This window comes from Squalius cephalus (assembly GCF_949319135.1).
Source record: "Squalius cephalus genome assembly, chromosome: 2".
Lineage (NCBI taxonomy): Eukaryota > Metazoa > Chordata > Actinopteri > Cypriniformes > Leuciscidae > Squalius > Squalius cephalus.
This window is the reverse complement of record NC_137123.1, coordinates 3396140-3535266: the sequence shown is the minus strand read 5'-3', so window position 1 is coordinate 3535266 and position 139127 is coordinate 3396140. Positions and strand designations below refer to the sequence as shown.

The 139127-nt window shown below is 39.4% G+C and overlaps 5 protein-coding genes, 1 long non-coding RNA gene and 1 pseudogene across 13 annotated transcripts in view; 6 read left to right on the top strand and 1 right to left on the bottom strand.

Annotated features, from left to right (window-relative positions):
* The window catches only part of LOC307154499 (uncharacterized protein), a 13166-nt gene extending 11381 nt beyond the window's left edge, over positions 1 to 1785 (top strand). The window contains exon 5 of the mRNA XM_079864503.1: positions 34 to 1785. Coding sequence (XP_079720629.1) covers positions 34 to 1109 — 1076 coding nt within the window. The 3' untranslated portion in view covers positions 1110 to 1785. The remainder of the gene's footprint in view (positions 1 to 33) is intronic.
* Positions 1786 to 5609: 3824 nt separating this feature from the next.
* sid4 (secreted immunoglobulin domain 4) lies at positions 5610 to 14053 on the bottom strand. 2 transcript variants are annotated; one of them, XM_079864535.1, is made up of 9 exons: positions 13819 to 14053; positions 11981 to 12127; positions 11117 to 11251; positions 10104 to 10282; positions 9512 to 9698; positions 9171 to 9281; positions 7195 to 7263; positions 5995 to 6261; positions 5610 to 5845 (listed from the first exon to the last, which is right to left on the bottom strand). In XM_079864535.1, exons 1-9 carry the CDS (start codon positions 13865 to 13867, stop codon positions 5841 to 5843), a joined length of 1149 nt encoding a protein of 382 aa, XP_079720661.1. In that variant the 5' UTR covers positions 13868 to 14053; the 3' UTR covers positions 5610 to 5840. The 2 variants fall into 2 exon arrangements, with proteins under 2 accessions (XP_079720661.1, XP_079720660.1); XM_079864534.1 differs by having other exon boundaries at positions 5610 to 6261; positions 13819 to 14052.
* A 3403-nt stretch (positions 14054 to 17456) lies between these two features.
* LOC307154450 (NACHT, LRR and PYD domains-containing protein 3-like) lies at positions 17457 to 30754 on the top strand. Of its 2 annotated transcripts, none has more exons than XM_079864399.1 (9): positions 17457 to 17535; positions 18487 to 18676; positions 18754 to 18867; positions 18945 to 19058; positions 19600 to 21666; positions 21778 to 21951; positions 22035 to 22208; positions 29093 to 29139; positions 29287 to 30754. In XM_079864399.1, exons 2-9 carry the CDS (start codon positions 18489 to 18491, stop codon positions 29814 to 29816), a joined length of 3408 nt encoding a protein of 1135 aa, XP_079720525.1. In that variant the 5' UTR covers positions 17457 to 17535; positions 18487 to 18488; the 3' UTR covers positions 29817 to 30754. The 2 variants fall into 2 exon arrangements, with proteins under 2 accessions (XP_079720525.1, XP_079720524.1); XM_079864398.1 differs by having other exon boundaries at positions 19597 to 21666.
* Positions 30755 to 38389: 7635 nt separating this feature from the next.
* On the top strand, positions 38390 to 57631 carry LOC307154464 (NACHT, LRR and PYD domains-containing protein 3-like). 3 transcript variants are annotated; one of them, XM_079864434.1, is made up of 7 exons: positions 38390 to 38473; positions 38577 to 38762; positions 52766 to 54673; positions 54855 to 55028; positions 55156 to 55329; positions 56062 to 56108; positions 56208 to 57631. In XM_079864434.1, the coding sequence occupies exons 2-7, from the start codon at positions 38623 to 38625 to the stop codon at positions 56753 to 56755; spliced, it is 2991 nt and encodes a 996-aa protein (XP_079720560.1). In that variant the 5' UTR covers positions 38390 to 38473; positions 38577 to 38622; the 3' UTR covers positions 56756 to 57631. The 3 variants fall into 3 exon arrangements, with proteins under 3 accessions (XP_079720560.1, XP_079720561.1, XP_079720562.1); XM_079864435.1 differs by having other exon boundaries at positions 38402 to 38473; positions 52769 to 54673; XM_079864436.1 differs by having other exon boundaries at positions 38419 to 38473; positions 38598 to 38762; positions 52769 to 54673.
* A 25028-nt stretch (positions 57632 to 82659) lies between these two features.
* LOC307154551 lies at positions 82660 to 83822 on the top strand. Its single transcript, XR_013820370.1, has 3 exons — positions 82660 to 82862; positions 82936 to 82997; positions 83077 to 83822. It is a non-coding gene; the product is annotated as an uncharacterized lncRNA (long non-coding RNA).
* Positions 83823 to 94772: 10950 nt separating this feature from the next.
* On the top strand, positions 94773 to 109641 carry LOC307154462 (protein NLRC3-like). Of its 3 annotated transcripts, none has more exons than XM_079864430.1 (7): positions 94773 to 94887; positions 94987 to 95172; positions 100441 to 102366; positions 102548 to 102721; positions 102862 to 103035; positions 104074 to 104120; positions 104209 to 109641. In XM_079864430.1, the coding sequence occupies exons 2-7, from the start codon at positions 95033 to 95035 to the stop codon at positions 104754 to 104756; spliced, it is 3009 nt and encodes a 1002-aa protein (XP_079720556.1). In that variant the 5' UTR covers positions 94773 to 94887; positions 94987 to 95032; the 3' UTR covers positions 104757 to 109641. The 3 variants fall into 3 exon arrangements, with proteins under 3 accessions (XP_079720556.1, XP_079720557.1, XP_079720558.1); XM_079864431.1 differs by having other exon boundaries at positions 94820 to 94887; positions 95008 to 95172; XM_079864432.1 differs by having other exon boundaries at positions 94856 to 94887; positions 94976 to 95172.
* Positions 109642 to 126388: 16747 nt separating this feature from the next.
* The window catches only part of LOC307154785 (NACHT, LRR and PYD domains-containing protein 3-like), a 12753-nt pseudogene continuing 14 nt past the window's right edge, over positions 126389 to 139127 (top strand). Inside the window, exons 1-7 of the transcript in view lie at positions 126389 to 126528; positions 129727 to 130014; positions 131629 to 133453; positions 134644 to 134817; positions 135634 to 135807; positions 137824 to 137870; positions 137955 to 139127. The exon at positions 137955 to 139127 is cut by the window's right edge and continues 14 nt beyond it. The product of the transcript in view is annotated as an NACHT, LRR and PYD domains-containing protein 3-like (transcript). The remainder of the gene's footprint in view (positions 126529 to 129726; positions 130015 to 131628; positions 133454 to 134643; positions 134818 to 135633; positions 135808 to 137823; positions 137871 to 137954) is intronic.

Here is a 139127-nt window from a genome sequence, read left to right as displayed (position 1 = left end):
TTCTATATTTAATGCCCATTTTGCTCCTTTCAGAAGACATTGCTGGTTCATCCTCTGATGGAGAAACTGCCTCTACATCCAAAGAGCGACAGACAGTGAAGAGTTTCTCCTGTGGAAAAACATTCAGCAAACAGGGTCATTTAGCAAAAAGTGAGAGAAAACACACAGAACTGAAAGACTTCACCTGCAAGGTATGTGACATCAGCTTTTCTACCTCAAAAGAGAGGAGACTTCATTCAAAAGAGCACAGCGTGAAGAAGGAGTTTCGCTGCGAACAGTGCGGGAAGGATTTTTTCACCACTCCTTATAATATGAGAGCTCATATAAAGACACACAGCGAAAAGACTTTACACTGCAGCGAGTGCGACAAGTATTTCCGCACCAAACAACATCTTACAATGCATAAGAGAATCCACACTGGTGAAAAGCCGTACAAATGTCCTCACTGCGAGAAGAGCTTCAACCAGAGATCCGCTTTGAAGAGCCATCAACTCACACATAGCAATGAGAGGCCATATCAGTGCCCCCTCTGTGAGAAGAGCTTCAACCAGGGATCCCATCTGAAGAAACATCTACTCACACACACCAGTGAAAGGCCGTATCAGTGCAGTGAATGTGAGAAAACCTTTACAAACTCTGGTTCTCTGAAGTTACACCAAAAAATACATTCTGATGACAGACCATATCAGTGTTCACACTGTGAGAAACGTTTCTATCATTCGACTCACTGGAAATCCCATGAGAGGACTCACACCGGAGAGAAACCGTACCTGTGTTCCTATTGCGGGAAGAGCTTTGCTAGTCCATTTTCTTTCAAAGTTCACATCAGAGTTCACACTGGAGAGAAACCATATCACTGTGGTGATTGTGGGAAGAATTTTACTAATTCAAGTAGCTTACAAATACACAAGAAGACTCATACAGGAGAAAAACCTTTTAAATGCTCACTTTGTGACAAGAATTTTGTGACAAAAACTGACCTGAAGATCCATGAGCGATGGCATACAGGAGAGAAACCTTACCGCTGCTCCATCTGCGGCGAGAGATTCTCTTTTAAATGGGTTTTTAAGACTCACCAGAAGAAACACGCCGCTCCAGAGTCATCATAGCTTCATCATGTCATTAATTTTTAGGTTGTGTCAAAAAAAACCACCTTGCAGTGTTACAGGGACGTTATGGTTGTAAAATACCAAAAACTAGAATGTCCAAAGGAGACCAAACTTAAATCTCTGTCTTAGCACCTTATATTAGGCCATATGTGAAAAATCTGGGTGTTTTACTGGACAGCGCATTAAAGTGCTCCTATTATGCTATTTTAAAGTTTCCTAATGTTGTTGTGGTGTCTTCTACAACAGATTTACCTGCATCAAAGATCAAAAAATGGTTTCACTGTCTCATAATATACATTTGCACATCACCACATTTTCAATGACTCTCAAACGACTCGTCAGATGAATCAATCTCTCTAAATCCCTCCTTTCCGCAAGCTACTCTGCTCTGATTGGCCTGACAGCTCAGTCTGTTGTGATTGGTCTACCGTGTACAGCGCGGACGTCGAATGCAAAAATGCCCATTGCCATAACAACGTACAATACAATTTAATTTACAATAAAGCAGTGTAATGCAATTAAAAATGCAAGTTTGTTGCATTTTTTGTCTCAGTCTCTGTTTGTCTCAGGGAGTGTGTGTTTGTGACTGGCCTGCTTCATTTCTTCTTTCATGTGTTCTGCTGGAGGGGGTGCAGTAATAAACAGCAAAAACAATAAAACTGTGAAATATTATTCCATAAAAAATCACTGTTTTCTATTTGAATATTCAAATGTATTTTCAGTCAAATCTCCATTTTATTGGCTTTTACTCCAGTCTTCAGTGTCACAGGAACATTCAGAAATAGATGCTGATTTGCTGTTCAAGAATTTGCTGCTTATCACAGTTGAAAATACTTGTGCTGCTTAATGAAGTGTGGAATCTGACATGCATTGTTTTTTCAGGATTCACAGATCAACAGAAAGTGAAGAACAGCATTTATTTCAAACCGAGAGCGTCTTGAACATGTAATCTAATTTACAGCGCGCCTCTGATCTGCGCGCGCTTTCTCCTGTCTTCCACAGAAAGCCGCGAACTCGCGTAATTCAAATATTAACGTCATTTTGATTTACCGCTGACTGAATAACATTCGTTTATCAATGTTTTTATTCAATTGTCACGTAAAAATATGATAGTATTCGTATCTTCTATCCAGTCGGATCTCCTCCTTATCTTCCAACTCCATCTCTCTCGTCCGTAAAACCACAGAAGAAAGAAAGACTGGAGCATTCAGACGGCGAGTTTAATCTGTTTTACATTATTTATGCGTTTTAGCTGATTGCTTGTTATTTGTCTGTCTCTAGTTTTTAATGAACTTAAATTAAGCTTCTTCTTGCCCACTTGAAAAATAACCATGGTTTTGCTACAGTAACCATAACAAATGTCCTCATGTTTTACTATGTTTTAAACATATTTGTATTAAAGGGACACTTCACCCATTTGCATTAAGCCTTGTATCGTTAGAAACCCAGTCATATTTTTGAATGGTCATGCATTGTTCCCTATTTTTCCCCTGAGATGGAAGAAATACGGATTTCGGTGTTGCAGTTCCTGCTTATAATGATGTAAAAATAGTAATTAGTGCGTAAAATAAGCTTCTAAGTGGAAAAATAAGCGAATGTTAGCGGATAATTGTGTAGGATAGAACTTTTTCTCCTAGTCATCTGGATACAAGGCGAAACCAATCAATCACAGAGAGCGTTCGATGCTGGTGCTTCGCTGAGCTCACAGGCAAAGTGCGTTTGGGAAATGAAGCCTTGCTTAGATGACAGAGAAACAATCGGACAAAATATGAAACTGTTTTCAACACTGATAATAAGAATTGTTATTTGTTAATTGCTGTTTCCTGAGCAGCAAATCAGCGTATTAAAATGAATTATAGCCTATGTTAAATTGTAATATTACAGTTTTTACTGTATTTTTGATCAAATAAATGCAGAAGAGAATTAAAAATCTTACAGACCACAAACTTTTGAACAGTAGGCTAGTACTATAATTAGGGTAGTTTTGTAAAAGTCACTGACTAATTACAGGCGAGTTGAGAGCACAAATCACAAAATATTTAGGCCTAGTAGTCATGAAAACGTATTCAGATTTAGTATATTAATGATGCATTCACCTCATAAATCATGACACAGTGCTCTAGCACAGGAAAGTGCATACAAGTTCAAGTGCATGCTTTTAAAATGAAAAAGTATCGGAATCGATATCGGCGGTACTGGCCCTGTATTTACTTGGTATCGGATCGATACAGAAACTTGCAGTATCGCCCATCACTACCACTCACGCTACAGACCTATTACAGATCAGTGGGTGGGACTTCACTTGCAGAAACCGCCATCCGCAATATCCGCCATCTTGTTTGAAAGCTAAGCTAACAGGCGCTGTGGAGCCAGATGTGAAATTACGACAATGGCGGAAGGTACTCAATATGATATGGAAGAAGAGGATTTTGAAATTTCGTGGCTACCTTTACGAGCCGCAATATAGCGGAGGCTGATGGAGGAACAGGAGGCAGAAGACCTGAACATCCCGGTACCGTTCAATAATTCCTCATTTCGAAAGGAAATACAAACAAGAGGTAATTCACTAATGAGTTCGCCAACTAACTAGAAATTTTGTGTGAAATGAATTTATTGAATGAATTTCATTGAATTTAGCTAGCCTTGTAGACGGAAGAGTGATTTCTCTGATAGGCAGAGACCTCATAGTTGGTGTTCTGGATTAGTGGGAGTGGCTTGTGGAGCTGTGCAATGTGGTGCATTGTGGGAGTTGTTGTCTTCCATACAAATGCGCCCTAAAGTTACTTTCTGTCTGTCCTCGGTCAAGAAGGCATCAAATTCGAAATTTATGTTACATTTCGACTACATATATGACCCACTTTTAATAAAGATTAATGTTCCCATGGGTGAAATGCTCCTTTAAACAGTTGTTATACCAACACAATGGTTAATTTTCCAATGCTTTTAAAGTTTTCACGGTTTTGGGTGAAATGAGTAGAAATCTGACGATATCATGTTTAATATCTTAATATATGATTATGAGTTATGCATAATGTCAAATAATATTTGATTATATTTTGTTAATTATATTTTTGATTAATATTATATATTAATACTCAAACTCACTAACAAATGCTTTCATCATAACTACCAGTACCAGTAGTGTAAATAAGAGATTCGTCGATTATATTGGGAGTTTTGGCAAGAGTCTCAGTCACTGATTTGATTGACAGCTCCATGTGGGTAACCTGGCCTGCTTCATTTTTCAAAGGAAGAATAGCCTTTGTTGTGCTTTCTTTACCAGATGAGAAATATTGATTGACCAATTTGATGTAATTTACCCTCTCCACGTCCTCTTCATTGACACACAAGGGTGAATGGGTGGTCTATGATGATATCTCTTTGTTTATTTTGGTGTTCAGGACCAAATTATGGTCCGCACGCCACCGGATTATATGTTGCACCTCCTCTCTTTACACTGTAAAATCTAATGAGTTAGACTTAAAAAAGCATGCAAACCGATTGCCTATTAAAAACCAAGTAAAGTGAAATGGGAATAGTATGTTGTCCTGGCAAATGCTTAGTTAGTATAGTTTACTTACACAAGAGTTCTAGTAACTAAAAAAGAATTGTAGAGAGTACTTGATTACTTAAGTACTTGATGTACTTAAAATTATTAATATTAATATTAAAATTTAATTGTTACCAAAGTTGTGTTTTGCAGGCTGAATGTTGAAGTCTGTGTGTGACTCAAGCATGATCAAATGGAAGATACTCACAAATATAAAGGTATTATATCAACCCAATTAAAAGTTTAACAAGGTGTTTGTGAAATAAGTGTTTGCAACAAAATTTTAAAAGATTATTTGATATGAAATATAGTTATGTTATATATCATTCACACACACACATAAATATATATATACAGTGAATCCGGAAAGTATTCATAGCGCTTCACTTTTCCCACATTTTGTTATGTTACAGCCTTATTCCAAAATTGATTAAATTCATTATTTTCCTTAAAATTCTACAAACAATACCCCATAATGACAACATGAAAGAAGTTTGTTTGTTCACTAGTAAAATATTTAAACTCAGATCAATATTTCGTGTCTAATTATTTACTTGTGTGGCAAGTAGCCGTGTAATAAGCGGGATAATGTACATTCCCTCCGCTTTGCGTCGGGGTCCTCACCAGCCTGTCGGGGGTTTATTCTGAGAGAACAACCGGCTGGATGTACATTACCCTTTACTTATTAGGCACTTCATTTTAATAAAAATACTGTATAAAGGTACTTTAAATAAGCTTTACAATCAAAGATAAAACTATAAAAATGACTACATGTGAGCTTAAATGTTGCGTAGTATGCGTACGGTCGTCTGCAGAAGCTTTTTTTAGATTATAAAGTTATAAATATGGGTATTTTTCTTACAAAAACCTTTATTAACCCCTTTATTTCTTCAGCAGACATGTTCATGTTCACTAAGTAAAAACAGTGTAAACACACAGTCCTCTGATGGTGACCTTCATTATGTGTTTATTTATTTGACTTGAGTGCCAAAGTAAAAGCATCTTTTTTACCGTGCCATTGCAGAATAGCAGAATATACAGACAGAACTGGTGTTCTGAACACCATAGCAAAACATCACATGTTCATTTTGTCTCTGAGCTTCATCGTCTTGTAGGTCTGAAGTCTCTAATATCCTCATAATTAATGGGTAGATTTTTACAGTCATCAGGACAGTCTGTAATTAAGCTGTTGGGAGGTAAAAGCAGAGGAGAGAGAGATTAAATGAAATGAGCATTTAATGACATAAACATTATTATTTTAACTACTCAATGGAGTCCTAGTGATTTCCAGAGCATTTAACTTTTGAAGAGCATCATCTCAAGAGCTTCACGCACCTCTCACAGTGACTTTGGTCACTGCTTCGCTGGACCCCACGTGATTGGTCGCCACACATTTGTACGTCCCACTGTCTGATGCTTTGAGCCGAACGATCTTCAGCAGACCGTCCTTGGTTGACTCCGCCCCCCGCGACATGGAGGCTCCGCCCACACGCGTCCAGCGGAAGCGGATTGGATGAGTTCCGTGAGCGAGACACTGCAGACGCAAGGCATCCCCGGGACGGGCGACAATCTCATCCGTCAGTGTGGTGGCGTAGGGAGGCGCTGAGGAGGAGACAAGACAGTTTACCCTCATCCTAAACCCTAAAATTATACGTAATTTTTTTTTTGTCCAGAAAGCTTATTATATTTCATTTTGATAATATTTTTTTCTATGTTTTAATGCAATTTATTTTTGGAGATTTTTTGTTATTTTATTTACCTTTAAATTACTAGATTTAATCAATAAATAATAAATAAATAAATCGTAATTTAGTAATGTAAGCACATTGCTCACATTCGTTCAGCTTAAATTCATTATAATTCATAATTTCATGCAATAAAGTTTTAGCATTTTTTCTTTGAATTTTGAGCATTTGTAGGTTTGTACTTTCTTGCATTCCATTAATTCCTAAGGGGGTCAATTTGACCAGTGAGGGAAGGATTTGTTACTTTTTTTAAATTTCAACGACGAAACTCCTCAAATCCATACAAATATTTTTGTGTATATTCGTGGTTCAAGTGCGACAAAAGTCATGGGGACCCCTCTGATGAACACTCAATTTTTACAAAAATTTAAAAAAATAAAACCGGGTCAAAATGACCCGAGGGAAGGGTTAATGTCGTATGAAGCATAGCTCACTGTAAAATGAGTGATGTTTCCCCACACTCCCTTATTGTTTACACACAGGCTCTTTCACCTTGATCCCTCAGTCCAAAGATCAGTCTGTGCTGCTCTGATTTAAAACCTCAGTTGTCCTCTTCTTCATTTGTGTGAAACTAAACTGTGGCTCCTTCCCATGTGTTTAAGTTCAGCTGCTCAGAATCCGCTCAAAGTCCAGTGACGGCAGCTGATGTGGGATCAGCTCAGATGTCTTACAGTATCAGCCTAAAGTCACGTTTAGTGTCTACACTGACCTGTGACCACGCATGATTTCTGACTACAGTGTAAACGTCTGCACAAGGTCAGAGTGATAAGAGTGTGTTTGTGTCACTCACAGTCCACCTCCAGCTGCACGTAGTCCTCGCTGAAACCCGCCGCGTTCGTGGCGTTACAGATGTACTGACCTGAGAGACAGAAAGAAAGACACTGAAACTAACTGTGCACGCATGTTCTTACATAATAATGAATCAGTACATCATCAATCAAGTGCTTGTATTTTAGACCTGTCGGGATGGTTTTGGCGGGTAATTGCGTGCATTGGTCACTCGGCTGTGTGTGTTTTAACATGTCTGTAGTGTAAATAGAGTAAAGTTGCTCCGGCTGCTTTGTCAGGTGTGGGAGTGGCAGAGGTGTGTCGAGTGTGTGTGTCTGGTGTGTGAGGTCAGAGGTTATTTAGTGTGTGTGTCTGGCGTGTGAGGTCAGAGGTTATTGAGTGTGTGTGTGTGTGTATGTGTGTGTCTAGTGTGAGAGGTCAAACGTTAGTTGAGTGTGTGTGTGTGTGTGTGTCTGGTGTTTGAGGTCAGAGGTTAGTTGAGTTTGTGTGTGTGTGTGTGTGAGGTCAGAGGTTAGTTGAGTGTGTGTGTTTTTGTGTGTCTGGTGTGTGAGGTCAGAGGTTAGTTGAGTGTGTGTGTGTGTGTGTGTGTGTGTGTGTGTGTGTGTGTGAGTGTGTGTGTGTGTGTGTGTGTTTGAGGTCAGAGGTTAGTTGAGTGTGTGTGTGAGTGAGTGTGTGTGTGGAGTGTGAGGTCAGAGGTTAGTTGAGTGTGTGTGTGTGTGTCTGGAGTGTAAGGTCAGAGGTTAGTTGAGTATGTGTGTGTGTGTGTGTGTGGAGTGTGAGGTCAGAGGTTAGTTGAGTGTGTGTGTGTGTGTGTGTGTGTGTGTGTGTGTGTGTGTGTGTGTGTGTGTGTGTGTGTGTGTGTGTCTGGAGTGTAAGGTCAGAGGTTAGTTGAGTGTGTGTGTGTGTGTGTGTGTGTGTGTGTGTGTCTGGAGTGTAAGGTCAGAAGTTAGTTGAGTGTGTGGGTTCGGGTTAGCTTTGTGTGTGTGTGTGTGTGTGTGTGTGTGTGTGTGTGTGTGTGTGTGTGTGTGTGTGTGTCTGTTGTGTGAGGTCAGAGGTTAGTTGAGTCTGCTGGAGTGTGTGTCTGGTGTGTGAGGTCAGAGGTTAGTTGAGTGTGTGTGTGTCTGGTGTGTGAGGTCAGAGGTTAGTTGAGTGTGTGTGTGTGTGTGTGTGTGTGTCTGGTGTGTGAGGTCAGAGGTTAGTTGAGTGTGTGTGGTGTGTGAGGTCAGAGGTTAGTTGAGTGTGTGTGTGTGTCTGGTGTGTGAGGTCAGAGGTTAGTTGAGTGTGTGTGTGTGTGTTAGGTCAGAGGTTAGTTGAGTGTGTGTGTGTGTGTGTGTGTGTGTGTGTGAACAGAGGAGAGTCTGCTGGAGAAAGAGAACGAGACAGAGCTCGTAATAAAACAAGGATCAACATCAGCATGACTTCAGGAGATGGAGAGAACTGAGGGGTTTGAAATGTTGTAAAAGCGACGCAGAGATGATGGTGTTTATCACTCTACAGGAGAGTGAGGTGTTTTATTGAACATATAAACTGTCATCTGTATCTCTCTAACAGAGTTCACTGTAAAGCATTATCTATTGTGAGGTCATTTCATTATGGTTGTGCTGGAATTTATTCTCGAGGAAGTAGCGTGTCTATTAATGGGTAAAACTACAGTAACATCTTCAGCTAGTCAGCTTGAGATCCTCTCATGTAAACTGGTCATATCTCCAGTAGTGAATGATTTATGAGCAGCAGATAATCATATTCATCCACACAGTTAAAGCACAACCAAAACAATGTTCTTCCACAAAATGCATCCAGTTTTGTTTTTGACCAAAGTTACGGTGTACCTGTACCTTCGAAGATGCTTTGCTTTAAATAAATGTGACTTGACTATACACTGTGAATTTAACAATTAAGTAGTCCAATAATTTACAGTAATATTATTTCAGTATTCATCCCATATGTAAAGCACGCGTTCGCTCACTCACGCTGTACCTGAGTCCTGCCGTCCCACGTTACTGAGGGTCAGACTCCCGCCGCTCACGCTGTGCTGCCATGGCAACGGCGCCCGCAGCTTCGACCAGGAAATGACCGGAGTGGGAGAACCTGAGAAATTATAGTGAGATCATGAGTTCACTGGACAGACTTATGGAAAGCTGTAAGCATTTGACCTCGTAATTTTGAATCAACTCAATTTGCATTTTTGAGTGCAACACCCACATCTTGACTGACAACCAAATCCCGCCCTACACAATACACAAGATTACTGCCGCTACTTACGTTTCATCATGACTTTAAGTGTTAATGGTGTTAATTTTCCCTGAGAGAGGCGTTACCGGTGGCGTTGCAGTGCATGGTGATGCTCTGACCCTCCACGGCGGTGAGATCTGTGTTAGCGACCGAGGCCTGAGGAGCCGAGGCTCCGCCCTCCAGTTCCAGCTCCACCCGCCCCTCAGCAAGCCCCTCCCCACTCTGAGCACGGCACACAAATATCCCAGCATCCTCTGCTGCCATCACTGTCACCTTTGGGGGGGGGGGGGGAGAGAGAGAGAGAGAGACGTGAATGAATCTGCAAGCAATCACATCATTACCACATGGCACAAGCTGATTGGCTCAGCTGATCCTGCAGCCAATGAGATTGCTTGCTCAACATTTAAATAGTCTGGATCAGTGTTTGCTGTAAGCTATCAGAGTTCTTCTGAACCCCTCCACCTCCCCAGCTCCACCTGCCAAGATCTGCTATGGGATTTATGTGTGTCTATTTATGCAACACCATATCTTATAAAGTCACAGAAGTGTGTCTGTGTCTCTGTTAGCAGTAGCGAGTCTATACTCCAGATCCAGTCCACCAGGACCAAATACATTGCATCATTAAATTACATGCCATAAATATTCCAAGAGTTGCCATAATTGAAATATATTTCACACCGTTAGTAATGCAGTGGTGTCTGTTGTCATGGAAAGCATCTCCGTCTCACTTCCTCCTTCCTGTTTGAACCAGCTGACGGAGGGGCGTGGCTTCCCCGAGACGTTGCACTCGAGAGTCACGCTTTCGCCCGCTCGAACCGTCAGCGGCCCGGACGGCGTCACGCGCACCTTCGGAGGCTCTGAACAAACGAACACACACTCATCATACAGGTGACTGACAGTGGTTTTAATCATTCATATACAGCATTTACTCCATTTATATCTTTTGTTTTCATTTTTATTTTATTTGAGTTTTACTTTCAGTTTTTCCCGATACAGCTCAAAATGCAGCATGTGAACTTTGGTTGGATGTTGTTTTACATGTCAAAAAATGCCCTTCTGGTCGAGTCGGGTAGTTATTTTGACAGAATACACTAGTAAAGTGAAGCACAAGAGATTAATTAAATCAAAATTGAAAATTAAGAAACAAAAGTAATTTCCTCTCTGGTATAAATCATATTTTTGCACACATTATTATTCTAGCTTTTGTTCTTTGCAAATTCCAGATTTTTTCTTTTATTTCATGATAATATATTTTTTACTGCTAGATTTGTGTTTGGATTAGTTTTTGCCTGTGATAATTACAGTATCAGACTAGCATCAGTCAATAACAGAAACAGTGTCTATTTAAAGTCACCATGAAATCAAAATGTACAAGGAATATTGCAGTGTTTATTCTAACTAAGTGCATATCATTATTGTGTTAATAATCTTGAATCAGAATAAGTTCCTCTTGCAGCATCTCCTCTCTTCTCTGATGATGTGGGCGGGGCTATAACCTGTCACTCACATGAGATCAGCCAATAGCAAACCACAACCATCCAATCAGTTCCACACAGACACAATCAAGCCCCGCCCACATTTGTTCTTGCTCCTGAAGCGTTTCACTCGGACATACGACACAGCAGGGTAGTAAAGACGAGCAACTTCCCTTCCATGGCCACTTTAATATGCGAGAAACACACTGGACTCACGTTTGATGCTCAGGGTGGCAGTGATGGTGGACTTTCCCTGAGCGTTGGTGGCAATGCAGCGATACCCGCCCTGGTTTTTGAGACGGATGTTGACAATGGTCAGGACGGCACCATCAGGTCCAAGCTTTACGTTATCTGTGACAAAATACAGCATAACACGAAAACCCATTAAAGCCATGATCTGATGTGTCACCTGTCTTTTTACTAACTAAAACGGCATTATGCTTTCTAAAAAATGTTGTTCAATGGTTCCATAAAGAGATCCTTTAACATCCATAAAACCTTTTCATTCGACAAAGGTTTCTTTATGTTTTTTTAAATGTTCTTCACACTAAACTAAAAATGGTTCTTTTAAGCACTGATCACTGAAAGGTTCTTTGGGGAAGCAAGAATGGTTCTTCTACTTTCTTCCACTACTAGGTTTCTCCTACTATAGACCAACTCATTGGCTCTCATTCATCATTTGTCCTTTGGAAGAATTCTATGATAAATATGTGAGTTTTGATGACAGACTTTGGTATCTTCAACAATCCTGAGATACTGTTGAGATGTGAAAATCTAGAAGAGACGCACTCAACATTTGATCTGCATTTAATCCCATTTCTCCAGGAGAAACTAATGAGTTATTGAAGAACAATTTAGTTTCAATGGAAAAATCTGAGAAAAATAAATTATGTGTGTTTTAATAGTCTTACTCTTTATGCAAAGTTTTTTTTACCGTACTAAAAAAAGGTTTTACGAACCGCTTCCGGGTCAAAATTGAAAATGAAAAAGGAGGGTGTAAAAAAGGGTGTTTCCCCCTTTCGCTGGGAGATTCAGCAGAATGTGTGTTTTCTGAGATGGTTGTAGATGTGAACAGCGCACCTCCCAGCGGCTGGTTGTTGATCCTCCTCCACTCCAGCTGGACGGGCTGAGCTCCGCTCGTCACACGGCACTGGAAGCTGACGGTGTCGCCGAGGTTCACCGCAGCCGCTTTCGGTCGGACCGACGCCACGGGGCTCTGACCACACACTGATATGAACACACAACACACATGCTTGAGTCAAACACACATTCACATGTTTCAGCCTATGACTGCGTGCTTCTTACTGTCAGTTAGATCAGGGGGTTTCAATCTTTCACCACCAAATATGATCATCCTCACGAAGAACCCCATATTTAAAAGGCAGCTAGCCTATATGTTTTCATGTATAATTTAAACACCCGATGTATAAGTGTCCTTTATTTTTAGTGATTTATACTAGAGAAATGATTTCAAAGCACCTTCACAGTAGTAAACAGGAAAATAACAGAATTAACGGCGCAAACTTCAAATATGAGACAAAATATACCGATTCAAATTATTATTTGAAAAAATATTTCTACTTATTGTATTGTTAAAGATATTTATTTGTTGTTGTTTACTTATTTATTTTAATCAAATGTTTTATATTTGGTTATTTTAATCACATTTTATTTTTATTCTTATTTTTCTCACTAATTAATTAATTAATTTATGGGAATATATTTATTTGATTAATTTTTTTATAATTTGTTGTTACATTTTTTACACTGTTTTTCTCTAGACTTTTCCACAGACAACTTTTTTATTATTTGTTTATTTATTTTTACTCTTTTTACAGTGTTTTTCTCCACTGACTGCCGTCACTCTCCTGTGGCCCCCGAGTTAGAAAACCTCTTGAGTTAGACGACATGATTGAGAAAATCTTTTTTGTTTAATTTCAGATATGGCTGATTTCATTTTCGAGTCTTCCTCAGATGAACCCTGCGCTCTCGCTGACCTTCAGTCCTGCTCTGCTAAACAAACGCAAGCAAAAATCAAACTCCACACAATCTGTTTTTGGCACAACAGAATCACTTGATGAGAAAACTAAACCAGTGAGTGTGATTTGATCACATTTAATGTGCTTATTTAAAAGTGACAGCATATCAGAATATTATAAAGCAAAGCTGGGAACGCATTATCTTAATTTAATGGGACGTGTGATGTGTCCCTCAAAGTCTGTCAAAAAAAATAAATGAAACAGAATGCAACAACAGTGACGAAGATTTGCAACTAAACACACAAGAATATTACAACGGAAACCATTGCAAAGATTGAAACTAGCATTTGAAAATATATTTTCTTTAAATAAAAAATAAAAAAAACAGGAGTTTGCAAACGAATGAATATACGTTACGTCTGTAAATAATTAAATACACCATTTCTGGAAATTCTGTTAAATTCGACAAAATGTGGGAACCAGTTTTTTGGCTCTTTGTCTGTTTTTGATGTTTAAAAAATAATATAAAAATGAAAATAAATCTTGCAGTTTTGCTGTCAGTGTTGAACGGTGTGATTTAATCAGTCTTTACAGCCTGACCTCAGACTATCACTGTATTTTGTTGGGGGGAAAAACAGACAAAGATAAAGAAAAGCCAGTTAAATGAAGTGGACGGTGTGACACACAAAACAACTGACCGCTGTTCGCTGTTTCCTGATAAATGTCATTAAATGTGCACATTAAACTAACACTGCTACTGAAAACAAATACAACTGAAACAAGATGGAAACAATAATCTATTTCATAACAATTACAGCTAACTTACCTTAACAGTGAAAATACAGCACAAAATGTTTCAAAACTAAAATCTTGGGATACACACCAAAAAAAAAAAAAAAAAAAAAAAACCTGAAATAAAAAGGAGAGAAAGTGCTTCACCTGCGTGCAGGACGGCCGAGAGAATCAGCGCTGCGGTTCCAACCTTCATGATGGACTGGAGATCTTTCTCTGTCTGATCCCTGTGTTACACTGACACACTGTCTGTCACACAATCTACAGAGATATTCCTCCCATCAACACACACACACACACACACACACACACACACACACACACACACACTCACCCTACCCCTAAACCTACACACACACACACACACACACACACACACACAGAGAGAGAGAGAGAGCTTATCTGTTTTATTGAACTCAGTGTGGCATCAATAACTGCTGTCTTGTGTTTCTGTGGGTCATGTTTTGCTTTGTGGGAACCAACCAGATAACAAAAATGTGTTTTAAGAATGTTACAAAAACATTATTTCTGAATGTACTCTGAATGTTCAAACGTCAAAAAGTTTTTTCTTAGTAATGCAAATGTTAAGGGAACATTCTATTTTATCTCTCTTTAAACATTATCAGAGTAATATTACTTGTGAATGTTCTCTGAACAAGTAATAACATTTAAAAAAAAATCACAACTAAATGTTTCAGGTAAAATAGTTCCATGAACAATGAATAAATAATAATGCTCTCAAAACGTTAAAGTCCAGATAACTCTGAACAAACATTATATTAATGTTACTGGAAGAACGTTAGTTCAGAACTTAGAGAGAACCTCGAGAGAACGTTCCCTGTTAGCTGGGTAATCATGTGCACGGCCTACAAATCCTGTTGGAGTCAGATTCATAACGGGACTAAATAACGTCCTACTTCACATCTAAACATGTCAAACACACAGGATAATTATATAAATTTAACAACCACAGAAGTTTATTCAGAAGTGCAAAATGTCTTCTTGTAGGCGTAACGTTTAGTTTAGACGACAGTAATTATAATTCTCTTTATACAAAAACAATAGCCGTCTTCACTGGCTGATTAGACATTTAGTGTGTGTGTTTTAGAGACTGACTGAAACTAAACAGAAATCGCAATAAGATGCAGATATGCACAGAAGGACCATGAGAACATGTGCTGTTACTGTATGGAAGCGTTTGTTCTTCAGCAAAAAGATGCAGTAAATTTGAAAACGCCATAGAGAACATAAACCAGCAATACTTGTCAATTGGAGATCTTAAAGATTATTTTAGACAAACACGTTTAGCACACAACATTACAATAAATCCATCAGTAACAATTACAATAAAATAGATCCTCTATTCATTTAAATTTCTCACCCAGCTAATATTTCATGGTGAGGCGAATGTAGGCATGATAAAGGCTGTATATATGTAGGGTTAGGTATCGTTCGGGTTTTTATTGTGCCAAATAGATACTTTTAAAACCTAAAAGTAAACGGTGCCTGATCCGATACTTTAACAAAAAAAGAGCCACAAAACGATGGTGGATGACATTAAAGAATGTAAACAATCTTTAAATTGAACAATATATTAAAAGTTTAAAGTATACACAACTATATAAAATATACGTAAATACAAAATACAACAAATTTACATAAAACTTTCACAATAAAACCTAAGCCACCTAACCCAACTACAATAATTTAGCAGACACTATATAACACTAAATAACAGTTGCAGTACTAATACTTGTTAGCTATGATATATGACAAGTGCCTAGCACATCAGCCAACGCGCGAAAGCACATTTGAATTTAGCAGTTAGTCACGTGATGCACTGAACTTTCTAATCACACCGATATGATTGAGTCAAAGGGTTAAGTGGCAGCGAAATGAGGCACCAAAATTTGCATTCTGATTCAGTCCGGTACATACCGTTCATATAGGTGCCATATTGGCACTGGGTTTCGGTACCCAACCCTATATACAGTATATGGGCCCTACATGGGTTTGTCCATGGGTTTAGATAGGACCAACATAAAACCCATATCTCAAGCCCATATCCTGCATACATAAACAGAATCTCAGGGGAAAACTACAAACATTGAAACCCCAATAAACAGCAGCCAGAAAATGACTGCACACTTGATTACTCACCTAAACCTTAATATAGCCTAATTATGAATCCTACTGTGTGTGTGCATATTTATGTTTCTGTCAGGACCACTATCATCGAATACGATTGACAATTAGCATACAGTTTGGATTGGCGGTATGGTTCTGTTCTGGGCGAGAACTCGCGGCGCATCCATGCAGCCTAGCATGAGCAGCAATAGGGTAAACAGAACCAACATGAATGTATTGCAGATATCATTAATTCAAGATTTTAAAGTACAACATAATTCGAGAATTTATTCTGATTCAAGGGGAATCAGAAGGCCAAATCCTGACTGACGAGAGGAGGAGCTGGGGATGGAGGAGGGTAATTAGCTCCTGAGAAACGCGACAGCTGCTGATAATACTGAAGGAGCTTATATATGTATATAGTGATAGGCGTCGTGTTCCTATAGGTAGATGTGGATCAGCTGAGAGTCACTGATGCGAGCTTGACTAACGTGACCCGCCAGAACTAATGCTACGATGTTTGATGTTTACAAATGTTTTGGGGAATAGCAAACCTTATTTATCATGGCAGTATAATGTATTGAAATACAAGTTAAAAAGATGAGTGTTGAACTGTGTGTCTGATCTGGTGTTTAAAGTGTTTCGTCATCTGCAAACAGAAGTCCAGAGTCTGACTGTGGGGTTGTGTGAGTTTGTGTGTATGATCACATGGGCAGGACTTTAAATCAAGGGTAAGAGCACGTATAAACAGGAATGAACAAAGAAGAAAACCATTCAGAATATCTAAGAGAAAAGTTCATTTAAAATTGATCCTCAAACACATCGAGATAAAAGCTATTCTCATGTTCGTCTATTTTACCCTGTGAGAGTGTCAAAGAATCAGATCTCTGGAATACTTCATTCTCAATCGCGCTCCGATAAGTCAGAGCCTGCTGCCCTCATCCGGGTAACTGACACCGGTATGAAGCTTATCAGCAGACGTCCGGGTTAGCAGTAGCATGAGCCGTCAAGCAAGTGTTATTTAAATAAACTCCTGATGTACTTATAAACTTTCCAATGCCTTGTTTTATGAGTACAGAACCTATTTGTACTACTGTAGAAGTTTGGTACCATTCTGAGCATTATTAGTGGGGTAATTTACGAGATACATCATTGGATCCATTAGCGCCTGCACTAAGCCATTCGGCTGATATCTCGAAATAAGCTCTAACTAATAATGTTCGACCAAGGGAAAAAAGGCTTCTGGGGGGTGTTTGGCTCGAGGTCATGGTGCAAAGGACCCTAGGTTGATTTTACTCCGGACCATCCCCATACACTGTTTACTTTAGCAATCTTTGTTTCATTGAAATGCCAATTGTGACCGTGCAAAAATGAGAAAAAAAACACTTCTTGTTTTTTTGCCCCAAGTTGCCAGTAACTAAGGAGTCTTGTATCATCCATAAGTAATGTAATCAAACACATACAATGCTATTTGGTTGCTATTAATCAAACTAATTCTGAATAGCTTGTGATTTGCTCCAAACCACATTGCTGTTTCTGTGCAGGGTTATGGCATGCATTTTTCTTTTTCGGAAAAACAAACAAACAAACTACTTCATGAAACTCCTCCTTGAATTCTGAATAAAACAGGTGTAACAAGTAGAACAGCTAAAGCTGAAAACAAAACCATACTGCAGCTTTTCATCGGCAAGGAAACAGGATGAAATATCAACATTGACTAGCAGGATAGTTTTCATGGTAAGTATGTTTAAACTACATGACATGTTACCACTTAGACAGTTTAAAACTAAAAATATGTAACCACCTGAAGTCATTTGTGTAGACTTCACTTGTCCGCACAGCCGATGATGAGATTTGAGGTGAAGTGGGTGCTGCATTTGATGAAAGACTGTTTTGAAAGATTTTGTCATACAGAGACCGTGACTTTATTTAACCAGAGCAATCTATTTGATGTAAGAAGCATTTGTGTACTAATAAATTTGATTACTTTCACAGAGTATTGCCCTGTCTTGAACAGATGTTAAATTAATTCATGTTTAAAATTCTTTTTTTGTATGTAAAGTTGTTGTTGTTGTTTTTATGCTGCACTGTAAACCAGTTTTTCTGGTTGTTATGGTTTTTAGAGTGAAGTCACATGATCTGATCTGAGAGTTTTACATTCAGTTCAGTTTTACATAAATTTTTTTTTTTTTTTTTTTTTGTAATTGTTCAAAAATTAAAAGTAAAAAAAGAATGTAAAATAACAAATTGATGGTGTGATGTATGGCCTGTATTTATGTGGCCTTTAATTAATTTGGGTGCAATTTATCACAAATTAAAACAAAAACGTGTTATTAATTATTCACAACCCAAGTCTAAACTTATAAATGAAAATTAGGGGTGTAACAATACCCTCTTGTCACGATTTGATACATATCACGATACTGAACTCAATGCAATATAATTGCAAGACTATACTAATATTACTATGATACATATTGTTGCATTTTTGTGTTGGGATATATTGTGACACGATATATTGTTGCAACCCTAATGAAGAATCATTTAAAGCAGCTTTTATTGGCCAAAAGAAACTAAAAAAGAGTTTTAGTGACCTTAGATGAATGATTCCCCCAATTATTTCATGTTTGTTGTGTTCTTTATGGAAAATGTGAATTCCATAAATTGTGTTGCCTATTTTATTAAAAGGAATGAAGAGCAGCAAAACACTGTGGAGGATGGAGGATGAGGACACTGCCTCTAAAATGAGTCTGAATGAGGAGATTGAGGCGAGGGCCACTGCAGCCTCTCCAGAACCCAGCTGTGTGTCTATGAAGAGTAACTCATCTATAGTTATGCCTCCAAATATCCCAGATGAAGCAGTGACCTCTGACCCCAGGTAAGACAAACTCTGACATTGAATCGACCTTGTGAAATACATAAATAGAGATTGACTAAGTCCTTTGATCTCATGAGGCTAAAGAATCACAAGTCAGCCTCTCCAGAACCCAGCTATGTGTCTATGAAGAGTAACTCATCTATAGTTATGCCTCCAAATGTCACAGATGAAGCAGTGACCTCTGACCCCAGGTAAGACAAACTCTGGCATTGAATAGACCTCGTGAAATACATAAATGGAGATTGACTAAGTCCTTTGATCTCATGAGGCTAAAGAATCACAAATCAGCCTCTCCAGAACCCAGCTGTGTGTCTATGAAGAGAAACTCATCTATAGTTATGCCTCCTAATATCACAGATGAAGCAGTGACCTCTGACCCCAGGTAAGATAAACTCTGATATTGAATAGACCTCATGAAATACTTAAATGGAGATTGATACATAATTGGAGATTGAGTACTTTGATTGAATGATGCTGAAGATCTACAAAGCAGCATCTCCAGAATGCTTTATTCTTACTTTATTCTTAAATTATTTGTGGTGAGTTTGCAATAAACCAGGTAGACCAAACCATGTTTTCCTTAAGTTTTATTATTGCAAGAAGGCCATTCACATACAGACATCAGGGTTTTTTACAGCAAAGGACAACCTTGCCTAGTGCGGGATGTTTTTATATACGCCTATACATTACAATATTAGGAATGGAATAGTACTTAAAATGTTCAAAGTTTCACATCTGTTCCAATAGTAGAAATATTTTCATTTACATTCAACATTTTTTTATTGAATAGTCATAGTAGTCGTAATTAATAATGCAAAGCTCGACCGGTCCTAACAAAATTGTCTGGTGCAAATTATTCTTCTATTCTCCTCTTTGTGTTTATTTATTGTGATTCAAAACTAATATTTTCTTTCACTCAGCAGTGACGATCTGATGCAGGTTCAGTCCAGGTGTGGAGTTTGTGAGCAGGCTCTCAAAGATCTAGTCTCTATCACCTGTGGACACACTTTCTGCAGACAGTGCATCAGTTTCTACTGGGATCAGTCCAGACCATCAGAAGATTTTGACTGTCCTCGGTGCAGAAATAAATGCAGAACACGTCCTGTTCTACAGACACACAGAGTCATGAGAGGATCCAGTTCTGCTGGTTCTGCTCACTGTTACACACAAGCAGTCCTGCAGCAGCAGACTGGAGACCTGCAGAAACCAGTGGATAATGAACTACAGACAGTCAAAGACCAACACAAAACCAGCATGAAGGTCAAGTATGAGAGATTATTTGAGGGAACCAAATTCCATGGGAATGAAACCCTCCTAAACAAGGTTTTCACACAGCTCTACATCATAGACGGAGAGAGAGAAGGAGTGAATGAAGAACATGAGGTTTTACAGATGGAGAAAACAGTCAGAACACAACACTCACAAGACACTCCAATCTACTGCAATGACATATTTAAAGCCTCACCTGAACAAGGATGTGAGGAGAAAGATCAAATCAAGACTGTTCTTACTAAAGGCATCGCTGGAATCGGAAAAACCGTCTCTGTGCAGAAGTTCATTCTGGACTGGGCCGAGGGAAAAGCCAATCAGGATGTAGATTTAATGTTTGTGCTTCCATTTCGAGAGCTGAACTTGATCCGAGATCATCAGTACAGTCTTCACAGACTTCTGCGGGACTTTCATCCTGAACTTCAAGATCTGGACTCAAAGATTTATGAGGAGTGTAAAGTTGTGTTCATCTTTGATGGTCTGGATGAAAGCAGAATGACAATGATGTTTTCAGATGATCAGAAAGTTTCTGATGTGACTGAGACTTCATCAGTGGGTGTGTTGATGTCAAACCTCATTAAAGGAGAGCTTCTTCCCTCGGCTCTCATCTGGATCACCTCCAGACCAGCAGCAGCCAATCAGATCCCCTCCAAATGCATCAATCGTCTGACAGAGATTCAGGGATTCAATGAGCCTCAGAAGGAGGAATATTTCAGGAAGAGAATCAGTGACGAGCATCAAGCCAGCAGAATCATCTCACACATCAGAAGAGCAAGAAGCCTCCACATCATGTGCCACATACCTGTCTTCTGCTGGATCTCATCCACTGTGCTTCAGAAGCTCCTGAAAGAAGATCTGAGTGCAGAAATCCCTCAAACTCTGACTGAAATGTACATCCACTTCCTGCTGATTCAGATCAACATGAGGAATCAGAAGTATGAAGAGAGAGATCCAGAGAAACTCCTGCAGTCCAACAGAGAAGTGATTGTGAAACTTGCTGAAGTGGCTTTCAAACAGCTGATGAAGGGCAATGTGATGTTCTATGAGGAGGACCTGATTGAGAGCGGCATGGACATCACTGACGCCTCAGTGTATTCTGGGATTTGCACTGAGATCTTTAAGGAGGAATCGGTGATTCATCAGAGGAAAGTCTACAGCTTCATTCATCTGAGCGTCCAGGAGTTTCTCGCTGCTTTCTATGTGTTTTACCATTATGTAATGAAAAATGTCGACACATTGCAGTTTATTGATGTAGTGCATAATCTTCTTAAAGGTGCAGTAGATAAAGCTCTTGAGACTGAGAACGGACAGCTGGATCTGTTCCTGCGGTTCCTGCTGGGCGTCTCACTGGAGTCCAATCAGAGACTCTTACAGGATCTACTGACACACACACAGAACAGCTCAGAGAGCATCAGGAGAACCACACAGTACATTAAAGAGAAAATCAAAGATGGACATGGTCTCTCCACTGAAAGATCCATCAATCTGTTCCTCTGTCTGCTGGAAGTGAAAGATCAGACTCTGTCCAGAGAGATTCTGGAGTTTGTGAAATCAGACAAACACTCAGAGAAGAAACTCTCTCCTGCTCACTGCTCAACCATCGCCTACATGCTTCAGATGTCAGAGGAGGTGCTGGATGAGCTGGACCTCAAGAAATACAACACATCAGATAAGGGTAGAAGAAGACTAATACCAGCTGTGATCAACTGCACCAAAGCCATGTGAGTGTGTAATGTTGTTAATGTGAAGTTTTAAACCAAATGGAATTAAAACAATTTTGCTTAAACATCTTGAGTATATTTAGCCAATTCTCTTGTTCTGCTCTCTTTCAGTCTTGCTGGCTGTAATTTCACTGATCAGTCGTGTGAAATTGTGTCATCAGCTCTTCAATCCTCAAACTCCGTCCTCAGAGAGCTGGACCTGAGTAACAATGACCTGCATGATTCAGGAGTGAAGCTGCTCTCTGATGGACTGAAGAGTCCAAACTGTCGGCTGGAGATACTGAGGTGCTTAAGAATAAGAGATAATGTCAGTCAATTGGTCAAACTGTTGATGTGTGTCTGTAGATGATCTGACTGTGTGTCTGTAGGTTGTCTGGCTGTATGGTGACAGAGGAAGGCTGTGGTTATGTGTCTTCAGCTCTGAGTTCAAACCCCTCACACCTGAGAGAGCTGGACCTGAGCTACAATCACCCAGGAGAATCAGGAGTCCAGCTGCTCTCCAACAAACTCAACCATCCAAACTATAAACTGCAGATACTCAAGTATGTGGGTGTTTACACAAGATCACTAATAGTATTAATCTCAGTTGAGTCAGTTAAGTCAGTGCTTCTCAAACCTGTTCTGTGGACCCCCACCACTGCACATTTTGGATGTCTCCCTCATCGGACAGACCCAATTCAAGTCTTTCAGTCTTTAATAATTAGATGGTGAGTTGAATCAGGTGTTAATTGAGGGAGACATCCAAAATAAGCAGTGGTGGGGCGTTTCCAGGACAGTTTTGAGAAGCTCTGAGCTTAGTTACGTAAGTTAATATATATACACATAGAGTAAGGGCTGTGCGATTAATTGTAATTGATTTTAGATTTCGATTTTGGCTTCCAACGATTATAAAAAAAGATAATCTAGGTAAAATGATTACTGTACTGCTGCTGCATTTCATCCAATGCATTTTCCTTTTCTTCACCTCGGATAAGCATTTTTTAAACACCTCGCAGTACAGATTAATCTAATACAAATTAAATATCTCTATAATAGTGTTGCACGATATACCGGTACTCAAAAGGTAGCGATACTGGTACGATATGAAATGTTATTAGTACCGCTACTTTAAGAGTGACAGCACTCTAAATAATAAGAGCAGTATTTCTTTATTTGCGTCAATATGTGACAGTCGGAGTCAGGATTTGTGTGCAGAACTCTGCTTCCACTGTTCCACAGCAGAAAAGTAAAATATATTCGCGCAATGCTTGACAAAGAAACATGCATGCATGAGAAATATAAATGCGAGACTTGCTCGTGCTGCCAGGCTCTGCCCTGAAGAGCGCACACATGCCTGTTAGACAGCATGCGATCATGACTTCAGTTCCCTTTCGCGGATTATTAGGTTTGAATAGATTTTTTCTATGTAAAAATGCGAGTCCTGGTAAGTATTCGCATGAACACAGTCCGGTATGTCTTTAGTGAACGCAAACCATTTGTAAAAAGAAATCGTATGCATTCCAATGTATTGGGTACGTGCAGGTCTTAAAGGGCCGGATCAGCAGCCTAATATTCTGTGTGATAAATGTTAATCCAACAACAAAAGAAATTAGAGAATCACATCTATTTATTAAGAATCAGTCTTTTATAGAGTGAAGACTTTTTCTCTGTAGATTTTTTCAGCTACTGTAGGTCTATTAAACAGTAGCATTCAAAAAAGAAATGAAGCACTGTTTATTTTATTTGTCTATTTTAGTTTGTCATATTGTTTGTATTTTTCTTTTTTGCTTATTTTTAATAAAAAAGATAAAAATTTAATTAATTAACTATATATTGTTGTCATTATAAAATAAATAAAAAAAAGAAATTAAAAAAATTAAATCTTGAAATAAGATTTTGGTCATCCCAACCTATTCAGAATTCTGAGTAGAATTCTGAATTGATAGAAATGTCAATGTCAATTGGCATGTAATTATTATTATTTTATTTAATAACCCTTTATTAAATAAAATAATAATAATTACATGCCAATGTGAACATTCTTACAGAGATGTTTGCAACATTGACATTACTATCAATTCAGAATTCTATTGGCCAAGGGAATGGCCAAAAAGCAGGGGAGGAACATACTGGTCAAGTGAGTTTTAAGTTTTCTTTTAAATTAATTTATAAAAATCATTCTGTAAAAATAATTTATAAAATGTTACTGTTTTAGTTTTTTTCCTGTGGTATCGATTCAGTATCGGTATCGAGGTATTTCATTCTGGTATCGTATCGAAGCCATAATTTTGGTATCTTGACAACTCTACTCTATAGTTGACTAGAGTTAAATAATAGGTAAACTGATGTTGGAATGTGTTGTTTTTCATGCTGAAATTCACCTAAACATGTTCCTGCTCTTGATATAAATCACTGATTCACATCTTTGGTTGGAGAAGAAAAAAAAAAAAAACTATTCAAGGGCAGATTAGAACCTAAAACCTCTGGCACGCTTAACAAATGTTCTATCACCAGAGCATCACAAACATTAGTTGTGGATTTATGTATTTAGTCACTAACAGGAAAAATCTAAGGACTAATAACATATTGTATTCAGTGCTGTCAACGCACCCATACCCCCAATTGGATCTTTAAAAATGCATTTTTGCGGATGATGGCGGACGGAAGTGGATGCAGTGAGGCAGGTGCTGCTCTACTAGAGTCTAATGTCATTTTGCAATTACGCCGACTTCAGCAAAGAAAATCTCGCAATGAGTGGAAGTATAAATCTGCGCTCTATTTTTGGCATGTTATAATAATTACCAGCTATATAGCGGTGTTAATGATCATGTCAGTGCGACCATGCTGGAACGGCGTTACAATGCCGGTGTTGGGAAAAGCCAACATCCCCACAAAGCACGTGTGCTTGACGTTTCATTGGAGCGGACAGTATGGAGCATAACACGATTTTTAAAATAATGGTAAAGCGCACTATGCACCTCAGCGCAATTCTTCATATAAAAATCGAAACATTAAAGGATACTATGTATTCCGGAAACTACTCGGCTACCTGTTGACAACAACTATTCTACTCTCTGGAGATGTCCAACTCAATCCCAGGCCAAATAAACAAACTGAATTCATTACGGTGGAGGCAGCCGGTGATGTGCGGGTGGCCGACGAGTTGGGTGAGTGCCAGGGTCCGGCGCTGTGCGCGGCTCCCTGTTTTTCTATGGGAATTGATATGGGTCGAGGAAATTTGTCCTTGTTGATTTCGCGGTCTTCTGATGTTGAACTGGACCCAGTAAATATCATTACTACGAAACTACAACAGCCAACTAAAAGGAAACTCTTAAATCCTGCAATTATTAAGCGCAAGAAGTGGAAATTCGTACAAACTGTAAATCAGGCTCGAATGCTGTGGGATCCACGAGCAAAACCTAAGGGATTACTTGAAGGACACATAAACATTCGTAGTGTCACAGGGAAAAGTGAACAAATTCAACATCTTATTGTAAACTCTAATTTGGATTACCTGTGTCTATCGGAGACCTAGCTACATAAAAACTCCCCAAGTGCAGCATTAAGTGTCCCAGGCTATAATATCTTTAGGAGGGACAGGCCTGAAGGAAGAGGAGGGGGGTTAATGTTTTATGTCAGAGATACCATCAAATGCCATCAAATCCAGTGGAAACATGAAAATGGGCTTGAATGTACTGGACTCAATATTACATTGTCTCCACAAATGTCCTTCAGCCTTATTGGCTTGTATAGACCACCTTCTTCCACACTAGTTTTGTTTTTAGATCAACTAAAGAGTATACTAAAAGAATGTAATTCTGGAAAAGAGGTCATTTTAATGGGGGATTTTAACATAAACTGGGAGGATAAACGTAATAGAAGTGCCCTTAAAATAATTACAGATATTTTTGACATGACACAGCTAATTAAGGGACCAACAAGAATAACACAGAGGTCAAAAACACTGATAGACCTGATATTCAGTAGTAAACCAGAGAGAATTGTTAAAACGTTCAATTTGATCACTGGGTTATCCGACCATAATTTAATATTTGGAGTTAGGAAATTGACAAAAATGCGTTTTAACTGTTGTGTAAAAAAGCATAGTCAGCTCAGAATACCTAAAGGACAACAAAATGACTTTGAAAATGCAATTAAAAAAATTAAATGGAATAATATATTGTCTTATTCTGATGTTGACTCTGACTGTCAGATTTTTTTCTCCAAAATTCAACGTACGATGAATAATTTTCTAAGGAGAACTAAACCTGACCGCAGGAAAAAGTGAGTTTCCATGGCTAAGTAGTGATATACACAAACTGATGAGAGAATGAGATTCGGCATTGAAAGCAGCCCTAAAATCAAAACTAGTAACTGATAGATTAAAGTTTGTAGGCCTACGAAATAAGGTAACAAAAGAGATTAGGAAAGCAAAAGCGAATTTTTTTCTTAATGTTATTGACAAAGCAAAGGGAAATACCAAATTGATTTGGGAGAACATAAAGAGGTTGACAGGAAAACATCATAATGGTAATGAACAGCGCTTGGAAATCTGTTTTAATAATAGTATTACACAGGACGAAGCTCAAATAGTAGAAATTTTTAATTCATACTTTGTAGAATCAGTATCGACCCTGACACATAACCTATCCACTAATTCACTAAATATGATGCCTGCAAACTACAATAAACCTATATTGGAGATCCAGGAAATTTCTGAAGCTAAAGTGAGAATGATAATAAGTTCCCTAAAGAATTCCAAAGCCAAAGATGTGTATGGACTGGACACAATGTTTTTGAAAGTGTTTAATGAGTGTTTGTCTAGTCCATTAACTCATATTATTAATAGATCCATCAATGAAGGAATTTATCCTAAAGCATGGAAGACAGCTATAATAACACCGATTCCCAAAACAGGTGATACATCTAAGGTCTGTAACTACAGACCAATTAGCATAGTACCCATAGTGTCAAAGGTAATAGAAAGACATGTAGTAGAACAACTTACTAGCCACCTCAACAACAGCCCTTTCAGATTGCATCCTATGCAGTTTGGTTTTAGATCCAACCATTCAACGGAAACTGCAAACTGCTTTTTCCTGGAGAATGTGAGATCTAAATTAGATAAAGGAGGAGTTGTTGGGGCCATATTCTTAGATCTAAAGAAAGCTTTCGACACTGTGGATCATGGTGTCCTACTCAAAAAGCTTTCATGGTTCAATGTCGCCCCCAAGGTTATTGAGTGGATGCAATCCTATCTGGAAGATCGAGAACAAAGAGTCCGGATAAATGATGAGGTGTCATCGGCCATCAGTTGTAATATTGGTGTACCTCAGGGATCAATTTTAGGGCCCCTGTTGTTTAGCATATACATAAATGATCTTCCCACTGTATGCAATGAGTCTGACATTCAAATGTATGCAGATGATACTGTCATTTATGTACATGCACCGACCAAACAGCAAGCAGCTCTTAAGCTTACAGCAGTGATGGCCAATGTCATGCAATGGCTTAATAATTCCTGTCTTCATTTAAATATAAAGAAAACCTCATGTATGTTTTTTACGAAGAGGTCAACAGATAATTTCACACCCAATATTTGTATTGTAGGGGAACAGCTGTCAACGGTATCTGATTTTAAATATCTAGGTATATTAATTGATTCTAATTTAACGTTTAAAAAACAAATAAAAAAAGTTATTAATACAGTAAAATTCAATTTGTCAAATTTGTCAACGCTCCAGAATCGAGTTCTCTTTCGCACTTGAATGAACAGTAACACACACATTTACCCCAAAATGTCAGTTTTGTCGAGTATATTTTTTTAATCCTAACAAATGTAAAAAATAATTGATAGCTTTCAATACACTGTAATGTTGAATGGCTTTAATTAATGTTTTAAATTTGGGGAGACATCATCGAGACATCAGTAGCAGTGTTAGTATCAGTGATACCGGACATTAAACAATATTTAAAATATAGTGTCTTTTTGTTGCTTCTACATTCATTTGGAGATTAACTGTGAAATTATTAAATTATAAATAATATTAAAAACTTGTGTTTTCAATTGTGATTAATCGTTATTAATCACAGAAAATTTGTGATTAATTTAGTTAATTTTTTTTAATTGATTGACAGCACTAATTGTATTATATAGTAGATTTAAAGAAGAAACTTTCACATTAAACATGAGTTCTTTGTCAATAAATTAAACTAAAGGTACTATTGAAATTGATTACTTGACATCATTTTATTTTTTAACACACACACACACACACACACACACACACACACATGTCTCGTTCACTATCTTTGTGGGGACTCTCCATAGACGTAATGGTTTTTATACCGTACAAACTGTACATTCTATCCCCTTACACTGCCCCTGCCCCTAAACCTACCCATCACAGGAAACATTCTGCATTTTTACTTTCTCAAAACAACTCATCCTGTGTGATTTATAAGCCTTTTGAAAAGTGGGGACCGCTGGCTGGTCCCCACAATGTAGGTGATCTCAGGTTTTACTATTCTTATGGGGACATTTGGTCCCCACAATGTAATATAAACAAGGGCACACACACACACACACACACACACACACACACACACACACACACACACACACACACACACACACACTCACACACACACACACTCCTGTCCCACTCACGTTTGAAAACAAAGTTATGCCAATGTGGATAAGCAAATGGCCTTCAGATCCGCCCATACACACAAAAATGTCAAAATGCCCTTTTGGAAATTATTCACGTAAATACAGTGGGTTATGTCTTAAGTAAACATACACAGAAAATGTGTGTGTAACAGTATGCTGGATCCATGCATTAGCTCTTAAAGTGACAGAAGCCTAATGTATTCCTGCTGCTGTCTGTCATTAATGATAATCAAACAAATGACAAAGGAAAATCACTCAGTGATCTTGACTGACTTAACTTAATCAGCTTTAATAAGAATTAATATATATATATTTAATGTGTACAGTAAGACTATGCAATTTTATTTGCAGTGTTATTTTAAATTTGATTGTTCAATGTTTTGTTGTAGGCTATTACTTATCTGAATATCCAACGCATTTGTATTTCAGTTCAGTTTAATTATAGGTCTGTTTTGTTTGTAGTTAGTTTATTTGTTCTTATTGTATTGCTGACTGTTTACTTGTCTTATGTGGTTATTTTGAGGACTTTTTTCTTACATTAGTTAACCTAGTATTAGTTTTTGCTGAAGTATCAATAATTATGAAATATGTCTGATACTTAAGACTTTCATCTTATCATATAGATCATTCTGTCTCTGTGGCTGGCTATTAGACTTTCTTACAAGACTTCTGAATTTGGCTCTTGTTTTCACTTTTTAAGTGCCTCATTTTGTTTTATACACTTTTAATGAGCAAACATTTGTATTATTTTGCTTTATATTTGTCTCTTTCTAGTTTGGATTATGGAGAACATTTTAGAATCACACCAGGACTAAGAAAATGTAGGTCTTTTCCACACACACACACACACACACACACACACACACACACACACACACACACACACACACACACACACACACACACACACACAGAGACAGCTCTGAAACTATGCTTAATGTACTTCTCATCTCTCTTCTTGTGTTCAGATGCCTATAATCTCACACTGGATCCAAACACAGTGAACAATCAACTGATGCTGTCTGAGGAGAACAGGAAGGTGACACACATGAAAGAGCAGCAGTCGTATCCTGATCATCCAGAGAGGTTTGATACGTATCCTCAGGTTCTGTGTGGAGAGAGTCTGACTGGACGCTGTTACTGGGAGGTTGAATGGAGCGGAAGAGTTACTGGTTTAGCAGTGACGTATAAAGGAATCAGCAGAAAAGGAGTTAGTGACTGTGTGTTTGGATGGAACGACAAGTCCTGGAGTCTCTTCTGCTCTGATAACAGTTACATCGTTTGTCACAATAATGACAGAACTGACTTAATTGCTCCTTCACCCCCCTCTAATACAGTAGGTGTCTATCTGGATAAGTCGGCTGGCATCCTGTCCTTCTACAGCGTCTCTGACACACACACACTCACACACTTACACACATTCAACACCACATTCACAGAACCCCTCTATGCTGGATTCAGGGTTTATGATGCCTCAGTGTCTTTGAGAAATATCTGACTGTCTTTTTAGACTAGCGCCATAGTTTATTCACTCTGCTGTAACCCAGGCTTGACATTAACACTCACCAGCCTGCCAATGCGGATGTATTTCAGCACTGGTGTGTAATGCAGACATTCCTACTTTATATATAATATATACATTTTTCAATTGTAGTCTTTTAAAATGGCATAATAATAATAATAATAATAATAAACTAAGTGCAAAATTATACATGCAATGTAATATGGTCGAAAACTGATTTTTCAATACATATCGATATTGAAATATCTGAAATGCTTCCAATACTCATTTTCCGCAGAACAGATACACGATATCAGCTGCGCTTTCTCTGTCTCTCTCATATCTCACACTCAAAGTGCGCACACATAAAACCTCCTCTCAGTACTAAATTAGTTCTTTTTCCACTGCTTTCTGCACTTAAACAGTCAAATACACACAAAATAATGTCAAAATGCCACTCTTGATGAGCATTTATGTAAACACAGTCAGTTGTGTTTTAAATGTAAATAGTTGAGAAAGAAAACGCATGTGTGATAGTATAATGGTTCCGTGTGTCAGGTCTTAAAGTGACAGTAGCCAAATTATTGCAAATTATTGCCAATTACTGCTGCCAAATTATGCGATAAAGTTAAAAATATCTATAAGGCAGATTTTCCCCATGGTATCGATGTCAAATTTGTGGCCAGTGAAAATGCTGAGTTGCTAGTAACTCGGAAAACCACTAGCCACAGTGGCTGGTGAGCAAAAAAGTTAATGTCAAGCCCTGGCTGTAACTTTACCTATTGATCTTAATGCCTGTAATCAGTCAAGCAGAACAGATTATTACACAAGCTAGCCATTGATTTGAAAATGTGAACAGCTGTAGTTCCCTTTTTTGTGTGAAAATGTGAAACTTTATTATATTTTTGAAATAAAATAAACAAGTTTGGATTTTGAGGGGCTTACATTTCTCACAGTCACGCCCACAAGAAGAGAAACTCACGAATATACTGGACCATCCAGTAGTAAAAACTATCCCAGGAACTGTAAGGCCTGTGGTTTATTGAGTTTCATTAGTCAGAGGTGCAGTTTACATTTGGTTGTTCACAGGTTTAAACTAAAGTGCGCAAGATGCAACAGTTGCAATGCAAATATTATGATTACAGATTAAATACCACCAAAAGACACATTTAATATAACCAAATTATGTTTATTTTCAAATTAAACATCACAACAGACACTTATCACTCAGTTTAGGGCTTTCAAATATCACAGTTTACCTAACATTAAAACAATTTACATTACATTTTACATTTTACATTTACTTTACATTTACTTTACATTGAAAAAATATTTATATTTAAGCATCATTTCACATCAAATAGCATACTGAATGAACTGATAAATAAAATGATGTACAGAAGTCTATTATGTCATCATATCTCAAACTCTAATATGAATGCAATAAGTGAAGTGAACTTTAACAGATAGATGTCGACGAGTGATATTTTATTTTAGGAAATTACTTCTAATTAAATAAAGACGAACTTTGTACCTTCTATCTGCTTGTCGTGTCTTTGGCGTGCTCTGTTAGCTCCTCGAGGTGGTGCGGCTTACAGGGGTGGTGCGTAAGGTTCCAGTTGTCCGCCCCGGCCTGTGACAGATTCCTTGCTCAGAACTCTAAGTGGCATTCAATTCAATTTATTTGATCACTTCTAGTGCGTCTTTCCAGAGAATATGACTCTATGTGTACACAACACACTGTAATATGAATAAACAAAGGAAGACGATATGAATGTTAACATTAGACATACAGTAGAGGTCACACAAGTGTTCTAGCACACGAAAGCATTAGTTTGAACTGTATCAGACTGGAGGGTTCATGCTGGATTGTAATTTGAATATCCAGTTCCTCTTCGACCTCTAATGATCATGTAGTGCCTCCTTCTGGACAGAGATGGTCAGATAAACAAATAGATTTGTGTAAGTAAGAGATAACAAGAGCTGATCTATTCATAATGAAAATTAAAGTGCAAAGTTAGACTCCAAAAACTGTTTGAACTTTGTTTCTTTTAATATGCACTATGGATCATCGATGAGGTCTATAACACCTGGTGTTCATTATTGTCACCATTGCCATTCATCTCAGTAGTTGCTTGGCTGGAACGTGTCCTGCTCGCTGCCATCTTTGCTCATGAGTCTCTGAGGTGCTTCAGAAAAATGTATTTTCTGTTGAAGTTGCAAAAAAGAATTATGTTATGTAGTCAAATTATTTTTGCTGATTTGATACCTCACAGTGTAACAGCAAAAACGGTCACCTTTGCTGGACAAAATAAGTTGAACATGAGTTATTAATTCTACTAAAGATCATACGGTCTACTTCAGATTCATGTTGCTGCATCAGACACATCAGCTTTCTTTGTTTGACACAATTATGAACTCATCAACAAATCATTAGAGCATATACTGAGTTAGACACTGTAGTTGGACCACGGGCCATAAAGATAGGAATAAAAACAAAAACTGATGATCAGCACATGTTGACAGTTGGTGCCACAATTTTTTGTAGGCACAATATGGATTTGAGGTATATATTGGCTATATATATAAATATATAAATATAGCTTATATATATAAGCTATATTTATATATTGGCTATATACAATACATATTTGGGTATATATAAGCCCATATTGTGCCTATATTTGCCGCACCAAAAACAAACAAACCTAGAAACACTGAAACAACAGCAGCCAGAACACAACTGCACACTTTGCACATTGTTAATAGAGTTTGATTACTCATCTAGACCTCAATATAACCTAACAATAACTCCTACTGTGCACATATAGCATATAGCTCAGCTTTGTACTTTGTCTTGTGCCCCTGACACTGATTTAAAGTCTCTGTACAAATGTTTGTAGGATGTAAGACAATTTCAACGTGTCCACTCATAATTTATATAATGTAATTTATATTTATATTTAATTTAATTTAGTAATGAACACAAATGTGGTCATCTGGAGTGTGACTTTTGAGAACTATTGAGAACTAACTAACTTTTGAGACTTTTTTAGGTTGCCTTTATAATAACTGGCCAAGGACAACAGATGAAAATTAGCCTGTTGAGCTAACTCTGGCTCATTTACAGTTATTTTACTGTTAATCAATGAGCACTGTCCCTTTAAAATAAACAAATAAATGAAATGAAATACCGGTAAATGAAAAATTACAATCTAATTTTTCTCCTCAATCCTAACATCTCTTCTTTCCAGGTTTGTTTTCACAGGTAAATACAATTTATTAACTGTCAAAATTACGGAAATCACTTTGAAATAGTATCATGCAATTCTGAAGTTAATGAACATTTTTGATTATATTAATAATAATCGAAAATTATGTTAGTACATAATATAGATATTACTACAGTGATTTTTAACCCGTCTGTTATTGCTGTGGAAAGAATCTCGCTTTTGGGGTTAATTATGGTCTCTTGTTGAAAGTACCTTGTTGATCCTTTTACACTTTTAAATGTCTTTTTAATGTTTGATGGTTGGAGGGTGAGTAGAATAATATCATCTCATTGTACCCAACGTATAGAAAAAAACATATAATTGTGTTCATAAAGCGAGCCTTTCACTGATTATTTACAGCTTAAAGGAAGTTACACCCATAATTCGCACAAAGCGTCATGGGGCGTAGGAATAAGGTAGATAGGTTTATAGTGCAGTATAACATGTTTATAACGTCTCCAAGACGCTTGAAGAAACCTTCCTGCAAAGCTACCTGAAAAACTATGCGCAAGTGTACCTGGACAAAAGCCGTTTTAAACACAAAGGGTCGTTACACCATATATTGATTTGAATTAGTTAATAGAAGTTAAAACATAAATTAATTCAATTTGTGATTTTATTTTTGAAAGCATTCTCACTTTACAGCATTTTCCACAGTACTATAGCTTTGCAGGAAGGTTTCTTCAAGCATCTCGGAGACATTCCCGCAGTTCTTCTGGATTTAGTCAGACTCGATGATGGTGAGATCAGATCATATTGGCTGTTGTCAGACTCCTTGTGCATACAGAAATCTCACTGGATTATTACAATTAATGGCAAAAACAATGTTTGGAAATGTAATGTAACAACTAGGAGAATGAACCAAACACAATTGAAGCTTTTAGGTGATTTTGTTCATACATAATCCCACAAAGAGTCTTCACATCCCAGACTCAAATCACAAATCACCAAACCCAGAGCCATAAATCACCCAGGCTCCAGAGAGTCTGTAACCAAAGACTTTTATTGGTTAACTAAAGGAAGAATTGGTCAACGTTTGATAGTTTTGCAAGACGGATCGGTTCAAGAGATGGTACTGATCAGGGCCCTACCAAGAGGTCACCTGACCCCTGCGACTAACAGACCCCATCTTTCTTAAGGACCCATGAGAGATGAACAAAACTACTTTTCAGCAGGAACTATCCATGACCTCAGATTGGAATGTCGTGAGCCCCATAAACTTTACACACCAAGAGACTTTACATATCAAAATTCATAGAACTCATCCCAGAACAATTCTTGACTGACCTATAATCAGACTATCGTACATAATTCTTTGTTGTCTACAACCTAGTATATGTGTATATGTGTCTATCCTTGGTTATATCCCATGTAAGTCCTTTAATGGTTATAACTGTTAGATGTTTGAATGAAAGTGTGTTGTGTTTCATATCAGTATGGTCGTATGCTCGTGATTCAAAAGATGGCTTGAATGAAATCTGTGTAATATGTTTTGATCTTCTTTTAATTAGAAATCATGTCTAAACTGTGGCCTCTGTTCTCTCTGCTTAAGAGTTAGAGAACAGACACCCCCCCAGATAAGATAATTTACGATCAGAACTGAAAAGAATGCCACCTCCTAAATTTAGCCAGTGTCTAATTGGCCAGAACTCATCAGGAGGGGGGACAAACTTTGAGTTTAAAATCTTAGACCCGAAACAAAGCTCTCTCTCGATCTGTGTGCTGCTCTCTCTGTTCTCGCTCTCAAGAAGGCTCTCAAGACTAGCAACCATGTAAATGCGCAGACGAAAGAACCCAAATGGGGGGGGGGGGGGGGGGGTATTAACATGCCTAAGACTTTTGCACAGTACTGTACCACAGTGGGTCAGGTTTGCCCTATAGGTATTAGAGCTCATTCGAGAGGCATGGCTTCGTCTTGGGCTTGGTCCTCTGGGTTTCCTATTCAGGATATTTGTGCGGCGGCCGGCTGGTCCTCTCCTTCCACATTTATGAAGTTCTATAAAATGGAGGTACCTTCCCTACAGGCGAAGGTATTTTTCGGTATGATTAAGGCCCGATGGTGTCTGGTCTTGTCTACAAGTTATGTCACTGTGCACAAACACATATCCATTTTATTATAAAACCCGCCTTTGTCCGGTTCTATTTCCCCAAACTAATAGACCCGACGATGTCCGATTATTGTACCTTATTGGTACATTATGTTGGTTGAGATACTGACATACAGGTGCTGGTCATAAAATTAAAAAGTTGATTTATTTCAAGAATTCAACTTAACAGGTGAAACTAATATATTCTTGAAGTACATCAACTTTTTGATGATATTCTAATTTTATGACCAGCACCTATATATATATATATATATATATATATATATATATATACAGATGCATATCAAATCAATCAAATCATATCATATTGCGATATTAAGATTTAAATTTGTGCTCAGTTTTCTCACAATAACTACAGCCTGGAAGTTGATGTCTCTACTGAGGCTAAATGCAGAAGTGAGCGTATAGAATTCATTGCATTTTATCAGATAAAATTTGGTTTAACAGAATATATTCATGAACTAACTTGGGATCCAGTTGCAAATGCAAATAATACGTTTATTATTCACAGAGAATACACTGTTAGACCTTACCGGGGTTTTTTACAGTAAAATACTGGCAACACTGTTGCCAGTAAAATACTGTTAATTGTACAGTTCTTTACTGTAATCTAGTTTGTTTCTGTAAAAATGCACTAAATTCTAATTCAAGTTAACTAATTACACTTGCAGAAACCGACTGCCTTAAATTGACCAACTGTCATTTAAATGTATTAACTAAAATTTATAATGCATTAATAATGTGAGCAAAGTATTACTGTGAACTTCTTTCATTTGAGACCACTAAAAAACTATTGTACATAAAAAGATTACCACTGGACCAGCAACTACACAGTCACCGCCTGTTAAATAAAGCAATATGCAGCATATCATCAATGTTTGTAGATCTTCTCCTGGACTGAAGCACAGGCTCTACTCTTCTGCACAATGGTGATCCCAAAAATTTTTTTTACAGTAAACTACTGGCAACAGTGTTGCCAGTATATACCTGTTTTATAACTTACAGTTTATTACTGTAAAAAATACATGTTGTGGGTGTGTCTTTTTATCTTACACCAAAGGTCACACCAATCGTCACACTTGTGCACACACAGTTTATGAATGATTGCGGTTGTAATGCTTATGATGACAAAATCATCATATTGCCTGTTCATTCACTAAGGAATTAATTCTTACTCATTCAGAGTTAAATCCTCGATCAAAAGTATTACATTACCACCACTGTGAAACCATAGCAATAAATTACTATGACTAATTTTTTTAACACATCATGCACAACCAGAGAAACAGAGCTACACAGTGTTTTAGAAACACAAAGATATCACAATTTAGCACATTAATCTCAACAATGGTGGCGATATTTTTTTTTTTTTTTTTCATTATTCATGCAGCAGTGCATGCTGGGAGTTTTATATTATCCTGGAACCCAGCATGCATTGACATGACATGAAACTTTTCACCATTGTTGAGATTCATGTGCTGATTGTTGATATCTGTGTGTGTCTGAGTCAAGCAGGAGTAAAATAAAATTGAATGCACTACATGATTACAATATTTTTCAGAAGACCTGATTACAGAAATATTTCATTTTGTAGATTCACAGATATATGCTAAATATGAAATACCCATAATTTCAATTAATATATACAGGAAAAATCTGAAAACCAGATATTTCCAAGATGATTGAGACATCATCACAAAAGAATTAAAACACCTGATCATCTTCCTCTTGACTTTTTCTTGCCATAACAAATGTGTTTTGTAAACTCACTGTTACAGCAGTCAGAGAGAGATGAATGGTAAGAAGTCAAGGGACAAGTGACCAACTAAAGCAAATACTGATCTCCATTATGGTGACAACAAATTTTATTATTAACTAAATCTCTTTTAATTCTCAACAAGAACATTTGTACATGTATGAAAGAAATAATCGTAAACTGGTTTGTAAACTGGTTTCACACTCAGTGTAGTTGGAAGTCAGTTGTAGTTCTTGTGTTTCTCTTTTTTCTGTTCTTGTTTGTCTCTCTCCTTCAGTGATTCTGCTTATCAGGTGTTCATCAGTGTCTCAATTCACTCACTTCTTTTCATTCAAGTGGACTTTATTAGTGAACTAATGTAGGGAATAGTGAATGAGGGTATAGGGTACGATTGGGAAAACAGCCTCTGATTGTCGACTTTGAGCACTATTAATTCACAGTATATGTAGGCTAGTTTTGTTTTCTACGGTATATTACTGTTTTAATGGAAAATGGTATAATATTGTCAGAATTTGGCCTTTTTTTACAGCAAGGGTTAAAAGTGTAGTCAAGCATGATGGTCAGATCATGGGTAGAAGATGGTTAATGTCAGGCCTTGGCAGCGAGGGACTGATCCGAGCGGAGCGTCGTCTGTTAGTTAGTCCAATGAGAAATCCAGTGAAGTGATGCAGTGATACTCCAGACACGAGCAGGGAGTGAAACAAACAGCAGAGAGAACTGGAAACAAAAACTGGATGGAGAGAAACACCACACATGAGCACCAAAATAATCTGACAAAAGACAAGAACAAACACACCACATTTAAAGGCAGTACTGACGAGCTTCAAGTGCGCTGAGGTGATTAGCTCATAAGATGAAAAGCGTTTCCCAGCAGAAAACACAAAAAGACAAACGAGATGAACACAAAGACATGCGAACCGTGACAAATACAAATAGAAAACTTCTCATTTAATCAGGGGAGAAAGTCATTTATTCAGGGATGCATTATTTAACTTATTAGCTATATCTTTCTGCTTTTCCACTAAGTGCAGCAATGTTTGTGAATTGAGGTTGGTATATACTGTAGATACAGGTGATCAGAGTGAATTGGTCTTGTATCACCCATAAGGGCTTTATTTTGCAATAATAACCGGCTAACTGTACATTATCCTTTTCATATTTGTGATTTAAATCGTGCTTGCAGTAACACATTAAATAAGTGCAATTTGTATGTCTTTAACCAAACTTATTCTGAATAGCTTGTGTTTTGCTTTGAACTACACTGATGCTGTGAGAAGGGTTAAAACAACACACATGTACATGTGAGGGTTACCAGCATTTTTCCTTTTTCAAAACATCTGATTTTATTAGACATTGTTTTGCTTTTTCCTAGAACTACTTCTTGAAACTCCTCCTTGAACTCTGAGTAAAGCAGGTGTAACAAGTAGAACAGCTAAAACTGAAAGCAGAAACACAAGAGCTTCACATCGGAAAGGAAAGAGGCTGAAAAAGCAGCATAAACCAGCAGGATATTTTATGGTAAGTACAAGTTTAAAGCAAATGGATTTTCTGCTGTGTCTTGTGTCTTTGCATGGATAAATGATGTGAATATTCCTAATTTATAAACTATATGTATTGGCAGGACTAATATTTTTCTGGATAGAAAGAAGAGTGACGCTGCTTCTAAAATGAGTCTCAGTGAGAAAACAGAGGAGGGATGTTCTCAGTCCCGGAGATCTCCTGAACCCAGCTGTGTGTCTATGAAGAGTGACGCATCCATGCGTTTAACTCCTAAGTTCAGTGGTAAACCAGTGACCACTGATCCTATGTGAGTATAAACATGCTATATCAAGTTATTTATTTAACTGCTAATATATTAGTTCATGTGTACACTGTTAAAAAAAACCCGTGAAATTTACGGTAAAAAACCGGCAGCTGTGGTTGCCAGTATTTTACCGTAAAAAATAAGGTAGCAACCTTTTATGTTTTACGGGATTTAAATTTACGGGCAAAAAAACACAATGTAAAAAAACCCCTGTGAAATTTACGGTAAAAAACGTTAGCTTGGTTGCCAGTATTTTACCGTAAAAAATATGGTAGCAACCTTACTTTGAAAAAAAAAAAAAAAAAAAAACCTTTAGCAGGATTTAAATGTGTGGTAAAAAAACATCAGCTGTGGTTCCCAGTACTTTACCATAAAAAATACAGTAGGAACCTTTTAGTTTTCAAGGGACAACCGTTATATTACATAAACCGATAAATGTTATCATTAAATTTCACTGAAGTATTAAAGTCTACTTTATATCTTTGCAATATACTGAAAACCATCATAATAACACAAATGGCAAAAAAGAAAAAAAAAACCACGATGATTTAAGTATACCATTAGTTTTTCACAAACTGAGGTACATGGTAATATTGAGAAGGTGCACAGTGTCATACACACAAACACAAAACACCATCATGGTGACATACACACGTGACTCCAAATAATGCCATAAACATTCATTAAACAATATATGATGTAATATAAACCAAAAAAATATAATATAAACTGATAACAAAAACCAAGAAGAAACATAATTATTTAAATTAAATAGCATCAAATGTGTTGGATTCTGGGAATGTCCATTTAGAGAAACAACAGGAACAGAAAAAAGAGACGAGCAGAAACACAAGAACTACAACTGACTTCAGCCACAGTCTTAGATGAAATCAACTGAAGATAAAAAACATTACATCTGTGAAGATCTCAGCAGAGGAGGATTAAACAACTCCACAAACAGCATTACCAGCTTCACTTATTACTAACCAGACTGACTTTATTTCTGTCAGACGCCTACAGTTCTGTTTGAGAATTAACAGAGGTTTAGATGTTGATGATTTATTGTTTCATTTGAAGTCACCATGATGGAGATCAGTGACTGCTTTAGTTGGGCTCTTGACTTTCTGACACTAGTTTTACTCTGCCTGCTGTAACTCTGTGTATATAAGACATGTTGATTATGGCTAGGAAATCAGAGAGAAAATGAATCGTGTGATGGCAGTTGTGAATCAATGATGGCACACACAGATGTCACTGAACTTATTAAAATCCTTCTTTCGGACTTTGGTTTATGTTGTTGGTTAGTGAATCTGCATAAATGCCCAGACTTTTTGATATAATATAAAGGATTTCTTAAAAGTTGTTTAAAAAAAAAAATCATTCTTTTAGGCACACACAGATGTCAAGATTCAGTCTATGCATCTCAACAATGGTGAGGAGCAGAATATTCAATTAGGAAAAGTAAATTACATAGACAATTCAGATCATAATTTATTCATACCGCAATGCATGATGGGAGCCATTAATGAGTTGTGATTGGTGGCAGCCACTGCAACATGCTTTATTATTGTCACCATTGTTGAGATTCACAGGCTGATTCTTCATGTCTGTGTTTTAAATGAATTTATCTGAAAGTCTTTTGATCAGAACAATGTTTATTAAATATTTTAAATTATAAGTAAAGTACTGATAATCATAGGCTGAAGAATCACTAAACTGTTGCTAACAAATTAAACCAAACTATCTCAATAAGTTTCCTTTTTCAGATCACAGCATGATTATGTCAAAACATAACCAACACTATAAGATAACATTTTACTTTGTTCATTTAACTGTTATAAATCAATAACAGCAGACAAACAACAGTAAATATTAAAGTAAACATATAATGGTCTAGAGCCCAACTAAAGCAAACACCCATCACCTTAATGGTAACTTACAATTTGTGATTTTCTTCTTCAGTGATTCTGCTTGTTAACATCAGGTGTCTTCAATAATGCTCAATCATCACTAAATTAATCACTTAATTATCTCCTCAGCCCTAAATGCTGCTTCATCTGAAAGCAGGTGATGGCAATTTACTACTAATCAAGGAACCGGCTTTACTGACGAGATGCGCATAACCATATCGCGATTTAAATCGCCCAGCCCTAATTGAGCCTCCAATCAAAACTCATCAGTATCTCCCAGCATGCATTGCAGCAGGAATACATTATGCTGAATTGCCTTAGTATTTTCTTTTATTATTATATCTGCTTTTATTTTTGATGTTGTTTTTGTTGCAGCTTTTTAGTAGCTTGTTTTGTGATGTTCAGAGTTTTATCTGATTATTGTGTTGATTGTCACCGTTGTTGAGATTCATACGCTGAATCTTGATGTCTGTGTTGGTTTAAATCAAGCAGTAGTTTAAATCCTTTTTTCTACACCATGTATTTTTAAAGTTCTTCATATTATCTGTTGCTTATTTACAGAAATATTATACTCAATAATATGAAATATTTATTTGTAATATTATAATCAATATTATCACTTCGCTCAAAGAGAGAGATAAGACTCTTTATAAGGTCAGTTAATCAGGCCACAATATGACGATTTTCTCATCAGTAACCTGCCATCATCACCTGGTCACATTTTTTTCTCTGATTTTCATGCCATAACATTTGTGTTATATAACCACACAGTTAAGGCAGTCAGAGTAAATCTAAAGTTAAAAAGTCAGAGAGCCCAACTAAAGCAAACACTCATCTCCATAATGGTAACTTCAAACTTTATCATTTTCAATAAAACATCAACGTCTAAACCTCTGGTAATTCTAAATAATTAGATTACAGGAAACCACAGCTGGCAGGTTTTTATTTTTTATTTTTTATATAAAAGTTCAGTTCAATGTTCAATGCCATAAAACCTAAAATATTACTACCGTATTTTACCGTATAAACTTTAGTTCAGTGCCGTAAAAGCAAAAACAATTCTACCGTATTTTTTACGGTAAAGTACTGGCAACCACAGCTGCCAGTTTTTTTCCGTAATATTTAGATCACTGCCGTAAAACACTAAAATATTACTACCGTATTTTTTACGGTAAATCGCTTTCAACCAGCTGCCAGTTTTTTACCGTAAACTTTAGTTCAATGCCGTAAAACATAAATATTTATACCGTATTTTTTACGGTAAAGTACTGGCAACCAGCTGGCAGTTTTTCACCGTAATTTTTAGTTCGATGATGTAAAACTTTGTAAAATTAGTAAACATTTGCTACCGTATTTTTTACGGTAAGGTACGGTAAATGCAACGGTAAGTTTTTTTTTTACAGTGTACTTCCAAAATCCGTACATTTAACAGTATATTAATGTACAATTACATGAAATGTCCCGTGAGAGCTATTACAGTTTTTCACTGTATATAGTAAGGGTACATACCGTTAAGGAATTAACATTTTTTTTCCGTTGCTTTTTTACAGTTTTTTACTGTTAAAATTACGAACATTTTTAACAGTGTAAACATTCATTACAAAATATACACAGAGGGAATACATTTTCTAATTTAAATTCTCATTCTGTATAAATATCAAATTTATGGAAGAGCCCCAATTATTTCTAGTGAAACCAATATATGGCATTATGCATTGTGGGAATTAACAACAAATATTTGAGTCATTACCAGAGATGGAGACTTCTGAACATGAAATGCTCAACCATCAATGTCATGTAATTCTTTAAATGTGCAGGTTAATATATATGCCTACAGTACATCATTAATCTACAATAGGCCTATGTAGGCAGAGGTGGAAAGTATACCCTAGTGAAAAAAAAGTATGCTAAGTATACTTGCAGCCAGACTAATTGTCAGTATACTTCAAGTGTGTTAATGATTAGTTAACTTGAAGTGTGCTATTTTGGATACTTTTTTTTGGTACTAAGTGTATTTTAGTTATAATTAAATAATACTAAAGTATAACTTTAAGTGTATTTAGTGTATTTTTTGATGCTAAATTGAGACAATTTCAAGTATACTTAGTACACTTTAAGTACATGCGTATTTTCATGCTTGATTAGTGATATTAAAGCGTACTTTTTTGTATTACAAGTACATTACAAATTAATTAAGAGTGTCTTGCAAATAAACAAGAAATATACCATAAATATATTATTTTTGAGTAAAAATATACTTTCTTCCCCAAAGCTGAATGCACTTGTCAGGGTCATTACAATAAATAACATGTAACTTCAATACCACACAGATACACATAATGAACTCAAACAGTGTTTATTAAATCCTCACAAGGTTTTAGCATTGAAAAACAGAACAAAATGCACCATGTTTTCAAAAAAAAGAATGCTGAAAGAAAACAAAATTGAAACATTGTGGAACAGCAAGCAAACTTCAATTTTTCTTGCTAAATTGCTCATTGTTGCACTTGTGTGTGGAAACTCCACAAGATCAGTGTCTGTTAACAAAGTAAAATAGGGAAGGTCAGAGGGCATGTTCATACAACTTTTACTTTCCACTACATCAGACAGTAAACATAATGTATTACACCCAAAATACTTAATAAAAATACATCGTGAATAGCAGTGAGGAAATGTATCAGTATGTCATGTCAATATTGCTTCCAGTGTGTTAATCAAACAGAGTATACAAGAGAAGAAACATCACAATAAAAATCAAATGATACAACGTCATTCAAGTTGAAAGTATATTTATATTATAGATCAGACTAAATTGTAATAGAGACATGTACATTTTCTATAAGGCTGCTTTGAAATGGCATGTATTGTGAAAAACACTTTACAAAATAATTTGAATATTTTATTTTATGAATAGTCAAAAAAAAAAGAGTCAAAAAAAAAAAGAGAGGTTAGAAATTCTATTGGAAACACAGTCCCCAAAGTCAAAGAAATAAAAGAAAATACATCTGCAAGAAGTACAAAAGGTCTCTGCACGGGGATGACATTTATAGATGGATGTCTTTGGATGCACCAAAATACTGGCTGACATGATAACTACCAATCTGAAGCATTTCTCTATTAGGCGGACATTTCAGCCACCTGAGCAAAAACATTCTTTATACCAGACCTGTACAGTGCATACACAAAAACGTGTGTAACTTTTAACTTTAATGTGCTCTTTATATTTGATTTGACCCTTGATATAACTAAATTATGTACATTTTAATTTACCTGGGAAAACATTTTTACAGTATATTACACTGCCGTTCAAAAGTTTGGGATCAGTAAAGTTTTTAAAGAAGTTTCTTAGGCTTATCAAGGCTGTATCTATAATACTGAATATTATTTCACAAAATAATATCGTGAAATATTTTTGCAATTTAAAATAAAAGTTTTCTATTTTAATATACTTTAAAATATGATTTATTCATGTGAAGCAAAGCTAAATTTTCAGTGTCACATGATCCTTCAGAAATCATTCTAATATACTAATTTATAATGTTGGAAAAACATTATTTCAGGATTATTTGAGAAATAAAAAGAACAGTGTTTATTCAAAATAGAGTGTTACAATATACACTACTATTCAAACTATGTTTGGGGTCAGTAATTTTTTTCTTTCTTATTTATTACTTTTTTTAATTAATACTTTTATTCAGCAAGGATGTGTTAAATGGATAAAACAGTGATAGTAAAGTGTTTGAAAATATTTATGTTTTTAATTAATGCTGTTCTTTTTTACTTTTTATTAGCATAATCAATAATTCAAAGAAAAAAGTTCCAAAAAATATTAAGCAGCACAACAGTTTCAACACTGATAATAAATCAGCATATTAGAATGATTTCTGAAGATCATGTGACACTGAAGACTGAAGTAATGATGCTGAAAATACAGCTTTGCTTTACAGGAATTCACTATATTTTAAAATATATTAAATTAGAAAACCAATATTAGAAATTGCATTAGCCTAAGAGTTCACAATATTGCATTTTTTTTCTGTATTTTGATCAAATAAATACAGCCTTGTTGAGCATAAGTGACTCCACTAAAAAACAAGGTAAATTATTTATTAGGTTTATAATATAGGCCTAACATAATGTAATATATCAAAAAATCAATCATTAAAGCATCCCTTTTATTCAGTAAATAGCAATTAGCTTTGTGTTTTTTAACTTTTAAGAAGAAGTCTCTCTCAAATTCTTTACAAAACTTTTCATTGCTGTCCAAAATAAATATCCCAATTAATCTATATACAACTGAATCATAATTTGAACTAAATCGCAAGCTTGAATCAAAATCAAAACATGAAATTGATGACAATACTCAGCCATTCACAGCAATCACAATGAATCTTTGTCTGGTCAAAGATTTATTTGATCATTTACTATAATATCTGAGATTACTGCAGTCTTACTTGTGGACTTTCTGCATGAGAGAGGTCTCTATAGCTTTGACTATGAATGAAACATATACAGTGAGGAAAATAAGTATTTGAACACCCTGCTATTTTGCAAGTTCTCCCACTTGGAAATCATGGAGGGGTCTGAAATTGTCATCGTACACAGCAAAAAGTCCAGTGTTAAATTAACTCTCCTGGGAGTTTATATGGCTCCAGAGTCAGTGTTAAAATATGAGTGTTAAATTAACACTCAAGAGTGTTAAAGTTAATGAGCTCATTAAGTGATTAATTGAGTGATGATTGAGCATTATTGAAGACACCTGATGTTAACAAGCAGAATCACTGAAGGAGAAAATTGAATTTTTTAAGACAACGTTATGGAGATCAGTGTTTGCTTTAGTTGGGCTCTTGACCCATACACTGTAAACATTAGATTATCTTTGTCTGTTGTATCTGAGTTATAACTGCCAGATGAACAAAGAGAAAGATGATCAGATTTTGTTGGGTATGTTTTGACATAATCATAATTTCACCTGAATCACTGATCTCATTTAGAGTCTAATCTCTGACTGTGTATTGTTGATTACAGCATCACTGTGATTCTACAGCATAATATCTTTTTTTTTCTAACTAGTCTAAAGGATTTCTTAGAAGTTGTTCTGATAAAACAAATCTTTCTGTTAGGCACACACAGACATCAAGAATCAGTGTATGAATCTCAACTATGGTGACAAACAGAATATTCAATTAGGAAAAGGAAATTAGTAAGACAATTCAGATCATAATTTATTCATACCGCAATGCATGATGGGAGCCATGAATGAGTTTTGATTGGTGGCACCCAGAATGCACTGCAACATGCTTTATTATTGTCACCATTGTTGAGATTCACAGGCTGATTATTGATGTCAGTGTGTCTAAATAAAGTAACTTTCTAAGTATTTTTATCAGAACAATTTTTAAGAAATATTGTGGATTATATTGATAATGATAAAAATCATTTGTTGTAGAATCACAGGCTGCTGTAATCAACAAGGTAAATCTGACTCTCTAAATGAGAGTTGATATTCAGGTCAAATTATGATTATAAAACCATAACCAACACCACCTGATCACCTTTTTTCTTTGTTCATCTGAGAGTTATAACTCAGATACAACAGCCAAACAAAATTTAAAGTTAAAGCTTTATGGGTCAAGAGCCCAACTAAAGCAAACACTGATCACCATAACGGTGTCTTAAAAATTAGATTTTCTCCTTTGGTGATTCTGCTTGTTAACATCAGGTGTCTTCAATATTGGTCAATTATCACTCAATGAATCACTTAATGAGCTCATTACCTTTAACACTCTTGAGTGTTAATTTAACACTCATATTTTAACACTGACTCTGGAGCCATATAAACTCCCAGGAGAGTTAATTTAACACTGGACTTTTTGCTGTGTAGGTGTCCACTGTGAGAGACATAATCTAAAAAAAAAAATCCAGAAATCACAATGAATGATTTTTTTACTATTTATTTGTATGATACAGCTGCAAATAAGAATTTGAACACCTGAGAAAAGCAATGTTAATATTTGGTACAGTAGCCTTTGTTTGCAATTACAGAGGTCAAACGTTTCCTGTAGTTTTTCACCAGGTTTGCACACACTGCAGGAGGGATTTTGGCCCACTCCTCCACACAGATCTTCTCTAGATCAGTCAGGTTTCTGGGCTGTCGATGAGAAACACGGAGTTTGAGCTCCCTCCAAAGATTCTCTATTGGGTTTAGGTCTGGAGACTGGCTAGGCCACGCAAGAACCTTGATATGCTTCTTACAGAGCCACTCCTTGGTTATCCTGGCTGTGTGCTTCGGGTCATTGTCATGTTGGAAGACCCAGCCTCGACCCATCTTCAATACTCTAACTGAGGGAAGGAGGTTGTTCCCCAAAATCTCGCAATACATGGCCCCGGTCATCCTCTCCTTAATACAGTGCAGTCGCCGTGTCCCATGTGCAGAAAAACACCCCCAAAGCATGATGCTACCACCCCCATGCTTCACAGTAGGGATGGTGTTCTTGGGATGGTACTCATCATTCTTCTTCCTCCTCCAAACACATTTAGTGGAATTATGACCAAAAAGTTATATTTTAGTCTCATCTGACCACATGACTTTCTCCCATGAATCCTCTGGATCATCCAAATGGTCATTGGCAAACTTAAGACGGGCCTTGACATGTGCTGGTTTAAGCAGGGGAACCTTCCGTGCCATGCATGATTTCAAACCATGACGTCTTAGTGTATTACCAACAGTAACCTTGGAAACGGTGGTCCCAGCTCTTTTCAGGTCATTGACCAGCTCCTCCCGTGTAGTTCTGGGCTGATTTCTCACCTTTCTTACACAGCAAAAAGTCCAGTGTTAAATTAACTCTCCTGGGAGTTTATATGGCTCCAGAGTCAGTGTTAAAATATGAGTGTTAAATTAACACTCAAGAGTGTTAAAGGTAATGAGCTCATTAAGTGATTCATTGAGTGATAATTGACCAATATTGAAGACACCTGATGTTAACAAGCAGAATCACCAAAGGAGAAAATCTAATTTTTAAGACACCGTTATGGTGATCAGTGTTTGCTTTAGTTGGGCTCTTGACCCATAAAGCTTTAACTTTAAATTTTGTTTGGCTGTTGTATCTGAGTTATAACTCTCAGATGAACAAAGAAAAAAGGTGATCAGGTGGTGTTGGTTATGGTTTTATAATCATAATTTGACCTGAATATCAACTCTCATTTAGAGAGTCAGATTTACCTTGTTGATTACAGCAGCCTGTGATTCTACAACAAATGATTTTTATCATTATCAATATAATCCACAATATTTCTTAAAAATTGTTCTGATAAAAATACTTAGAAAGTTACTTTATTTAGACACACTGACATCAATAATCAGCCTGTGAATCTCAACAATGGTGACAATAATAAAGCATGTTGCAGTGCATTCTGGGTGCCACCAATCAAAACTCATTCATGGCTCCCATCATGCATTGCGGTATGAATAAATTATGATCTGAATTGTCTTACTAATTTCCTTTTCCTAATTGAATATTCTGTTTGTCACCATAGTTGAGATTCATACACTGATTCTTGATGTCTGTGTGTGCCTAACAGAAAGATTTGTTTTATCAGAACAACTTCTAAGAAATCCTTTAGACTAGTTAGAAAAAAAAGAGATATTATGCTGTAGAATCACAGTGATGCTGTAATCAACAATACACAGTCAGAGATTAGACTCTAAATGAGATCAGTGATTCAGGTGAAATTATGATTATGTCAAAACATACCCAACAAAATCTGATCATCTTTCTCTTTGTTCATCTGGCAGTTATAACTCAGATACAACAGACAAAGATAATCTAATGTTTACAGTGTATGGGTCAAGAGCCCAACTAAAGCAAACACTGATCTCCATAACGTTGTCTTAAAAAATTCAATTTTCTCCTTCAGTGATTCTGCTTGTTAACATCAGGTGTCTTCAATAATGCTCAATCATCACTCAATTAATCACTTAATGAGCTCATTAACTTTAACACTCTTGAGTGTTAATTTAACACTCATATTTTAACACTGACTCTGGAGCCATATAAACTCCCAGGAGAGTTAATTTAACACTGGACTTTTTGCTGTGTAGGATCATTGAGACCCCACGAGGTGAGATCTTGCATGGAGCCCCAGTCCGAGGGAGATTGACAGTCATGTTTAGCTTCTTCCATTTTCTAATGATTGCTCCAACAGTGGACCTTTTTTCACCAAGCTGCTTGGCAATTTCCCCGTAGCCCTTTCCAGCCTTGTAGAGGTGTACAATTTTGTCTCTAGTGTCTTTGGACAGCTCTTTGGTCTTGGCCATGTTAGTAGTTGGATTCTTACTGATCGTATGGGGTGGACAGGTGTCTTTATGCAGCTAACGACCTCAAACAGGTGCATCTAATTTAGGATAATACATGGAGTGGAGGTGGACATTTTAAAGGCAGACTAACAGGTCTTTGAGGGTCAGAATTCTAGCTGATAGACAGGTGTTCAAATACTTATTTGCAGCTGTATCATACAAATAAATAGTTAAAAAATCATATATTGTAATTTCTGGATGTTTTTTTTTAGATTATGTCTCTCACAGTGGACATGCACCTACGACGACAATTTCAGACCCCTCCATTATTTCCAAGTGGGAGAACTGCAAAATAGCAGGGTGTTCAAATACTTATTTTCCTCACTGTATAGTGTTTATTGCTCCATAATGCATACAATACCCAAATTTGAGGACAAATAGAGAAAAACGAAGTAATCCTCAAGACAGGATTTTAAAAATGAGCATGATAATGCATCTGTGTTTTTTTGTGTGTGTTTTTTTTTTTAAATGAGCACAGTTGTGAACTACCTGAGGTACAGAGTGTAATTAGGGACTCATATTTAATATTATATGCATGGAATCAATTTTACATTTAGCATATCTTCTGGAAAATTAAGAAATTACTATCACTATGACATAAAACTGTCAATATTACATAAAGAGTTATCCATATCCACTCACCAGCCTGGATTTTTTAGCCTCCACCTCGTTGCTGGTGTCCAAAATTTTCTTTTTGACACGAACACCCCTGCTTTCATCCTGGTTCCATATGTCCTTTCCCAAAAGTAGTAAGTTTTTCTTCATGACGAGGTCTTTGAACGAATCTGATATAACAAGCGCAAAAAAACACTTTAGCCTAACGTACACCTGCTATCAAAAAAAGGGACACAATAGCGCAATAAAGCACTTGAAAGTGTAACTTATACAAGAAATAAAATAAAAAAAACAGACCTCCAAACAGCAGGACTTTTGCAGGCACCGTCTTCTCTGGTTCTTTACGTGAAGGCTACTTTATTTCTAGCCAATTGTCGTCTCCATCAAGGTCTGGTTTTGACGTAACTTGACTATGATGGTCTATATTAGCTACAAGGATCGATATACTCTCTACTTTTAATGACTTATCATATAAGTAATAAATTGCAAACCGGAACGGCATCGTGTCTTAGTAACGTCTCCTGCTGCAAAATGTTGCGTAGCGCGGGAGCATCAATCGAAGTGAGTACCATCTGCTGCTCTGATTGGCTGAAAGCAACACTAAGACACTTGATTGGTCAAATACATAGACAGTAAAATTATTATTGTGTTCATATGGTGTGCTGTTGGTAAAAAAATTGGATTGATGTTTATACGTTGGACCTCTCTGTGACTTTGTATAAATGTATTAAAAATACTTAAATCACAATTAGCCTTTTGTGCAGAGCATATACACTCTATTAAAAAATGTTTTAAATGGCCTTTCAACACATTTATCATATGTTTTATTACTTTCTGAAAGTAGCAATTAAGTGAATTGCAAGCATGAAGAAATACACTTAAAAAATTCCATAATTTAACAAAGTATACTACAACTTCAGGTTATTTAATAATGTACTTTGAAAGTATACTTTCAATGCATTGTTACAATGATCATTTTCAGCACATAGTTAAAAAATATTCATAAAATATATTTAAGAAAAGTGCAAATAAATATACTTATAAAAAATAAACAGAACTTTCACTTCAAGTATATTTTTGTAAAATATATTTTTTAGAAAATATACTAAATTACAATTATTTTAAAGTGTGTTAAAAATTGTATTGTGAAAATAGTCAAAAGTATGCTGCTAATATACTTTTTGTATATTTAAAAATTGTACATTTGTTATTAGCATATTTGCAATGTACTATTAAAACAGGGAATATATTACAAATACAATAAAGTATACTTTTTTTCACTAGGGTAAGTATTCGTTGAAATTGAATTTCACTGTAACAGTACTGTTATTGGTATAAATACAATAAATCATTGTGCTATGAAAACAAATAAAGGGAGTACATCTGTGTAGGCTATGCAATACATTATGTGCAAAAAGGGTTATAAAATATAATCAGAACATTCTAAAACAAAAACTGATTGCTTACTATTTTAAAGCAGACGTTAAAATCACTCAATTAAAAATGTCAGTCACCTGAACATACTCCTGTCACAATTATGTTCAGTTTAGTTTCAGTTTTTATGGACCTTCTGTTTGTATTCGTTAAGCTCAGGACACACCAAGCTGGCGGTCGACCATCGGGCAGTTTATGTGCGTCGGCCGACTAAGTTTTCTCAGTGTGTTCCACACCGTCGGCTGAAATTGGTCCTCGTTGGCTTTTTTCGGCCGATTCAACATGCTGAATCGGCGTCGGGCTGTCGGTGAAGGAGGGAACTCTGATTGGCTGTTCAGCTTAGTGAATGAGTCAGTGCACGAGAATAATAGCAAAACAGCGAGCAAAGTCAAAACGGTACAGACAGAAGGCTATTCTAATGTTACATCATCTTACCTGAGTGTTCCTTGGCAAATATTTCAATATTAACATGAGCGGAGTGGAATAAAGAAGGTGTTTAGCAGGATTGATATTCAAAACGGTAAGCACGCATTGCTTTGTTTAGGTTTGTGTACCTGCAGCCTGCAGCATCGATTTCCCTTTTTGAATGACGAATATAGACAAATATATCTGCTGAAATAGACAGTTGTCTCATTTACACGCAGGCGCAGAACACGCATTCTAGCTGACAGTCGGCTGTAGTTCTCTCGGTGTGTTCAAGTGCAGCTTTCCCCCCCGACGTAGGCGACGGTAGGTGACAACACAGTCGGCTTTCATCAGAGCTAGTTCTTTGGCTTCGGTTTGGTGTGTCCCGGGCTTAAGTCACACGTGTTTCTTTGTTGAGATTCCCGCCACTAATCTCTCATTGGTTACCGTCATTATTTGTACATGTGTATCAGCTGTGTATTGTCATTACCTCGTTTGCATTCAGTACTTAAGTTTCCCCTTCACCATCACTCAGTGTCCGGTCACCGTTATGTTGAGTTGTTTTGTGCTAATGCCTGTCTGCCGACTCTTGAATTTCTTGTTATTAAACTACGTTTTTGAACTACATTTATCTGTCTTCATCTTCCTGTCTGCACATGCACATGACAGCTCCACTGTAAAGTCTATTTACAGTTACTTTTCTCATAAAAATACTATTTCTTGTGCTAACTGTACATTAAGAATTTTAAACCTATATTTACTGTCCGACAATTGCTTTATCCAAATGAATGTCATAATTATTGCACTTTCTATCTGTTGTGCTCAGCCTGTTTAGTGTGCCTGTATCTGTGAAGTTTAACAGGAACTCACTTGCTGTCAGCACAAGTGTTTATGCAAAATAGAAATGTCCAGGTAACGGTCTATAATTTACAAATAAAGATACCTGTAAACTGTAAGTTATGTGCTAGAGAAACATGTCTCAAACATATTTAAGAGCACACGCATCTAACAAAACAGATCATATTCATTATCAATTACTATTGATTTTATCAATTACTTCTTGTAGCTCTATATTCAACTTTGTTTCTAATTGTGGAGAAAAATAAGTGACTACAAAAAAATGACATTGTTTTTCCTGTATACTGCTGTCTTGTTTTGGGTTTATTCATTATACATACAACAAGCTAAAAAACACATCTAAAGTTCATTTCATTACACTTATGCATCTCTGTAGTTATTGGTGGATCCTGCTCCCCTGTATGCACTTATATTTCTTCTTGTTTTAGCAGTTTGGAAACAGATGCCCATACTGGAGACAAGCAGAAGGATTCTCCTCAAACAATGGATGATGCTACTGTCTCTGTTCACTGTTACACACAAGCAGTCCTGCAGGAGGAGACTGGAGACCTGCAGAAACCAGTGGATAACAAACTACAGAGAGTCAAAGACCAACACAAAACCAGCATGAAGATCAAGTATGAGAGATTATTTGAGGGAAACAAATTACAAGAGAATGAAACCCTCCTGAACAGGTTCTACACACAGCTCTACATCATAGAGGGAGAGAGAGAAGGAGTGAATGAAGAACATGAGGTTTTACATATGGAGAAAACTGCAAGAACACAACACTCCCAAGACACTCTAATCGACTGCAAGGACATCTTTAAAGCCTCACCTGAACCAGGATGTGAGGAGAAAGACCAAATCAAGACTGTTCTTACTAAAGGCATCGCTGGAATCGGGAAAACCGTTTCTGTGCAGAAGTTCATTCTGGACTGGGCCGAGGGAAAAGCCAATCAGGATGTAGACTTTATGTTTGTGCTTCCATTTCGAGAGCTGAACTTGATCCGAGATCATCAGTACAGTCTTCACAGACTTCTGCTGGACTTTCATCCTGAACTTCAAGATCTGGACCCAAAGATTTTTGAGGAGTGTAAAGTTGTGTTGATCTTGGATGGTCTAGATGAAAGCAGAATCACACTGATGTTTTCAGAGGTTCAAAAAGTTTCTGATGTGACTGAGACTTCATCAGTGGGTGTGTTGATGTCAAACCTCATTAAAGGAGATCTGTTTCCCTCTGCTCTCATCTGGATCACCTCCAGACCAGCCAATCAAATCCCCCCCAATTACATCAACCGTCTGACAGAGATTCAGGGATTCAATGAGTCTCAGAAGGAGCAATATTTCAGGAAGAGAATCAGTGATGAGCATCAAGCCAGCAGAATCATCTCACACATCAGAAGAGCAAGAAGCCTCAACATCATGTGTCACATACCCGTCTTCTGCTGGATCTCCTCCAATGTGCTTCAGAAGCTCCTGGAAGAAGATCTGAGTGCAGAAATCCCTCAAACTCTGACTGATATGTACATCCACTTCCTGCTGATTCAGATCAACAAGAGGAATCAGAAGTATGAAGAGAGAGATCCAGAGAAACCCCTGCAGTCCAACAGAGAAGTGATTGTGAAAATTGCTGAAGTGGCTTTCAAACAGCTGATGAAGGGCAATGTGATGTTCTATGAGGAGGACCTGAGAGAGAGCGGCATAGACGTCACTGACGCCTCAGTGTATTGTGGGATTTGCACTGAGATCTTTAAGGAGGAATCTGTGATTCATCAGAGGAAAGTCTACAGCTTCATTCATCTGAGCGTTCAGGAGTTTCTCGCTGCCTTCTATGTGTTTTACTTTCATGTAAGTACAACTATGGAGGGACTGAAGAATTTTGCTTCAGTACATAAATTGCTTAGAGGAGCAGTAGATGATGCCATTGAGAATGAGAACGGACAGCTGGATCTGTTCCTGCGGTTCCTGCTGGGCGTCTCACTGGAGTCCAATCAGAGACTCTTACATGATCTTCTGACACACACAGAGAACAGCTCAGAGAGCATCAGGAGAACCACACAGTACATTAAAGAGAAGATCAAAGATGGACATGAACTCTCCACTGAAAGATCCATCAATCTGTTCCTCTGTCTGCTGGAAGTGCAAGATCAGACTCTGTCCAGAGAGATTCAGGAGTTTGTGAAATCAGACAAATACTCAGAGGAGAAACTCTCTCCTGCTCAGTGCTCAACAATCGCCTACATGCTTCAGATGTCAGAGGAGGCGCTGGATGAGCTGGACCTCAAGAAATACAACACATCAGATGAGGGTAGAAGAAGACTGATACCAGCTGTGATCAACTGCAGGAAAGCCCTGTGAGTGTGTAATAATTACATTGAAGAGTTTCTGAATATAGTTATAATTGTTGTGATAACTTATACATCTTAAGTGTATTTTGTTTATTATTTTAAAAAGTCTTTTTACAAGAATAAAGCTGGAATTATTGAAATCCTAATTGTAGAATGCAGTTAAAAATATAAATCACATATCTTTCAGTCTTTCTGGCTGTAATCTCACTGCTCAGTGTTGTGAGAGTTTGTCATCAGCTCTTCAATCCTCAAACTGTGTCCTGAGAGAGCTGGATCTGAGTAACAATGACATGCAGGATTCAGGAGTGAAACTTCTCACTGATGGACTGAAGAGTTCAAGCTGTCAGCTGGAGATACTTAGGTTTGACTTTTACATTGAGTCATTCATATGTTGATGATTATTTGAAGGTTATGGTTTCATACTGGCTTTAAAAGAACCTGTTCACTGTTGATGTGTGTCTGTAGATGATCTGACTGTGTGTCTGTAGGTTGTCAGGCTGTATGGTGACAGAGGAAGGCTGTGGTTATGTGTCTTCAGCTCTGAGTTCAAACCCCTCACACCTGAGAGAGCTGGATCTGAGCTACAATCACCCAGGAGAATCAAGAGATCAGCTGCTCTCTGACAAAATTAAGGGTTCAAACTGTTCACTGCAGATACTAAAGTATGTGGGGTACAAGTTAATAACTTGAATAATTGAAGTTTGAGTTTTTAACCAAAAAAAACGTGCTTGCTGGAAATACAACAAAAAACATTAAGTATGCTAATTAGAATATATATATTGCGTTATTAAGATTTTGAAGATGGTAGAGATACCCATGAAAAGTTATTTATTGGTTACAGAGTTACTGAATGCAAATAATTTACAACTAAGTGAAGTTCACAAACTTAATTTCGGGAGGAGTGAACCCATCTAATCTTTCAATTATCTGCCGGAGCATGTAAGCAGCTGCTCACCTTGCTCTGACATCAGCTGTTTTTGGCATCCCTCCCCCTCCGCTTCCTCGAGCCCCTCTACTGCGGATAGCAAGCCAAATATGCTTAACTTTAAAGCATAAACATTATATGGGCAAAGTAACTCGTGAAATATTAAATAATTTGTTTTACGATTACATGCATATTTCATATAATTTTTAGCCAATTTGGCTGTTAACTAGGGGCTCAAAAACACTACAGTATATTTCCTATAAAACTGTAAAATGGGGCCTGAACATATCAAGATATCAAAAATCTCAAGAAACATACGGCTCTGTGAAGTTGCTTTGGAACAATTTGTATTGAGAAATGTGCTATACAAATAAACTCGACGTGACTCTTTATATTAATAGTCTGAATGTTAATATCTATTCAAACTACTTAAAAATTGTTTTGTCTGTATGTTTGTGTATCTTCTTAGTTTGAATCATGGAGGGCCCTTCAGGATAAAATCAGGACTACGAAAATGTAGGTTCTTTCTCTGACACACTCATGCACATTTAATGAAAACAAATGAGAAAAAAATAAATAGTTTTTATTTGTACTTTTGTACTAATCTGTGTTCAGATGCTTGTGGTCTCACATTGGATCCAAACACAGCAAATACTCATCTCATTCTGTCTGAGGGGAACAGAAAGATCAAATATGTGAAAGAGTGTCAGCCGTATCCTGATCATCCAGAGAGATTTGCTGATAATCCTCAGGTTCTGTGTCTAGAGAGTCTGACTGGACGCTGTTACTGGGAGGTTGAATGGGGTTCTGGGGTTGTTGAACGGACTGGCTGGGCTCGTATAGCAGTGGCCTATAAAGGAATCAGCAGGAAAGAAGGAACTGTCTGTAAGTTTGGATACAATGACAAATCATGGTGTATTTTCTGCACTGGTAATGGATTTGTTGTCTGGCACAATAATGAGAGCAAAAACATACCAACCCATGTACCACAATCTAAGAGAGTTGGAGTGTATCTGGACGTGTCGGCCGGCACACTGTCCTTCTACAGCGTCTCTGACACACACACTCTCACACACTTACACACATTCAGCACCACATTCACTGAACCACTCTATGCTGGATTTAAAGTTTTTGAGTCCGAACTGTCTCTGTGTCAGATTTAACATCAAACACAGTCTTACATGCCAAGGTAGACTGAGTACAGTCTACAGGAGTACAGTTGTAACACTGAATATTTCTCTTCTCACACAAGTTGCACACAGATGATGAATGAATGTGCACATTCACACTGGCATGGGGACATTTCTCAGAAAGTCATTTTGTTATGATTATGATAATAAAAGCATCTAATAAAAAAAATGGAAATCTCATATTTATCCTGGCCAGCATTTGTGCAGGACAGCAAAAAATACAATTGTACTTAGTCTACTCTACTTAATTCTCTGTCCGTTCATGTCTGTATTTCAGTAAATGTCATTGTACTGTATTTATTTATGGCTAATGACTTTTGGTTGTAAAATGTATAATGGCCTGGGAGGATGTTCTGAAAAAAAAACAAAAAAAAAACAAGAATATGATATTATAAATGGTCAGTTTTAATATATGGCAACAAGTCCCTAAACATTTCCACTTCCTCCACCCTGAATTTCCTTTATTAATTGTCTGCAAGAATCATACCACCACTTTGTTTGTAAAAACTATGTACAAATAATTGTGGACGTCTTATTTATTTACATACGTATTACTTCATTTTAGTCTGTTTTATGTATTTGATGTGAGCTGAGAGGAATTTAGTTAGAAATACACACAAAAGGAACAATGATATTACTTTACCAACATTTATTGTATTATTCTTTAAAAAATAATGCAAATTAAGCTCACAGCAATAGGTTGTTACTGCTTTCAAAATTTGTTGAAGAAATAATGTAACTACAGACTTAGTAAATGAAAAATGTAGTACATGTAAAATAAAAAAATAAAAATTGTAAAACATGAATGGTTAAAACACTATCTAAATAATAAAAGAACAAATGTGAATTAAAGAAACAAACATGTCTTTATTGGAACAGCACTGTCATGTACTTTTCATTTACAGTAAAGTTTTAGACATTCAGTTTTGTTTCCTTTTACCCAGCATTACATGTCGTTTTTGCCAAAATACCTTGCGAGATGGATGATATTCTATCATGTAAGCAAAGTCAACAGTGATTACAAGGTGTCTGGTTTCATATCTGACATGTTATCTAATTGATGACTAGTCTATTCTTGGGCGATGGTTTAGACGTCTATTAAATTTTCACTGACAGCCCAAATTTTGGCTTGTTTTAGCCTAGACATCTGGGCTGAGTTTTTTTGGCTATTAGACGTCTTTTAAACTCGAAATTGCTTGCTGGGTTATGTTCCTTTCCTTTAATTAACAGAAATTTGGCACCTTATATGGCCTGTCAGCATAAAAAGTAATACATATAAATGTTCTTTTAAATTAACTTGCTGTATGTTGTCTGTTTACAGTGAAACTGTTCTGCTAGAAATATTTAAAGAATGAGGGCATCGTTTCAGGGTTATGAACACACTGACTCTGTCATACACAGTGCCAGTCAGTCTTTACTCTTCTAGATACTCTGTGTGAAGAAACTCCAGCAGCTTTCATCTACTGACTGTCAGATAGCAGACACACAAATACAGCACAGAATATACAGAGGATTTTTGTAAATCATAGAGACATTCAACAGTAGTTCCCTTTCGTCAGCAGGGAACTCCGAAGCCTCGTCGGGGGAGTTCCCCTGACGAATTGGGATCACGCTAGGGAGACCAATTGCCTTCGAGTGAATTAAAACGAGCCAATGAACATTGGCATGCAAGGTTTGCATTCCGCGGCCCGCCTACCAGTGCGGGTATAAGGCGGAATCAAGCGCATACACAAACGCTTTCTGCTTCGGAGCCGACCGGTTGTGTCCTCTCTGAGTGAATGAGTTTTAAGATTGTATTTATCTTACGCTCTACGAGTCTGCTGTTTCGGGAAGGGACCTCTCTGTGTTGGTGAGACGGCGTTTCAGCGACCGCGCGATTTCCTGTCTGCCGGCTGCGTCTACACGCTGTTAATTCAAAAGCTGTTTTTACAGCTGGTAAACGGTTGAGTGCGCACAGCGGGCTTGCAGTTTCCCCGCTGTGTCGCCGCGTTGGGTCCCTGTGTGCTTCAGCACAATAAAGAGAGTAATTTCTTCCTGAAAGAGCAACAGGAGTGAAGATCGCGTCCTTTTCAGGATGACGTTTCACTCGTGTGTTTCTGGATGCGATCGTTCCTGTCCTTATTTGACGGCCACGTTCATTGTTTCACATGCCTAATCAGTGTGTGAGACTGCGTTCGTGGGTGGTTCATGTTCTCTCATGAGTGCATGACCACGTCGGCACGTTGTTCGTCTCCCCTTTTTAAAGGCTCGAGCCACTCAGCGTGCCGTGTGCCGTCGAGTGCCGGTTGACAGCGTGGGTTGTCACGGCAACCCAGCGCGCGTCATTCGGCGCTCAAGATGCGTGGTCAAGATCAAGACTCGCGTGCCTCTATGAGGTGAGTCCCTTTGCTTGTTTCCCGATCTAGTTCTCTTCTGGTGCACCAGGAGAGGGCTACTTTGGCAAATAACATTGGTGATCTGAGGGTTACAGTGCGGAATGTCTCGCCAGGTGAAAGACCCTCACGAGCTTCCCACTCCTCTAGCGCGTCACAAACATGCTGAGACTGTGTTCGTGGGTGGTTTGTGCTCTCTACATGAGAGCATGACCACGTCGGCACGTTGTTCGTCTTGCCTGAGGGCTTGAACGCTCAGCGTGCCGTGTGCCAGCGATGGCCACGTTCACTGTCTTGCATGCCTGGTTGACGGCCATGATCGCTGTTTCACATGCCTAATCAGTGTGTTGAGACGGCGTTCATGGGTGGTTCATGTTCTCTCATGAGTGCATGACCACGTCGGCACGTTGTTCGCCTCCCCTTTCTCGTAAAGGCTTGAGCCGCTCAGCGTGCTGTGTGCCGTCGAGGCTTTGAATGGGTTTTTGGTCCTTATCATGAGGGACCAAGCATTTCATTCGGGGCCCCAGGGGAGGACAGATGTCGATTGCTACATCGGAGAGAGGGCTGTTATACTCTGAAAATGATGCTGAGTTCCTACTGTAATGGTGTGTTCTCATGCTGAAGGTTCAGACTTGACAGCCACACTTCCTGGGTCTAAAGTGCCTAGATGTGTGTGAAAATTTTTGGCAGTATGGAAGTATTTTGGTGCCAATATGGCAAGCCAAACATGCCTAAATCTGCAGAAGTTTTTCCTCTCTCACTACCCCTGCACATTCAGTGCATGTGGGTAGTTCTGACTCGGAGTAGAGCTGCGCTTTATGACTGACCGTGATTAGTCACAGCGCTGGCCTTCGGTCAGACGATGTCCACACTGTGGTCCAGAAGCGCCTTAAAACCAGCCCGCTCGGAGTTCGTTTCCCCCCCAGCAAAAGGAGGGGAAATGACCCTGAGAGGAGCGACCCAGAGAGTGTGACGAAAACTGCTCTTTGGGAGTGTGTGTCATCACCACTCCTTCCCCCGGAGGAGGGCCGGGTGGAGAATCCTTTGTTAAATTTTTTGTTTCTGTTCCGCCGCCGACCAGCTGGTCGGTGGTACCCAAAACCTAAAAAAAAGAGCAGTTTCTTCCTCCTCTGGGTCATTCACGGTTGGGTCTGCTGAACAAGCAGTCTCTCCCGTTACAGAGTGGGACGGCAGTGTGCGCCACCCTCGGGTCTCGCCACTCTCAGTCCCCTCTCCCCAGCTGGCAGATAGCAGTGGCGCCACCTCGGTCACGTCACTCCTGTCTGCCGCTGGGCGGGAAGGCACGGAGACCAGCAGCCGCCCTTGGGCCTCGCTCCTCGTCTCCTCTCCTTCCCTCGCCAGGCGACAGCCCGCAGCAGAACACTCTCGGGTCTTCTCTGCCGTCTGTCCTCCGGTGGAAGCAGGTAGGTGTTGTCCAAGTACACACCCAGACCCCGCTCTCGGCCGCTACAATGCCACCGGAGCCGTGTCCCTGCCTTCCGCCTCGCTGCCCCTCCGCGGGTACGCCGGCGGTGCGGGTGGGCTCGTTGCGGCAGTTTCTCGGAGCCTGGCTAGCGCTTCCGAGGCCGTCGCACTGGCTCATCCACAACATCCGGCTCGGCTATGCAATTCAGTTTGCACACCGGCCTCCCAAGTTCAAGGGCATCCACTTCACCCGTGTGCGTCCAGTGGATGCTCCTATCTTGCGGAAAGAGATCGACGCCCTGCTGGCGAAGGACGCGATCGAGCCGGTCCCTCCAGCCGATATGAGGTCAGGGTTTTACAGCCCTTACTTCATTGTACCCAAGAAAGGCGGTGGGTTACGGCCAATCCTGGATCTGCGAGTATTGAATCGGGCCCTGCACAAGCTCCCGTTCAAGATGCTCACGCAGAAACGCATTTTCGAATGCATCCGTCCCCAGGATTGGTTTGCAGCGATCGACCTGAAGGACGCGTACTTTCATGTCTCGATTCTTCCCCGACACAGACCATTCCTTCGGTTTGCTTTCGAGGGTCGAGCATATCAGTACAAGGTCCTACCCTTCGGGCTGGCCCTGTCGCCCCGTGTCTTTACGAAAGTCGCGGAGGCGGCCATTGTTCCCATGAGAGAACAAGACGTTCGCATTCTCAACTACCTCGACGACTGGCTCATTCTGGCACACTCGCGAGAGATGTTGTGCGATCACAGGGACATGGTGCTCCGGCACCTCAGTCAGTTGGGGCTTCAGGTCAACTGGGAGAAGAGCAAACTCTGCCCCGTGCAGAGGATCTCTTATCTCGGTATGGAACTGGACTCGGTCGCTCAGACTGCGCGCCTCACGGAGGAACGCGTCCAGTCGGTGCTCAACTGCCTCAAGTCCTTTCGAGGCAGGTCAGCGGTTCCACTGAAACAGTTTCAGAGGCTCCTGGGGCATATGGCAGCCGCAGCCGCAGTAACGCCGCTCGGTTTGTTGCATATGAGACCGCTCCAGCACTGGCTTCACGATCGAGTCCCGAGGTGGGCGTGGCAGAGCGGCACGTTCCGGGTCAAAGTCACCCCGCACTGTCGCCAAACCTTCACCCCTTGGTCGGATCCTGTGTTTCTACGGGCCGGTGTGCCCCTAGTCCAGGTTTCCAGGCATGCTGTGGTATTCACAGATGCTTCTGCCAAGGGTTGGGGGGCCACGTACAAAGGGCATGTAGTCTCGGGTCTGTGGACGGGGCCCCAGCTGCATTGGCACATCAACTGCCTAGAGTTGCAAGCAGTACGCTTGGCCTTGTGTCGCCTCAAGGGGTTTCTCAGACACAAGCACGTACTGGTCCGTACGGACAGCACTGCGACCGTTGCGTACATCAACCGACAAGGTGGTCTGCGCTCCCGTCGTATGTCGCGACTCGCCTCCCACCTCCTCCTATGGAGTCAGAAGCATCTGAGGTCGCTTCGTGCCGTTCATGTCCCAGGGGAATTCAATTGTGTGGCCGACGAGCTTTCACGTCAGCCTCCCCTTCCGGGAGAATGGCGACTCCATCCCCAGGTGGTCCAGCTGATTTGGCGAATCTTCGGAGCCGCACAGGTAGACCTGTTTGCCTCTCCGGACACGACCCATTGCCAGTGGTATTACTCCCTGACCGAAGGAACTCTCGGCACGGATGCCCTGGCACACGCAAATATGCGTTCCCCCCAGTGAGCCTTCTTGCACAGACACTGTGCAAGGTCAGGGAGGACGAGGAGCAGGTCCTTTTGGTAGCCCCGTATTGGCCAACCCGGACTTGGTTCCCAGAACTCATGCTCCTCGCGACAGTCCCTCCTTGGCCGATTCCTCTGAGGAACGACCTTCTTTCTCAGAGACGGGGCACTCTATGGCACCCGCGTCCAGACCTCTGGAAACTCCATGTCTGGTCCCTGGATGGGACGCGGAGGTTCTAGATGGCCTGCCACAGGCAGTGGTAGATACCATCTCTTCAGCTAGAGCCCCCTCTACGAGGCGCCTCTATGCTCTGAAGTGGAACCTGTTCGTCGGCTGGTGTTCTTCCCACGGGGAGAACCCACGAACTTGCCCGGTCAGAGTCGTGCTCTCCTTCCTACAAGAGGGGTTGGAGCGAAGGCTGTCTCCCTCCACTCTCAAAGTGTATGTTGCCGCAATAGCCGCACATCACGATGTAGTTGGCGGTAAGTCCGTGGGGAAGCACGACCTGGTCATCAGATTCCTCAAGGGTGCTAGGAGGCTAAATCCACCTCGCAATTTGCACCCTGTACCCTCTTGGGACTTAACTTTAGTGCTAGAGCGCTCCAAAGTCCTCCTTTTGAGCCTTTGACGACAGTTGAGCTTAATATCCTGTCCATTAAGACAGCGCTCCTGTTAGCATTGGCTTCCTTCAAGAGGGTAGGGGATCTGCAGGCTTTTTCGGTCGACGTATCGTGCCTAGAGTTCGGGCCTGGCCTTTCTCATGTTACATTGAGACCCCGGCTCGGATATGTGCCCAAGGTTCCTACCACTCCCTTCGCGGACCAGGTAGTGAACCTGCAAGCGCTGCCCCAGGAGGAGGCAGACCCAGCCCTAGCTTTTCTCTGTCCCGTCCGGGCCCTCCGGGTTTATATAGACAGAACGCAAAGCTTCAGGACCTCAGATCAGCTCCTTGTTTGTTATGGAGGCCAGCAGAAGGGGAAGGCTGTCTCCAAGCAGAGGTTAGCCCACAGGCTAGTGGATGCTATCACCAGGGCTTATGAGTCCCAGGGTGAGCCCTGCCCACCCAGGTTGCGGGCTCACTCCACTAGGAGTGTTGCCGCTTCCTGGGCTCTGGCACAAGGCACCTCGCTAACAGACATTTGTAGAGCTGCGGGCTGGGCGACACCGAACACGTTCGCTAGGTTTTATAGCCTACGTGTGGAACCTGTTTCCTCCCGAGTACTTGCTACGGCCAGTAATTAGAGGGAATAGGTATGTCAGCTTGCGACGCCATTCCGTGAGCGGATACGTGCGTCTTTTTGCTCCGTTGGTTACCCAACAAACGGCTAACCTCGTGAGTTCCTCCATCACCCCCTCCGGTGTCAGGCGTTGCGGACCGCCTGGCACCAGGTCTGCTACCTTCAGTAAGGAGTTGTTAGTAGACTGGGTGCCTTTCCAGTGGTCCCTGCGGCGACCCATGATTGCCACGTGCAGTTCAGCCGTGTCTTCCCCTTGACAGACTCATTCTGTCGTCCCTGTTGAGTACGCTCCTCACTCCTCTGGACTGGGACTACCTTCAAGGACTGCCATATGTTTCACTACCCTACGTGGTTAGTACGTGTGTGTATTTGAGGGCCTTCCTCTAGGCTGCCTCAGCTTCCGCAGCGTTCCCTCCCCCTATTATATCCTTGGGGTCGGGCACGCTTTCCCAGTGTTATCCAATATCCACTGATTGGGTCTTGCGGAACAGCAGTGTGATTCCCTAGCTAGCTCCCGCAAAATTTCTGGAAACTGCTGCAGGGCTGTAGCTTAGCTGGGCGCTGGAAGGGGCCAGCACCATGGCGTTTTGGTAGGGATCCCAATTCGTCAGGGGAACTCCCCCGACGAGGCGTCGGAGTTCCCTGCTGACGAAAGGGAACGTCTCGGTTACGTATGGTAACCCTCGTTCCCTGAGTCCAGGGACCGGAGACGCCTCGTCCCGTCGCCATGCTGCTGTACCTTCGCGGAGGACTGGACACCGTTCGGCTCCTCAGCGAAAAGCGTTTGTGTATGCGCTTGATTCCGCCTTGTACCCGCACTGGTAGGCGGGCCGCGGAATGCAAACCTTGCATGCCAATGTTCATTGGCTCGTTTTAATTCACTCGAAGGCAATTGGTCTCCCTAGCGTGATCCCAATTCGTCAGGGGAACTCCCCCGACGAGGCGTCTCCGTTCCCTGGACTCAGGGAACGAGGGTTACCATACGTAACCGAGACGTTACTCTTCATGCTTCAGATGTCAGAGAGTGTTATGTAAGCATCGCAGGAGGCCGGTGAAACCATAAGATCCTCCTGTTTTCTCAGAATTGTGTGTGATACAAAAGCGCATTAACTGGTTCCTCCAAATGTACTGTTACGGCAATGTTTTATTGTAAATCTGCGGTGTTTTGTGTCCTGTATCCATCACACAGTTCACTGCAGACAAAACCCAGTTCATTTTTATACTGTCAGTTTGCTCATTAATTAATTAACTGTAAGTGGCTGTCAGTTCGTTTTATTTTAATATCACTTATTTGGTTCCAATCTTTAAAGAGAATATGAATGTTAACATTAGACATATAGTAAAGTTCACAACAGTGTTTTAGCACACAAAATCATTTGTTTGAACCGAATCAGACCAGAATAGTTCCTCTTTAACCTCTGATGATCATGTAGTGCCTCCTTCTGGACAGAGACTGATCAGATACACTTAGTTTTCATTGACAAGGAAGGATCACTTAAAGGTGCCGTAGATGATTCTCTACAGAATTTCTTTTTGTTATGCTGGTTGAAAGTCTCCTCATATTCTGATAGCAATCACTCTGTTAAGTGGTCTAAATGTATTTTTTATAAATATTTGTCCTCTGTGGAAGACGTAGGACATAGAAACATAGAAAATATCTACGATCTATCTATCTTCATCGGACCCAAGCAGACTCTCATCGTGGAAACCCTGTCATGCAAGAAATATTATTACACGCTGACAAGTTTTGCTAGCTAAACAAACCGGAACCTTACTGCATCTAAATCTGTTTTTGTAGGCCATTTTTTCAAAATCACTTGAAATCCTATTCCTAACCCACTTACAGCCACTGAGTTAGAAGCACTGAAATGAAAATTAAGCAATTTAATCATCTGTGGAACGGGTAGGACTCGGAAAACTCCAGCCAATCATTTCCAAGACCACCTAGAATCATTGGACAGTAAGTGCGTCAATCAAACGGTCGTACTATACCCCCCTCCCCCCATCCCCCTTGCGCGTGTGAATGGGTGGAGTCAAAGGAATGAAGGTAGGACCATTTGAGTTGTGTATTTTCTAAATCTGCCGGCCGTTTTGCAAATCACATACCCCACCTTTAAACTAACCATGTTTCTAACATCTAATGTTACTTCTCTTTTTCAGGCCTAACATGATAACACTTTGAAACACAACGTACTAAAACGTTCTGTGCTGTGTTTTTGGATGTTGTATTGTTGCCATACCCCTTTTACTTTGGTAGTGTGAGTGTAAAAATAACAAATTTGGGAATTGAAACTAGACAGACTAGACACTAAATTTGAACCTTGTGATTAACAATGAAGTAATCATTAAAACAAAGTTTGCTTTACCTGGTAACAGAACTGGTTTTCTATGAAAACAAATCAAATTGTGGGGAAATTATGTAATGCAGCATGACATTTTTGCCATACCTCCTTATTCTATAAAAAACTGTTGCATTCTTTTAGATGTTGGGATTCTGGGCCCAGGTATTTATTAAGCGTCGATTGGAGACGTTAGGGATCGTCAACTGGAGACGGCCCAGGGAGATCGTCGATTGTAGACGGCCCAGGGAGATCGTCGATTGGAGACATCTTTGGTAGACTTAGGTCAGATGAGATAGGACTTAGTTAGGGAAAAATCTACGACAGTTGTCTCCGGTCTGGCTGTGCGTGTTCATGCTTTCAGGAGGTGTGGCTTTGGATGGCGATTTGCATGCTGGGTGGTACGCTTTTAGTGCTATTAGGCTAAAATTAGCATTTTCCCAGATGTCCTACATCAGCTTTAAAGGGGAGGTTGATTATGATTTCACTTTTCTAACTTTAGTTAGTGTGTAATGTTGCTGTTTGAGCATAAACAACATCTGCAAAGTTACAACGCTCAAAGTACAAAGCAAAGGAAGATATTTGCTTTTAAAGAAATGCTTTTTAAGGACTACAACAAACGGCTGGTAGAGACTACACCACATTCCTCCCAGGTTAGTGACATCACAACCCTAAAATTTACATAAACCCAGCCCCCTGAACACGATTTATAGATTATCACGACAAAATATGCTAATCAATGACTAGAAGATAACTACACATCAGATGCATAAATTCATCAACTAACCATTCAGAAATGTTGTCTACATGTTGTCACTTCTTCTTGAGTCTCTCCATCTTTCTGACTCCAGTTTGAACATAAAAGGCTAAAAGTTTTTTAAATGTTCAGTGCATGTGTGTGTGAGTGCAAACTGTTGAAGCGTCATTTGCATTTAAAGGGACACGCACACAAACGGTGCGTTTTTGCTCACCCTCAAAAAGTGAAAATTTTAACATGCTATATAAAAATATCTGTGGGGTATTTTGAGCTAAAACTTCACACACACTCTGGGGACATCAGAGACTTATTTTACATATTGTGAAAAGGGCATTATACCACCCCTTTAAGTAGATTTATAAACATATACAACAGTAACTCAGTTATAACTTTGGCTACCCTTGTTAAAAATAAATATACTAAAATGTACTTGAAATACATTTATTTTAGGCTAATTATGCAACAATTTTAGACATGCAGTTTGTTTCCTTTTATGAATTTCCACATTAATAAAGGTGGCACCTTATATACTGTTGGCCTGTTTTAAGCATAAAAAGTAATACATACAAATGTTCTTTTAAATTAACTCGCTGTATGTTGTCTGTTTACAGTGAAACTGTTCTGCTAGAAAGGTTTACAGAGTGAGGGCATCGTTTCAGGGTTATGAACACACTGACTCTGACTGGCACTGTGTGTATGACAGACTTTACTCTTCTAGAGATACTCTGTGTGAAGAAACTCCAGCAGCTTTCATCTCTTGACTGTAGAGAGGAGACAAACTATTTCATATGACACAAAAATACAGCACAGGACATACAGAAGAGGTTTGGAAATCAGAGAGATATTCAGCAGCTCTTCATGCTTCACATGTCAGAGAGTGTATAAGTGTCACATGAGGCCAGTGAAACCATAATAAGTAATAAGAGCTGTGGTTTGAGCAATGCTTGAGCAAGTCACAAAGTCACTGAGATCCTCCTGTTTTCTCAGGATTGTGTGTGAGACAAAAGTGCATTAACCGGTTCCTCCAAATGTACCGTTACTGCAATATTTTTATTGTAAATCTGCAGTGTTTTGTGTCCTGTATCCATCACACAGTTCAGTCTGAAAAAAAAAAACAGTCCAAACTATATGTACTTTCAGTTTGCTCATTAATTAATGAACTGTAAGAGGCATTCAGTTCATTTGATCACTTTTGTTCCCATGCATCTTTACAGTGAATATGACTTTATGCGTACACAATTTTATATGAATAAAGAAAGGAAGACGATATGAATGTTAACATTAGACATAGAGGTCACAACAGTGTTTTAGCAACATTTGTTTGAACTCTATCAGATTGGACTGGATTGTGCTTAGAATATCTTCGATGATGGTCATGTAGTCAACTTAATATGTTGTTTCAAAATCTACATGTTGAAGAATCAGACGTTTGCACTTCAACTGTTTGACCAGCAGATGACCATTAGAAGCTTGCGTAATGAACTGACCTCACTCAGTTACAGAGTGTTGGACTCTTGCATTGTCAATATAAGATCTCAAACAAAAACTGATGCACATCTAGAACATCACAACATTTTCTTCCATCAAGAGGTGCATCAGTTTTGGTCAGGATCTTGTGTGGACAATGCAGGAGTCCAGCACTCTGTAAAGTCTCCTCCAGCACATCCCAAAGACTTTCAGTGAATTTAAGGCCTGGACTCAGAGCTTTCACAATTTCAGCCTGATAAATCTTGACATTGTCATCCTGGAATATGGCCATGACGTGTCTTCCTACATGATTGTATAAGACATTAAAAACTACACACTCCATTTATTAGGGTTAGAAGAACTGATGTCAAACATTTATCAGAAGAAACAAACAAGTTATCATTTGCTAACAAACTAACAAAGTATTCATTATTTCAATGAGCTCATTGTTTCTGCATTAAATTATACCATTGTTTAATTAGCTAAGTGTGATTTTGTATATGTACATTTCTAAAATACATAACTTAGTTACCTCTGATAACAGATCACTCTAAGTTGTAATGTGGACTCATGCATTTTCTGTAAAGCTGATTTGAAACGATGTGTATTGTGAAAAGCACTATACAAATAAATGTGAATTGAATTGAATTGAATTTAACAGGCTAGAAACATAAAAATCACTGTGATAATGATCAAATCATAGACTCTTAAGCATTTGACTATTTAAATCCAAACAGTGATTAAATGTTTTGGCCGGGCAATGTGTGTAAAATCTGTGGCGACTCAGTCTGTCTTGTGTAGCCTCAAAACAGGAAGAATCAGAAATCATCAGGGGTTATTTTATGGAATAATGACAATACACTCAAGAATAAAGAAACTGAGATGTATTTATTTGGATTCCCACTCATATAAACAGTATGATCAATGAAAGAGCAGATAAACAAGCTAAACAAGCCTTAAGACACAGAAAAAATAGATACTGACATTAGTCTCTCAAGATCAGAAGGAAAGATCACTGAATGGAAAGGACATTATTTAATGCATTAGCTAATGCAAAACTAACAATGAACAATATATTATTACAGCATTTAATAACCTTTGTTAATGTTAGTTAATAAAAATGTTCAATATCATTTAGTTCACAGTGCATTTTGTTAAAATGCAATTGTTAAAGAGTGGCAACAGTGGCACCGGGAATATAAAGGTATACAAATTATTCAGAATAGAGTTGGCATTGTAAGAGATAGTAAGAGAAGAAAGAAACATGAAAGAGGAAACGATCATGACAACGTTAAGAATACGTCATCATAAACTGAACTGAACACATTATAGGGAATCATTCCGGGTAAAACTGGCTTTTGTGACCATTGTCAAAGAAACAGTAAAACACGTGCATCTTATTTGCAAGAAAGAGAAAGGACATGATGAAATAAAAAAATAGGAATAACAAGATGTGGAGTAAAGAACACACTGAATGCAGGAGGAGTGGACAAGGCAGAAGATAACTGAACTGCTTCCATACAAATATAGGAATAATGGAGAGTCTATGACATGCTGCTTTGTATAGGTCAGAGTTAAATAACTCCAGAAGATGGCAGTAGTGCAACACTCAAGCTTCAATCTGCGTTAAAAACTCAAGAAGAAGAAGAATATTCTTCTGTCTGGTCAATCACAAAAATCCAGGTAACTGAAATCAGCGTGAAGCATGAACACACTAGTGTTTCACGAGTTCACACTTACATATAATTTGAATGGGTAAGTTTAATGCGTATATGGCGTGCTGTCCGGAGGGAGGGCTCCGAGCTCGGAGTTCGGCCCGAACCCAGAGTACTCCCCCCGTATGTAAGTGTTTAGGACTAGAAGTGTGGAGAAGGGGTGGTGGAGGGATGCTGCAAAAACTGTCAATGGAATGAGGTGAGACTGCTGAGTATATATATACAGTGAGGAAAATAAGTATTTGAACACCCTGCTATTTTGCAAGTTCTCCCACTTATGCCTCGTTTCCACTGAGCAGTATGGTACGGTACGGTACGGAACGGTACGCATTTATTTGTGTTTCCACTATCAAAAGTTGTGAATGGTACCAAAATGCCGAACCGTACCGTACCACTTTTTAGGTACCCTTCCATTGGGGTACCTAGCACAGTGGAACGGTACTAAAAGGTGGAGCTAGACTCACTGCAGGACGTTGATTGGTTGACAGAGAGCCGTCACTTGCGCGTGCTACAAGGGGAATGACAACATAAGAAGCGCCATTTTTTAATATACAGTTTAATATAATACTACTGTTACTGTATCACTAAATGTAATTTTAAGAGTTTTTCAGGCGAGAATGTAGTTGTTTAAAGCTCAAATCTGTGGTTTATTTATAAAAATGATTATTTTTTTCCCCCGGTTGTGAGATCCAGGCGTTCAGCGGGGCTCGGCGCTCATGTTTCCCGGCTGGATGAGCCTTTCGTCGGCTAATCTTCTGACGTTCGTCGCTTACTCCGACGGTAGTGGTTAAACATGAGATATAATTCGTCTTGTGTAGACCTAACGGGCGATCTTTGCTCTCGTGAATATATAATGAGTTCCCTGTCAATCGTTTTGGCTGAGGGCTAAGTTTAGTTTCATAGGCTATTTGTATTTAACTTTACTTGTAATGTTAGACTAGAGCGCTGCATTTGGATATTTGACTGAATTGTTTGCTTTATTTCTTATTGTATAGCTTCTTGTACCTTTTACTTAAACTTTTATATAGGCTATTATTGATAAAACTGAAATTTTACAAAAAGAAATATGGTTTCTTGTCATTTTTTTATTACAAGATTATCACTGATGTTTATTGCAACATTTGTACAAACGCATATATTGCCTGGAATATGTTTAATTTTTTTTTATTTAAACGAAAAGAGGTAACGTTAGGGTTGTGTTTTAAATTTCGTTTTGTTATAAATAGAATAACGTATAACGTGCAGTGAATAATCAATATGCGTTCCGCATGAACCACATTTGTGTCCCTATAATGTTTAATTTATTTAAATGAAAACGAAAAGAGGCAGAGTGGTGTTTTATAACAGATTTCGTTTTATTGTTGCTTAAAATGTACAGAGCAAGTTAACAGAGATAACCGGAGTAGCAGAGCGACGCTGTAAGAACGCGCTGTACCATTTGCATGTAGGAGTCGCACATGGCGTGTACAAACTTTGCGTACTTGATATTGAGAAAAGCCTAATGTCAGCGCTTGTCTTCTTGTGACAAACATGTCGAGGAGCAAGAACAAGATCTGCTGCATGTCATCCATTGTAGTTTACTATGTTCTTCTTCGAGCGAAAATGACGTTGATCGAAACACCACGCCTATCAAGTAAGGGTACTGTTGGCAGTGGAAACGCTAGCCAGATCATGGTTAACAGACCCGAACCGTACCGTACTGTCCCGTACCGTACCGGACTGCTCAGTGGAAACGAGGCATCTGAAATCATGGAGGGGTCTGAAACTGTCATCGTAGGTGCATGTCCACTGTGAGAGACATAATCTAAAAAAAAAAATCCAGAAATCACAATGTATGATTTTTTAACTATTTATTTGTATGATACAGCTGCAAATAAGTATTTGAACACCTGAGAAAGTCAATGTTAATATTTGGTACAGTAGCCTTTGTTTGCAATTACAGAGGTCAAATGTTTCCTGTAGTATTTCACCAGGTTTGCACACACTGCAGGAGGGGTTTTGGCCCACTCCTCCACACAGATCTTCTCTAGATCAGTCAGGTTTCTGGGCTGTCGCTGAGAAACACGGAGTTTGAGCTCCCTCCAAAGATTCTCTATTGGGTTTAGGTCTGGAGACTGGCTAGGCCACGCCAGAACCTTGATATGCTTCTTACAGAGCCACTCCTTGGTTATCCTGGCTGTGTGCTTCGGGTCATTGTCATGTTGGAAGACCCAGCCTCGACCCATCTTCAATGCTCTAACTGAGGGAAGGAGGTTGTTCCCCAAAATCTCGCAATACATGGCCCCGGTCATCCTCTCCTTAATACAGTGCAGTCGCCCTGTCCCATGTGCAGAAAAACACTCCCAAAGCATGATGCTACCACCCCCATGCTTCACAGTAGGGATGGTGTTCTTGGGATGGTACTCATCATTCTTCTTCCTCCAAACACGTTTAGTGGAATTATGACCAAAAAGTTATATTTTGGTCTCATCTGACCACATGACTTTCTCCCATGACTCCTCTGGATCATCCAAATGGTCATTGGCAAACTTGACATGTGCTGGTTTAAGCAGGGGAACCTTCCGTGCCATGCATGATTTCAAACCATGACGTCTTAGTGCATTACCAACAGTAACCTTGGAAACGGTGGTCCCAGCTCTTTTCAGGTCATTGACCAGCTCCTCCCGTGTAGTTCTGGGCTGATTTCTCACCTTTCTTAGGATCATTGAGACCCCACGAGGTGAGATCTTGCATGGAGCCCCAGTCCGAGGGAGATTGACAGTCATGTTTAGCTTCTTCCATTTACTAATGATTGCTCCAACAGTGGACCTTTTTTCACCAAGCTGCTTGGCAATTTCCCCGTAGCCCTTTCCAGCCTTGTGGAGGTGTACAATTTTGTCTCTAGTGTCTTTGGACAGCTCTTTGGTCTTGGCCATGTTAGTAGTTGGATTCTTACTGATTGTATGGGGTGGACACAGGGGCGTCACTAGGCCCTTTTTAGGGGGGCTTCAGCCCCCCTAAACTTCTGCCCAGCCCCCCTAAAAAATATTGGATTAATACATTTTTGATCGCTTCAGTCCCCTTTTAAAGAACTCATTTGAAACGGCGGCAAGCTGCGTCAAATTCCGGCTCCTCCCCTTATCTGAGTCTGCTTGGATTTAGCGCATTTTTCATTCTGCAGGGGCGCCGAGCAGAGCGAACATCAGAGTGTACAAGGTGTGTCGTGAGTGCATTTATTGATAGATTGCTATGATATTACATCTGCATCGGTGCAGTTCTTTGTCATAAATGCATTGAAGTTTACATAATGTAATGTTACTAGAGCATTGGGAGCAGGACGGTTCGGTTTCTCATCCCGAGCACGAATTTTAGCATCACGACTGACGCTTCAGTTTACGGTCAAGTTCGAGTTAAGAATAAGTAGCTAAACTAAACATTTTATATTTGACAGTTTTTTAGGTCATAAATGTTAAACGAATGACAAAAATAATTAGAAAACTAATAAACTTTTGTCTAATTTCGCCATTTTGAGCTGAAAATAGGCCTATATAACGTGTAATTATGTCATTGTGAGGGGACAAGAAACATTAACAAAGCCGTTTTCATAGGCACAAGATTAATAATGAATGTGTACATGTTGAGAATTAATATAATACAATTTGTAGCCTTCGGTAAATTAAAAAAGTTCAGCTTTAGGAGGGGAAGAGACAGGGCAAGATCAGGAGACTGAGAGAAAAAGACAGAGTAATGGAGATGAGGAGAGAGCAGGTTTTAAATCTATTTATTATCCTTTTTTTGGCCTTCAAACGTCTTGAAATGCACATATCAGAGAAATAAAAATGTTTAACCCCATAACAACTTCAAAGGAATAAGGAATGTGTACATATTGTGAATGAATTTAATAAACTTAGTTACCTAGCTTTCCTGGTTGCTTTGTCTGAGAAAATGATTAATAAATCAGCCTATCAGTTGACCCTATGTTTACTTTCTTCACTGACAGACAAAAATGAAAAGCCTATATCAGTCAAAGCTCAGCTTTAGGAGGGGAAAAGACAGAGCAAGATAAAAACAAAGAGAAAAAGAGTGTGATGCTGATGAGGTGGGAAAAAAAAACAGCTGCCCGCACATGGTTTTAAAGCTATTGTTATCCAATATTTTTGGGCTTCAAAACATCTTAAAATGCACATATGTAGATCAGAGAAATCAAAATTTTATCGGGGGAGCACGCCCCCGAACCCCCCTAAATACCTCACATTCGGGACCTCACTGATTATAAAACCCTGCCATATGCATGTTACTGGATGAATGAATGAAACTAGTTAATAATGAGCATTAGACCATAAACTAACTTTTTTTTTTTTAAATCATAGGCCTAGCCTCATTGGGAGCTGAGCCCCCCCTAAAATGAAAATCCTAGAATCGCCCCTGGGTGGACAGGTGTCTTTATGAAGCTAACGACCTCAAAAAGGTGCATCTAATTTAGGATAATAAATGGAGTGGAGGTGGACATTTTAAAGGCAGACTAACAGGTCTTTGAGGGTCAGAATTCTAGCTGATAGACAGGTGTTCAAATACTTATTTGCAGCTGTATCATACAAATAAATAGTTAAAAAATCATATATTGTGATTTCTGGATTTTTTTTTTTAGATTATGTCTCTCACAGTGGACATGCACCTACGATGACAATTTCAGACCCCTCCATGATTTCCAAGTGGGAGAACTTGCAAAATAGCAGGGTGGTCAAATACTTATTTTCCTCACTGTACCTCTTACCATTGATTGCTGAGTGCTCTCCACTTGTGTTAATTATCTGAACGTGCTCCTCCTGGGCTGACGGCCCCTGTTGGTCTGCAAACGAGGAGTGGTTGTAGTTTACAGAAAACAGGAAAATGAGTGCTTGCCCCGGAGATTTTCTTACACTGCATCGCTGGAAGAAAAGAGAAAACATAAGTGCTTTACTGGGAAAGTGCTCACTCCGTCCGCTGTGAGACCAATGCTCGCTGGACGGAAAGGAAACAGGAAAATGAGTGCTTGCCCAGGAGATTTTCTCACACTGCATCGCTGGATGAAAGAGAAAAAACGTAAGTGCTCTACTGGGAAAGTTCTCACTCCGTCCACTGTGAGACTAGTGCTCGCTGGACGGAAAGGAAACAGGAAAATGAGTGCTTGCCCAGGAGATTTTCTCACACTGCATCGCTGGATGAAAGAGAAAACGTAAGTGCTCTACTGGGAAAGTTCTCACTCCGTCCGCTGTGAGACCAGTGCTTGCTGGACGGAAAGGAAACAGGAAAATGAGTGCTTGCCCAGGAGATTTTCTCACACTGCATCGCTGGATGAAAGAGAAAACTTAAGTGCTCTACTGGGAAAGTTCTCACTCCGTCCGCTGTGAGACCAATGCTCGCTGGACGGAAAGGAAACAGGAAAGTGAGTGCTTGCCCGGGAGATTTTCTCACACTGCATCGCTGGATGAAAGAGAAAATGTAAGTGCTCCATTGGGAAAGTTCTCACTCCGTCCGCTGTGAGACCAATGCTCGCTGGACGGAAAGAGGAGACAGGAAAGAGGAGAAAGAGGGGATAGAGGTTTTTTTATTTTTATTTTTTTATTTTTTTTCACTCGATGAGGGTTTGAATCTGCTGTTGGGAGAGGCCTTTTTGGGCTGCTGAAGTTGCTGCCTCGATACGGAATGAGTGACTTGAAAAATTGCTGGAATGCCTGCCTGTTGGAGAACAGATTGTTTCTGGAACCAAAAACGTGTCACAGGTTTTTTGGACTCGTCTAAAAACAGGGGTTCCAGGGCAGATTTAGCCTGGGAAACTTCTCCATTGCAGATAAGCCAGAATTGACTGGTATGGTTGGATTTGCGAAGCGAGGTTAAAAATGTAGATGAAATGACCTTTTTTGGTTTGGTCAGTTTTACTTTGTTTAATCAAGTATGAAATGGTTTCGCCGTCTAGTACTGATAAGTCTAAGATAGTGGGGTGGATTTTTGGGTCAAATTTAGAAGTAATGGCGAGTTCTGAGCATCTAAGGAAACCAAAAAAGGCTAGGATAAACATAGCATCGAGTGTGCGAGCGGCACCGAGGGGCTGATAACCTGTGCGGAGGGCCTGAATACATTTGGTGAGAATGTCTAGCGTTATAGGTTGTCTGGCATCGGGGCGGGTGGGCTGGGATCTTTGAATCCCTTTAATCAGGAAGGAGGTTTGTGAATTGTTTATCTCTGTGGAAGGAGCGCCGTACATCAATTTATGGAAAAACTGGATGCCACTCAAATAACCTTTAATGGACCCGACTTGAAGACCCTTAATGGTGTTGAGGTAGGAGATAAAAGAGGTGATAGAAAGAAGAGAAAAATCAGGGAAAGGCAAGTTATAAGAGACATGGAAGGTTTTAAAACATCTCCAAGCTGTAACGTAGGATTGAAGGGTCCTGGGAGATACTGCTTGGAGGATAGTGTCGAGTGATGCGTCAAGCAGGGGTTTTAACGGGTGGGTTACGGGAATATTAGTTCTGAATAACGAGGAACTGGAGTTGGGAATTGGTCTGCCTCTGGAGCCAGCATCCTGAATTTCTGAAACAGAAAACGAGACAGAGAGTCAGCGATTTGGTTTTTTGACCCAGGGATGTGTTTAGCAATGATAATGAATTGGTCGCAAGCTGAAATCCAGATGAGACGTCTTAAGAGTGGCATCAGAGCGGGTGAATGGGAACGGCCTTTGTTAATGCAATGCACTGTTGCGTCATTGTCGCAATGCACTAAAACGCTATTTGTGGCCCATTCTTTCCCCCACAGGAAAGCTGCTACTACGAGAGGGTAAAGCTCGAATAGAGCTGAGGATTGAGATATGTCCTGGAGCTGAGGTGGCCACGGAGCCGCGAACCAACGACCTTGATAAAATCCCCCGAACCCTATTGAGGGGGCGGCGTCTGTAAACAATAGGATGTCGGTGGGGGATGAAACAAGGTTGTTGTAGAAAAAAGACAGGCCGTTCCACTGTTTTAGAAAAGTTATCCATAGCCTAAGTTCGTCGCGACATGCTTGAGTTATAGAAATGCGGTCTTCTAGTGAGTGGACGGAGGACGCGAGTGAGAGGAGATGAGAGATGAAGGGGCGGCCCTGTGGGATGATGCACATTGCGAAGTTTAGATGTCCGAGCAGGGACAGAAGTTTGCGTTTTGAAAAATTAGATTTTTCAAGGAAAGTAGAAGAGACGAGGATTATTCGGTCGATTTTTTCTTTGGGGAGGGATGCTTGGAGTTTGTCTGAATCCAAATTAATTCCTAGGAACTCGATAGATGTTGCAGGGCCCATGGTTTTTTCCTGTGCGATAGGAATTCCAAGCTCAGAGAAAACGTTTTGTACCGTGAGGATGTGCATCTGGGATAGCATCGGGAGGCGAGATTATTAGAAAATCATCTAACAGGTGAATGAGGTAAGGAATGGCGTAGTTGTTCGACAAGATCCAGCAAACGGCTTCTGATAGCATGTCAAATATTTTCGGGCTGCTTTTGCATCCGAATGTTAAACGTACTGCGAAATAATATTTCCCGAGCCAGCGCACTCCAAAAAGATGCCATGAACCTGGATGGATAGGCATTACTTTGAAAGCAGATGTAACGTCGAGTTTTGCAAGCCAAGCACCCCGACCTGCGATTTTGATCATGTCGATAGCTTGATCTATGTCGTGGTATTTGAGCGAAAATTCATTCTATGCTATTTATGCTTGGGAACGGGGAATTATGCGGGGCTGACAAGTCGATTATTAGACGTTTTTTACCCGAGAATTTCCTTGTAGCCACTCCAATGGGGCTGATACGAAACAGATTAAATGGAGGATTGTCGAACGGACCGATCATGAAGCCTGACTCAACTTCTTTTTTGATCAGTTTGTCTACAACTTCAGGTTCTATAAGGGCGGATTGGAGATTTTTACATATGATGTTTTGGGAAAGCGGGCATTCTAAGCCGGGTTTAAAACCATTTTTTAAACCTGACAGCAGATAATCAGTAAATTCGGCATCCGGGTGATGAGCTAGTTCGAAGTGCATGCGCGCAATATTCACAGGAGTCTCCCAATAATTTTTTGATTTTTTATTCACAGACTTGAAGACTGGACATACGATGCGAGCATGGGCTCCGCCACAAAAACTGCAGATGTGCATATACCTGCAGCGCGATCTTTGACATTTGCCCGCATTGAAATATTTACAAGGCTGCCTGCTTTCATCAAAAGCAGAGTCCTGTATTGCACTGGTGGTTGCAGCACGCGGCACATAGCTGGTGGATTTAGCTGACCTGCAGACCGCGCAAGTGATGTTTTTGCAACACAGAAACACCCTGCTGTGGAGATCCTGGTCGAGTGCGCCCCAGTATGTGCATTGGTTCCACTGTGCGACTCGCACGGCACTTTTGGCTGAAAAAAGTTTGTGGTAAGTGTAGAAATGCCCACCCCCATAGGACAGCGCGAGTTCGGCTATGATGGCTTGGTAGTCATTCATTTCGCGCCACCTGAGGGGGAAAGCTGAACAGATTATTTCAGTGTAACGGGAAAAAGCAATTGAAAACTCGGAAAATGAAAGAATGCGAGATGAGTGAGTGTTTGTGTTTTTCAGGGTGACCGAGAAATCCCCACAATCTATTTGGTGGTCAGGTTTGGCTGAGGGGAGTAGAGAGAGAAGAGAAGAAAGGTCTACATCCGCACCTGATAGGATCTGTGCACGAATGTTTTGGGATACTGGTGGTGGTTCAATGGCGACTGCGTTGGACGGCACGGGCATCGGTGTTGCTGTGAACAGAGAATAAGGTGATTTTTGTTGTAACATAGAGCTGGGAAGGGTATAAGCCGGGTCTGCGAATGTCGGCGGCGGCCTCACGCTTGGATGACCTGCTGTGGCTTGAAAAGGAAAGTTAGTTGCAGGATATGAAGGGATTGAAGGATTATGTGAATGAGCTGCAAACGGAGACGGGCCCGTGCTTGATTGAGCTACTGGAGCTGCAGGCCACTGAAAGTGGGCGGGGTTGTAACCTGTTGGATGAGACTGTTGAAATGGTTGGGCCTGTGCTGCTATCGGTTATAGCCTCGAGCTAGTGTCTGTGACAGGAGCTGGATGCCACTGAAAAGGAAAAGGGTTAGAAACAGCAGGAGTAAAAAACTGAGTGGTTGTGGGGAGGCCGTTGGGCCCGGCTATATGCTGCGCTGTGGCAGCAGAAGCCATGGTGGAGGGCTGGACCTCATCGAGAGGTGGGAGTGCCATAGCGGAATCTGGTGCGCGGCCCAGGCTCGCTGAAGGCCTGTTGCTGCGTCTTGATGGACGAAGCGATCCGGATCCTGTGCGGGAAGACAATAGTGGTGACTGGGCAGGCGATTTTTGGGCCCTACGGGCTTTGCTCTACCTGTGGGTCGTCTTGGGAGTTGACTGTAAGGAAACGTACAGATCATACAGCTCCGCCTTGTTCATTTTTCGCGAAGCTTGTATGTCTGAATTCCCCAGTGCTTGTTTTAGTCCAGCTACGGTCCATTTCCCGATAGGTGGGATCTTCGGGACGGCCGAGCGGTAGGAGGAAGCTGGAGAAGAAGATGGAAGTCTTGCCGGGGGCGGAGAAGACTGGCCACGGCGTCTTGGTGAGCGCAGGGCTGTTCGGGCCAGTGTGCGGCCGCGTGAAGAAGCCTGGTGCTCAGATGCAACATCCGGCGTAGGAGGTATGGTCGTGGGACCGGTGGAATGCGCAGGTGCATCCCTGGCAAAGTTTGCTTCTTCGTCAGAGGAAGAGCTTGGATGTTGAGACATTGTAGCAGAGCTGAGAAGTAAGAAGCTACTAAACTGCTGCAAAAACTGTCAATGGAATGAGGTGAGACTGCTGAGTATATATATACCTCTTACCATTGATTGCTGAGTGCTCTCCACTTGTGTTAATTATCTGAACGTGCTCCTCCCGAACCTTGTTAATAAAACATCATTTGTACACATTTATTCTCCATTAGAGACACAAACACATGTTGTTCCTTGCCAAGGTATAACTTAGATTCGTACTTTGTTTTTGAAATCGCTGCCTTATGCCCCTGACACTAAACAAGTGGTGATATAAGACAGCCTACATTTCCTTTAATAACAAACATTAAACAAATGGTTATCCAGAGGTGCCTTTAAAAATCACTAACTTTATCGTCATGGAAAATAGTTTATGACCATAACCAAATAATGGAGATATATACAAAATGATGATCCATTTACACTTAAAGGAACTCGACACCTCAAACTGTGTAATATAAACGTGTTTTCTGGCATTCAGTCACTGAATATACATACATACATACATATATATTTATTTATTTATTTATTTATTTATTTTTTACCATCACTGAGTGTTAATTGCATCAATTCCAAAAGATGCCTTCAGTGGGTGAGTACTTGACTCTTGTGTGCTGTTTCATACAAGCCTGTATTTCAAAAATCATGTGGTAAATCTACACAATAAGGTCTTAACATTAGTTAATGCATTAGCTAAAGCAAACTAACAATGAACAATATGAAGTATTGCATACTTATTATAAGTATTACAGTATTTATGAACCTTTGTTAATGTTAGTTCAATTTCGTTTAGTTCACAGTGCTTTAAGGCCATCTAGTAGCAATAGCCATGAAAATGCCATGTTATATTACTTTTTTCCGCAAGAAGTCGGTTTTATTTTTAACTGAAATGTGCATGTATTGTTATTTTGTATTTAAAGACACTGTAAGATTGTTTTATTAAAATATCCAAAAAGCACTAAAAGAATGTTAATTATTTTGTTGACATCAAAAAAACCACCCACAAAACCTCTCACAATACAACTTTAACATAGTAGGATGTCCTGTTACTTTATCCTCTACAGTAAAAGACCTGGGTGTTATATTAGACTGCAACCTGTCTTTTGAAAATCATATTTCATATGTTACAAGAACAGCCTTTTTCCACCTTAGAAACATTGCTAAGCTACGTAACATGCTATCAGTTTCTGACGCAGAAAAGTTAGTTCATGCATTCATGACCTCGAGACTAGATTACTGTAATGCTTTATTAGCCGGTTGTCCTGCAACCTCAATAAACAAGATACAGTTAGTCCAAAATGCTGCCGCCAGAGTTCTTACTAGATCAAGAAAATATGATCATATAACACCAATTTTATCATCACTACATTGGTTACCTATAAAGTTCCGTATTAACTACAAGGTATTGCTACTGACTTATAAAGCCCTAAACGGTTTAGCTCCAGTCTATTTAACCGATCTTCTATCGGCCTATAATCCATCGCGCTCTTTAAGATCACTAAATTCGAGGCTTTTGGTCATACCTAGGATATCCAGGTCCACCAAAGGAGGGAGAGCATTTTCACATTTAGCTCCAAAACTCTGGAATAGTCTTCCTGATACAGTTCGTTGCTCAGACTCGCTCTCCCAGTTTAAAACTAGATTAAAGACGCATCTCTTCAGCCAGGCATTCATATAGTACTTTTAATCTTACAGTTAAATCCGACCTCTAGTTCATAAACGCCAGAGGAGAACTGGCCCCCGACTGAGCCTGGGTTCTCCCAAGGTTTTTTTTTTCTCCATTAGGTCACCTGATGGAGTTTTTCGGTTCCTTGCCACTGTTGCCTTTGGCTTGCTCAGTTGGGGATATTTGGGTATATTTAATTTAATTTAATCAATCAACGATACTATTGATCAGCATTACCAAACGTGGACGTTCCACTAGAAACAAACATTGATATATTGTTTTAATTTATTACTGTGAAGCTGCTTTGATACAACCTATGTTGTGAAAAGCGCTATATAAATAAACTTGACTTGACTTGATTTGACTTGACTTGACATGTGTTGTACTTACATTATCCCAAATGTTTCCATCAATCCGCAAAAATGAGCTATTTTAACCAGTGTAACGACCCATGTCATTGTGTCGCCTGTCAATGATGTCATATCCGCTTTACCCTTGTAACCCTTTTACTTTTGTAGAAACCATGGAAACAACAAAGATGCTTTAATAAATATGTGTTTTATTAGACAGTTGAGTAACTTTTTAGATACATTTATCAACAGAAAACTAATCATTGTTATATATCTCAACACAGTTATTATTCTTGTTTGAATCTATTGTTCTCTTACGAGAGGTCTCTCGTATTGCGTAAGGTTAGCTTACGCATCGGGAAAGTCTTCTTTCTTCGAGATCTGAAGCCAAAAAATTATCCTTAATTTTGTATACATTGTCAACGCAGTGCAGCAGCCGACAGACCTAGGCAGGCTGTATAAGCGTGCTCATTGGCTGCTCGGCGGCAACTGCTTAAGCCTATCGGTGAGCGCTCTGAACGCGGCAACCAATGAGGGCGCTTCGCGCCCTCCACACCCTTCTAACCGTCAGAATGGGTGTGGCCAGCGTGTATAAATTCAGCGCTCACAGGCTAAAATTCTGATTTTCTTGTCTTCAGCGAAGCACTTCGCATCGCTGGATCTGGAGAAGCCGCCGCCGTTGAAACCAGCGACCAGCAAGCCTAGGACAGCGCCTGAAGAAGCCGGCCGCCTTCGCCGCCTTCAGCCTTCCGTGCCTGCTACGCTATCCGGCGTCATATCCTTTTTCACTGCTGTGTGTTTGCCTACTGCATCACACCCTCTCCTTCTAAAAGAGCGCGGGGCGTTTTTCTAAAAATGCCCCATTTTCCTTGCGGCTCGTGCCACGCCCCGCTCAGTGACGGAGACCGCCATCTCATCTGCGCTCTCTGCCTGGGCCGCGATCACGCCGCCACCGCACTCTCCACGGGCGGCTGCCCCGAGTGCGATTGTAGCAGATTGGGAATTTCCCTTTGTTTCTCCCCCTGGTGGAGAACTGAATTATCTGCCCAGTAAATTTAGTGGTGTCAGGTAACCGTCTGGTGACTAATTACCATGATTGCACTCTAAATAAAAATGCAGCATTCAAATGGCTGGGGATGTTACTTTTTGCATCCTGGTTGCCTGTTCCTAGTGGAGTCGTGTGGTTCGGGGCATTTAGTCTGCTCATTGCGTGATCAGGTATGTGAATGAGCGGAATATGGAATGTGATTTTATAATATTAGTGTGTAATTTTAAAGTTTGTGTCCTGCAGTCACTACACAATTTGAGTGCAGCGAGAACCTGTACAGTCGTGTTAGAATCATTGAAAACGCAGTGAGTATGATCTCTTTTCTGGTGGATCGTTTCATGTTTATAAAAAAAAAAAGTTAATTTCACTGCTGTGTGCATGCAGGTTGGAAGGAACGTGCATAACAGGCTTGCTTCCAGCTCTGAGCGGTGTAAGCTTATCTTTAATGGCAAGACGCACGGCCCCGGATTACGCTGCTGTTTTGTTTCTATTTTGAATGTTTTATTTTCATTAATGTTTTTGTTTTGTGGTATTTTTCTTTTATTAGTAATTGTTATAATCTGTATGATTTGATTTTCTTTCTTTGTTTATATAATTTGTAATTAATGTAAGCGCTCGGGTCTCCTGTGGCCAATGGTAAAAAGGGTACTTTGCCCACCTCTCTTTTGGGGGGTATTGTGTTTAACACTTGAGTGTGAGTTTCTTATTCCCTTTCTAGTGTGCAACACCAGTGTGAGTGGTTGGTTGTAGTGAGCGATTACTGTTTGAGGTGGGGCAGGATTCTTTTTCCCTGTTAGTGTCTTTTGACGACCCAAGTGCTGCCCGTAGTCTTTAAATCTTTTCTTTTCTTTTAAGTACCTTTTTTTTGGTATGTGTCGGTAATGTAAGAGGTAAATGTATTGAAGGTACTTATTAGTGACTGTCATGTGCAATAAAACAAAAACTGTTTTAATTTGCAGAGCTGTCTCAGTCCTCTCTGGAAAGAACGAACCTGGGGTTTAGATTTTCTGAGTACTAGTATATCCTGGGGTGAAAGTCCCTAGGTGGCGTAGTTGGCTACTGTTAAGACTTTGAGTATCTTCATGTGAGCTTTTGCTTATCTTAGTTCTCATCTTGCTCTCCGCCTCACCATCGTGCCACACGAGGAACTTCCAATGTCGACCCTGCGGGCTCGGCTTGGAGTTTTCGACCTACATGTCTCCCCGCCCGTCCCTGCTGGGCCGCGCAAGAAAAAGCGCCGCTCACAGCAACACCGGAGACCAACCAGGCGTACAGAAGCTCGCCGGAGCCTTTCCCTCGAGCTTCTCCTTCGCCTTCCCCGCCCCCCCTCACGGCCGCGCAGCCGCCGGCCGCCGCCGCTTCAGGGGATGAGGCGGATGAGCTTGGTGAACGCGCCGCGGATACCTGTTCTCTCCTGGCCTCTGACAGCGAGGAATGGTCTACCGCCTCCTCTTCAGTCCAGGATTCAGGCCGATCTTGAGCGGGCGAGGACGCGGAACTTTTACGCCTCCTCACGCGTGCTGTCGAACAGCTGGGCCTTGACTGGTCTTCCCCGGAAGAGCCAGCCCCGAACAGACTCGACGGCTGCTTCCTTCACCAACGCCGCCGACAGCCGGCGTCCAGAAAAGCACCCTTCCTGCCTGAGCTTCACAGCGAGCTCTCTAAATCGTGGAATGCTCCATTCTCCGCAAGAGTGTCTTCACACGCCTCATCGACGCTCTCACAGGTTGACGGCGCCGCTGAGAAGGGGTATAATTCCATCCCCCCTGTGGAGGAGGCGGTCGCAGCGCACCTTTGCCCGCCCTCTCGTTGGCGCTCAAAGGCTGCCCTCCCGTCCAAAGCATGCAGGACCACTTCAGCCCTCGTCGGCCGCGCTTTCGCCGCCGCGGGGCAGGCCGCATCAGCACTCCACTCTATGGCAGTACTGCAGATTCTCCAGGCTAACCTCCTCTGTGATCTGGACGAGAAGCGCTCGGAGCCTGCTTCCATCACGGATTTGAGGAGCGCGACGGACCTTTCCCTTCGCGCCACGAAATCCGCTGCCCAGGCCATTGGAAGGTGCATGGCCTCTCTGTCAGTTACAGAGAGGCATCTCTGGCTCACGCTCGCGGACATGAGGAAGTCTGAGCGCGCGGTGTTTCTCAACGCCCCCCTCTCCCCCACCGGCCTGTTCGGCCCAGCGGTTAGCGGGATCGTCGACCGCTTTTCGGAGGTTCAAAAAACTACACAGGCAATGAATTTGTTTCTGCCTCGACGCTCCAGACCTGCTGCACGCCGTCCTTCGGACCAGCCTGCACATAGCTCTGCCCAGCGCCCAGCTCAACCTCCGTCCTCGCAGCGACGACAGGGCGGCCGCCCTCGCTCTCGCTCGACCAGCCGCGTCAGACCGCCGCCTCCCCGGGGACCCCGGCAGAGGATCGCGGTGAAGCCTGAGCCTCCAAAATCCTCCTAGCCCTAGGAGAAAAGCGACGACTGGGTCCCGCCGCGGCCGGACCGTCGTCAAAGCTTCACGTTCTGTCAGTCCCCGTTGCCACGGTTACTGCAGACACTCATTTCGCAGCCAACGAGCCGGTGAACTCACCCTCTCGCCTGCACACAACCGCCGTTTTCACGGCGACTCAGAGAAATCTCAAAGAGAGTATTATGCCTGGTTGCGCGCCTCGCGCTGTAAGTGTGTCAAATGCAGAAAATGTGCCCACTTATCTGTGTTCACCTCTGCACACAAGCACTGTAAACCCCGTGTCTCTCACAGAGCCCACTCGCATAAAGCTGGCACAAGCCGCTCGAGTGATAAAAGTAGGTCACGTGTCCACCCCGCTGTGCCCACACCTACTCACTACCCGCTCTGTTACACAACCCCTCACAACCGGTCAAGTTATAAACACGGATGCTGTGCCCGCTTCCACGCGCTCACACATCCGCTCTCTTACTTCGCCCCCGACGCCGCCTTCGAGCGTCGTGCTTCACACTGTATGTTCCCCGTCAAAAGCCACCGGGACGCTGTGTGTAAAACGGCCAGTCACCGCTGTGTGCGACCCGCCGTATCTAAGCACCAAGAGTGCGCGCGTCACGCCCGCCCCTCCGTCTCGAGCTCTCGAGCCCGCGATCAGCGGCGATCAGAGCCCGGAGGCCATTCTGCCCCTGGCTGCACACGCGAGAGCGTGGGAAGCTATTCCAGGCGTGTCAGAATGGGTGCTGAGCACAGTAAAACGAGGCTATACTCTGCAGTTCGCTCGCCGCCCTCCGCGCTTTCAAGCGCGTATCGAGACCAGAGTGAATGGGGAAGTAGCACATCTACTTCGAGCAGAAATAGCCACACTGCTGTGCAAAAGGGCAATAGAACCGGTTTCCCCTTCCATGAGCGAGTCGGGCTTTTACAGCCGTTATTTCCTCGTTCCCAAGAAGGACGGAGCTCTCAGACCGATTCTGGATCTGAGACGTTTGAACAAGGCTCTTATGAAAAGACCGTTCAAAATGCTCACAACCAGACAAATCCTCGCGCAAATTTGCCCGAGGAACTGGTTTATATCTCTCAATCTAAAAGACTCCAGATAATACCCCGTCACAGGCCATTCTTGAGATTCGCCTTCGACGGTCAGGTATATCAGTACACCGTCCTGCCGTTCGGCCTGTCTTTGGCACCTCGCACATTCACGAAGTGCATGGACACGGCTCTCGCTCCCCTGAGGGGTCGGGGAATGTGAATTTTGAACTACTTGGACGATTGGCCTAGCACAGTCAGAGGCCGAACTCATCGCCCACAGAACAGTGCTTTTAAGCCATTTGGACAGCCTGGGGCTTACGGTCAACTGGACCAAGAGCTCGCTCGTGCCCAGTCAATCAACCTCTTTTCTGGGTTTGGATCATGACACTGTAGCGATGACGGCCCGCCTGTCGACACAGCGCGCGCGCTGCATTCGACGCCTGGCCGCGTCCCTCCGGCCGGGCAGCACCGTACCTCTCAAAACATTTCAGAGGTTACTGGGTTGTATGGCCTCAGCCGCAGCAGCGCTTCGGCTGGGTCTTTTACGAATGCGCCCGCTACAACGCTGGCTGAATGCCCGAGTGCCTCACAGAGCATGGGCTTCCGGCGGTATTCGCATCAGAGTGACTCAGAGCTGCGTTTCAGCTCTGAAGCCCTGGTTAGCGGCCGACTGGTACCAGCGGGGAGTGACAATGGGAGCTATCTCACACCGCAAAGTTATCTCGACAGACGCTTCCACCTCAGGCTGGGGCGCTCTGTTCGAGGGCAAACCGGCTTTTGGCCTATGGTCAGACCGGGAAAAATGCCTCCACATAAACTGTTTGGAGATGATGGCGGTCGAGAACGCGCTCAGGCGCTTCCTCCCATTCATACGGGATCACCATGTGCTAGTCCGCTCGGACAACACGGCCGTGGTATCCTATGTGAACCGACAGGGCGGTGTCAGATCCAGGAATCTGTGCAGGCTGACAGAACGCCTTCTCGTGTGGGCTTACCGCTCGCTGCGCTCGCTGAGAGCCGCGCACGTGCCGGGCCACCTGAATGTCGGTCCAGACAGACTGTCCAGGGACAACATTCCCCCGGGAGAATGGTCTCTGCACCCCCAGACAGTCCAGTTTCTCTGGCGCCTGTTCGGCAGAGCGGAAATCGACCTCTTTGCGTCGAAAGACAATGCTCAATGCCCGAAGTTTTATTCGAAGAGCGAGGACGCGCTGTCCCAGACATGGCCCAGCCTCCCGCTGTACGCTTTTCCTCCGATCTCCCTGTTGCCACAGGTCATTTCGAGGATCAGAGAAACGCAACACTCAGTGCTGCTTATAGCCCCGCGATGGGAAAACCAAACCTGGTACCCAGAGCTAGTGAGGCTGTCGCACTCACCCCCATGGCCGATCCCGGTGAGACAGGATCTCCTCTCCCAAGCCGGTGGGTCGATCTGGCATCCCCATCCAGAGCGCTGGTCGCTGCATGCATGGGTGATCAACGGATACCCGTTGACCTGTCAGACGGGGTCGTGAACACGATCACACAGTCGAGAGCCCCCTCTACGAGACGGCTCTACGCGTCTAAATGGTCGGTGTTTTCTAAATGGTGCGCTACTAAAAACTTGGATCCGCGCGCATGCGGGGTCCCGCGGGTGCTCTCCTTCTTGCAAGAGCTGTTGGAAAAGGGCAGATCCCCTTCCACGCTCAAAGTGTATGTGGCCGCTATTGCAGCGTTCGCTGAGACGACGCGCGGCCGGGCAATGGGAAGAAATGAGCTCATTATCCGCTTCCTCAGAGGAGCTAGACGGATGAACCCCCCGCGGCCCCCCTCGGTTCCCTCGTGGGATCTGTCCTTGGTCCTAGCAGCCCTAAAGGCTTTTCCCTTTGAACCGCTTGAATCCGCGGATCTAAAATATCTGTCGCTTAAAACCGTTTTTCTGATAGCTCTGTCTTCAGTCAAACGAGTGGGTGATTTGCACGCGCTATCTGTTAGCCCTGCATGTCTTGAGTTCGGGCCGAATGACTCGAAAGTCATTCTCAGACCGAGACACGGTTACATCCCCAAAGCGATTGGAACCCCGTTTAGGGCACAAGTTATTTCCCTCTCGGCTCTGCCAGCATCCGATAGTGGGGACAGTGATAACCTCCTATGCCCTGTCCGGGCGCTGAGAGTTTACATCACGCGCTCCGCCGCTTTCAGGCGTTCAGAGCAGCTCTTTGTTTCCTTCGGCGGACGCACCAAGGGTCTCGCCGCCTCGAAGCAGAGCTTGTCCAGGTGGATAGTGGACGCGATAGCAGCAGCTTATGCCTCCAGACACCTGCAGTGCCCTCTGGGCATCAGAGCCCACTCCACTAGAGGCATGGCCTCGTCGTGGGCCTGGTCCAGCGGAATTTCTATTCACGATATTTGTATGGCGGCGGGCTGGGCCTCCCCGTCAACATTCGTGAGGTTTTATAACCTGGAAGTTCCTGCCCTACAGGCAAAAATACTGTCAGTATAAGTGACGTGTATTCTCTGCCCATTTCTCGTGTGCAGACTACGTTCATATGCTGGCGCTATTCTGGTACTATACTCAGGGTGAAGTGTTTGACTCAGACCGGCCGATCCGCTCTGTTTCCTATTTCCCGTTACGCGCTGTTGTCGGTGCTGGCCCGCGCTGCTGGCCGCCCGTATTATTCTCTGTCGCGCGGGAATTTTTCTCTTCATGTGAGACCGACTATGTCGTTTTTCTCCTACCCTTATGAGTGCTTATGTACTGTATGGGCTCGCTCTGCCGGCCCTACTGTTTGTACTGTTATATGTTTATAGACCGGCCGCGCCGCTCTATTTCATATGCTGCATGAAGTGCCTGTACTGCGCTGGCCCGTCTCCCTGACCGGCCACATTTCCCAGCAGAGTGTTTTCCCCGGTTTCCCTGGGATTCATGGGCTGGATGCTCGGCGCACACGGCGTTGACAAAGGGTTCCCGATGCGTAAGCTAACCTTACGCAATACGAGAGACCTCTCGTAAGAGAACGTACTCGGTTACTAATGTAACCTCGGTTCTCTCTAGAAGAGGGAACGAGTATTGCGTAACCTGCCGTGTCGCGCCACGAGCTTTTGCGCTTCAGACTGCGAAAACCAGAATTTTAGCCTGTGAGCGCTGAATTTATACACGCTGGCCACACCCATTCTGACGGTTAGAAGGGTGTGGAGGGCGCGAAGCGCCCTCATTGGTTGCCGCGTTCAGAGCGCTCACCGATAGGCTTAAGCAGTTGCCGCCGAGCAGCCAATGAGCACGCTTATACAGCCTGCCTAGGTCTGTCGGCTGCTGCACTGCATTGACAATGTATACAAAATTAAGGATAATTTTTTGGCTTCAGATCTCGAAGAAAGAAGACTTTCCCGATGCGTAAGCTAACCTTACGCAATACTCGTTCCCTCTTCTAGAGAGAACCGAGGTTACATTAGTAACCGAGTGCGTTTTCTTGATTTATTACGAGTAGGCAACTATGACAAATTATGAAGAATTACTAATTAATTAATCATCACAAAAAGTAACGTGTCTGAGATGTGAGCAAATGTATATTTTTTTTTACATTAACACTCGCCAACCTGCCAAATGCGTGTGTATTTCAGCACTGGTGTGTAATGCAGACATTCCTACTGGCAGGTTGGATTTTATATATAATATATACATTTTTCAATTGTAGTCTTTTAAAAAGGCATAATAATAATAATAATAATAATAATAATAATAAACTAAGTGCAAAATTATAAACTAAGTGCAATGTACTATGGTCGAAAATTGATTTTTCGATACATATCGATACTGAAATATCTGAAACGCTTTCAGTACTCATTTCCCGCAGAACACATACATGCTGTGCTTTCTCGCTCTCTCATATCTCTGACAGTGAGTAACACACAAACCCGCCTCCACTCACTCACTTGTTTCATTTGCTCTGGATGAATATTGTTGGTGTTACAGGGCTTGAGTTTCAGTTTGGGATTATGCGTACTGTGCATAATTTTACTGATTCAAGCTGATTTTGTGCTCACACTCAAAGTGCGCACTCATAAAGCCTCCTCTCAGTGCTAAATTAGTTCTTTTTCACTGCTTTCGGCACTAAAACAGTCAAATACACACAAAATAATGGCAAAATGGAAAAAACAAGTTTGGATTTTGAGGGGCTCACATTTCTCACAGTCACACCCACAAGAAGAGAAACTCTTGAATATACCGGACCATCCAGTAGTAAAAACTATCCCAGGAACTGTAAGGCCTTTGGTTTTATTGAGTTTCATTAGTCAGAGGTTGTTCACAGGTTTAAACTAAAGTGCGCAAGTTACATTGCAAATATTATGATTACAGATTAAATACCATCAAAAGACACATTTAATATAACCAAATTACATTTATTTTCAAATTAAACATCTCAACAGACACTTATCACTCAGTTTAGGGCTTTCAAATATCACAGTTTACTTAACAATTTACATTAAAATGTACATTTTACATTTACTTTACATTGAAAAAATAATTATATTTAAGCATCATTACACATCATATAGCCTATTGAATGAACTGATAAATAAAATTATGTACAGAAGTCTATTATGACATATCTCAAACTCTAATATAAATATAATAAGTGAAGTGAACTTTAACAGATATACCTTGCTCAGAACTCTAAGTGGGATTGAATTCATTTTATTTGATCACTTATTTTGTTCCAATGCATCTTTACAGAGAATATGACTCTATGTGTACACAACACACTGTAATATGAATAAACAAAGGAAGACGATATGAATGTTAACATTAGACATACAGTAGAGGTCACAAAAGTGTTCTAGCACACAAAAGCATTAGTTTGAACTGTATCAGACTGGAGGGTTCATGCTGGATTGTAATTTGAATATCCAGTTCCTCTTCGACCTCTAATGATCATGTAGCGCCTCCTTCTGGACAGAGACGGTCAGATAAACAAATAGATTTGTGTAAGTAAGAGATAACAAGAGCTGATCTATTTATAATGAGAATTAAAGTGTAAAGTTAGACTCCAAAAACTGTTTGAACTGTTTGAAATCGGTCACCTTTGCTGGACAAAATAAGTTGAACATGAGTTATTAATTCTACTAAAGATCATACGGTCTACTTCAGATTCATGTTGCTGCATCAGACACATCAGCTTTCTTTGTTTCACACAATTATGAACTCAGCAACAAATCATTAGAGCATATACTGAGTCAGACACTATAGTTGGACCACAGGCCATAAAGATATTAATAAAAATAAAAACTGATGTTCAGCACATGTTGACAGTTGGTGCCCCAATTTGTTGTAGGCACAATATGAATCTGAGGTATATATGGGCTCTATATGGATTTGTCCATGTGTTCAATTAGCCCCATTATGGACAAACCCGTGTAGGGCTAATTTCTCAAGCCCATATTGTGCCTTTATTCGCCCCACCAAAATCAAAATCTCAGTAAAAAACTACTTAATAGAGTTTGATTACTCATCTAGACCTCAATATAACCTAAAAATAACCTAAAAATAAATATGAGAGGAGGACATAATATGCATTCAATGGTGATTCGTTTACACTGAACAGAACCCAAACATTACATTACAGAGTATAATGACTGAATTCATTCACTGAATAGAGAGTTTTTTATTTTGTCATTACATGTTAACTGTATCAAGCCAAACAGGCGATTTTTTTTTTTTTTTTTTTTTTTCTGTATAGATAGGTTTATAGTGCAGTTTAACATGTTTACTGCTGAGTTCAGTGCATCTACCGCACTGAAAACAATGAGGAATGGGGAAACAACATGAACATTTCTGTGGTTATGCAAATTTTCTAGTAGGCTGTCGTATTCTCCCATAGCAAACTGTCATATTTTGGTTAATTATGAATTACAACTAGTAAAGTGTTTGATCTTCAACACAATGATGACACAGGTTTTTCAAATTAATGAAATGTTTTAACAGTAGATACGCAAGAGTAAATACCACAATGTTTAATAATGCTAATAATGAATATACACTGCTAAATATTTATTAACTAATAACCAAAAAGGAAAGTACTGCATAACAAAACAAATAAATGATGTGAACAGAGAATTGATAAATGCAATGCTGTCGAACTTAGTAATGGAAGAGAATTGTATGGGAATGCTTAGGAAACCACCTAATGGCTCTGGCAAAAGCTGATAAATGAATGCTTATTTATCATTAACCCTTGTGTTATGTTGGAATTCTGTGCACTCCCCTTATGGTTCGGGTCAAATTGACCCTAATTGGATTCAATACAATTCCTGAAAAATCACACAATGAAAAACAACAAAGATTCAGGTACAAACCGTAAACTTTTAATATCAACATTTGTCAAATATTCCAAAAAATATATATCTGAAGATATGATTTAATGAAAATGTTTTTTAACCATTTTTCAAAACTGTTTTGTTTTGACAAAATTTGAATATACATTATATTTATATATATTTGCATATAAATTTTTTTTTTACTTTTTTTTTTTTTTTTTTTTGCTTAGAACATCATAACTGAACAATTAATCAATTAATCTGAGCTCATTTTTCCTGCTGTCTATGTCGAAGTCTCAAGATATTTCAGATATCTTGAATATATAAATGAGAGCTTATTTTACTATCTGTGTCTGTCAAAGATTTTCATTTGTAATTTTCATTTGCAATTAATTCTGAACACCATGATTTAGCTTTTTCAAGTGTGTTTGGTTTGGGTTAGAGCACTTTTAGATACACTTACACTTTAGAACTGGAGTTGATGCCCTGACATACATAAAATAAATGTTTTTATTTTGTGTCTGTACAGTTGCTTTTTAATAGCTGCCTATGATGGTCAAATTGACCTGCGAACATCACAAACGTAATAGTAATTTTGTTTGTATATGTCAAAAAAAAAAAACACCAGCATGTTGAAACTTTGCATGCATGTTCATGATGATAAATGTGAAAAAGTCACAAAATATCAAGAAAAAAAACATAGGTTAACCAGTATTTCCAACAACTAGAAAATCTAAACGGGTCAAATTGACCCGCAACATAACACAAGGGTTAAACAAACAATATTCCTAATATTTGTAACAAGATGACCCCAGGTAACTGTTATCTAAGCAAGTTGCTGCAAATTTGCTTCAGGAAAAAACTACTGCCAACGCCTCCAGAAACAGGTTTGGTAAGTTTATATGTCTGTTCCACACAGTCGGTGATCAGTCCGGCAGTAGAGACGTCCTACACTGGTGATGTGGGATGCGTGAAGGGCATAGAGTCGTGATCTTGTAGTCATTGCTAAGCTGGACTGAAGGATCCTGAACTTCAGTTGCACCAAGAGTGTCCTTAAAGAGTGTACCGAGCATCGTCCTGGTTAGTTGAATCTTCACAGGGTCTTTTGCAGACTGGCTGTGTCATTGAGGAGCATATTACCCTTTCTGATGAGGAGGAGATTGAAATCCGCCAATCCTGGATTGTGATTGGCCACTGGTGTCTGAAGTAGCCGTGACGGTGTTGCCCAACCTAGTGTGGAACTCATTTGCATAGCTTAAAATACAGCATTAAAAAACAGTGTCTTTACGCTTTGCTCATGCATTATTTCTTTACCAAACCTCTTTCAAATTATTAAAGGCATTGTATGGAACAGATAAAGACCAAACACAATAAGAAGCAGTCAAGGCATCGTCCATGCATTCGTTTATAGTTTATCTGGTTTATTAGGTCTGTCCCGTGAACGGTTTGTGTTAACAGTCAATAATAAGAAGAGAAGTCCTCTCCTTGCCCTGTAAGTTTTCTTATCATTTTATCTGATGTTGCCAAACATTTGTTTATGTTTATTCACTGAGGATCTAATCAGTGTGGCTCATTTTCTTCCACACCAACAGTTAGAGAGTCTTAACTTAAAATGTTAACCACATTATATAATATTATATTAAAACATACTATTCTAATGAGTTCCAGAAGCTTTAAAATCCTTTAGTGTGAGAGTGAGATCAAATCCACATTGTGTCCTGCTGTCTGATTTAATTCAGATTTAATTTTGTGCTTCATTTTTTCACAATTCACATAGCCTACTTCACACTGGAAGTTGCTGTTTTCATTGAGGCTAAAAGCAGAAGTGAGCATGTACAGAATTCATTGCATTTAATCAGATAAAAGTTGGTTTAACATAATATAAAATGTTTGTCTTTAGGAGATCATGGAAGTCATTTTATCAAGGATGCATTTCGACTTATTGGCTAGCTTGCTGTTTTTTCCCACTAACTGCACATGTGCTGCACTGTTTGTGAATTGGGGTTATATACAGTTTATACAGGTGTTCAGAGCTACATTATCCTTTTCATTTTTGAATATTTGATTTAAATGGTGTTTGCAGTAAAACATTAAATAAGTGCAATTTGTCTTTAATCAGACTTATTCTGAATATCTTGTGTTTTGCTTTTCATTGCTTATGCTGTGAGAAGGGTTAAAAAAACAAACATGGTAAATGTGAAGGTTACCAGCATTTTTCCTTTTTCAAAACATGTTTTTATTGGACACTGTTCTGCTTTTGCACCGTTCTGCAACTACTTCATGAAACTCCTCCTTGAACTCTGAGTAAAGCAGGTGTAACAAGTAGAACAGCTAAAACTGAAAGCAGAAACATAAAAGAGCTTCACATTGAAGGAAAGAGGCTGAAAAAGCAGCATAAAACAACAGGATATTTTATGGTAAGTACAAGTTTAAAGCAAATGGCTTTTCTGTTGTGTCTTATGTCTTTCTATGGATAAATTATGTGAATAATCCTTATTTATAAAGTATATTGGCAGGACTAATATCTTTCTGGATAGAAAGAAGAGTGACGCTGCTTCTAAAATGAGTCTCAATGAGAAAACACAGGAGGGATGTTCTCAGTCCCAGAGATCTCCTGAACCCAGCTTTGTGTCTATGAAGAGCGATGAATCCATGGGTTTAACTCCTGAATTCAGTGGTAAACCATTGACCACTGATCCTATGTGAGTATAAACACGTTAGATCAAGTTAATTATTTAACTGCTAAGATATTAGTTCATGTGTAAACATTCATTACAAAATATACACAGAGGGATTACATTTTCTAACTTAAATTCTCATTCTGTATAAATATCAAATCTAGTGATTACCAGAGATGGAGACTTCTAAACATGAAACTCAACCATCAATGTCATGTAATTCTTTTAAATGTGCAGGTTTATTATATGCCTACAGTACATCATTAATCTACAGTAGGCCTTTGTAGGCAGAGGTGAAAAGTATAACTATCCGTTGCAGACGAGTTAATTTTTCCTGTAATGGTACTGTTATTGGTATAAATACTATAAATCATAGTGCTATGAAAACAAATATAGGGAATGCATCTGTATACAGTAGGCTCTGTTATACATAATGTGCAAAAATTGTTAGAAAATATGAACCGTGCATTCTAAAACAAAAACTGATTGCTTACTATTTTAAAGCAGAAGTTAAAATCTCTAAATTAAAAACGTAATTCACCTGAACATACTCCAATTACAGTCGTCAATTTACAGTTACTGTTCTCATAAAAATACAATTTCTTGTACAACTGTACATTAAGAATTTTAAATCTATTTTTAATGTCCAACAATTGCTTCATTCAAATGAATAAGTCACAATTATTGCACTTTCTAACTGCGCTCCGCCTGTTTTATGCGCCTGTATCTGTGAAGTACACAATCATTTCTATTTTGCATAAACACTTGCCCTGACAGCGAGTGAATATGTTAATGCTTGTGATTTACTTACTGTCAGGGAAAATGTTTATGCAAAATAGTAATGCTTTTGTAACATTCAATAATTTACAGATAAAGATACCTGTAAACTACTAAAAGATACATTTTTTACAGTGAAGGTGTTTGATCTTAATAATTCAGGAATTACATGTAAAATAATACATGTTTAATTTTATTTAAATGAGGATATTTTACTTTAATTTTATGTTGTTGTTTATTTGCTGCCAGTCATTCAACCATTTTATCACTTAAAGGGATAGTTCACCCAAAAATGAAAATTACCCCATGATTTTCTCACCCTCAAGCCATCCTAGGTGTATATGACATTCTTCTTTCAGACGAATACAATCAGAGTTATATAAAAAAATGTCCTGGCTCTTCCAAGCTTTATAATGGCAGTGAATGGTGATATTTTGAAGCCCAAAAAAGTGTATCCATTCATGATAAAAAATAATTAATATTTCTATTAATAAAGGCCTTCTAAAGGAAGCGGTGTGTTTGTGTAAGAAAAATATGCATTATGCATTGATTTACGGCAAAAGAGTGACCTCTGACCCGACGCATGACACATTGATGTACACGGAAGCGCAGAGTGTAGAGCAAAAAAAAACCCCACCAGTCATGAAGTCTAAAACGAAAATTTTAAAGAGAAATTTCAGAGAAGCTTGAGTTTGTTGCCCTGCCCTGTTTGTTTGAATCACAAGAGGCGTGACTAAGCTACACTACTCCTACATCACCTCAGGGTTTACTCTTTTGGCGAAAGTTGAATTGCGTAAGCTGTCTGCCGGAAGCTAGTAATTTTAGTTTGTAAAGTTTTAGATATGGATATTTTTCATACACAAGCGTATCGCTTCGCTTCAGAAGGCCTTTTAACCCCTGGAGCCGCGTGGATTACTGTTATGATGGATGGATGCACTTTTTTGGGGCTTCAAAATATCAACACCCATTCACTGCCATTATAAAGCTTGGAAGAGCCAGGATCTTTTTTAATATAACTCCGATTGTATTCGTCTGAAAGAAGAAGTCATATACACCTAGGATGGCTTGAGGGGGAGTAAATTATGGGGTCATTTTAATTTTTGGGAGAACTATCCTTTTAATTGTCTTTTTTTACTGTTTAATTACAGATTATTTTTGTAATTTTATACATTGGTATATAATTTAAGCAAACAGAAAAAATACAGCAAATTGTCTGTATAAAAAAGTGAATTGCTGTAATTTGTCATTAATCCTTAGATTATTTCTGTTAATTATAACATTTTCATGGCTAAAGTCTGATTACACTGTATTGAGCACAAACTCTGCTACAATAATATGTGAGCAGCATATGTAACATTTTGTAGTTTTGAGAAAATTGTTTTTGCGTAGTTTGTGAAATTTCTGTCACTGAAATAAGGCCATAAAATCCATACTGAATATTTGTTCACAAGACTTTTGAAAACCGTATCTTGTAGCATACACTGTTAACCCTCTGAGGTCTGAGCTGTTTTCTGGGCCCTGGAGGTGTTCTGACATGCTCTGACATTTCTGGTTATTTCTGTTACTTGTGACATTTTCATGGCTAAAGTCTAATTACACTGTATTCAGCACAAACTCTGCTACAATAATATAGCAACAGCATGTATGTAAAAGTTTTGAGATAATGACATTTATGCGTGGTTTGTGAAAAAAAAAAAAAAAAAAATCTCACTGAAATAAGGCCATGAAACCCCTACTGATTATTTCTTCACAAGACTTTTGAAAATTGTATGACGTAGCCTAGAATATTTGCTCTAAAACTATGTGAAAATCACCCTGACTGCTCATTCAGAGAAGACAATATATTGATTTAAAATTTTTACGACGTGTTTTGTGTGAGAAAGCTCTATGCGGAAGCTCATTAATATGTATGGGTTTTCTCACCTGAGAAAGACAAAGACACTCCCTAACGGCCCTATTAGGAGCTATCAGGCCCCTATCATTCTGAGCAACCTTGCACAATACTGTAAATGAGAAGATTTAAAAAAGAATGGCTTTTAGATTGTTTGATTTATTTACACAACATAATCCAAATAGACACAACAAATGGAAAAAAAGCACTTATTGAAAGACAGAGATCTTTGTGCCATTCCTAAAAACATTGTACATACATTTGTACATACATGTACATTGTTCATTTCCAATGTGTTTGTTTTTCACTTTACCATGTTCATGTTCCAGAGACTCATGTGAATGTTGAAGTCAGCAGGAGTGGCATCTGGGCCCTGAAAAAAAAGTGAACATACTGATATCAAGAGAAAGGCCTGCACGATTTTGCAAATAAATATTAGATTTTTCTTGTTAAAATTGCTTTTTAAAATTCACAAAATACACACACACACACACACACACACACACAAATGTTTCCAACAATATATAATATAATGAACACCAGGTTTGTTGTGCCTTGTAGGCATAAGCTATGCGCAGTGCTGGGTAAAATAATAACAATAGATAGCAGTATAAATCTTCCAAAATATTTCAGTAACAACCAAGCTAGAGAAAAATATATTGATTATCATGTTACTTCAAATGTTTCCATTCGTTATGAAATGAGATAATAGTAAAAACATGAAGCCGTTTGGTGTGTTTTGCTTTTCAAATTTTCAAATGATACATTCAAACGCGATCGCGCTCAAATATAAAACATTATGGTTACCATACATATCTACATTTGACCAGATATCCACAAACACAGTAGGCTTAACAGTAAACACGGGTCTAAATATTATAATACTACTTTTACCATGCTGTGTTTTATTATAGAATATAAAAACATCCTCGTGTTGAACACATATACAAGCACTGAAAGGTTGCCTATCATTCTAGTTCACATTTCACATTTCATGTTTCTGTCTATACATGTACATATATGAAATTAGGCTTAGTTCATGTTTTTACTCCAAACTCATTTCATAACATACATTTTAATCTGGCACGACCAGTTTAACATGTCTTACCTTAAAAATCTTCTCATCTTCAAATCGCGTTTGAAGTAAATCCGAGGCAAATTCAAGGTAAACAGCACAGCACAGCACAGCTTACAGTCGTCCAAGCGCGATGAAAAGGAGTAAGTTACGAAGTCTCTGCTTCTTTGTTTTGAGGTGATGAGGGCGTTTACAGGTCTGCGTTTCTCCGCATGGATCATTTGCATGTCAATCGCTCGTGCGCGCGTAGGCGTGTTCAAATTAAATTTAATGAGGACGCGTTTGAGAAACTGTACATGCCGCTGCTTTCGTATGGATTACTTAAAAATAGAATATTTGTTTTTTATATAATTTACATACTTTAAAAATAGAGATTCCAAGCGTTGTATAGACATGCGTTTCAAGTCTGTGTGACAAACATTCGCTGAGTTACAGGTCATTTTCTGTCGCGTTTCAGAATGAGTTTCACATTGAGAGAGACGGCAGAACGCGCATCATGTTTATTTTCTTTGTTTTACGAAAAACACAACATTTTGTTTTTATTATGAGTGTACACAAATAAAAGAAGACATTTAACAGTTTTGAATGATGTACAATACAAGTATGTAAAATCAAAATCAACAGAGTATTTTGCACTGATATTAAAAAAAACGAGCAGATCGGCGTGATTGCCGACCTCAGGGGGTTAAAGGAACACTCCACCGTTTTTTGAAATAGGGCTTATTCATCTTCTTTCTTACATTTAGATAGGTGGGCAAATGCATTTTTGTCTCAGTGCATGGATTGTTTTAGTTTGACAGGGTCGACGCGAGCTTAGCTTAGCTTAATGAATGGAATCCTTTGTTGCCAGCTAGCATGTCCTGAGTAAAAGTGATTAACCCCCCCCCCCCCCCCCCCCCGACCACACACACACACCTAATTACTTCTTGTGGCCTGCGTATTCACAACGAGTACAAATAGTGATACAGATTAATACTAGGCGATTTCCTAGGGAGATATTGACTTGGGACTATATTAGGGGGAAGCACAGGCGAAGCACTGCTACTTGGGCGCAGAGATATCACGCAACACATGAAATCCCACAACTTCCGTCAACATACCGGCGTGAATAGTAGCTGGCTATTTTTCCTACAGTACATGAATGGCGATGAACATGGCTGATTTTGTGAGAGATGAAGAGGGTGACTAGACATCCTTTGGGGGACAGTTTGACGCTCCTTCACCTCCTGGCGGACGGCAATGTCTCCTCCGGTTGAGGGCAGCCCCCAACGAGTCCTCCAGCCCACAGCGAACTGGAGCGACTCTTCCGCTCCCTCTTGGACGGCAGCCACCCCTCCTCGACCCAGGAGCACGGTAGCGAGTTCTCCGTCCAACCTGCTTTTCAATCGCTCCAGCACCACTGCCTCGGGCAGCCATCGGCGGTCACCGCTCCTTTGCTGTCCAACCTCCTCAGCACCGTGATCCCCCTTGAGCAGCGAGGGCTCTCCAGTGGTTTCCAGTTATACAATATAACTAGTATTCTAATGCCTTTTGTTTGTTTTTTTGTCAGTATCAGCAGGAGGAAGAGCAGGAGATCAGAGTCTGTAAGGAGTAACAACTCTATGGTAGAACCCATTAGATTCAGTGATGGACCAGTGCAGACAGTCAAAGACCTGCTCAAAACCAACATGAAGAACAAGTATGAGAGATTATTTGAGAGAACCAAACTCCAGACAGTCAAAGACCTGCTCAAAACCAACATGAAGAACAATAATGAGAGATTATTTGAGGGAACCAAACTCCAAGAGAATGAAACCCTCCTCAACAGGATCTACACACAGCTCTACATCATAGAGGGAGAGAGAGAAGGAGTGAATGAAGAACATGAGGTTTTACAGATGGAGAAAACAGCCAGAACACAACACTCACAAGACACTCCAATCCACTGCAATGACATCTTTAAAGCCTCACCTGAACCAGGATGTGAGGAGAAAGACCAAATCAAGACTGTTCTTACTAAAGGTATCGCTGGAATCGGAAAAACCGTCTCTGTGCAGAAGTTCATTCTGGACTGGGCCGAGGGAAAAGACAATCAGGATGTAGATTTCATGTTTGTGCTTCCATTTCGAGAGCTGAACTTGATCCGAGATCATCAGTACAGTCTTCACAGACTTCTGCAGGACTTTCATCCTGAACTTCAAGATCTGGACTCAAATCTTTATAAGGAGTGTAAAGTTGTCTTGATCTTGGATGGTCTGGATGAAAGCAGAATCACACTGACGTTTACAGACACTCAAAAAGTTTCTGATGCGACTGAGACTTCATCAGTGGGTGTGTTGATGTCAAACCTCATTAAAGGAGAGCTTCTTCCCTCTGCTCTCATCTGGATCACCTCCAGACCAGCAGCAGCCAATCAGATCCCCACCAAATACATCAACCGTCTGACAGAGATTCAGGGATTCAATGAGCCTCAGAAGGAGGAATATTTCAGGAAGAGAATCAGTGACGAACATCAAGCCAGCAGAATCATCTCACACATCAGAAGAGCAAGAAGCCTCAACATCATGTGTCACATACCCGTCTTCTGCTGGATCTCCTCCACTGTGCTTCAGAAGCTCCTGAAAGAAGATCTGAATGCAGAAATCCCTCAAACTCTGACTGATATGTACATCCACTTCCTGCTGATTCAGATCAACATGAGGAATCAGAAGTATGAAGAAGGAGATCCAGAGAAACTCATGCCGTCCAACAGAGAAGTGATTGTGAAACTTGCTGAACTGGCTTTCAAACAGCTGATGAAGGGCAATGTGATGTTCTGTGAGGAGGACCTGATTGAGAGCGGCTTAGATGTCACTAACGCCTCAGTGTATTCTGGGATTTGCACTGAGATCTTTAAGGAGGAATCTGTGATTCATCAGAGGAAAGTCTACAGCTTTATCCATCTGAGCGTTCAGGAGTTTCTTGCTGCTTTCTATGTGTTTTACTACCATGTGAATGCAACTATGGAGGAACTGCATCATTTTGCTTCAGTACAAAGTTTGCTTAAAGGTGCAGTAGATAAAGCCCTTGAAAGTGAGAATGGACACCTGGATCTATTCCTACGGTTCCTGCTGGGTGTCTCACTGGAGTCCAATCAGAGACTCTTACAGGATCTACTGACACACACAGAGAACAGCTCAGAGAGCATCGGGAGAACCACACAGTACATTAAAGAGAAGATCAAAAATGGACATAGAATCTCCACTGAAAGATCCATCAATCTGTTCCTCTGTCTACTGGAAGTCAAAGATCAGACTCTGTTCAGAGAGATTCAGGAGTTTGTGAAATCAGACAAACACTCAGAGAAGAAACTCTCTCTTGCTCACTGCTCAACAATCTCCTACATGCTTCAGATGTCAGAGGAGGTGCTGGATGAGCTGGACCTCAAGAAATACAACACATCAGATGAGGGGAGAATAAGACTGATACCAGCTGTGATCAACTGCTGGAAAGCCCTGTGAGTGTTTAATTATGTATTACATTAAAGAGTTTCTGAATTTAATTACAATTGTTGTGATAACTTATACATCTTAAGTATATTTTGATTATTTAAAAAAATATATTTTTACATGATTCTGATATTATTGAAATCCTAATTGTAGAATGCAGTTAACAAATATAAATCTCATATCTTTCAGTCTTGCTGGCTGTAATCTCACTGCTCAGTGCTGTGAGAGTTTGTTTTCAGCTCTTCAATCCTCAAACTGTGTCCTGAGAGAGCTGGATCTGAGTAACAATGACCTGCAGGATTCAGGAGTGAAGCTGCTCTCTGATGTAATAAAGAGTCCAAGCTGTCAGCTGAAGATACTCAGGTTTGACTTTTACATTGAGTCATTCATATGTTGATAACTGTTTGAAGGTTATGATTCCATACTGGCTTTAAAACAACCCGTTTACTGTTGATGTGTGTAGATGATAGATGCTTATAGATGATCTGATTGTGTTTCTGTAGGTTGTCTGGCTGTATGGTGACAGAGGAAGGCTGTGGTTATGTGTCTTCAGCTCTGTGTTCAAACCCCTCACACCTGAGAGAGCTGGATCTGAGCTACAATCACCCAGGAGATTCAGGAGTCAAGCTGCTCTCTGAGAAACTGAATGATCCAAATTGCTCACTGCAGACACTTAAGTATGTGGGGTACAAGTTAAGAACGATTCTCGTTTCTTACGATCTCTGCATTTAATAATTAAATCCATATTTATAATGTATAACATAATGTAATTTTACTATATTATTTATTGCAGTTTTTACATATTTACAGTAAAAGTGCAATATTGGCAGAAAGTGCTTGCTTGAAATACAACTAAAAACATTAAGAATACAAATTAGAATATATAGATGCGTTATTAAGATTTTGAAGATGGTAGAGATACCCATGAAGAGTTATTTACGGAGTTACTGAATGCAAATAAAAACTAAGTGAAATTCACAAACATAATTTCAGATGGGGTGACCCCATCTAATCTTTCAACTAACTGCCGGAGCATATAAGCAGCCACTCACCTTGCTCTGGCATCAGCTGTTTTGGTATCCCTCCAACTCCACCAACATAATTTAGGCAACTTGCTACCATACTTATCATCCAAACATTAGTAGTCCCACTGGGGGTATATCTAAGCTCGAGTTGAAGCTGCTTCCTCAAGCCCCTCCACTGCGGATATTTTGGGGATATTTAATTTAATTGTATCAATCAATAAATTCCACTAGAAACAAACCTTGTTGTATTATTTTAATTTAATACTGTGAAGCTGCTTTGATACAATCTGTATTGTGAAAAGCGCTATACAAATATACTTGACATGACAGCAAGCCAAATATGCTTAACTTTAAAGCTTAAAGGTTGTAAGGGCAAATAAACATGTTTTACAATTATATGCATAATAAAAATATTTTTTTATCTCCTTTGGCTGTTCACTAGGGGCTTAAAAACACTACAGTATATTTCCTATAAAGCTGTTTACAGGGGTCTGAAGATGATCCAGATGCAAAAAATCTCAAGACATTGAGACATACGGCTCTGTGAAGTTGCTTTGGAAAAATATGTATTGAGAAATGTGCTATACAAATAAACTTGACTTGACTTTTTATATTAATAGTCTGTATGTGAATATCTATTCAAACTACTTACAATTTGTTTTGTCTGTATCTTTGTGTGCCTTTTTTTAGTTTGGATCATGGAGGGCCCTTCAGGATAAAGTCAGGACTACGAAAATGTAGGGTCTTTCTCTGACACACTCTTGCACATTTAATGAAAACAAATGAGAAAAAATAAACTCTTTTTATTTGTACTCTTGTGTTCAGATTCCTGTGATCTCACACTGGATCTAAACACAGCAAATACTCATCTCATTCTGTCTGAGGGGAACAGAAAGATCAAATTTGTGAAAGACAAGCAACCGTATCCTGATCATCCAGAGAGATTTGCTGATAATCCTCAGGTTATGTGTCGAGAGAGTCTGACTGGACACTGTTACTGGGAGGTTGAATGGGGCTCCGGGGTTGTGGAACGGACTGGCTGGGCTCGTATAGCAGTGGCCTATAAAGGAATCAGCAGGAAAGAAGGAACTGTCTGTAAGTTTGGATACAATGACAAATCATGGTGTATTTTCTGCACTGGTAATGGATTTGTTGTCTGGCACAATAATGAGAGCAGTAACATACCAATCCATGTACCAAAATCTAAGAGAGTTGGAGTGTATCTGGACTGGCCGTCCGGCACACTGTCCTTCTACAGCGTCTCTGACACACACACACTCACACACTTACACACATTCAACACCACATTCACTGAACCCCTCTATGCTGGATTTAAAGTTTTTAAGTCTGAACTGTCTCTGTGTCAGATTTAACAACAAACACTGGCTTACATGCCAAGGTAGAGTACAGAGTAAGTACATCTCTGAGTACAGATGTAAAGGAGTAGAGTTGTAACACTGAATATTTCTCTTCTCACACAAGTTGCACACAGATGATGAATGAATATGCACATTCACACTGGCATGGGGACATTTCTAAGAAAGTCATTTTGTTATAATAAATCCCATATTTATCCTGGCCAGCATTTGTGCAGGACAGCAAAAAATACAATTGTACTCAATCTACTCTACTTAATTCTCTGTCCGTTCATTATGTGCTGAAATGTCATTGTACTTTATTTATTTATGGCTAATAACTTTTGGTTGTAAAATGTATAATGGCCTGGGAGGATGTTCTGGAAAAAAAACAAGAATACAATATTATAAATGGTCAGTTTTAATGTATGGCAACAAGTCCCTAAACATTTCCACTCCCTCCTCCCTAAATTTCCTTTATTTATTGTCTGCAAGAATCTTGCCACTACTTTGTAAAAACTATGTACAAATCCACCACTTTGTTTGGAAAAACTATTTACTAATAATTGTGGACATATTATTTATTTACATGCATATTAATTCATTTTAATATATTTGATGTATTTGATGGTATTGAGCTGAGACAAATCTAGTTAGAAATACACACAAAAGCAGCAATGATATTACTTTACCAACATTTATTGTATTATTCTTAAAAAATAATGACAATTAAGCTTGCAGCAATAGGTTGTTTCTGGTTTCAAAATTTGTTGAGAAAAAAAAAAAGAACTACAGTCTTAGTATATGGAAAATGTAGTACATGTAAAAAATAAAATAAAATAAAAATGCTGTAAAACATGAATGGTTAAAACACCATACCTATTAAATAATAAAATAACAAATGTGAATTAAAGAAAAAACATGTCATTAATCATTCAAACATTATTGAATCAGCATTGTCATGCACTTTTTATTTACCGTAAAGTTTTAGACATTCAGTTTCCTTTTACCCAGCATTACATATCGTTTTTGCCAAAATACCTTTCAAGATGCATGATATTCTATCATGTAAGCAAAGTCAACAGTGATTACAAGGTGTCTGGTTTCATATCTGACATGTTATCTAATTGATGACCAGTGTTGTGCAAGTTACTTCCAAACTGTAATACATTATACATTACTTGTTACTGTTATTTAAAAGTAATTCTTTACCTTACAATATTACTGTCTCAGAATTGTAATGCATTACATTACTCCTGTATTACTTTTGAGTTACTTTTACCAAAATAACTACAGAAGTAGAACTTAACATTCTAAAATGACTAGGCCTGTAACGATATGCGATATGAAACCGCGACACTCAGATCCACAAACCTGTGTCGCGGTGTGAGAAGGCAGAATCGTGACACGTCCCTTCCAACTCCCCACGTTCCCAGTTATCTTTCCCATCCAGATCTAATGCTACCACATCTTTAACCTGTTAAGCTGCACCCCCACTTTTAAAAAATCCCCAGAAATGACATACCCAAACTGAAACAGATACAGTTCATGAACCCTTTGTACTAAAAGCACAAGTATGATCTCATTTGAAAGCTGACACCTGGCAGTTTATTGTAAATGTAGAATTAATTATTGTCATTATGAAAAAAATTGTTATAAATAGCTTCAAAGTTTTGTAAAGTTATTAGAAATTATTTTTTATGAAACATCCTTATGAAAATAAAATTGAAGTTGGCACTGTAGCAATCTAGAAATGCACTACAGCTAAAGCCACATGTCTAAACATTTTATGTTTAAAATCTGAAGATAATAAGTCCAAAACTCTGTATTTAGTTAAATGTTTTTCAAGACCATGTCAATGACTTTATTTTGATTTGACGCTAAAATGCAACTGATGTTTATTGCCATCTTCTAAGCATCTATCCAGTATATTGTCTCTATTGTTTTGTGGTGCAAACGAGCCCCATTCAGTCTCAGTCTCCCCATGCACACATTCACACCTCTCCAGCCTGGTTATGGCTCTAAATATGCATTTCTTTTGTCTGCATTATAGTTACTAATGACTGGCTATTCACAGGCTATTCATAGGGTTTCAATCCCTAATTTCTTTTCTCAAAGTTCACCTCACATTTTAAACTGTATCAAATGCATTTCTTGAATAAAGAAACAGTTCAGTAAGCATTCAAAAAATCATAAAAGTATAAATTTCTAGGTTGCAGGTGTACCTAGGGCTAGCTAGCATGCTAGCTTAGCACACCATCAATACACGTCAATTTATGAGATTAAAACCATGTTTGTGCTCCAAACTTACTTCATAACGCAAGACGAGTGTTTTAAATAATCTTCTGTGATCTAATTTGGCTTCAGATAAAAAAATCTGACAGAAAATATACTATGGTATGGTATTCTGCACAATGACAGTCTATATAGATTAGCATTACATTATAAATATAATCTATTATTATGGAAATACCTGGCATGGCTTGAAAAACTCAGGTAACTCAAATATCATTGCAAACATGTTTATTGTCTTCAAAACGTCTGTATCTGCATGTTACAACGATCTCTTGTTAGCTTTGTATGTATCAGTGACGTCCTGGAATGTCACATGATCATGGCTCTTCTTCATGTTCCATATATCGACTATTATTGTGCATAATAGCGCCCTCAGGCTATTGGTATGAATTGAAAACACAGTATCAGAGTATCCAATCGCTCATAATGATTACATCGACGCATTTGGGTATAAATTCAATAAATATTATTCCTGTCTATAGAAATCTGATGTAAATCTATGAGAATCTATCAATATTTCTCCAAATATGCACATTTTTGAGCTAAAGCCCTGAGGGAAGTTGTTTTGTGTATCGCTGTCATGACGACAGCACGGGAGTTTTTTATGAATGAAAGCGGCTGACGCGCATAACTCATATTAAAGGTATCGACTCATTTTTTCATTTCATAACTCCTGACACAAATTAAGAAATAACTGTCGCTATAAGTTTCTCAGAATACAATAGTGGTCAAATACTGAAACTTGAGTCTTATATCTTTTTAATGATGTATAGTTTGTCAATGTATAACATTAAATCTGATAGTAACTTTGAACTATATATAAAAAAAAAACGCTTCAGTGCGCCCGCGCACTGGCAACGGTTAACAGGTTAAATTACTATTAGTATTATTTGAAGTTAACATTATAAAATACGTAGACCTACACCACAAAACTAGTTGGATAAATTCTTTAAAATTCCATGTGACATTTGCAGTAAAAACTTGAAATATAAATTCTCAGAAAATGCATTTAATACCAATATATTGAAACGTCTGTTTATATATCCATAGGCTACTCCCTTAATAAAGGAGTCCAGACATTAGAAAAATATCAGTCTATTCATGCGTTTTTTATTTAATATGAGGGAAATAGACATGCGTGACACACAAATCTTTAACTTTTAGGTAGCAAAATATTTTTTAGTAATTCTGTGAATTACACTAAGCAAACCAAAAGTTATACTACCCACCGGATGAAGAAAGGTTGGCTCTCCACATAACATAATATATTCATTTTATTTTATGTTTCGTGTTCGCATTTATGAGGAAAAAACAATGTTACGGACGCGTCAGTTCTCAGTTTCGCACGTGACCGCTCTGAAAGCGGCACTAAAAGACTGCTTTAAAACTTTAACAGAGACCTCAAAAAGAAAGCACAAAGCCTTTCTTTTAAGTAAATTTCGTTTTGTATTAATTGTATCTTAATTTTAATCAATGTTTCATCAACCAATTGCCTGGATTTAATAAATAAAAAGAAGTAAATATAGTAGACAAGAGATAATCAGGACATGGAGGTGCCAGCGCGTGAACTGGCGCTCGTCTCATAAATGAACCGAAAGTCATTTCTCCAATTAGCCGCTTTTCCACTGGCCAGCGCGAACACAGAGACCGAAATCATGCCTCGCTGTACTCTTGTAAAACCTGTGCTAAACACGCCTTTACTGGACTATGTCACACAATACAAAGGTATTACACCAGCAAGAGGGAGATGAATGAAATAAATCGCCATACAAATATATCAGAAGCTGTCATTTAGTCTTTATTTACAAACTTGGACACCACACACGGCTATTGACTGACCACGAGCAGGTAATAACTTGCTTGCATTTTTCATTCGTTAATGTCTCGCGGTCTTGCTGTTTTTTCCCCCGTTTTTCTTTTTTTAACAATTAAATTTTGGGCTAAAAGTGTGTTGTAACGCAAGTGTTACTGAACATGTACCGAGTAAAATATTACTGAAAATTAGTAATGCCTTACACTACTGCGTTACAGCAAAAAGTAATATGTTACTGTAATGCATTACTTTTGTAACGCGTTACTCCCAACACTGTTGATGACTAGTCTATTCTTGGGCGATGGTTTAGACGTCTATTAAATTTTCACTGACAGACCAAATTTTGTCTTGTTTTAGCCTGGACGTCTGGGCTGAGTTTGTATGGCTATTAGACGTCTTTTAAACTCGAAATTGCTTGCTGGGTTATGTTCCTTTCCTTTTATTTACAGAAATGTGGCACCTTATATACTATTGGCCTGTTGTCAGCATAAAAAGTAATACATACAAATGTTCTTTTAAATGAACTTGCTGTATGTTGTCTGTTTACAGTGAAACTGTTCTGCTAGAAAGGTTTAAAGAGTGAGGGCATCGTTTCAGGGTTACGAACACACTGACTCTGACTGGCACTGTGTGTATGACAGACTTTACTCTTCTAGAGATACTCTGAGAATCAGAATCAGAATCAGAAAGAGCTTTATTGCCAAGTATGCTTGCGCATACAAGGAATTTGTCTTGGTGACAGTAGCTTCCAGTACACATACAATATAAAGTGACAAGACAAGTGACAAGTAACATAAGTATAAATAAAAAAATTAAAAAAAGATTATAAATTATAAATATATATAAAGTATATAAAGTTATAAGGTGCTATAATGAAATGTCTGAGGGAAGTATTGCACATGTTTGTTCCACAGTGGGGGAACATTTAAGTGTTCATGAGGTAGATGGCCTGGGGAAAGAAACTTTTCCTGTGTCTGGTTGTTTTTGTGCTCGGTGCTCTGTAGCGTCGACCAGACGGTAACAGTTCAAACAGAAAGTGTGCTGGGTGTGACGGGTCCAGAGTGATTTTGCGAGCCCTTTTACTCACTCTGGATGAGTACAGTTCTTTGAGTGTGGGAAGGGTAGTGCCAGTGATTCGCTCAGCAGTCCGAACTATCCGCTGTAGTCTACGGAGGTCGGTTTTGGTAGCAGAGCCGAACCAGACGGTGATGGAAGTGCAGAGGATGGACTGGATGACAGCTGAGTAGAACTGTAAGAGCAGCTCCTGTGGCAGGTTGAATTTCCTCAGCTGACGCAGGAAGTACAGTCTCTGTTGGGCTTTCTTCACAATAGAGTCTATGTGAGTGTCCCACTTCAGATCCTGAGAGATGGTGGTGCCCAGGAACCTGAATGACTCTACTGCAGTCACAGTGCTGTCTATGATGGTGAGTGAAGGGAGTGCAGGGGGGTTTCTCCTGAAGTCCACGATCATCTCCACTGTTTTGAGCGTGTTCAGCTCCAGGTTGTTATAACTGCACCAAAGAGCCAGCTGCTCCACCTCCTGTCTGTACGCAGACTCGTCACCGTTCCGGATGAGTCCGATAACAGTAGTGTCATCCGCAAACTTCAGGAGCTTGACAGAGGGGTCTTTAGAGGTGCAGTCATTTGTGTACAGGGAGAAGAGCAGTGGTGAGAGAACACATCCCTGTGGAGCACCGGTGCTGATGATGCGGCTGTCGGACGTGATTTTGCCCATTCTGACTAGCTGTTGTCTGTCTGTCAGAAAGCTGGTGATCCATTGACAGACGGAGCTAGGGACAGAGAGCTGGGTCAGTTTGGTCTGGAGCAGTGATGGGACGATGGTGTTGAAGGCAGAACTAAAGTCCACGAACAGAATCCTTGCATAGGTCCCTGGTTTGTCCAGATGTTGCAGGGTGTAATGCAGTCCCATACTGACCGCATCATCCACAGACCGGTTTGCTCTGTAGGCAAACTGCAGGGGGTCCAGCAAGGGTCCAGTGATGTCCTTCAGATATGCTAACACCAGTCTTTCGAATGACTTCATGGCCACAGATGTTAAGGCAACAGGTCTGTAGTCATTGAGTCCTGTGATCTTTGGCTTCTTCGGGATTGGGATGATGGTGGAGCATTTAAATCAGAAAGGGACTTTGCACTGCTCCAGTGATCTGTTGAAGATCAGTGAGAAGATAGAGGCCAGCTGGTCAGCGCAGGTTTTCAGACAGGCTGGTGAAACACCGTCTGGGCCTGGTGCTTTCCTTCTCTTCTGTTTCCTGAAGATCTGACGCACATTATCCTCACTGATCTGAAGTGCAGGGGGGGAGGGGAGGGGGATGGCTGGAGGTGTTGATGGCTGTGTAGAGAGATGGTCAGGGCGGGTGTGGGGTGTCTGATCGGGGGTCTCAAATCTACAGTAAAGATGCTTGTTGCTGTCGATGCTGGGGGATGGTGTCTTGTAGTTGGTAATGTCTTTCAGGCCTTTCCACACTGATGCAGGGTCGTTGGAGGAAAACTGGGTTTCCAGCTTTTTGGCATAGCTCTTCTTAGCCACTTCAGTCTCCTTTGTCAATGTGTTTCTGGCCTGATTATACAAGATCCTATCCCCACTCCTGTAGGCATCTTCTTTGACCTGACGAAGCTGTCTGAGTTTTGGTGTGAACCATGGTTTATCATTGTTGAATGATAAGTAAGTCCTGGTAGGGATGCATAAATCCTCACAGAAACTGATGTATGATGTTACAGTCTCTGTGAGCTCGTCCAGATCGCTGGCAGCAGCTTCAAAAACACTCCAGTCAGTGCATTCAAAACAGGCTTGTAAGACCTGCTCTGTGTCATTGGTCCATCTCTTTACAGTCCTTATTACTGGCTTAGCAGTTTTAAGTTTTTGCCTGTAAGTTGGTAGAAGATGAACCAGGCAGTGATCGGAAAGTCCTAGAGCTGCTCTGGCGACGGAGCGATATGCATCCTTTGTTGTGGTGTAGCAATGGTCCAAAATATTATTGTCTCTGGTGGGGCATGTAATGTGCTGTTTGAATTTAGGCAGCTCACGTGTGAGTTTTGCCTGATTAAAGTCTCCGAGAATGATAAGAACAGAGTCCAGGTGTTGTTGTTCTGTTTCTGTGATCAGATCAGCCAGCTGTTGCAGCGCCGTACTCACGTGTGCTTGCGGTGGAATGTAAACACTGATGAGAACGAGCGAGGAAAACTCCCGCGGCAAGTAGAACGGCTTACAGTTAATGAAAAGCACTTCCACATCAGGACAGCACATCTTCCTTAACACAGTTACATCAGTACACCACCTCCTGTTGATGTAAAAGCATGTCCCACCACCGCGCGTTTTCCCCGTTGACTCCATATCGCGATCCGCTCTGAACAGCTGAAAGTCCGGTAGATGTAACGCGCTGTCCGGAATGGCTTCGTTCAGCCAGGTTTCCGTGAAACACAGAGCAGCAGAGTTGGTAAAGTCCTTGTTTTTGCGTGAGAGCAGAAGTAGTTCGTCCATTTTGTTAGGGAGAGAGCGGACATTCGCCAGATGGATGCTAGGTAGCGCCGTTCTGAATCCACGCTGCCTGAGCTTAACGAGTGCGCCGGCTCGCTTCCCACGCCTGCGCGTCTTATACTGTTTCCACAGTGCAGCGGCGCAACCGACGACAATGTTCCGCAAAACGCCAGAAGAATCAAAAACTGGTTGGTGATCAGTTGGTGTGCACTGTGCACTGCCAAATGTTCAGCAGTTCGTCCCTGGTATAACTGATAGCGTATGACAAACATAAAACAGGACAAACCAACAAAAACAGTGTAACAACTGGAGAGCTCAACACCGAGGCAGCCATCCGCGGCGCCATCTTGCGTGATCATTATCTGTGTGAAGAAACTCCAGCAGCTTTCATCTCTTGACTGTAGAGAGGAGACAAACTATTTCATATGACACAAAAATACAGCACAGGACATACAGAAGATGTTTGGCAATCAGAGAGATATTCAGCAGCTCTTCATGCTTCACATGTCAGAGAGTGTATAAGTGTCACATGAGGCCAGTGAAACCATAATAAGTAATAAGAGCTGTGGTTTGAGCAATGCTTGAGCAAGTCACTGAAAGTCACTGAGATCCTCCTGTTTTCTCAGACTTGGATTGTGTGTGAGACAAAATGTACCGTTACTGCAATGTTTTTATTGTAAATCTGCAGTGTTTTGTGTCCTGTATCCATCACACAGTTCAGTCTGAAAAAAAAAAAACAGTCCAAACTATATGTACTTTCAGTTTGCTCATTAATTAATGAACTGTAAGAGGCATTCAATTCATTTGATCACTTTTGTTCCCATGCATCTTTTCAGTGAATATGACTTTATGTGTACACAATTTTATATGAATAAAGAAAGGAAGATGATATGAATGTTAACATTAGACATAGAGGTCACAACAGTGTTTTAGCAACATTTGTTTGAACTCTATCAGATTGGACTGGATTGTGCTTAGAATATCTTCGGCCTCTGATGATCATGTTGTCGACTTAATATGTTGTTTCAAAATCTACATGTTGAAGAATCAGACGTTTGCTCTTCAACTGTTTGACCAGCAGATGACCATTAGAAGCTTGCGTAATGAACTGACCCCACTCAGTTACAGAGTGTTGGACTCATGCATTGTCAATATAAGATCTCATACAAAAACTGATGCACATCTAGATGGAAGTGACATCACAACATTTATTTCCATCAAGAAGTTCATCAGTTTGGGTCAGGATCTTGTGTGGACAATGCAAGAGTCCAGCACTCTGTAAAGTCTCCTCCAGCACATCCCAAAGACTTTCAGTGAATTTAAGGTCTGGACTCAGAGCTTTTACAATTTGAGCCTGATGAATCTTGACATTGTTCTCCAGGAATATGGCCATGACGTGTCTTCCTACATGATTGAATAAGACATGAAAAGCTACACACTCCATTCATTAGGGTTAGAAGAACTGTTGCCAAACAGTTATTATAAGCAACAAACAAGTTATCATTTACTAACAAACAAGTATTCATTATTTCAATGAGCTCATTGTTTCTGCATTCAATTATTACATAGTTTAATTAGCTAAGTGTGTACATTTCTGAAATACATAACTTAAACACAGATTCCTCTGATAACTGATCACTCTAAATCGTAATGTGGACTCACGCATCTTCTGTAAAGCTGCTTTGAAATGATGTGTATTGAATAAACGTGAATTGAATTGAATTTAACATGCTAGAAACATAAAAAAGCACTGTGATAATGATCAAATCATAGACTCTTAAGCATTTGACTATGTAAATCCAAACAGGGATTATATTTTTTGGCCAGGCAGTGTGTGTAAAATCTGTGGCGACTTAGTCTGTCTTGTGTAGCCTCAAAATAGGTAGAGTCAGAAATCATCAGGGGTTATTTATGGAGAAGTGACAATGCGCTAAAAAAAAACAACAACAAAAAAAACTGAGATGTATTTATTTGGGTTCCCACTCATATAAACATTATGATCAATGAAAGAGCAGATAAACAAGCTAAACATGCCTTAAAAAACAGAAAACATAGATACTGACATCAGTCTCTGAAGATCAGAAGGAAAGATCAGTGAATGGAAAGGAATTTTTAAAGAGTGGCAACAGTGGCACCGGGAATATAAAGTTATACGAGATATTCAGAATAGAGTTGGCATTGTAAGCAGACATCCCAAGTCTCCCGGAAGTTCCGGGAGTCTCCCGCATATTGATAGTGGCTCCCTGATACCCGCAAATGAGTTAAAATCTTCCGGAATCTAGAGCGAGCGAGCCAGAGCGCGCGTGCACAGCAGAGAGGGAGAGGGAGAGGGAGCGAGAGACCTTGCGTGTGTGCGCACGTAAGATAGAGAGCATCTAATTGGCCTGTTTCGGTAAATCAACCAATCAATTGTCAGTGTGGGCGGGTTTTATCTCTTCTCCCGAACCGAATTGATCAGTTCAGTTCAGTGTATCTAGAAACAGGAGCGCCATGGCAAAGGGAGAGTGCAATACCTCCCTGAAATGAACTTTTGTAGGTTGTTGTCTGTTGTAAGAGATAGTAAGAGAAGAAAGAAATAAAAAAATAAAAAAATAGGAATAAGAAGATGTGGAGTAAAGAACACACTGAACGCAGGAGGAGTGGACAAGGCAGAAGATAACTGAACTGCTTCCTTACAAATATAGGAATAATGGAGAGTCTGTGACATGCTGCTTTGTAAAGGTCAGAATTAAATAACTCCAGAAGATGGCAGTAGTGCAACACTCAAGCTTCAATCTGCGTTAAAGGGGTCATATAATGGTACATGCACTTTTACAAGTTGATTGTACTGAAATGTGTGTTGGCAGTGCCTGTACACAACCATCCTATCATGATAAAAATCCATCCAGTGGTTTTGTTTTAATCTCCTTATATGTTTGACCCTCTCTGAAATCAAGCCGTTCGATATTATGACGTCACAATATCCAACGCCCCTCCCGCGATTGTTGAGTGACAGCCGTGTTTCAACACAAGACCCGCCCTGAGCGAGCTGTGACAGCCTTCGTCATAGTAGGTGCCATTGTTGATATGCTGGAGTAGAATGGCGTCTAAGCGATTGTGGTGTTTCTTGAGTGTAATAACGAACACAGCAGTCATTCTGATGTTCCTGAATCCGATCCGATGAAGACGCAGTGGCTGAGTTTGTTTTCTGTCATACATCTACAGAAGTTGTTATTAAGATGTTTAATTGAAAATGTTTGGTTTGGAGTTACCATTATAGAGATCAGTGTTTGCTTTAGTTGGGATGCTGATGCTAAAACATTAGATTTTCTTTTGCTGCTTGAGCTATGTTGTTGCAAGTCACACTTGTGCACACACACAGTTTATGAATGATTGCGGTTATAATGATTATGATGACAAAATCATCATATTGCCTGTTCAGTCACTAAGGAATTCATCCTCAATTAAAAGTGTTACATTACCACCACTGTGAAACCACAACAATAAATTACAATGATTCTTTTTTTTAACACATCATGCATAACCAGAGAAACAAAGTTACACTATCTATAAGAAACACAGAGATATCACAATTTAGCACATGAATCTCAACAATGGTGGCAATATATATTTTTTTATTCATGCAGCAGTGCATGCTGGGAGTTTTATATTATCCTGGAACCCAGCATGCATTGCGACATGAAACTTTTGATTGTCACCATTGTTGAGATTCATGTGCTGATTGTTGATGTCTGTGTGTGTGTCTGAGTCAAGCAAGAATTTTTTTAATGCACTAGATGATTACAATATTCTTCAGAAGACCTTATTACAGTGTATTGATTTTATGTTGTAGATTTACAGATATATGCTAATTATGAAATACCCATAAATTCAAAGTATAAATACAGAAAAGATCAGAGAATCAGACATGTCCAGGATGATTGTGATATCATCACAAAAGCCAAAAACACCTGATCAGCTTCCTCTTGACACTTTCTTGCCATAACAAATGTGTTTTATAAACTCACTGTTACAGCAGTCAGAGAGAGATGAATGGTTAGTAGTCGAGGGACAAGTGACCAACTAAAGCAAATACTGATCTCCATCATGGTGACAACAAACTTTATTATTAACTATATCTCTGTTAATTCTCAACAAGAACTTTTGTACATGTATGAAAGAAATAATCGTAAACTAGTTTCACACTCAGTGTTCCTGGAAGTCAATTGTAGTTTTTGTGTTTCTCTTTTTTCTGTTCTGTCCTTCAGTGATTCTGCTTATCAGGTGTTCATCAGTTTCTCAATTCACTCACTTCTTTTCATTCACTTTGTCAAGGGGACTACATTAGTGAACTAATGTAGGGAATAGTGAATGAGGGTATAGGGTGTGATTGTGAAAACAGCCTCTGAGTGTCGATTTTGAGCGCTGTTAATTCACAGTATATTCTTGTAGGCTAGTGTTGTTTTCTACGGTATATTACTGTTTTAATGGAAAATGGTATGATATTGTCAGAATTTGGACTTTTTTTACAGCAAGGGTTAACAGTGTACGTTATAAAGCTGGTTTTACTAAGAAGCTGCTCCTGAAAAAAGGATCTGTACTAACTATTCGTGTTCCTGACGCACCTCCAGAAGAAGTGAGTGTAACATTTTATTAATCTTTATATTAATCTTTGCAAATCGCTTGCTGCACGCTTCACAATGAATGCGGCTATTTTTACACTCAGGGTACATTACGGCATGTTTTCTATGTACGACGATCTCAATATAATTCATAATCCCATGTTTATAATAAAAAACGCCTTATGGATATGGTGTTATTGTTTTTGAAACGGTGTGCGCACAGAACAGAGGGCGGGGCGAGCAAGCTCATTATCATTTAAAGAATCAGGCACTGAAACGGCGTGATGAAAGCAGAGCTGTTTTTGACCAGGTAAAATGAGTGTTTTCTTACAATACTAATGAGAATTTTTAATTAAAGTATATTACAAACTTTTAATTTAGACCCTAAAGAATCATATTAGCTTGTACAAAAATGGCATTATATGACCCCTTTAAAAACTCAAAGAAGAAGAAGAAGAATATTCTGTCTGGTCAATCACAAAAATCCGGGTAACTGAAATCAGTGTGAAGCATGAATACACTAGTGTTTGAACACATTTATCCTCCATTAGATGTTTTTGACATCGCTGCCTTATGCCCCTGACACTAAACAAGTGGTTATATAAGACAGTCTACATTTCCTTTATAAACAAACATTTAAAATATGGTTATCCAGAGGTGCCTAAAAAAATTACAAACTTGATCGTCATGGTAAATAGTTTATGACCACAACCAGATGATGGAGATATATACAAAATGATGATTCATTTACACTAAAATGAGCTCAAAACCTCAAACTGTGGAATATACATGTGTTTTCTGGGGTTCAGTCACTGAATAGCCTACACATATATATATTACCATCACTGAATGTTAATTGCATGAATTCCAACAGATTCATTTTATACAGCAGTGGGTGAGTACTTGACTCTTGTGTGCTGTTTCATACAAGCCTGTATTTCAAAGATCATGTGGTAAATCTATACAATAAGGTCTTGACATTAGTTAATGCATTAGCTAATGCAAACTAACAATGAACAATATATTATTACAGCATTTAAGAACCTTTGTTAGTTAATAAAAATGTTCAATTTCATTTAGTTCACAGTGCATTAAGGCCATCTAGTGGCAATAGTCATGAAAATGCCATATTAGTTTTCTTGATTTACCACGAGTAACATGTTTGTACGATGCCGCAGAGACAACACTATTTTGTCAAATGGAAAATAGCCTAATCATAAAGAGCTTTATTAGTAATAACAGTAATAAAGCATTTTCTCCACCATACAATATATTTCAAAATGAATTGCATGCCCTTTAGCAACTCAAGTTATCCAGCTTTTATTAATATGCTATTCTAATATCGGTCTTGATTTCTGCAATGTGCAGCAAGTTTCTCATAGCAGCCAGAGAGCGAACACGTAACGAGTAACGTAACTTTCATCACACTATTTTTAGTATGATTGTTTTGACTAGGGATAAAATATTGCATGCGAATATTCAGGCTCATAAAAATCGAATATTCAAATATTTGTTTATTTAAATGATGTTTCATGAAAAATATGTTATTTTTTTATTTTTTGTTTTAAGTATGATAGTTTGTTTTAAGTTTAAGGTTTTTGTCACCTTTTCTGAACAAGCTTTACGATTAGGCAGTATACACAAGCTTACAATATATGTTAAAGTTTTCTTTTAGTTGGAAACATTAAACAATATGTTTAGACAAAAAATACTGTGTAAAAGAACAAAGGCTTGTTTTTTCCATTTGCGCTGCTTGAGCTTAAATGCTTAATAAATCAGACTGCGCTAGTTATCGCACAGAACATACATATACACTTGAGTCAGCATATTATTATCGTGTTTATATTGTTTCACGTTTATGTTGAGAAAAAACAATAATATCCGCATGCTCGAGTGAGAAAACGCTGACAGACGTTGCAGAGACACAGATAACACACTTTGACACACTTTGAGTTTTCTGTTCTTAAAGGCCCACTGAAGTGCCTTGAAATACGCAGCTTTGTTTGATGCATTGACATAATTTCCACTGAAACAGGAAGCTAAGGTGGGACATATTGAATGGCTCCTCCCCCTTTTCAAATAGCCAATAGTGTTTAGTTTCCCTCACAGACTGCAATTCATACTTGACAGCACAGAAACGAATCTGAGCGCTTATACGTTGGATTCAGTTTAAACTAGTGGTGGGCCGTTATCGGCGTTAACGCGCTGCGTTAACGCGAGACTCTTATCGGGCGATAAAAAAAATATCGCCGTTAATCTATTCTCCAAGTTGGGTTGGGAGCGTTGGGAGCTGGCTCAAGCTACACAAGCTATGATGACGCAATCTACCCGCGGCCGCGAGGAACACCCGGCTGCAACGCATCATATTCGTCGTCATCTTAAGTAAACACGGCTGAAAGTGAAAGCTGGTGTAAAAGATCCGTGCAACATCCATTATTTGGACTTGGTTTGTATTTAAGCCGTCCGACGTAGACTGTATGGTGTAACAGTTCGGTAAGTTAACACACGACTAATCCGTTCTACCACCTCAAATTCAAAACGAAACATATCACTGAATACCAGCGCGCGCGTATTATTCCCAATATATCTTAGTGAGTGGTGTAGCACAATCTCTTTTTATTAAAAGCGCCCGATTTTAAGCGTTGTTGTGTTTCTTTTTAACTGAAAATACATCAGTTAGACAATATTCTAATTTTAAATTTGGGGTTTCATAAGCTCCAAGCCATAATAAACATTAGACCTACTTAAGTCTCTGCAGCTAGTGTACTTAAATTTTATTTATCTGCAAAATTATGTTGTATACTTACAGTTTTGCACAATATATGTTCTCAAAACTACACACACCCTTTCAAAAAAAATAAATAAATAAATACATTTAGCAGTTGTTTAGCAGGGTCTGTGTAACCTGTTCTGAAATGGTTTTATTATAATATCGTTATCGCAAGAGGCTGCAATGTATATCACAATATGGATTTTAGGCCATATCGCCCATCCCTAATTGATAGCCTATAGTAGTTGATAATAACATAGGCCTACCTAATGTTGCCTACGGACGGTAACAGTACAGTAGTAACCTTTTACAGTCTATGAGTAGAACAGCTTTCTCAAGCAGTTTGTGATGCATTTTGGAAACAGGAGATGAGCACCTGTTTAATGCGCCACCTGGCTTGAGAAACCCGTTCTCAAAGACTTACTTTTATAGTCATTATTTGGGTAGCACACATACTCTGAATGCCTTCGGCAGAATTCAAATGAGCCATTTTAATCTAGATTAATTTCAAAATTAATCTAGATTAATCTAGATTAAAAAAATTAATCTATGCCCACCTCTAGTTTAAACTAAAAAGAACTCAAAACCTCAAACTGTGGAATATCACTGATGGACAACCCATATTGCGCCGTGACGTGTCAACGATAGTGATGTCCGGTTCGTGGATGAATTGTTCTTTTCAACGATCTTTTTAGTGAACCGGTCGAACCAGTACACAAAATCGAACTGAAACGTTCAAAACACTTTGTGTCTTGAGTCAGTGCTGATCCACAGTTTTCTAAGGTTTTCTAAAGTTACTCGCTTTCAGACATGCCTGACAGTCACTCCGACTCGACATAAACCAATATCCCGGTGTATATGTTACCCCAGTACTTCCAACAGTTCACTGAACTAAGACATGTTATGCTGAGAGAACTGACGAGCACGAGCAGCGGACACTGAGCACGCATTTACTACCGAACGCACAGCCATGGTCTCTTTGGCCAGGTGGTGTTTATATCAGAGGGGGCGGGACACTTTAGATTCTAGAGAGCATTTGATTGGACAGAAGATGTAATGAGAAGCTGAAGGCTGCGGTGACATAAAAATCCTTGATCCATTTTAGCGGAAGTGAGAGACTGTAAGTTTTGAATGCTTTTATCTCCTAAATGCGAATTTTGTCATTGTTTTGGAACACACCAGCTTATTTATAACATTAAGGCTAACATATTCATATTAAGAGCTAAAAAAAAACTTACATTTTGATTTCAGGGGGCCTTTAATCCTGTCTCCCTCAACGAAACTTAGGGAAGTATATCTCTCAAACAATTTGTTATCAGATCAGCTTTCCTGCAGTCGTGAATGCAGTGATGTACAGTGATGTACAGATGTACAGTCTTTCCTCATTTGACTGCTGTTTGGATTTCATGTGATTTCTCATAGTGGTGATGATATTATAACTCAGATTCATTAATTCATTTGATCAAAAGTAATTCCATTTTGTAAGATCATTTAGTAAGATAATTTTTAAAATCATTTTCAAGTAATTCCAAATTTCGTGAGGCAGACGACAACATTATGTGATCAAATACAAACAACTTGTTAACACGCTCCACAGCGCCACCCATTGCATTTAGTTCTAACTGCGAGTTAGTGCTTGGGATATCTCATACATTCACTGCATTTACGGCCAGCAAAGCAACGTAGTAAAATTCTAATAGTATTTTATGTTTCGAATAATAATTACAGATCAAATATTCGAAAATTTTAATATTCGTGCTCACCCCTAGTTTTGACCAAGTCGTACAGCGCTGCATTACACCACAATTTTTATTCATTAAAATGGTATTTCATTAGATAAAATAAAATAATGTGAATTTAAGTGATGAAACACAACTGTAACTGTAACGGGGGACATTAAAAAACTAATTAAAAATCATAACTTTGTTTTGAATAAGCGAACTCTTATTGAACCGAAAATTACTTAATCTGCCTTTAAGTTAAATTTTTTTTAAGAATGTACTTATTTTTATTTTTGAAAATCCATGATTGTTAAAATCTAGTAATTAAGATAAAATAATAAATATCAAAAAATCTCCTAATAATTGCATCTAAAAAATAGATAATTTTTTTATCAGAATGAAACAATATTAAGCTTTTAATGCTTTGGGTAATTTTGACCTGCAAGAGAGGGCTGTGTATTTCACATATAGGGAGAATATGAAGGTTAACTAATGTTAACAGATAGATCTTTTAAAAATGTATTAGTGCCGAGATTAGCATTACATATGGTTAATAAATGCTGGATAAGTATTGTTTATTGTTTAGATCATGTTAACTTAATGTAGTTAACTAATGGTAACAAGAAAAATGGTAGAAGAAAAAAAAAATCAATCAATAAATAGGCTTATATAAACCGGGACCGACAGAAATATGTTAGCAACAGTAGTTTATTACAGTGATTTAATATCGTGCCTATCCACGTACACATCACCAGTCACGTTTAATGAGCGCATTGTTTGGTTCAATACAGTTGGTAATATAGGTTAACCTAAGAACTTATTGTGTGTGCAGAGTTGTTACTGTTAGCGCTATAATATATAATTAAATTAATATTTAATGTGATTTCCACCCACCGTAATGGACCAAACTGTTCCCCCTTTCTACCAGCAGGTGGCAGTACTTAAATGACTGACTGTATTGTGTCTTTGGAAACTGTTTTAAATCAAGATTACTTATACAGAATACATCTGCCTGTACATCTGTACAAACGGAGAAATGAAAAAAGGAATTTCAAAAAAACAAAATCGGACCGTTATTTGAATTTGGTTTAGTCGTTTTTCGTTTTTGGATTCAGAAACCAAAAACGGGAGAACGGCTCTTTTTTTACCGTTTCTTTGTTTTTGGTTTGAAACGACAAAAAAAAAAAAGGTGGTTTCTCGTTATTTTGTTTTGTGGTTCAAACGAAAAAACAAACTATCAAAACGTACACATATAGCTTTCCTGTAGCTTTCCTACATATACACTATACACTATACACATATAGCTTTATAGCTTTCCTGAAGCTCAAACAGTAGAGCGTTAGCGCTTGCAACGTTAAGGTTATGGATTCGATTCCCAGGGAAAGCAAGAATTGATAAGAATGTAAATGTGTACCTTGAAGTGCAATGTAAGTTGCTTTGGATAAAAGCGTCTGCCAAATGCATAAATGTAAATGTACACAGACCAATGAACCTTATTGTTGCTGATTATGTTGATATATAAATATATAGTGCTTTCAAATATGATGCATATTTGTGATGTTGCTTCTATAGAACTTAACCTGCTATAGTTTATAGCCACATTCCAAACCCATTCCAAACCCACATATCCACATTGACTGGAAAGACTGGAACAAGACCACATGTGGGCGGTCTCATGTGAGTGACAGGTTGCCCTGCCCACATCATCAGAGAAGAGAAGAGATGCTGCAAGAGGAACTTAATCTGATTCAAGATGATTAAAACAATAATGATGTGCACCGATACATTATTTATAATAAACACTGCAACATTTAATAAAATTTAAAAAATCAATTTTGACATCTCATGATGACTATAATGTCTATAAGCGGAATGATACACTTCAGCTGGTCATTATTGCAAAATAAACCTGTAAACCAAATGAAACCTGCTATAAAGTTACATATCAATGCGGAGTGCGAAGTAGTCTTTTATCACCACAATAGGGCTTTATTTTGCCATAATTCAAGGATTTAAGGATTTTGATTGTCATTCTATACACGAGTACATGAAGGAACGAAACTAAGTACTGAGGACCTGGTCAAAACAACAAGATAAAACATTGACCAATAAAAACCCTAAGCAGCGACATCAATAAAAAGCATAATAATAAATAATAAATTAAAAACACAAGAATAACAATGCAAGAATAAGACTAAATAAATAAGTGCAAATAATAAGTATTAATAAATAAGAATTTAAATATTCAAATGTTATTGCACCTAAAAAATCTGTACTGTAAACATTATAACTGACTGACTATACATGAACCCATTTTTTAAAACCCAATTTTAAATTGTATTTAAATGTTGCTTTCAGTAACACATTCATTTACGCAATATTTAATTGCTAACCAAGTGCAATTTGTATTTAACCAAACTTATTCTGAATAGCTTGTGTTTTACTTTGAACCACATTGATTATACTGTGAGTAGGGTTACAACAAACTTGGAAAATATAGATGAAACATGCATTCTTCTTTTTCAAAACATCTGTTTTTATTGGATGTTTTATGAAACTCCTCCTTGAATTCTGAGTAAAGGTGTAACAGGTTGAACAGCTACATCTGAGATCAGAAACACACTGCAGCTTTACGTCTGTGAGGAAAGAGGCTGGAAAAACAACATTTGTCATGGCAAGTGCATGTTTTTTATTTTACTGGTTGGACAGTAAACAAGCCATGTTGTTTACTACATGTTTCTGAAGACATTTGTGTAGAATTGATCTGCTTGATTCACATATTTGTGATATCATACACAGACTATACAGTTAATGCTCTTTTGTGAGGCTGAAAGGAGGTTTAGTTTGTTTCTGGAGAAGGTGTTGATTGGGTGCAGCGTTTGTGCGTTCCTGTTTAAAGACATCTTGTGCAGTAAACCAGTTGTTCTAGTTATTATGTTTTTTAGAGAAACTCACATCTCTGCCCTAAAGACTGAAGAACTTCTTCAATCTCACATTCAGAACATTATTTTGTAATTGTTTAAAAGTTAAAAAATACCTTTAACCCCCTGAGGTCGGCTATCGCGCCGGCGCGATAGGCTCGTTTTTTTCCGTATGAGTGCAAAAAAAAAAAAAAAAAAAATTTTTTATCTTATATGCTTGTGTTATACATCAATCGATCCTGTTTAGTGTGTATTTTTTTTGTGTATGCTCATAATAAAAACAAAGTGTTGTGCTTTTCGCCAAATAAAGAAAAATAAACATGATGCGAGTTCTGCCTACTCTCCGTCAGTGAAGTCAATTCTGAAACGCGTCCGAAAATGAACTGTAACTCAGCGAATACTCAGTCAAACAGGCATACAGTCACACAGGCATGAAGCTTGAATTATCTTCTTTCAAATGAAGTAATTTTTATAAAAAACAAATATTCACAGTTTATATAATATGTATGTAAAGAGAGAGATGTCAGTCGTTCTCATCTCAGCTAATTAAGTTTTAATGTGACTCCGCCTACGGAGACCGCGCTATTCAAACGCAAATGTGAGGCGATCCATACAAACCTGTGAAACGCCCACATCCGCTGGATAAGGCCGGTGAAACACTGGATGCGTGGCGTAAACGTCTCAGCTGCGTGGCGTGTCCGTTTTTATTTCGGCTCCCATCCATGTTAACAGTTTAGAGTTTGCATACTGCCTGTGTGAGACGCGCGTCTCAGGCGCGGCACGAGCCGCGTGGAAAACGCGTGCATTCTAGAAATAGAACCGACGCCTATTTTTCACACGACACGCAAGCGTCTTGGAAGCGTTTCCATGCAAAATTGAATAGGAAAATCTGTTTATTTGTCATTTTGACACGAATACATATTAATAAATGTCCTTTTGATGTTTAAAAGTGTCTAGGTTTTGACATAAATGCAAATATAAATGTAATTTTACAAAATATGATCGATTTTCAAATACTGCTGTATTGAATGAACAGCTTTTAGCAAACTCTATTGCTATACTGAGATGAGGAATATATACTGTATGTGTTTTGTCAAAAATAAAGTCATCAACTAACTAATGAATCCTTTACTTTGAAATACGTATGATAAAATGTATACTTTAGTTTTGAAAGACGTTGACTAGTTTTGAAAAGTATGTATGTGCATGCATATATATATGTGTGTGTGTATATATGAAGAGTTCAGATGCAAAAGCCTCTAAATGCCATCTGAAATTTTCTCCTAGAATGATCATTTTTATGAAGCTTGTATATTTAAGTTAGCTATAGGTGACACGTCACCTGAATGAATGGCTCATTAAGTATGCAGGGACGTAGTCTCACCAGGTGTGAACTACTACATATGCATGATGCTGTTGGAGCGTTTACGCCCCATCCGCATATTGGCTTTCCAAACTAAAAGTGTTTCACAAAACTAAAATCAATGTATCGTTTTTTTGTGGATGATTAGGCAGGATGATTTTCATATCATTTTGAAGAAAAAACACTAGGCGATGAAATCCATTAGTCAAAAGTCTTATTGCCACATATTTAGTATGTGTTTTGTGGCCTTATTTCAGAAACTTTAGTTTTTAGTTTTTTCAATAACCACGCATAAACATTATTCTCTCAAAAATGCAGACATGTACATTCTTGTTGCTCACATATTATGGTAGCCCTGTTTGTGCTAAATAGTGTTTTTTTTTTTTTTGCCATTAATATGTTTATAAGCAACTGAAAAAAGCACAAATGTCAGGGCATGTCAGAACATCTCAAGGACCCCAAAAACACCCCAGACCCCAGAGGGTTAAAAGTAAACTAATAGAACAGCTGTTTGTGATGTGCATATGTATATAGATGTATGATGTCTAGTGGATTTTCAGTGTGCTCTTCCTTGTGTCTTTGTATGGATGTGAATTTTCCTCATTTATAAACTATGTATTGGCAGGACTAACAGCTTTCTGGAGAAAAAAAGAGTGACGCTGCTTCTAAAATGAGTCTCAGTGAGAAAACAGAGGAGGGATGTTCTCAGTCCCGGAGATCTCCTGAACCCAGCTGTGTGTCTATGAAGAGTGACAGATCCATGAGTTATCCTCTTGACCTCAGTGATAAACCAGTGACCACTGATCCTATGTGAGTATAAACACACTAGATCAAGTTAGATGATGAGGAAGATACGATAAATCCACTACAGCTTCCAAAACCAATGATAAAGATAGTCAACCAACGTGTAGATATTAAAGGAGAACTCGGCAACTCTAGCGAACTCTAGTCACTTCTTCGCTGATTTTCCCTTTTGTTGTCGCATGTTTTCCCCACGAGCTCCCCCTACAGCTGTGGGGGGGCGTATATTTCACAACAGGGTCGTAAAAAACTCACTTGCGGCGGCCTCCTCCCCCTCTCTACCGCTGCTCATGTGCGTTTGTTTTGATCGGAGCAAGCCAACTGTATCGTGTGGAGCTATGTCTCCCGAGGTGGGTAATCTGGTAATACATCATACATGCGTGTGTGTTTATGTCGAATTGCCGTAAAGCAATTCGTGTTTCGCGCTCGCGCTCGTTCTCGTTCTCGCTTCTCACGAGACTTCCAATTTCTATCTTGCCGGGACGGTAGTCCCCAAGTTGCAAGGTTGGTTTTCCGCCTGGGAACGCTGGGGGGAGCGGGGAAAGTCACCAATATCACCAGAACAGGTTGTTTAACCATCCAAATGATTTCTAGACAGTTTTATTAAGTTAAAAAAGTTACCAAGTTCTCCTTTAACAATACCCGACGACCGAAAGGAAGACGAGCATGAACCAGGGCTGGACTGGGACAAAAAATCGGCTCTGGCATTTTGGCCCAGACTGGCCCACTATATGATCATAAACACCACCCATCTTTGCACGCCCTTACATATGTATACCAACTCCTATTCCTTAAAATCAGTAATGCCATGTAATGAGAGTAGGAACGAGTGAGAGTTAACAGATGAAATAAGTACAAAATTGTAATTTATTAATACATTTGAACTATACTCCACAGTGATGAATCCAAAAAACAAGCTATAAGCTGCATTGTCATTGCAATACCAGTGTTTCTCACAGGATTTTTGGTAAAGCTGTGGTGAGTGGACCTCTGTCCCTCTAGGCGGGTTTGGGGTTAGGCGGGTCCAGCACCCCCCCCCCGTAAGAAAATTTTGTGCATTTTAATGTTGAATTCATCAATCTGGTGCACTTTGAGAGTTCAAAATGAAAAGCTCCAACCCATTTTCAGTGTACAAATTAAACAAAGAAAAATTCAAACCTCTTTTAGTTACAGTGTCTGTCTACATTACACTACTACATAATAATAGTTATAATATTAATCCCATGACAGTAATAGCCATATATTTTAAAACAATGCACTGAAAAATGAAGGAAACCTTCATAATTAGTTTTGTACTAATTTCTATACTTGGAAAGAGATAAGCACATGATCTTTTATTTTGACGGAATCTGCATCAAGCTTTTATTTTGGCATAAAAAATAATTTACAAACGCGGTTCCTACACTCCTGACATAGCCTAAGTGTTTTGAAGGTAGGTCTTCTTACCGCAGGCTCTACACTTTCTCATCTCTCTCCTGATCCTCCTCACTATCATCATCATCACTGGAGCTGATTAAGTTCCTGCTGCTGCAGAAAACAAAGCTATATTTTGACACATTTTACAGCGTCTGCTTGAAGGGCCTGTATCTTTTTTTCACGCTATTTCTCTGTACATTCCTTGCGTTTCTTTCTTCTACATCTCTCAGACTATTTTTACAGATACACACTTACACTGCACGCTCGCTCAGAGCCCAGAGGGGGAGGTGTTTAAAGATGTGATTGGCCCAGCCCAGTGTCAATCAAGAAAAGAACCAATGGGCCACTGAGCTACGTGTGTCATGGGCCACGTCTGTCAGAAGGAAAAAAACTATGTGATATTTTTGACTAAAGTGTTTTGGGCCAGCAATGTCAAGTGAAAAAAAAAACATTTGGCCACTGATCTAGGCCTACCACTTTTATGGGCCGGTTCATGGGCCGAAAAAAATAAATAAAAAAATAATAATATTAAAAAACATTCGGCGGTTGGCCCAAAAAGCACATCGGCCCACTGGGAAAGTGCCCGGTATGCCAGATGGCCAGTCCGCCCGTGGCATGAACTTAAATATTTTAAGAAACTGATGATAATTAATGACAAGCTCCTGACCTGAACGACAATATGCAATTATCAACATTATTATCTCCTGAACCCAGCTGTGTGTCTACGAAGAGTGACAGCTCCATGATTTATCCTCTTGAGTTCAGTGATAAACCAGTGACCTCTGATACTATGCGAGTATAAACACGCTGGATCAAGTTAGTTATTTAACTGTTAATATATTAGTTCATGTGTGAACTGTCATAGACCTGGTTGCATGTTGTTCAGATGACTTCATACATGTATTTTTTCTGCATAAATATCAAATCTATGGAAGAGGCGAAGTATAATATATGGTTCTATGCATTGTGAAAATTAATAACAAATATTTGAGCCATTACAAAAGATGGAGATGGACTTCCCCACATTAATTACTCAACCATCAATGTCATCTAATTCTTTATATGTGCAGGTTATTATTTTCTCATGGTAAATTATTAATCTACAGTAGGTCTATGTAGACAGAGGGGGAAAGAATAACTATTCGTTACAGTACTTGAGATCATTTTTCACCGCAACGGTACTGTTATTGGTATAAATAATAGTGTTATTAGGCTATGAAAAAAAAATATAATGAAATGCATCTGTGAAGGCTATGCTATACATTATGTGGAAAAGGGGTTATAAAATATAAACATTACTTTCTAAAACAAAAACTTATTGCTTATCATTTTAACACATTTAAAATCACTTAATTAAACATGCCATTCACATACTCTATTACAATAGTATATTTACCATTACTGTTCACATAAAAATAAAATTTCTTGTGTAACATTAAGAATTTTAAACCTATATTTAATTTCCAACAACAATTACTTCATAAGTCATAATTTTTTATATTTCTCTCTATTGCGCTCCATCTGTTTGGTGCGCCTGCATCTGTGAAGTTAAACAGAGACTCACTTGCTGTCTGGAAAAGTGTTTATGCAAATCAGAAATGCTCACTTAACTTTCTATAATTTATAGGTAAGCAATAAGGTAAGAGAGGCTGTGCTGTATTGTGAATAAGTCACCGCTGAAAGGCGCTGTATATAGACGAATGATGTCTAGTGGCCTTTCAGTGTGCTCTGTCTTTTGTCTTTGTATGGATGTGAATTTTCCTCATTTATAAACTATGTATTGTATGGCAGGACTAATAGCTTTCTGGAGAGAAAAAGGAGTGACGCTGCTTCTAAAATGAGTCTCAGTGAGAAAACAGAGGAAGGATGTTCTCAGTCCCGGAGATCTCCTGAACCCAGCTGTGTGTCTATGAAGAGTGACGCGTCCATGTGTTATCCTCCTGACCTCAGTGAGAAAACAGAGGAGGGATGTTCTCAGTCCTGGAGATCTCCTGAACCCAGCTGTGTGTCTATGAAGAGTGACAGATCCATGGATTATCCTCTTGACCTCAGTGATAAACCAGTGACCTCTGATACTATGTGAGTATAAACACGCTAGATCAAGTTAGTTATTTAACTTAACATATTAGTTCATGTGTGAACATGACCTGGTTGCATGTTGTTCAGATGACTTAAATACGATGAATCCAAACAGTCTTTAATAAATCCACTACAGCATCCAATACCAATGATAAAGATAGTCAACCAATGTGTAGACATTTACAATACCCGAAGACCGAAAGGAAGACGAGCATGAACTTAAATATTCTTAGAAACTGATGATAATTAAAGGCAAGTACCTGAACTGAATGACAATCTGTAATAATCGACATTAATTAAAACAAGGGAAACGAGCAAACTGAAAACAAAGTCCAAATGGTGTGTGTGTGTGACATGAATATTCATTACAAAATAATATGCTTAAAATTATTACATTTTCTAACCTAAATTTACATGTACTTTTTCTGCATAAATATCAAATCTATAGAAGAGGCCATATTATATCAAGTAAATACAATATATGGTTCTATGCATTGTGACAATTACTAACAAATATTTGAGCCATTATAAAGGATGTAGAATGGACTTCCCCACATTAATCGTGATAATCGTGAATAAGTCACGGCTGAAGCGGAGTGCCTGTAACCCCTTCAGCCGTGACTTATTCACACTATAGCATTAGTCTCGAGTACCTTATTGCTTTTATAAAACGGTTACCACACATTACAAATATTAAAGCCAAAAAATATGTATCAATGCAACTTTCATTAAGTAAAAGCACTAAAAGCCTTCCTTCCGCTTGAAAAATTTGTCCCTGACAGTAAACAGCTACGTTAGTTAAATGATTACGCCATTAAATGGTGGCAAAGACTGTAGAGAAGTTGAGAAGACATTTATATTGAAAGGACAGAAACATGGAGGAGCAAGATGCAGCTGACAAAAAAAAATATTTTGAATAGCGCTGTCACTGTCAGGGCACGCAAAAACCCCTTAACTGGTAAAAAGACAAGATATTGAACTGGACATTTAAATTGATTTTTTTTTTATTACGGACATAGGACTGACCTGAAGGAAAATGCTATATCTAAATGCAGGTACACTAGCACTTGATCTCTCTCTCTCTCTCTCTCTCTCTCTCTCTCTCAATACTCTACTCTACATAATACAGTAAGCTTCAATGAATAATACCAATGAGAATAAATAATAATACACAGAACCGTTGGTGGAAGCGGTCATAGCCATGTTTTATCTTGAATAAAACACAGCTATTGACCAATCAGAATCAAGGACTGGAACTAACCGTTTTATAAATAACTATACAGCCGTAAAATGTAAGTTATGGGCTATAGAAACATGTCACAAGGGCCTTTAACAATACGTACATGTATAAAAGCAGATCATATTCAGTATTGATTACAAAAAATTACATATCATTAGCAGATAATTAGGCCAGCAAAAACAACACGACACATTCCACTCAAAGTAAAATGATTAGCAGCTTTTTATCTCCATTCATTGTTCATGTATACTCATGTCTGGTTTCGGTTTGATTCATTTAACAAGTCAACAAGCACATCATTTCACATTACGCATCTCTGTAGTTAGTGGTGGATCCTCTTCTCCTGTACGCACTTATTTTTCTTCTTGTTTCAGCAATGTGAAAAAAGATGATCAGCAGAAGGATTCTCCTCAACCAATGTATGATGAACTACAGACAATCAAAGACCAGCAAAAATTCTGCATAAAGATCAAGTATGAGAGTATGATTTTTTGAGGGAACAAAACTACAGGTGAATGAAACCCTCCTGAACAGGATCTACACACAGCTTTACATCATAGAGGGAGAGAGAGAAGGAGTGAATGAAGAACATGAGGTTTTACAGATGGAAAAAAAAGTCAGAACACAACACTCACAAGACACTCCAATCTACTGCAATGACATCTTTAAAGCCTCTCCTGAACCAGGATGTGAGGAGAAAGACCAAATCAAGATTGTTCTTACTAAAGGCATCGCTGGAATCGGAAAAACCGTCTCTGTGCAGAAGTTCATTCTGGACTGGGCCGAGGGAAAAGCCAATCAGGATGTAGATTTCATGTTTGTGCTTCCATTTCGAGAGCTGAACTTGATCCGAGATCATCAGTACAGTCTTCACAGTCTTCTGCAGGACTTTCATCCTGACCTTCAAGATCTGGACTCAAAGATTTACGAGCAGTGTAAAGTTGTATTCATCTTGGATGGTCTGGATGAAAGCAGAATCACACTGTTGTTTTCAGAGGCTCAGAAAGTTTCTGATGTGACTGAGACTTCATCAGTGGGTGTGTTGATGTCAAACCTCATTAAAGGAGATCTGCTTCCCTCCGCTCTCATCTGGATCACCTCCAGACCAGCAGCAGCCAATCAGATCCCCTCCAAATACATCAACCGTTTGACAGAAATTCAGGGATTTAATTACCCTCAGAAGGAGGAATATTTCAGGAAGAAAATCAGTGATGAGCATCAAGCCAGCAGAATCATCTCACACATCAGAAGAACAAGAAGCCTCAACATCATGTGCCACATACCTGTCTTCTGCTGGATCTCCTCCACTGTGCTTCAGAAGCTCCTGGAAGAAGATCTGAGTGCAGAAAACCCTCGAACTCTGACTGAAATGTACATCCACTTCCTGCTGATTCAGATCAACATGAGGAATCAGAAGTATGAAGAGAGAGATCCAGAAAAACTCCTGCAGTCCAACAGAGAAGTGATTGTGAAACTTGCTGAAGTGGCTTTCAAACAGCTGATGAAGGGCAATGTGATGTTATATGAGGAGGACCTGATTGAGAGCGGCATAGATGTCACTGACGCCTCAGTGTATTCTGGGATTTGCACTGAGATCTTTGAGGAATCTGTGATTCATCAGAGGAAAGTCTACAGCTTCATTCATCTGAGCATTCAGGAGTTTCTCGCTGCTTTCCATGTGGTATACTGCTATTTAATTAGCACTGTGGAGACCCTTAAGGTTTTTGATTCAATGCATAATTTGCTTAGAGGAGCAGTAGATAAAGCTCTTGAGAGTGAGAACGGACAGCTGGATCTATTCCTACGGTTCCTGCTGGGTGTCTCACTGGAGTCCAATCAGAGACTCTTACAGGATCTACTGACACACACAGAGAACAGCTCAGAGAGCATCCGGAGAACCACACAGTACATTAAAGAGAAGATAAAAGATGGACATGAACTCTCCGCTGAACGATCCATCAATTTGTTCCTCTGTCTGTTGGAAGTGAAAGATCAGACTCTGTCCAGAGAGATTCGGGAGTTTGTGAAATCAGATAAACACTCAGAAAAGAAACTCTCTCCTGCTCACTGCTCAACAATCGCCTACATGCTTCAGATGTCAGAGGAGGTGCTGGATGAGCTGGACCTCAAGAAATACAACACATCTGATGAGGGTAGAAGAAGACTGATACCAGCTGTGATCAACTGCACAAAAGCCCTGTAAGTGATTTGTACTCATAAATTTATGACCTTTTTACATTATGAACTTATTGGGCCCTATTTTAACGATCTGAAACGCAAGTATCAAGCGCGAAACGAAAGTAACTTTGTGGGCGGGTCTTGGTCGCTGTTGCTATTATACCGGCGGGATAAATGACTCTTGCGCCCGACGCAAATCTAAAATGGGTTGGTCTGAAGTAGCATCATTATTCATAGGTGTGGTTATTATTTGTAACGTGAAATAAACCAATCAGAGCGATATCTCACATTCCCTTTAAGAGCAGGAGTGCTTCACAGCCGAGCAGACCAATGTTCTCGTCAGGGCCGTAAAAAGACAGAGAAGTGACATTGTATGGGGATGGGAGAAACCCACCCAAATTAGCTTTGGTTAAACAGGCGCATGATAATTTGAGTAAATGTGTAAGCTAGATTTATGCCTATTTTTTCACATCTTCATGGACACAACAATGATTTCCCTCGTGTGTTAATATGAATGAATGAAATCTTTGTTTCGAACAATTAAAAAATAAATTAAACCAAAGACAGCAACACATTAAATATCCATCAATAAAAATAAAACAAAAACAAGAAAAAAAAACAAAACAAAACAAAAATATTTTTTAGCATAATAATCACACTGTTCGAAAAGGGAAGGTAGAAGCTCTAGGCTTATCAAGACCTACAAGACCTAATATTTTTCCTTGTAACAATGTATGATTTGCAAAAATGAAAACTGCTGCTTCTGTGTAGATTAGATAAGCAAAGTGCATGCGCGTTGTGCACACGCTACATTGATTATGGCCAAGCATGCACCCTTAAAATAGCATATGAAAAACATGGGCAACGCGCCACTGACTTTAGACTAGTTTTTTCCTGGTCAGTGGCGGAATTGTTTTCTAAAAGTGCAAAATAGCACCAGGGAACATTTGCGCCGGAATATGCCTCCTCTTTGCGCTGAACCGCCCCGGGAGCACAAGTGTATTTCCTAGTTTACCGAGGTGAGTCTGTGGAGGGAAAAGTCCGCTGTGCGCGGGCGCAAAATAGGAATGATACATGCGTCAGTGTACAGTGTAAGTCAATTGCGCTGGATACAAGATAGGGCCCATTATCTTTTTGCATGACTTGAATGGTGTGTATTTTCATTATTACTGATTTTGCACTCACAGTAAAATTGTTTTACTCTCTTTCAGTCTTGCTGGCTGTAATCTTTCCGCTCAGGATTGTGAAATTGTGTCATCAGCTCTAAAATCCTCAAACTCTGTCCTGAGGGAACTTGATCTGAGTAACAATGACCTGCAGGATTCAGGAGTGAAGCTTCTCTCTGATGGACTGAAGAACCAAAACTGTCAGCTGGAGATACTCAGGTGTGTAGTAATAATACTTAGCCATGTATAATCTTTGATAAGAGGCCATATACTCTGGATGCTATGTATTTTTTCAATTAGCAGATTACATTAAATAGCTTATGATAAGAGGAGCAGCTCACCTCACCTTTGCCTTAGTGGCATAGTGGCCACACGTAAACACAGCCATATAGATCTACCATTGATAGTAAAACAAATGTGCCACTGTCTCCCTTACTAATATGAAAAAGTCACTTTAGAGCTAACAGTGTTCTCACAATCTAACAATTTGATTGATTAATTTAATGTTCAAGTATGTGTGAAAATTCTGCCATTTGCTGAATTATGAAAACATTCCAAAAGTTTCCATCATTTTGACAGATTAAAAAAAAAAAAAAGGTATCTGGTCTATTGTGTTTCTCTTAGTTACAAACATTCCCACTTTAAATGATAATAGGGAGAAGTAGTGAAGAAAAGGTGAGTGATGATTAAAGAGAGAAATAAGAGATTCCAGGTATAGTCCAGTGGAATAACTCATGACAAATTCATTCAATTGGATCACATTTTCTGTTTTCCACATTAAAACAAATGTGGAAACATATGAGAATTACAGCAGTTACACTGGTTACATTTACAAGTTACTATAACATAAAAGCATTGATTTTGCTTAAACATGAAAATTGTGTAATTTAATCATCCTCACATTGTTTCAAACATATGAGATTTACTTTCTTCTGTGCAACACAAAAGGAGAGAATTTGCACAATGACCAAGTTGCTGTCAAGGACCAAAAATGACAAAAAACAAGAATAGATTTCAGATCCTCTCTCTCTGTAGGTTGTCTGGCTGCATGGTGACAGAGGAAGGCTGTGGTTATGTGTCTTCAGCTCTGAGTTCAAACCCCTCACACCTGAGAGAGCTGGACCTGAGCTACAATCACCCAGGAGATTCAGGAGTCAAGCTGCTATCTGACAAACTGATGGATAACAACTGCTCACTGCAGATACTCAAGTAAGGACAATTATCCCTTTGACGTGTACAATCACACCGATGTGACTAGAACTTTCAAGTACATCATGTGATCAAATGCTAAATTCAAATCTGCTTTCTCGCTTTGGCTGGCGCTGAGCTAGAATGGATGCATAAGGAAAGAATGGATGCCCTTATGTATCACAACTGTCTAGTGTTTTCAGTTTTCAAATTTATAAAAACATACTGATGTCTGCGGAAGTGGCAATGATAATCCTTTTCAAACATAATTTTATTCACATCAAGATAGACCCAGTTCACCAGCCACTTAATTTCGTGAGAAGTGGATCCATTTACTTTTTGTAAACCTAACAGGTCTGAGCCTGGTTGCAAGAAACCTCTTAAGTAAGGGTATCACTGAGGGGGGAAAATCCCTGAGGCAAGGGAATTCTTTAAGACCGTTGCAACAAACATCTTAAGCATCACCCTTACCTAAGTGTTTAAAATAAGCATTTTGAGCTAGTTTCTGGCAAAACATTGCAATGGAGAAGTACATCAAAATCTCCCACAATAAACAGAACATAACGGATCACTAATTTTAACCAAGTTGAACATTTACACAACTGTACTACTACAATATTTGAGTTAAAATTCGAGCACATTGCTTTTAAAAGTCCCGCTATGACACTGGATGGTGCTCAAAATCCTGCCGCACCACTCACATAGTTTTCCATTAAATTACAATATATATGTCCAACTCGCTGTTATTGTATTATACTCACCCTTAAATGCCACTTTGCCTGTTTGGTGATTAGATTCACTGACTGACGCGTTCGGTGTCCTAGACAGGTCCTATGCGCTGACCAGCCCTACACAGTACTGGAAACAAGAAATCTGGCTCAAACTGGACCAAGGACAAAAAAAACTATTATTTTCAAAGACGGGGAAAAAAACACCCAAACCTGCCGCTATAATCAGTCACTCTTGCGCACAAGACTAAAGCCTGGCATGAGATAAAAAATCCACTGTGATAAAAAAAAAAAAAAGAAAACTTTGGTGTTTATTCAATTTTATTTTTTGACAATACACCCTGTTTCATGTCATACTTTCAACAGGCTTATTTTGATCACTAAAAATTCACATTGGCACTCCCTCCTCCTCAATTAACATGAAATCATCCATCACATTTGAGTTCAGCAGATGACTTAATTTGGGACTTATTTTGATCCTTAATTTTTCAGGGCTAAATGGACTTTGTTGCAACACATAACAGAACTTAAGGGAACTCAATTAATTAAGGAAACACACTTCATGACAGCCTTAAGGTTCCTTAAGTGGACCTCTAGGTTTTTTTCTTGCAACCCATGTTTCACTAAGAGTACCCTTAACCTTATAACTACAGTTTTCTTAACTTAAGGGCTTTTATGCAACCCGATTCTCAGCATTGCAGTGCAAACTAACATGGTAGCGCACGTCAAGCATTATAGATCAACTAACATGATCATTAGGTGTTTGAACGACAACATAAATTCACTTACATGCATTTAAGAATCAGAATATCAGATATTTCAGATATTGGATTTTTTTTAAAAAAATTAAACAAAACCGATACATAAGTTATACTTTACATATGTTATATTGTGGCTGCATTGTGTCACATGACTGACAAGCTTGATATGCGTCACCATGGAAATAAACCTTAATAAACCTTAATGTTTGCAATGTTTGATTGGCTACTGATCGCTATCGGCGGATAATCACTTCTAATGATTTGATCGCTGATTGCTGTTCTCATAAACCGATCGGTCATGCTGACGATGTGTAAAGACGCGCTTGTGCTGCACTTGTTGTGCTGTTGTGCAACAAAATATGTTGGTATCAGCAGATACTGCTTTCTGTGATTGACAATCATTGATCGGTTCTTACTAAGACATTGATACACACATGTGAAACTTCTTTAGAATGTTAGGAAAAGCGCAATACACATGAATTTGACAACTCTATATTTAAGTGTTCAATGTACTAATAGTTCATTTTGTCTGTATGTTTGTGTTTTAGTTTGGATCACAAAGGGCCCTTCTGTATCAAACCAGGACTACGCAAATGTAGGTTCTTCCCCTGACACACTCTTGCACATGAAACAAATGTGATTAACAAACTGTTTTTAATATCTGTCATCTTGTGTTCAGATGCCTGTGATCTCACACTGGATCCAAACACAGCAAACACTCAACTCATCCTGTCTGAAGAGAACAGAAAGATCACATACGTGAAAGAGCGTCAGCCGTATCCTGATCATCCAGAGAGATTTGCTGGTATTCCTCAGGTTCTGTGTCGAGAGAGTCTGACTGGACGCTGTTACTGGGAGGTTGAATGGGGCCTTGGGGACGATGAACGGGGCTCCTGGGCTCATATAGCAGTGGCCTATAAAGGAATCAGCAGGAAAGAATGGGCTGTCTGTAAGTTTGGATACAATGACAAATCCTGGTGCCTTTTCTGCAATAGTAAAGCATTCACTGTCTGGCACAATAATGTGAGCAATAACATACCAAACCATGTACCACAATCTAAAAGAGTAGGAGTGTATCTGGACGTGTCGGCCGGCACTCTGTCCTTCTACAGTGTCTCTGACACACACACACACACACACATATACACATACAACACCACATTCACTGAACCACTCTATGCTGGATTTAAGGTTTTTGGGTCTGAACTGTGTCTGTGTCAGATTTAACAACAGAGACACCATTGACAACGCTTCTACCTCCATTATAATCTTGGTAAAATGGCTATAAGTGGAGAAGCTTGATGAAACTTGTGAAAATCACTATATACATTATGTAATTGTAATGAACCTGGTTTCTCTCTCTCCTATTTAGTCACACACACACTCTTACACACACTCACACACACACATTTCCTCACATGCTCTCTCTACTTGCGCTGATCTTCTCACACCTGTCCTCCCTTTCCTCTTGATTATGTTTGCTACTTCTAGCCTTCTCTCTGGCTGTTACCTTGCGAGATTATTTCTCTGATGTCTGAGATTCCTATTTCTCTCCAACTTTGTCAAGTCCTGTCTGAGCCCTGTCGGAACCCTATTTGGTGAGGTCTTTTCTCATTGATGGCTCTATGTTCGCTTAACCTGTGCTTTGCCCAGTTACCCTGCTGCTGAAGGCTGGCCCAGCTCTGCTTCCAGCCTCCCGTTATATGCTACTGTTACAGAGTCTGCACGCTGACCACTGCAATCCAGCCCAGGGTCTCCTGTCTACTTTTGTTACTTATTATCAAGAAGAATATTTCTGTTGAACTGCCTTTTGCCCGTATCGTGGCCAATTACCTTGGTTATATTAAAGAGA

Excerpts from the sequence above, each read along its gene's own strand:
- sid4 (XM_079864534.1), bottom strand. The coding sequence starts at position 13,867 with ATGAAGGTTGGAACCGCAGCGCTGATTCTCTCGGCCGTCCTGCACGCA. Across the intron at positions 10,283-11,116 it reads TGCCACCCTGAGCATCAAAC|AGCCTCCGAAGGTGCGCGTG; the intron begins GTGAGTCCAGTG and ends TCGTTTGTTCAG. Across the intron at positions 7,264-9,170 it reads CGTGGGACGGCAGGACTCAG|GTCAGTACATCTGTAACGCC; the intron begins GTACAGCGTGAG and ends TCTGTCTCTCAG.
- LOC307154450 (XM_079864398.1), top strand. The coding sequence starts at position 18,489 with ATGAAGAGCAGCAAAACACTGTGGAGGATGGAGGATGAGGACACTGCC. Across the intron at positions 18,868-18,944 it reads GCAGTGACCTCTGACCCCAG|GCTAAAGAATCACAAATCAG; the intron begins GTAAGACAAACT and ends TGATCTCATGAG. Across the intron at positions 21,952-22,034 it reads TGTCGGCTGGAGATACTGAG|GTTGTCTGGCTGTATGGTGA; the intron begins GTGCTTAAGAAT and ends GTGTGTCTGTAG.
- LOC307154464 (XM_079864434.1), top strand. The coding sequence starts at position 38,623 with ATGAGTCTCAGTGAGAAAACAGAGGAGGGATGTTCTCAGTCCCGGAGA. Across the intron at positions 38,763-52,765 it reads CCAGTGACCACTGATCCTAT|CAGTTTGGAAACAGATGCCC; the intron begins GTGAGTATAAAC and ends TTCTTGTTTTAG. Across the intron at positions 55,330-56,061 it reads TGTTCACTGCAGATACTAAA|TTTGAATCATGGAGGGCCCT; the intron begins GTATGTGGGGTA and ends GTATCTTCTTAG.
- LOC307154462 (XM_079864432.1), top strand. Across the intron at positions 102,367-102,547 it reads ATCAACTGCTGGAAAGCCCT|TCTTGCTGGCTGTAATCTCA; the intron begins GTGAGTGTTTAA and ends CATATCTTTCAG. Across the intron at positions 102,722-102,861 it reads TGTCAGCTGAAGATACTCAG|GTTGTCTGGCTGTATGGTGA; the intron begins GTTTGACTTTTA and ends GTGTTTCTGTAG.